The sequence below is a fragment of the Chaetodon trifascialis genome, chromosome 5, assembly GCF_039877785.1.
Source record: "Chaetodon trifascialis isolate fChaTrf1 chromosome 5, fChaTrf1.hap1, whole genome shotgun sequence".
Classification (NCBI taxonomy): domain Eukaryota; kingdom Metazoa; phylum Chordata; class Actinopteri; order Chaetodontiformes; family Chaetodontidae; genus Chaetodon; species Chaetodon trifascialis.
In genome coordinates, this window is record NC_092060.1 from 13,941,807 (window position 1) to 14,056,237 (window position 114,431).

At 43.5% G+C, this 114,431-nt stretch overlaps 12 protein-coding genes across 25 annotated transcripts; 6 read left to right on the forward strand and 6 right to left on the reverse strand.

Annotated features, from left to right (window-relative positions):
• Positions 1 to 475: 475 nt before the first annotated feature.
• On the forward strand, positions 476 to 3,624 carry pcdh20l (protocadherin 20-like). Its single transcript, XM_070962172.1, has 2 exons — positions 476 to 545; positions 1,096 to 3,624. Exons 1-2 carry the CDS (start codon positions 498 to 500, stop codon positions 3,622 to 3,624), a joined length of 2,577 nt encoding a protein of 858 aa, XP_070818273.1. The 5' UTR covers positions 476 to 497.
• Positions 3,625 to 6,417: 2,793 nt separating this feature from the next.
• plp1a (proteolipid protein 1a) lies at positions 6,418 to 12,578 on the forward strand. The gene is made up of 7 exons (XM_070963289.1): positions 6,418 to 6,503; positions 8,665 to 8,851; positions 8,999 to 9,155; positions 9,513 to 9,681; positions 10,566 to 10,639; positions 10,741 to 10,806; positions 11,211 to 12,578. The coding sequence occupies exons 1-7, from the start codon at positions 6,500 to 6,502 to the stop codon at positions 11,289 to 11,291; spliced, it is 738 nt and encodes a 245-aa protein (XP_070819390.1). The 5' UTR covers positions 6,418 to 6,499; the 3' UTR covers positions 11,292 to 12,578.
• A 1,078-nt stretch (positions 12,579 to 13,656) lies between these two features.
• On the reverse strand, positions 13,657 to 18,041 carry rab9b (RAB9B, member RAS oncogene family). 2 transcript variants are annotated; one of them, XM_070962279.1, is made up of 2 exons: positions 17,974 to 18,041; positions 13,657 to 17,033 (listed from the first exon to the last, which is right to left on the reverse strand). In XM_070962279.1, the coding sequence occupies exon 2, from the start codon at positions 16,951 to 16,953 to the stop codon at positions 16,345 to 16,347; it is 609 nt and encodes a 202-aa protein (XP_070818380.1). In that variant the 5' UTR covers positions 16,954 to 17,033; positions 17,974 to 18,041; the 3' UTR covers positions 13,657 to 16,344. The 2 variants fall into 2 exon arrangements, with proteins under 2 accessions (XP_070818380.1, XP_070818381.1); XM_070962280.1 differs by having other exon boundaries at positions 13,657 to 17,028; positions 17,974 to 18,023.
• Positions 17,599 to 25,567, forward strand: fut11 (fucosyltransferase 11 (alpha (1,3) fucosyltransferase)). Of its 3 annotated transcripts, none has more exons than XM_070962278.1 (5): positions 17,599 to 17,698; positions 22,172 to 22,510; positions 22,624 to 23,004; positions 23,675 to 24,297; positions 24,464 to 25,567. In XM_070962278.1, the coding sequence occupies exons 2-5, from the start codon at positions 22,172 to 22,174 to the stop codon at positions 24,612 to 24,614; spliced, it is 1,494 nt and encodes a 497-aa protein (XP_070818379.1). In that variant the 5' UTR covers positions 17,599 to 17,698; the 3' UTR covers positions 24,615 to 25,567. The 3 variants fall into 3 exon arrangements, with proteins under 3 accessions (XP_070818379.1, XP_070818378.1, XP_070818377.1); XM_070962277.1 differs by lacking the exon at positions 17,599 to 17,698 and adding an exon at positions 21,772 to 21,913; XM_070962276.1 differs by lacking the exon at positions 17,599 to 17,698 and having other exon boundaries at positions 22,166 to 22,510.
• A 115-nt stretch (positions 25,568 to 25,682) lies between these two features.
• Positions 25,683 to 38,573, reverse strand: znf185 (zinc finger protein 185 with LIM domain). The gene is made up of 33 exons (XM_070962281.1): positions 38,442 to 38,573; positions 37,513 to 37,575; positions 37,149 to 37,266; positions 36,951 to 37,058; positions 36,831 to 36,857; positions 36,654 to 36,710; positions 36,512 to 36,559; positions 36,347 to 36,418; positions 36,172 to 36,252; positions 35,950 to 36,012; positions 35,711 to 35,833; positions 35,161 to 35,625; positions 34,395 to 34,460; positions 34,185 to 34,256; positions 33,853 to 33,927; positions 33,562 to 33,636; positions 33,289 to 33,369; positions 32,892 to 32,951; positions 32,706 to 32,759; positions 32,436 to 32,492; positions 31,929 to 31,979; positions 31,777 to 31,821; positions 30,492 to 30,557; positions 30,265 to 30,336; positions 30,075 to 30,137; positions 29,693 to 29,809; positions 29,387 to 29,428; positions 29,020 to 29,055; positions 28,276 to 28,326; positions 28,107 to 28,181; positions 27,941 to 28,006; positions 26,948 to 27,053; positions 25,683 to 26,031 (listed from the first exon to the last, which is right to left on the reverse strand). Exons 2-33 carry the CDS (start codon positions 37,520 to 37,522, stop codon positions 25,930 to 25,932), a joined length of 2,604 nt encoding a protein of 867 aa, XP_070818382.1. The 5' UTR covers positions 37,523 to 37,575; positions 38,442 to 38,573; the 3' UTR covers positions 25,683 to 25,929.
• Positions 38,574 to 41,029: 2,456 nt separating this feature from the next.
• nsdhl (NAD(P) dependent 3-beta-hydroxysteroid dehydrogenase NSDHL) lies at positions 41,030 to 44,189 on the reverse strand. The gene is made up of 7 exons (XM_070962911.1): positions 44,000 to 44,189; positions 43,736 to 43,897; positions 43,277 to 43,423; positions 43,051 to 43,179; positions 42,576 to 42,718; positions 41,964 to 42,066; positions 41,030 to 41,780 (listed from the first exon to the last, which is right to left on the reverse strand). The coding sequence occupies exons 1-7, from the start codon at positions 44,018 to 44,020 to the stop codon at positions 41,448 to 41,450; spliced, it is 1,038 nt and encodes a 345-aa protein (XP_070819012.1). The 5' UTR covers positions 44,021 to 44,189; the 3' UTR covers positions 41,030 to 41,447.
• Positions 44,190 to 44,993: 804 nt separating this feature from the next.
• Positions 44,994 to 47,391, forward strand: cetn2 (centrin, EF-hand protein, 2). The gene is made up of 5 exons (XM_070963298.1): positions 44,994 to 45,302; positions 45,519 to 45,683; positions 45,787 to 45,915; positions 46,180 to 46,317; positions 46,476 to 47,391. Exons 1-5 carry the CDS (start codon positions 45,300 to 45,302, stop codon positions 46,563 to 46,565), a joined length of 525 nt encoding a protein of 174 aa, XP_070819399.1. The 5' UTR covers positions 44,994 to 45,299; the 3' UTR covers positions 46,566 to 47,391.
• A 358-nt stretch (positions 47,392 to 47,749) lies between these two features.
• On the reverse strand, positions 47,750 to 49,345 carry LOC139331042 (olfactory receptor 1E1-like). Its single transcript, XM_070962300.1, has 3 exons — positions 49,130 to 49,345; positions 48,888 to 48,989; positions 47,750 to 48,349 (listed from the first exon to the last, which is right to left on the reverse strand). The coding sequence occupies exons 1-3, from the start codon at positions 49,343 to 49,345 to the stop codon at positions 47,750 to 47,752; spliced, it is 918 nt and encodes a 305-aa protein (XP_070818401.1).
• A 647-nt stretch (positions 49,346 to 49,992) lies between these two features.
• Positions 49,993 to 54,473, reverse strand: gcna (germ cell nuclear acidic peptidase). The gene is made up of 13 exons (XM_070962927.1): positions 54,407 to 54,473; positions 53,947 to 54,049; positions 53,271 to 53,463; positions 53,118 to 53,190; positions 52,942 to 52,991; positions 52,734 to 52,800; positions 52,571 to 52,641; positions 52,063 to 52,464; positions 51,784 to 51,949; positions 51,386 to 51,530; positions 51,117 to 51,252; positions 50,754 to 50,958; positions 49,993 to 50,642 (listed from the first exon to the last, which is right to left on the reverse strand). The coding sequence occupies exons 2-13, from the start codon at positions 54,034 to 54,036 to the stop codon at positions 50,411 to 50,413; spliced, it is 1,830 nt and encodes a 609-aa protein (XP_070819028.1). The 5' UTR covers positions 54,037 to 54,049; positions 54,407 to 54,473; the 3' UTR covers positions 49,993 to 50,410.
• Positions 54,474 to 55,573: 1,100 nt separating this feature from the next.
• LOC139331495 (UDP-N-acetylglucosamine--peptide N-acetylglucosaminyltransferase 110 kDa subunit) lies at positions 55,574 to 70,753 on the reverse strand. Of its 11 annotated transcripts, none has more exons than XM_070962980.1 (22): positions 70,357 to 70,753; positions 68,184 to 68,334; positions 67,049 to 67,292; positions 66,627 to 66,695; positions 63,086 to 63,202; positions 62,901 to 62,980; positions 62,240 to 62,435; positions 62,000 to 62,140; positions 61,775 to 61,875; positions 61,461 to 61,614; positions 60,888 to 60,989; positions 60,593 to 60,772; positions 60,094 to 60,252; positions 59,817 to 59,906; positions 59,533 to 59,658; positions 59,193 to 59,363; positions 58,539 to 58,655; positions 58,003 to 58,173; positions 57,439 to 57,591; positions 57,064 to 57,316; positions 56,843 to 56,966; positions 55,574 to 56,764 (listed from the first exon to the last, which is right to left on the reverse strand). In XM_070962980.1, exons 1-22 carry the CDS (start codon positions 70,391 to 70,393, stop codon positions 56,590 to 56,592), a joined length of 3,111 nt encoding a protein of 1,036 aa, XP_070819081.1. In that variant the 5' UTR covers positions 70,394 to 70,753; the 3' UTR covers positions 55,574 to 56,589. The 11 variants fall into 11 exon arrangements, with proteins under 11 accessions (XP_070819081.1, XP_070819080.1, XP_070819077.1 ...); XM_070962979.1 differs by having other exon boundaries at positions 62,000 to 62,152; positions 70,357 to 70,743; XM_070962976.1 differs by having other exon boundaries at positions 68,184 to 68,364; positions 70,357 to 70,725.
• Positions 70,754 to 88,809: 18,056 nt separating this feature from the next.
• On the forward strand, positions 88,810 to 98,464 carry fhdc2 (FH2 domain containing 2). The gene is made up of 12 exons (XM_070962669.1): positions 88,810 to 88,924; positions 90,076 to 90,666; positions 90,768 to 90,829; positions 92,691 to 92,793; positions 93,064 to 93,149; positions 93,406 to 93,506; positions 93,835 to 93,905; positions 94,123 to 94,230; positions 94,715 to 94,785; positions 95,275 to 95,392; positions 95,531 to 95,695; positions 95,806 to 98,464. The coding sequence occupies exons 2-12, from the start codon at positions 90,184 to 90,186 to the stop codon at positions 97,756 to 97,758; spliced, it is 3,321 nt and encodes a 1,106-aa protein (XP_070818770.1). The 5' UTR covers positions 88,810 to 88,924; positions 90,076 to 90,183; the 3' UTR covers positions 97,759 to 98,464.
• A 1,836-nt stretch (positions 98,465 to 100,300) lies between these two features.
• rhogd (ras homolog gene family, member Gd) lies at positions 100,301 to 104,026 on the forward strand. Its single transcript, XM_070962600.1, has 2 exons — positions 100,301 to 100,355; positions 100,982 to 104,026. Exon 2 carries the CDS (start codon positions 101,011 to 101,013, stop codon positions 101,584 to 101,586), a length of 576 nt encoding a protein of 191 aa, XP_070818701.1. The 5' UTR covers positions 100,301 to 100,355; positions 100,982 to 101,010; the 3' UTR covers positions 101,587 to 104,026.
• The last annotated feature ends 10,405 nt before the right edge of the window (positions 104,027 to 114,431 follow it).

The following is a 114,431-nucleotide window of genomic DNA, read 5'->3' on the forward strand; positions in this document are numbered from 1 at the left end:
TTGTTTTTATTTCCAGCAAATTATTGCTTTACGTGAAACCGGTCCGTGGCACAAAAAAAAGGCTGGGGAGCGCTGGTTTAGAGCAAAGATATGAATATAATATTTCAATTTCAATTTCAATTTTCAATTTTATTTGTATAGCGCCAAATCACAACAGAAGTTGTCTCAGGACACTTTCCATATAGAGCTGGTACAGACCAAGCTCTTTTATCTACAAAGAAACCAACAATTCCCCCATGAGCAAGCACTTGGCGACAGTGGCGGCCACATGCTTACTCATTGTTTTATTCTTTGGAAACGCAACAAATGCATGTGTTCAGCTCACGCAGGTAAACCTGTTTTTCCTCTGCATTCTCCTGCGACAGCCTGACTCACAAGGTAAGTGTTTATAGGAGGGGCGTAATGAATCATGCCTTCAGCTGTGCAGGTTTAGGTTGCTGCCACTGTCTCCAGCGCTCACTTGCTGCCGGGGAACTTGGGTGACATGTGTGAGGGCGATGGGCCATGGGACTCCTGATAATATGAACTGGGCTGGACTACTGCAGGTCAGTGTGTCATGCAAGGATTATCCATTCTGATGGTATCTGATTACTGTCTCAGCGTTTCTGATTGAGCCAAAGGGGATAACTGGAATGTTATTCTTCAGTGTGTAATTTTGAAAGGTTTAAATGCACTGAGGGTGTGATAGAGCACCTGGAGAGGCACTAATGATTTAAATGAAAACTGATATCCATTCTGAGCCTCTTAAACATTAAAAGAAAAACTGATCAAATATATGTATATGCAAAAATACACAAATATATTCAAATCTGATTTTTTCATCATACCAAACACATGCTGTGTTATTCGCTTTTTGGTGTGTGTTATTTGTGTGAGAGAGTAATTGGATGAAGATATGTGAGGGGCATCACATTACCACCATTGTGCAGTTGCCTGCGTTTAAAAGAGCTCACTCAGGCATGAAATTTAAACCTTAAAACCACCAGGAAAACCTATGCACTGTTTCAAGTGCAACAAAAAGACTGTCAAGTTTTAACCAAAATCAAAAATACTTTTCTTTTAAAAGTTTTCACAGTTTGTTTCTTCTCCTGTCAGACTCTGCTGGTTGTGGTCCATCTCCAGCAGATCATGTGTGGTTCTGTCTGGTTTTCTGTCCCAGAGGAACGGGAGCCCGGTATTCTGGCCGGGTCACTTAGTAAACACTTTCCACCTCCGTACCAGCTCCTGACCCAAGAGTATTTTTGGATGGACAAAAACACTGGAAATTTCTACACCACTGAGCAAAAGATGGATCGTGAGGCCCTCTGCCCAGAGGATACAAAAGCTGAGGAATGCATTATTCTCCACAATGCTGTCGTGGGGCCCTCAGGAGACCTTATACAGTTCCCTGTGATCATAGAAGACATCAATGACAATGCACCTCATTTCGAAAACAGTGAAATACACCTGAAGGTGTCTGAGGATGTGACTGTGGGGACCAGTTTCTTGCTGGATGACCAGGCTCAGGACAGGGATGCCGGACATAACAGGGAGCTGCATTACCACCTAGAAGACTCTGATGGAGTTTTCAGTTTAAAAGTCGTTGCAGACGGGCCTGTCGTCATGCTGGTTGTGCAAACAGCTCTTGATAGGGAGACTCGGGACCTGTATCAGATGGCGCTGGTGGCCACCGACTGCGGCTCAGACCCTTTAAGTGCTACGGCAACTTTAATAGTCACAGTGACAGATGTTAATGACAACTGTCCAAGCTTTAGCTCTGACAGTCCCCGCAGTGTCTCCATCCCCGGAGACTCCCCAAAGAACATGCTGGTCACTCAGGTCAGAGCCACAGACCCAGATTCAGGCCCGAATGCTGCCATCGTTTACTCCCTCAGTCCCAAAGTCTCTGAGCGGGCCAAGAAGCTCTTTAGCCTCGACAGCCTCACTGGGTACATCAGACTAACACAGGACCTCAAGAGCGACAACTCAGAGGAGCTGCTGCTGAAAGTGTTAGCTAGTGGCCATCACTGCCCCCCAGCAGACACTCAGGTAACCGTATCCGTGCTCCCCAAGGCGAACCAAGAGCTGACGATCAAGATCGGGTTCATAGCGGAGCATCAAAACCAGACGATGGTGTTACCAGAGAACCAGCCCCCCACCGTCTTAGCTGTTTTAGAGCTTGAGGGTGACAGCAGCTTTAAAGGCTCATCTCTTGCCATTGAGAGTGAAGTGCCTTTCACTTTGAGCCCACAGAATGGCAAATATCTGCTTTCCACATCAAAGCCCCTAGACTATGAGATGAAAAGTGAACATCATATTTCTGTGGTAGTGCATGGGAGATCAGCTGAAGGGACTGTGATCACTCCCTCCAGGCATGTGATCAGGGTGATGGTGGCAGATGTCAATGATAATGCTCCACATTTTCTCCAGTCCCACTATCAGTTGGAGGTGGAGGAAAACAATCAGGCAGGGACATCACTGTGGCAGGTCTTGGCCACAGATGCAGACAGTGGACACAATGGCAGGGTGACCTACAGGCTTGACAAACACACTACCATCTTTAACATTGACTCTGTGACAGGTCAGCTGTCTGCATCAGCCTCTCTGGACAGGGAACAGCAGGGTGTACATAAGCTCACTGTGTTTGCACGAGATAGCGGCTCTCCTCCCTTGGAGTCAGTGGCCACAGTAACCATTCGTGTTTTGGACCAGAATGACAATGCACCTGTTTTTCTAACCCCCCACTTCATCTTTTTCATCCCTGAGAACATACCACCGTTTGCCCAGGTGGCGGGGTTAGGGGTGACAGACCCAGACGAAGGGGAGAATGGGAACACAGAGTTGGTAGTTGTAAACAGCAGTGGACCTTTTGTTGTGGATAGCACTCAGGGGATACTGCGCACCACCAGCAACTTGGACCGTGAAACAGAGGACCGCTATGAACTTTACCTGCTGGCCAGGGATCATGGACATCCTGTTGCTTTGACTTCCACAGCCAGGATAACTATCTTTGTGGAGGACATCAATGACAACGAGCCAAAAGTGATTCTTCCCAGCAGTAACTCCTCTTGCCTGACTGTCTCTCCAGAAACCATTGCAGGCACCACGGTAACAAAGATCTATGCCATTGACGAGGACACTGGCCTGAATTCAGAGATAACATATTCTGTTGTGATGCCAGAGCCAATGCAAAACAGCAGCCCTTTCCTGGTGGATTCAAGGTCAGGGAACATCACCGTAGCTCAGCAACTTCTACAGAAGGACCTGGGAATGCATCACTTGTTCATTGTGGTCAGAGATGCAGGGAAGCCAGCGCCACTTTATACCACTGTCTGGGTTAATCTGTTGGTTAATGAGAGCATGGAGCCCTGCCACTTGGACAGGGCGCCCACCTGGACAGGGTCACCTGATTTGGTTCAAACCCCCTCAAAGGCCCCCATCTGTGAGGTGGAGGACACCAGATCTGCTCAGCTGATACTGCTAGTAGGCCTGGGTATGATGCTGGCCTCCGCATTCTTGCTTGTGGTGGCAGCTGTGTTATACCTGAAACAGAGGAGAAGACGTCTTCAGCAGAGCATGAGGGGCCACACTGAGGAGAATGAGATTCCACTCAGGCTCAAAGACAAATACTACTCTGATGACTAACAGAATAAAGCAATACTTGTGTCAAGGATGAAATCAGTTTATGAATTATGGACATTCTGAATACTTGTCAAAGGCTTCTTGCATTTTGATGATGAAATTTGTTGAATTATTCTCATACACAGTGTACTCAAACATTTGTCAACAGCAAAGCTACAAAAATTCTGTCTAAATTTATCTATTATCTGATAACGATCCCAAGAAGTTACCAGGAAAGCACACAGGTGCTCTGATAAGTGAAGTATCTGTTACCAGCTGAGACTTGTTCCGTGTGCATTAAAAGTGTACTCCTGTAATGGCACAGGTGATGTGTAGAGCATTAACCACAATAAGAGCATGAGAGCATATCACAGCAAGGCATTGCTAAAATACCAGCATTACAGTCATCTTTAGGGATTATTCTCCATGACCCCTACAGCGATAAGAAGACTGAGGTAATGGTCCGCTAAGTTGATTGGGCCATTCTCAGATTTCCCTGAGTGATGGGGAGTCTAAAGTATTTAGACACACAAAAGGGTTTAATGTTCCTTTGACGGGGAGGTGATGAAAGTCTCTCAAGAAGCAGCTCTGGGACTACCACAGGAGGCAGAGGGCAGCTGTGGACAGGTGAGAGGCGGCAGAGGGAAGGTACACCGTCATCTCAAGTCACCGTCTCACACTTGTTATCTGATAGCACTGCTTCTCACCCACAGAGCTGGAACACACCCAAAAGGCAGAAGACCTACTGTACTGCACCCAGTAACCCAACAGGCTTGTTGTTCTGATGACAGATGTTTGGAGTGAAATCACACTGTGTTCAAAGAAATCTTCACAAAAGGCAGCTGCTCTCATGTGTTACTGATACATTTGTATGCTGGGGAACAATTGAGATATCAAACCAGGTTAAGTGATGCATAAAGTATGAATGAGTCAGGGTAAAATGTGTTTACTAATCTGTGAACACACAATTACACAAAGAGGGCAGGCTAATTGTTTTAGCTTTCACTTTCCCATTTTATACCTTTACGGTATCATAAACTATTGAGCGATCCTCTCAGGATGCACCTGTGTTAGAAGAAAGGGGGAAAGGCAGGAGTAAGAGCCTGCGAAACACAATGTACAACAACCTGGTTAGTGGAGAACAAGGCTTGTATAACATGAGTGGTCTTTCTCTGAGGATTTCTGAGCTAGCAGCTCAAAACTAAATAATCTAATAGGGTTGTACTGTGAGTCTAACTACATTAGCTGAGAGGAAATAAAGAGTCCCATAACAAAATTACAAATTAAAGAAGCATCTTATATCAGCATAATTCCTTATGTAAAAGAATTATAAGGATAATTCCTAATATGAAGATGCTTCTTGACTTTGTAATTGCCAGACCCCAGCAGATTAAAACATGTACAAATGAATATTGAAGCAGGCCTGTTGTGTTTTGACCTGGTTAACAAAATGTCAAATATTCTTACTGACTGAATGTTTGGAGCATCGTGTGCTTCTTGACAAAATGGACTTTTCTCAAGAATGAGCAGTATTATGGTCTAAAACTCCTTTTGTGCCTGCTGCTGTGCCATTGCTGTGGCAGGAGAAAGCCTGCCATCTACTGGGCGCAGATGAAGCCAAATCTGGCTCTTTATTTCTGGTATTTGGCCAGAGGGTGGAGATGAATCAGAGGACAGTCTCTCACTCCACCACAGTCAGGTCGCCTGAGATCAGAGATGTTTCCCTGCTGCATGCAGCTCTGCTCCTCTCACAGCACATCTCATTTTAATCTTTTTTTTTTTTTTTTTTTTTTTCTCAAACTGAATATTTAATGGTGGTTTATGGGGTTGCGTGAGCTGACATGGACAAAGAAACCAGCTGGCACCGACCCAAATACCCAGTGGATTATTTCTGAGATACACATCGGGAGCTTTATGATCACAAATGACATAACAATTCAGTTCAATTAAAATACTGTGATGTTTTTTCTTATCAAAGAAACTCGCTTTAGTGATGCTGAGAAATACCCCTCAACTATTCGGCTTAAAAGCCGCAATTCGACTTTATCAGAAGTTGCGTTATCCACACATTCATGGTCAGTGAATGCCACTTAAAGCTTGCGTTAAAAGGCACATACCAGGACTGAATGGATACATTTAAGGGATAAACGATAAAGCTCATATCAGTTTTGCTAGCTGGGATATCAAACCTGTAATGTTCAGAACTGTATCTCAAACACTGCAGTCAAACAGATAGTATCTGACAGTTTGATAAGTCTGGTGAGCATCACTTGTCTGTCCACACAGGCTCATGTTGACCGTCAGCGCAGACAGACCACCTTCACTGACCATGAACACGCAGCTTCTCATCATCGACCATCTGCATGATTCATGAGCTGTTCCTCATTTGGTTTTATTACTATCAGGCTGAAAATGTTGCCACGGGCTTTTAAAACCAACCACGGGCTGCGTGCGCAATAGTTGGGATTGCCAGTAACACAGAGAAGTGAAAGGTTTTTGTTTTGTTTTGTTTTGTTTTGTTTTGTTTTGTTTTGTTTTGTTTTTTATGTGGGGGGCTTTTCTTCTTCTATATTTGCACAAGAAGTTGCAAGTCGTTCTCCCTATATGCAAATATGCGTCAATAAAATGCAAATATGCGTCACCAATGAAGTTGGGAAATTTCTGCAAGCGTAAGAACCTTGACCTCCTCATTATCCTCCGCCTTGAAGTTCATTGAAAAGCGACATTGTTTCTTTAAGACTTCACTTGCAGCCATCAGCCGGTCTGTCCATTGTTGGGGGAACAGAAAGCGAGTTGAGATTGATATACGGGGGCCGAGGACAAGTTGCGCATATCATCAGCGGACCAGCTGCAGTGCAGGCAGGAGTAACCAACAAGTACCGAACGCATCCTTCCAGAAATGGGTAAGAAGCTACAGCCACTGGAATCTACCTTTATTAACTTTGAGCAGATAGAATACTTCATACTACCCAATCTGCATTTTATTTGATGTGATTGCACGCTGATATGAATGGGACTGTGAGAGGGCATCAGAAGTTATTAAGTTTTTTTTTTTTTTGTCAGTTTAGAGGTCGGCTACTCACCGGCTGATGCTCCACTGATATTATGAGATTTATTTCATGCTTGAGATGGCAGGACTACTTTCAGAGGAGCCTTGTCGCATTTGCTTTCGGTCGCAATCTTTCTCAATTTTTAAAGAACCGAACTAGGCATGAGCTTTAAAAAAAAAAAAAAAAAAAAAAAAAAAAAAGACGCAGAACGAGGCCTGGATTTTCATTGGAGTCTCAAGCGAGCGACTGTGGGCAGCTTTGGTTCAGCCTGGTGATGTCATTGATTAGTTAATTGGTACAAGGTGTGTCTGATGGTGTTTGAAGTTCTGGTTTATGTGCATGCTTCTTGTTCTTGTGCATTTGATTATTTGCACATATAGAAAAACTGAAAATATGTTTCCGTCACATTTGCGAGTTTTCTCACAGTTTCAAATTTAAAAATTCCCCCTTTCAGCATCGTAAAGTTATGTGAATGACAGTGATCACAGTTTGCCTCTCTCACACGCAGCCAGTCCAGCCATGTAGAAGTGTTCAATTAAAGAGCTATCCATTTGCCCCTCCTGCCATCTGTGTTTACTGTAATGGTACCAGCCACAGTCTGTCTGCTTCCATTGTGTGTGTCTGTGTGGATGCACGCATGCAAGCGTGTAATGGCACACATGCACACAGTTGCATTGTTTGTTTATAGATTTGCTCCTCCATCCTCTTCCAGCACAGACAGCTCCTCACTGTCGCTTTCTTGTTCCTGTGTTTCCCCAGAAGGAAGTCTACGAGTGTGTGTGTGTGTCTGTCAAGCATAGAGGTGCCTCTGGTCTTTGTTTGCTTGACATTGGTGGCCCTTGTACCCCCATGATGCCGTGGGACAAAGACTGTTGTCTCTGCAGTCACAAAAGCAGCCTCTCTCTCTCTTTCACTTTGTCTCTCCTCTCTGTCCTCCCCCTTTTCTCACACTCCCTATGCTGGGTGGTGAATGGAGTCAGGGTGCGAGCTGGGGTCAGAGTAGACACATCTCCATGCCCTTGGTCCTTGGCATCCATTCAAATAGCACATGACTATTAAGGAGATTGCATAGCTTTACCAAGAGAACGAAAGTGTTCACAGCTGCAGCTGAAATTCGTAGCGATAAAGAAGCATGAGCTAATTATCTGTAAAGAGTAAGTTCAAAATCTTAGTGTTATCTACATGTGCAGATAGGTGTGGTATTATGGGCCCGGGGTTTGAGATATGCATGTCTAGGATTTCTGCCTGCACCCCAGTTTCAATCGGATTTCATGTGGTGTTCACACCATTAGCAAAAAAAAAAAAACTTCTCCTGTTAATCTGGATAATCCACTGACCTCACCTGTACACTTTTTTTTCATGGGAAATGCTTTCTACCAAGGGGACACTCACAACATCCGGAGTCTGAAGTTGAATGTTTGGAGTAATGCTGAATCACTGATAAACTCATTTGTGGATACACAGAAAATCAATTCACAGTATTAGTTAATTAACAGGACAATTTGCTGCTTTTATCCGTTTCATATCATTGTGAATTGAATCTCTGTGGCTACTGGACCAGACAAGACATTTGAAGATGTCAACTTGGGCTCTGAGAAGCTGTGGTGGACATTTAATCACCATTTCTGGACATTTTTAGACCAAAAGAATAATAGATTAACGAAAGTAGAGCAAACAAAATCCCCTTCATCTTCGCTGCACTGTGGTGGAGGCAAAGATCCCAGAGACGGATATCTCACAACCAGAGCAAGTACAACCAAAAGTGTCTGCATTGTCATCACCAGCATTAACTGATCATTTTTTTATATATAATTTGGGTGAAGGGACCCTTTTACAGGTTGCAGCACATGTGCATATTAACCGAGTGGAAGGAGTGAGACAAGAAAACACTTATCGTACATTCTGCTGTGCATAATTTGTAGACTGGGACAGAGCCTCTCTTCTGTGCTGTCTGCCATATTGCATCAGTCAATTATGTGCCCTGACTTTCATGGTGTTGCATCTTGACGCACAGGTTGCTATGACTGCTGTATGCGCTGTTTGGGTGGGGTGCCGTACTGCTCCCTGGTCGCCACACTGCTGTGTTTCTCTGGCATTGCCCTCTTCTGCGGCTGTGGGCACCAGGCACTCACAGAGACAGAGAGACTCATCGAGACTTACTTTGCCCGTAACCTTCAGGACTACATTACCCTCGCCTACATGTGAGTGGTAAATTTAAGCACTTCCATCATGAGATTGACTTCCTTTTAACCTGGCCATGGGGTTTCTCGGGCTGCTACTCAGAAGGTTTTAGGTTCTTTGTAACCCTGAATTTGTACTGTTTTCCTTTTCTTTCTCTCTCTTCTCAGCATTCAGTATTTCCAGTATGTCATCTATGGTTTGGCCTCCTTTTTCTTCCTCTACTGCATCGTGCTGTTGGCTGAGGGCTTCTACACCACAAGTGCTGCCAAGCAAACCTTTGGAGAATTCAGGAGCACCATGTGTGGCCGCTGCCTCAGCTCCTCGGTGAGAGGGCCCAGAGTGGGACAAGTAAAGGGGATTGGAGAGATTGGATGGGATTAATACACATATCACTCCCTGGTGGGTGCTGAGCCGAAAATCTTAAAGCTGCTAAAAACCTTTGGGGACATGCAAAGATAAGCATACAGTGTGTGTTTGAGCGGTTGGGGGAAAAAAAGCTGAGTGGTTGGAAGATGAGGAGGAGAACAGAGAGTGAGATAACAAGTAAAGCTAATCAGAAAAAAAGCAAATGTGGCTACTAAGTGAGTCACTGCTCATAAAAACACTCTCTTAGATTACTTATGTGCACCAGTTTATTATGATGATGCACCCTAACGTTTATTCTGCCCCTTCCTGATGCAGTTTATAGTGATGACATATGTACTAGCTGTGCTGTGGCTGTTGGTGTTCGCCTTCGCGGCCCTGCCTGTCTACTTCTTCTACAACATGGACGCCACCTGCCACACCATTGATGTTCTGACTGAGACTCCAGCAAGTATCAACCAGCTCTGTGTTGATGCAAGGCAATACGGTAACGAGACCTCTATTCCTGGAAACCTACGAAACTGGCACACAGATTGTATTCAATTAAGGCAAAAGTCTGCTGATATTCTATATTTTTCTTACCAACAAATCCCATGAAAAGACCAAAACTAGTGAGGAATTGTTCCTACTAACAACCTGTATAGTAGCTCTATTCATAGGCACAGATGCTAAATGCTAAAGTCAGCATGCCGACATGCTCACAATGACAATGCTAACATGCTGATGTTTAGCAAGTATAATGTTTACCATGTTCAGCCCCTTGCTTTAGTGTGTTAGCATGCTAATATTTGCTAATTAGCACTAAACATGAAGTACAGCTGAGGCTGATGGGAATGCCATTAGTTTTGCAAGTATTTGGTCAAAACTTGGACCAAAATTTGACCTGATAATGGCACCAGATATCAATCCATCCAATAGTTGAGACCTTTCACCAAGACCCAAAAATGTCACCCTCATGGTGGCAGTCAGGGGATTACCAAAGTGGTGGGCTGACCCACAGACCAACATTACCATCCCTAGATCCCAAGAGTGCGGCTAACAAAGCATATTTTTCACACAATGAGCCACACTGTTGCACTGGTTGACATGTTCCTTCATTATCATGAACATGGGCACTGTGATTTTTGAGTCAGTCCCACACACACTGTCCTGGTGATGTCCATTCTAAGTAGCTCATCAAATGTGTATCAACTCACCACTGAAAATAGTCCCCAACAAACTATTTACCTGTGACCTGTTTTTTTTTTTTTTTTTAATATCGGTCTTTTCATGAGATTTGTGAACAATAGTAAAAACACAGGATAAGGCCATTTTTATCCTTTGAAAATATTTGTGAACTGAATAGAGAAATCTGCTTCTGTTGCTTAACAGGGCTTCTGCCATGGAACGCAGTGCCGGGGAAAGCTTGTGGTATAACTCTGTCCACTGTTTGCAAGACCAGAGAGGTAAGAACCAGGAAATAACTGAAGCTCTGCCGTCATGTTACACAATCTGCCGGACATGAAATGAAGACATTATCACCATTAATGCAAATCTCCTCTATCAGTACCGAATGACCTATGACCTCTACGTTGCTGCCTTCGCCGGAGCGGGCATCACTCTCTTGGCTCTGGTGAGTGGCTTCAGTCAGGGCCAATTTGGCTGCGCTTCCACAGTGGGGTACAACAATAGTGTTATGGCTCATGTGACTTAGTGACGCTCAAAGTGTAGGCGGTGAGGCATCTCAGGCCTCCATGACTGATGACTTCTGTACTGTTGCTCTCTGTTCCTCTTTCTCAGCTGACACAAACATCATAATAATGCCGTAATGTCGGGTGGTTTTGCAGCCAGGCAAATGGTGCACCCATTACACTCGCATGCTCCATTAAAGAAGCTGTTGTGCGGATGGTATCTGCTATGAAATCAACGTCATTAGCAGTTGATCATATTTTTTCTTATTTGCAGTGTTGCAGTGTGAATTTTTCTGTTTTTTCACTTCTGTTCTGACACTTCCTGTCTGTGCTTGTACTTCCATAGCTTACCTATACTGTGTCAACCACCTATAACTTTGCGGTTCTGCGGTATCTGGGGAGAAAGGGCATAGGTGCACGGTGTTAGTCTCACCAGCTTCCTGTCTGCTCTATCACTCCTTCACCACCAACATGGGGATCTAAAGGGACGGCAACAACTCCCTCCATCCACATCACCTGCACAGAACCACCTGTGGGGGCGGACTCTTAAAAATGTTGTCTTTATATTTTTACTTTTCTTGTTGAGAAGATTGTTATTGTTTTTTCCTTTTATTGTTTTTTATGTTGGGGGGGGGGTTGTCTGCTCCTTTTACATGCAGTATGTCCTTTTTCAGTATTTTCAATGCCATGTCACCAAAATATTTGTAAACTATTGCTCTTGTTGCTTGCTGAGATTAGAGTTCTAAAATTCATTTCTGCTTCCCATTGCACTCAAATACAAAAAAGACACCACTAATAAATTAACATGTGTAAGAAATAACCACCAGTTTGCGACACGTGCAGAATGCAGCTGTTGCAGAGAATAGGGATTAGAGGTTACCATGGTTACCATCCTTCACATCTGGTTGCCATAGTGGCAGACAAGCATGCATCTGCAGTCTCACGCTGACCTCAGGACTTTTCTCACGGGCTGGAGAAAAGCCTCAACAATGGAGTCATGCCTGGTTCAAAAGCTAGCCAATAAGGAGCCAGTGGTTGGGGCCACCTGCGCTACGAGTCTCTGCCAAGGGTTATATCACATGTCAAGGGAGGGGGTCATCCAGACAAAGAGAGGGTGGGACCTCTCGAAGGCCTTGGTGTAGCTCTTCTGGGACAGCAACCACACACAGGACACCATCCGCACGCTGCTGCATGACCCCCACCTCCCTGCGAGTGATGCAGACAATGGATTGAGAGTGAGGGGACTGAAGGAATTTTAGATTATTTTGAATAGTTTCTTTCGACAAAGGGACATACCTGTTTAGCTCTGATCTAGAAAGGTCTGAAATTGTTTCATCATTTTGGGATGGCAAAAAGTGACCTCATCTTATTCGACCTGAAACACATTGTTGAGGTGTGAGTCTCCTCTGCTGTTAATGCATGACTGAGGTACTTTTATAGAGATAGGGCAGCTTTGTTTTGTCTCTAATTCTTTAGGAATTTTGTTGTAGTTATTGTATAACACATCTTTTTACTTACTGTAGCTGAATTTACTACTACTTTTACACTTTGGGTATTACTAACAAAACCTTTTGCAACATAATAAGTAGATTATTCTATTTGGTGGAAGCTTTACCCAGCTGTGAGAGGTGGATTTGTCCAGTGGCCGCTGGCTGTTTGATGATTATTTTTTTTGTGTTGGTAAAATTTGATAATAAAAACAATATTCTTTGAAGTATTTGTGCAGAGTGCCTCTGGAAACATTTGTTTGTAGCCTGTGAGAGTGCGGTGTCTGGTGCAGTGTCACAGTGTTTAACTGGCGCTCCATCTTTGGCTTCCTGCCACATCCAGGGGGCCGAGGTATTTTGTAAGGTGTTTTGTATTATCTCCTCTTGTGTCCACAGGTGCACTGTTCCCTGCACTTGGCTGTGAACCAGGTGTATCTGAGGAAGCTGAGGCACAGAGCGAAAGAGGAGAGGAGAGGGTACGACCTGTATGGGAGGCTGCAGAGAGACAGAGGAGGGACACTGTGCTCTCCGTACCTTGCAAACTCATCTGATGTCTCCTGACTTCGCCTCTAGCTCTCCATGACGACCATCACAATGGAGTTGGTCATCAAATTTCTACTGTTTTGTGAAGCATTTGTTAAACAGATTCCCTTCATTATTTTGATGTTTTCATTAAAATACAGGCAATTGCATGTTACATGCGAAGTTGTAAAATGGTACTAATGCAGTTCAATACTTGGGTTTCTTTCCTATGATGTTCTGCATTTGACCAATGTTTATAGAATCTATACTTTCTGTATATTTCCTTAAGTAAGATTTCAAAACATGTAGTTTGATAGGCAGACATGGTGAAAAAAGGTGATTTTTCCTTGCCCAGGTTTAATTTCACAGTATGCGGTGCATGCTCGATATCCTTTTTAATGAAGGGGAAATAAACAGTGTTCACTGTCTCTCGGGTTCCCACACATACTTGATCATTCAAGGACATTCAAGGTCTTGTGAGATGAAATTCAAACAAGGTGCATATCGGGGTAAAAATTCAAGACCTGCGTTTGACTCGTGATCTTGCTGAGGAATGGAGGAATGCTTCGTTTTAACACTGCAAATATCGGGCCTCTTTCCCCCCTGGTGGTGAAAATGGCTGCAGAAAGGTGGACAGCTGAAGTATACTGATTAATTTTAGAGACCTATTTTGGTTTTAAAAACAGCTGAACAGCTTTTGTTTCCAAACTTTAAAGTAATTTTTAAAGCCACACTTTCATGAATTTTCAAGGGATGAGCACAAAAACGACAGACACGACAGAGTTTCTATTTGGTATGATGCATGTTTTATTTGTAGCCAAGCACTGGAGAGCACACACCACTTTGCCAGCATGTTGGCACACCCAGTCTTATCCTCTGTAGTGCAAAAAGAGGAATAAGGGAAGTCGTCCATTAGAATGACACACAATCACGATGATCGGTCTGACTTTCACACAGCTCAAATCACACTGATGGGGCTGAGCAGTGAGGTGAAACAGACGTTCAGTGTCATTTTGTACATTGTTAGAAAATGAATGCCCTTTGCAATTTACATAAGCCATTAATATGGAGAGCCCAAAGAAATTTGTTTTTACATTCATAAATATTACAGCAACATAAAAAAATACTGACATTAGACTGAGCTGCAGTGATAAATGACCACATGATGAGAGCAACATACTGTAGGGCTATGCTACCAGCTTGTAAGTACCCACTGATTCTCAGGGAAGTTAGATTCCAGGTAAACACTGTGGTAGGCTACATTATCTGAACAGGAGAACAACTGAAATGGTACCATAAGAAGACAAAATATTGTGTTTAATACAGACAATATGAATACTGACATAGTTAACAGCCCTCATTTTTCGCTTTGAATTAAAGTAGGAGACCAGCTTTTGTTAAAATGCCCCTTTCAGTTCACAGTTAATGAAGTTTCTCTCCTAAACTGTGAGTACCAGCACCCAACACACCTTATATAAACTTTAACGGCAATCATATGAACACGCTATTTTTCATAAGCCTACATTAAAACCATAGATCCATGTAACAAGTAAATATAACTGCACCTGACTGGATTCAGTTCGCTTTGACAGGCCACCATTAGTCTGCATGCACACTGAAATATGATGCAATTTCTGGCTTGAAAGGCAAACACTGTGATCTCAGGCTGAGAATACATAAGACCCTCAACATAACAGAAAAAGGTATGAGAACATGGACTATAACAGAGACTTTGTGCATTCAGGAGATGAAAACGTTTGATCTTATTTAAGCAACAGGTACGGTTGTTGAGTAATCGCAATATAAAACAATATTCTAGCAGCAGTCACAATACTGATGAGAATGAATTCTGACCATGTTAAACTCAGTTTGAAGCATTGAATGTCAGGCATATTATTTACTGGAACCATGCAGGCAAACATCAATGTCCTCTGGCCCGCAGCAAAAACCAAAGGGACATATTCAGATGTGAGGAAGTCTGAATATAAAAACACTGAAATAAAAGTACCATTCGGTGAAAACAAGTAAACATCATTAAGTTGTCAGAATACTCAGTTGTACGTTTCACTCAATACTGTATGAATGGGGTGATGCACAATGCACACATTACTGGTCTTAATGGCCTCATCCTTCTGCTCAGGCTATTTCATATTCAGCTGAGACCTAGAATGACCAGACTGACAGCACAAGGCTTACATAATAGATCAGTGAAGCAAAGGAGACCTGAACAGGCAAAGCTAAAGGACTGGAATGTTATGGCCTGCCACCCAACAAGACAGACACGGGACAACAAACACGCCACAATTATGAAAAGTATTGTTAATTCTAAGAACTGTAACCACCGCGAATACATCAGGAACACAGACTTTAATCAGCCCTTGATCAAACACGGCAACCTAACTTAAATACCGCACACTGTTGGTGAAAAAATCAACATGTCAGCGGGTGAAAATGTGCTTCACATAAAAATAAATAGCAGATGATCATTTGAACAGTAGCAAAAGCAGCATTATTTTTGGACTCTGAAAGAACACTGAACCGTACTTAAACAAGCCCACGTACATAAATCACAGGGGGAAAGCTGATCTGAAAATGCCAAACTTATACACCTCACACCTCCGGCTACACAGTAGTGCTGTGTTATACTGTAGATACAATAGTGAAATGAATAAAAGCACCACAATGGCTCGTACCCTATGCTTACAGTCAGAGCTGCAAAATTAAAGCTCAGAATTCCCTTTCCAGACGAACAAGGCCATCTTCCTTTAGAGAGCAGCAATCATTTCGCTTCCTCGTACCTCAGATTTTAATGGTCATTATACTGATGATGGATGTTCCCAAGCACAATATCTACGTGGATTGTGAACACTGCCACCCCCACTGTCTGTGTCCAGAAGATACATTAGCTCTCCACTTATACTGAAAGATCTGATAACAAGAGAAATGTGATGTTGTATTCTCAGTCTCTCTAAAACCCGGAAAATCAGTTCAAGGACAGACGGTCGAGTGCTTACAACACCAACTGTATGATGCTGTGCCAAAGGTAGAGTGTGCTCTTTGAGAGAGGAGTCTCTCATCCATTGTACTGACTAAAATTTTAATTATTTCAATTAAAATAAGTGCTCTGAAAGCACTAGTTGATACTCCTGCATAGGCAGAAAAGCTGAAGCAGGGTAGCAATGTTTTTGTGCAACACTACTGAAAGCAGACAGAGTACAAAGGATGAGTGTGCCTGTTACAGTGTGCCTGTACGTTGAGCAATAGTTCAACCATTTATATACCAGCTGAATCCTTGACACAGCCCTCCTCAGAGCAGCTGTATCTTATCCACACTATCTTTAGGGGATACTGTACTCAGTACCTTGTACCTACAGCATGTGTACCATAAACAATAAATCAGTGGCTCACAAAACTGCCACAGGCAAGTTTCAGCCTGCAAGATTAAGACAAGGTGGATTCACACCTGACCAATCAGCAGCAAGACCCGCGAGAGGTTTTGCGGTTGCCATGGAGATCGATAGTACTACTTAGTAGTGCATGGTCAATCTGGTCCTCAGAAGCCAGAACCTCCCTGACAGCTGCCTCGAATGCAGCTGTGACATTTGTATCATCCTTAGCACTGGTCTCAAAGTAAGGACAGCAGCCGTTCTCTTCACACCAGGCCCGCGCTTCGTCCTCCCCCACCTCCCTCTGCTCCATGTCTACCTTATTGCCTAACACCACAAAAGGGAATCGCTCTGGGTCTTTGATGTCCGAGTAGTACATGAACTCCTTCTTCCAGCAGCCGAGGTTCTGGAAGCTCTGCAGGTCGTTCACAGCAAATGTGAGCAGGCAGCAGTCGGCGCCTCGGTAGAAGGGCGTGCGCAGGGACTTGAAGCGCTCCTGGCCTGCTGTGTCCCATATCTGAAGAGTAACCAGGCGCCCGTCCACCTCCAGGTCCCGGTTGAGGAACTCCACGCCAATGGTGTGAAAGGATTGGGAGTCGAAACGGTCCGTGACATATCGGTTCATTAGGGAGGACTTGCCCACTCCACCGTCCCCCAGCAGGATCACCTTCAGCAACAGGCTCTTCCCACTCATTGTGTTTCCTCCAACCCAGCAAGGCCTCCTCACCGGGTCACAGGCCTCCACACCAGGCGGCAGGCCAGGGTCAATCTAACCTAGAAAGAGGAAGAAACACACAAATAAATACTATACAATGGGAAACGCCAATGACCATTAGGCAATAGGAAATGACATATACTAACTTCTCAGAAAGCATTCACCCAAACCAGTCTGTGGCCTTGACTCTGCTGGTAATTCAGTGTAGATAACAAGGGGAAAAAACAACTGTTCTGTCAACATTTGTAAATTCACCTTTCTGACAACAGATGAAAGCCATATGGGAGATGTGTAATGGTTGACTAGCTTCAGGGACACAATGATAGGGGTGAAGGACCGAGATGTCTGCCAAAGGTCTCTGGCTGAAACTCTGGGCTGAATTATTACAGCCTTGTAATAACATGACACAGTAATACAGGCTCATAATAACGTACACGTGCAGTGTGTTGCCAGTCATAGCGTAGGAAATGAACGTTATCCTAAAAATTTAAGACAACATCAGTTTTACTGCGTATGTGGTGAAGTGCAAGTTAGGAGTCCTTCGCCACAACAACAGGGGCGAGTCATTATCGTGAGCTGACTCTGGAAACAACCACTGCACTTGCGCAGACCACAAACATGCACCAGCTTGTTGTCAACTGTGGCCGTCCCCTAAAGCTGCTGCATCCCTGTGAAACTGTTGATGAAGTGCTTCGGAGCAGAAGTAAACTAGGAACCGAAACAGGTAACAGACTTGAACTTGAACGCAACAGACAATTTGACTGCTACACTGTGTAGCCTCTGTGTAGCCTGGCAGGCAATTAGCAAGCTGGCCGGCTAGACTGGGGGCTTGTTGACATTCCAGCCTGGTCAGGCTAGCCGTTAGCCTCAGTGCATATGCGGCTCAAAACTATCTCTAAAAGCACTGAAAGCAACAAAACAACGCATGCAGCAGTGAGGTGGTGTATCTATAATTGAATGCATTTAATATATAGAAAACAAACACGTCTTGCCACTCACCCTGGTCCTATTAGCTTGTGTTGGATGGTCTGCCTGCTCCCCTACATCTGACTGAGATTGAGTGTCGTGACGTGCGCGTCCCCATCGAGGGGTTGCACGTGCACACCGCCCAGACGGGTAGAGGTCCTAAAGCCCGTCTATTTCAGACTGTCCACTAATGACGACTCACCGTGATGTGCGCTTACTGTGTAAATGCCCTTACGTACATTTTGAGGTGCTACTGTGCTACTTTACACTCCATTACATTTATGCGACAGCTGCAGTTATTGGTCACTTTGCACATTAAGATTATGCATGCATTATACATGTGGAATTAATCAAATACGATGCATTATTAGAGCTGTATATACCCAACAGTATATAAAGCAGATAAATGCTACCTAAACTTTAATGCAACCATATTAACAATCCCATAATATAATACATAATAATGGGTTATTATAACACTCACAGGGACTCATAACAAGTGCTTTTATTGTTGGTACTTTAAGAACATTTTGCTCTTAAAACTTTTGTGCTGATTCACTTACTGAACAAGTAAGATATCCAGTGCTTAAAGCAGGGAGCAATATCTGTCAAGTTTGTCCTTTAGAGCAAGATAAATGTGACAGCAATAATAAAAGTACAAGACCACAATTCCCAGTCACAGACATTCAGTTAAGATAGTCAAGAATAACAAAAAAAATAAATAAAATAAAGCTAAAAGCTTATCTACGGTGGGGAAACACCTCTTTTTAGTCATTAATCAACCTGTAATAAGACAATAACAAATCATCATTGCAAAAAATTTTCTGACATAACGTAGTAGAGCAATTTTCCTTCATTTCCTTCAAAGAACATTATCTGCATTATTTAGTTAAAATCAATTAGGTTAAGCAAATTGAGGAATGACATGGATAGTTTTTATTATTACTTTGTTAGAGGCTTCTTACATTTTTATCTGATTAAGATAAGGCTGATTTTGTTTTTTGCTTTAAGGTTTTTGTATGATGTAGATAGATAGATAGATAGATAGATAGATAGATAGATAGATAGATAGATAGATAGATAGATAGATAGATAGATAGATAGATAGATAGATAGATAGATAGACACCAACCGCTTTCGCTTTTGTCTAGCCGGCATAATGCATTGGCAAAAAAAAATAAAAAATAGTCAGAGTAAGAGTTTGTTCATAACCACCGACCGGCCCTCGACACACTGGTCTGCGGCCTATAGGTTATTTTCACTGACATTTGACGGGACTCATCTCGCCCAATCATATCATGAAACACTTCCCCTCTTTTACGTCGGTAACGCAATCTGTTAGGATCTTCGAAAATGGAGAGAAAACGAAAAGGAGGTGCAGAGAAACTGCGAGACAAGAAGAAGCCAACGCTGCCAGATGCGCAAAAGTTCTGTTATGTTTGCCACGTCAGGGCCTTCATCAGCTCCCGTGGCCGATGACAGTGGTGGATTGAACAGGGACATGCGACATGCAGTAAAACCTGCGTTAAGTTCTTTCTCAGGTTGTTGTTGTTGTTGTTGTTGTTGTTGTTGTTGTTGTTATTATTATTATTATTATTAATAATAATAATATTAGTGTGTGTGTGTGTGTGTGTGTGTGTGTGTGTGTGTGTGTGTGTGTGTGTGTGTGTGTCCCGGGTCGGATCCCGGCCCGGATTGTCGTTATTACTATTATCAGTGTGTGCGTCTGGGTCGGATCCGGGTCTGGTCCCGGGTCGGACCCTGGTAAGTCCCGGGAATTTAACCCGGAACTTATCCGGGACCGACCCGGAACTTACCCGGGACCGTCCCGGAAATTTCCCGGGACATTGCCGGGACTGACCTGGAAATTTCCCGGGACTTTACCGGGACCGACCCGGAACTTACCCGGGACCGACCCGGAAATTTCCCGGGACATTGCCGGGACCGACCCGGAACTTACCCGAGACCGACCCGGGAAAGTTCCGGGTCGGACCCGGGTAGGTACCAGGTCAGATCCCGGGTCGGATGCTGAAAAATTCATGATTCATGCCTTTAATTCAAACTGACTCAGCTGTTATCATCATTATTATTATCATCAGGTTATTGTTGTTGTTATTATTATTATTATAGTTTTAAAAACATTTGTCAGGGGTGATGATATGTATTGATAAGGTGAATAAGGTGTCCTTAAACACAGTGTCTCACCCCTGTCTCACCCCCTCGGCTGGCCCAATCACGTCGTTAAACACCCTTTCGCTTTGGCCCTGCGGCGCAATGCATTCGGCGAAAAAAAAAAGTCAGCGCAAGAGTTTGTTTGTAAACACCGACAGCCCCTTGACACACGCAGTTCTGCGGCCGATAGGTTATTTTCTTCTCTGACACGAGAAGGGGCTCATCTCGCCAATCATATCATGACACTCTTCCCTTCTTTCACGTCGGTAACGTAATCTGTTAGGATCTGCGAGAATGGAGAGAAAACGAAAAGAAGGTGCAGAGAAACTGCGAGAGAAAAAGAAGCTGGCTCTTCAAGCCAGCGCTGCCGAATGCGCAAAACATTCTGCTACGTTTCCCACGGCAGGGCCTTCATCAGCTCCCGTGGACGATGACAGTGGTGCTGTTGGCGACATGAACAGGGACATACAGTAAAACCTGCAGTAAGCTGGACTGCTTTCAGAACACTTGTCATGAGGAAAGCAACCCTTATCAGATTGGTAAATCTGATAATGATAAAACGTCAATAACATATTTCTGGCTAATGTTCTATGGCCAGGTTAGTTTGTATTCTAGTTAGTTTATAATACCTGTATGCAAGGTTTTTTTTTTTTGTTTGACATTTTGACATTGTGTATGTAGCCCTCTCCCTCATTCATGTTTCATCGTCCCTCTTAAGTTTTCAGTTTCTAAGCTACTATTTTTATCTTGAAGATTGACCAATAATTAAATCTCTCTCTCTCTCTCTCTCTCTCTCTCTCTCTCTCTCTCTCTCTCTCTCTCTCTCTCTCTCTCTCTCTCTCTCTTTCTCTCTCTCTCAAACATACATGCACAGAGTTCAAAGTTCGTTCAGGAGTTCAGCTACATTCATCCTTTTGGACTGGGTCACTTCACAATTTATTGAGTACTACTCTTGGAACAGTTAGCATCTGATCCATCATTTCTCATCTCTATTCTTTCTTTTTTCTTCGTCCCTGAAACACATAGGTACACCCAATAGGATGAATTCTGCTTAAAGATCCATTACTGTGATGGAGTGGTGGAGTGTACTTTTTTGTAGTGTTAATAAATTAGACTTTTTGGAAATATTTAATGTGTCCACTCTCATTGATTCCCATTAACTCAAGGTACGTGGTTTTAAAGAGTTGCACAGTTGGTATACACATTCAAGAGACTGAAAAGACCGAGATGGTGCGCGTTATCAAATGTGGTGGGCCGGTCTGGTCCAATATGCCAGGGCCGATTTCTTGTCCCAGTCCGTCCCTGGATAGATAGATAGATAGATAGATAGATAGATAGATAGATAGATAGATAGATAGATAGATAGATAGATAGATAGATAGATAGATAGATAGATAGATAGATAGATAGATAGATAGATAGACATGTGCATGAAGTCCACTGCATTTAATAAAAAATAAGAATGAAAAATAAAGTTAAAATTAAGTAGAATAAAAATAGAAAAAAAGAAGTTTTAAACTCAAACTCAAACTGAACAAACAATGATCGCCGACATTTAATAGCAGTTTACACTCCGGAACTGTAGGTGGCGGTGAGTAGCGTGGCTTAGTTTGTGACCCGAAGAAGAAGTGGAAGAACAAAAGCTGAAACGTAGAAGAAGAGTTCGGCTGTTTTTATTCCCTCTGTACCGTTGGCTGTTATCAGACCGCATCAAAAGCAGCTTGTATGGAGAGCAGCTGTGTAGTTTTGGCTTGAAGTGTCCAGAAAAGCGCCTCTTCATGTGTTCGCTGCAGTGACAAAGGTAAAAAACGGTGTCAGTGTTTGAATATTGCCGCATACCTTGAAACGTCACGTATGATTGAAATGTTAGAGTCTATTGCTAATGTGTATTCAACGAAGTTGGTTGCAAGGAGAAATAAATGCATCCATAACATTTCTACTTGAGTTATGAGCTCCAAAACAAGGCGCGAATTGATTTGCGAGTCCAAAGAATCACGCCTGACTTACATTAAGTAAGAAAGTTTCTGAAATGTGTTGCCTGTTCTTTTCAACCATGCAGATGGCAGGTAGGGCCAGGCTGGTGCCCTGTGCGTGTCTGGGGCTGCTTGGTGTCCTGTGCTGGGTCTGGGTCTCCTTTGCCTCCTTTCCGGACGACCAGCTTCCCCTGGAGGCCTTGGATGCAGTGGACCGAGGAGCCTTTCAACCCCAGAGTGCTCTGTCAGAGATGGAGTTTGCCTCTATCAGCTCGTACAGAGGACCTGGCAACAACGACCACCGCAGAAATAAAGAGCTGCCCATTCTCCTCTGGTGGAGTGGAGGACTGTTCCCACATTTTCCCGGTGACACTGAACGCATCGACTGTGCCACATCCTCCTGCCTGGTCACAAGCAACCGCAAGGTGCCAGAGATATTTAACCTTGGCGTATGCAGAGGGAAGGTGCATGCTCACATTAATAATAATTATCATCTGAAGTTGCTCTGCCAGTAATCTTGAGTTTCATCTTGATCCAGGTCCAGCTGTACAAACGGACAGCATCCATCATCTTTTATGGAACAGACTTCAGGGCATATGAGGCGCCGCTCCCTCGTCTCCGCCACCAGACCTGGGCACTGTTCCATGAAGAGTCACCCATGAATAACTACGTCCTCTCGCATGGACCAGGAATCCGGCTGTTCAACTACACTGCCACATTTCGCAGGGAATCAGACTATCCTCTGACCCTGCAGTGGCTGCCCTCTCTGGACTACTTGCTGATGCCTGTGGCCGTGTCCCTGGAGGAAAAGAACCGGCTGAGGAGGGAGGGCCTGGCTCCTGTGCTCTACATGCAGTCCCACTGCGATGTACCGTCAGACAGAAACAGATATGTCCAGGAGCTCATGAAGTACATTCAGGTACACTACAGAGATGCATGCTGCATGGGCTCAGGAACACTGCATGAAACTGTTGTCCGTTTGTTTGCAAATGGTTGAATTCTGTGTTTATGTTTTGTACAGTAGTTGCTCGGGCCACATGCTGTAGCATTGCTCTAAATAACATAGACAGGAGCAAGTTTTTTAGATGTTGGTAGGCTCATCATAAACAGGCCTAATGCCATTTTTAAAAGGGGAATGGTACTTAAGTGTGCTTTGTTAATGCATATTTTATTTCGATATCCTCTATTTGTTGTCAAATAGAGGACTTTTTTAACTTGTCTTGTTTTGTCTCTCGCTCCTCCTCTGCACAAATGTCAGAACATGCTTGAATACTCTTTTAAGTAGTCTCCTCCATTTTGAACCCGACCATAGTCTTTCTTTACAGTAAATATCAGTTGGCTCATTTCCAGACAGGTTAGGTCTGTTTCTCACATGTCCACGTGTAGTTACACCTGTGAAAATGTGATATGTGTGAATTCCCATCAGGGAATGAAATGTTAGAGTTTAATTAGAAATGTCTAATGAGGGTTTTATGAAAAATGTAGACTATTAGAAGAGTACCAGCATCAGATTAATAATCTCCTCCCAAATGTTTCCTCAGTGTGCCCCCATCTTTCTCCTTTGTCACGCATCATTTTTCCCTCTGTAGGTGGACTCTTACGGGAAATGCTTGAATAACAAACCTCTTCCTGAACATCTGGAGGATACGGCCACGGCGACTGGCGAAGATCACAACTTTATGAATTTTGTTGCACGCTACAAGTTTCACCTGGCACTGGAGAACGGCCTGTGTCCCGATTACATGACGGAGAAGCTGTGGCGGCCTCTCCATCAGGGCTGCGTGCCTGTCTATCGAGGCTCCTCTGTGGTGGCGGACTGGATGCCCAACGACCACTCTGTGATCGTCATAGATAACTTCCCTTCGCCAAAAGCTCTCAGTGAATTCCTCAAACGTCTCGATGAGAACGACAGTGAATATGCGAAATATTTAGAGTTCAAGAACCCCAAACGCATTACTAACAGTCACTTACTGGAAGCTCTGGAGACCCGCGAGTGGGGGGTTAATGACATGAGTAAGCCCAACTACCTGAATGGATTTGAATGTTACGTGTGTGACCAGGAGAATGCGCGGCTGGCAGCAGAACGAGCATACAGGAGAGCCCCGAAGAAGAACCAGCCTCCGCAGCCAAAAATGGCCAACAACTCTCACATGGGGTGCCCCCTGCCCAGCCCAGGGTACGGAGACATCAAAGACCTGCCTGCAGATGATGGGTGAGTTAGTCTTAAATTATTCACTGTGCCAGGTGTGAAATCCTTCCGCTTTCTGTACTTTAATGTGAATAACAATGTCCCTGGGGGAGAGAAATCAGTCTATTTTAACATCCTAATTAAAACATCCTCTGTGATGAGCCTAATCTGTTTGTGTATCTGTCCGCAGATGGTTGCAAATATGGCCTCAGGATTACTGGCAGAGCCTGGACCAAGCAGAGGGGCTGGAGTCTCTGATAAGACATAACGAGTCAGACCCTTCACTGCTGTGGAAGCACATCCAAAACATTGCTGTGAGCAGAGCCAGGGGAAAACACTGACACAGGCCTTGAAACAAACACAGGATGGAGCATGTCCAGGATTACAGGGGCGTCCCATATTATGCATCCCCTCTGTTTAAATGAGGGAAAGAAGCAGAAATTACTCATATTTTTGCACCTGAGCCAAAACCTCTTACCCTGATGAGCAGTTTAGTTATACTATAGCAGATTTTGATATTGCATTCAGCTGACATGACACTTTTGTCCTTTATCCCAAGTTCAGTTATGGGAAAATAATGTTTTAGAGTGCTATATGCTAATATTTTCAAGTCTTTTATTACTATAACTGAGGTGCCATCATTGCCCTTACTCCGCCTTGCATTGTTAACATTAATGCATGCAGCGCAATTGTTCCACAGAGGCACATTCTCATGGGAGGCAGATTTCCATTGGACTGGGGCAGAGCCAAAGACTTGTCCTCTGTACCGAGGGAGCTCTGCCTAACTGTGTGTGAAGACCATCAAGGCAGTAGCCAATGAACTACATTAGCTTCTTCACAGTTACTCAGCGGGTAGCTGATGGCTATTATGTACAAAGGTGTTTTAAGTGACTATGCAAGGAAAATATTATGTGAGCAAGGAGTGAAGGAGAACGGTAAACGTAAAGTGAAGCACAGCTCCCATGTGGGAAGTCACCGCTGCATTTGCAACGTAGCGCTCAGGAAGATCTTAACTGATGAATCTGTGTGGCAGACACTTGATATTACCCTTTCCTATTACATGATGCTACGTTCATGTTCATGTGCAATATTTTTTTTAACCCTGCTTTCTTTAAACATGTAACTCCATGACAGTTTTGTGTGTTTACTAACACACTGCCTTTGTATGACACATTAATACCCAGATTATATAAATCATTTTATTTTCCTAACAAAGCATCATACATGCAAACACACTATTTTGTATCAAGAAAAGCAAAAGAACATTTTCTAATAAAGTCATTTTCTCGCATAACTGAAGTTGCTAAATTCTAATATTGTAGCCCACTATTGTACCCCAGCATTACTCTGTTCAGCTGCAGTATAGACATCCTTCATAGTTTTCACTGAGGCAGATACAGCTTTCATCACCAGGAAAAGAAAAAACAACATAAGCTTGTATAAGATGTTTGAAAAAGTAGAAATTTAACCTAATGTAAGAATCAAGTAATCATATTGTTCACTATAACATGCCTCTTTGATCACCCTAAAGCGCATCATTCCTAAGTTCAAACCGAACACAGTCCAAACTTTATGAAAGGCCAGTTCTCACTTTATATGCAAATGAGTACGAAGGGAAGGGGACGGGGATAAGAGGCTGCTGAGGAGCTTCAATAATCACTCGAAGGCTTTGGAGTAGCAGCTCTCGCAGTTGACTTTCCCACCGTGGAGGAACATGCTGTCGAGAAGGTCTCCCATTGGCTTGCCGCACACACCGCACTGAAAAATCCGGAGAATGTTATTAGAAAATGTAATTAAGAAAATATAGTGAAGAGCAGTGTTTTTGTCCTCGAAACTGTCTCAGACTAATTCATGGCATTATAATACACAGTATAAAAAAGTGCTGTGGCTTTGAAAACGCAATTTAGTGGCTAAAAATATACAACAGCTAAATACAATTTATATTTTAAGAATTGCAGAAAATGATGATTAAGGAACAAAGGTAATTATTATAAACATTAAAAGAATACTTTGACTTTTTGGGTCACTCGTTGGCTTTTTTGACAAGAGTTAAGTAATAAGATTGGCACCACTCTCATGTCTGTCTGTCAAGTACAACGCTACAGCCAGCAGCTGTTGTCTTAGCTTAGCATAAACACAGGAAGCACTGAAACAGTGGAAACCAGCTCTGTCAAAGTAAAAGAATCTGTCTACTAGCATCAAAGCTCACTCATTAACAAGCTGCATCTCATCTGTTTCACCTGTACAAAAATACGAAATGTGAAAATGACGTGGTTTTCCATGTGCCAGGCTATTTCTTAGCCACTTCTTGGAGACTCACCATGTTATACTAAAGCTTTTTTTTAATCTTTAAAGCTGCTGGTAGGTGGATTCTTGAAATATGGACAGAACCAGGCTTCAGCCAGGCTCCTTCCCTGTTTCCAGTCTTTATGCTGAGCTATAACCGGCTGATGGCTGTAATGCCACAGACACGAGAGTGGTGTCAACCTTCTCATATAACTCTTGGCAAAAAAAGCAAATAAACATGTTTACCAAAATGTCAAACAAGTTTTTTAAAGGGGAACAAAAGCTAATTTCCTCTAAGTCTTTCCCCTCAAGGACATGTGAATATATCCAACAATTTATAGTCCAATAAATTCCAAATGGAAGCGCGTCTGAGCAGATAGTGAGTTACCTTGAAGCAGGCAGGGTGGCAGTTGATACTGAGGTGCTCGATGGAGATCTTGGCATCGTTGCCCACCAACTCTCCACAGTATGTGCAGGTGGATGACAGTGTGTTACTGGGGAGACACAGCGATTGTGACAAGTTAGTTTGGCCACTGGCTCAAGCAGCTCTCATGCAGCTGCAGCTCTGTCTGGTAAAATAACCTGTGACCCTTCCTGTCCTGTGTGAGAGAGCTTAATAAGTGTAAATAATCCTTTGATGTCCTCGCTTAGCCTCCTAATGAGCAGGCTTGGTGGAATTTCTGCCCTGCTGCTTGCACGTATCTAGTTTCATCAGAACTGGAGATAACAAGGCAGGAGGGAGAGAGGGCTCCGGCTTAAAGCTCGTTTTAAACAGGTTTCTGGGAGAAAGTGGATGGACTGCTGCAAGAGCACTCGACACATGTAATCTGACCCACTATAGAAACTGAAGGAAATGTATGTGCTCCAAATTTGCATCATAAACATTTCAAATGCTGAAAGAAGTTTAAGTGGCAGCCACAAGACAAACACTGAAAACACTTGAAATGTGAGTTAAAACAGAAACGCGGAGAGAGATTAAAGTTTTCTCTGAAGCGTCGACTGCTGAGTGCTGAGTGTAGTTTCAGGATCAGTTGGAGTGGAAGTGCCGAAAGGAGTTGAAATGTCACTCGAGGACGTGACGCACCGATGAACCAGTTTACCTGTGGAATGTTCCACGCAGGTGTTTTTGGAGCATTCCAAAAAAAGAATTACAAAAATCAATGAAGTTGATGAGATCAAACATTAAATATATCATCTCTGTACTGTTTGAAGTGTTACTCCCCGTGTGCACACTGAAAGACGGTGAAATGCAGCTGAAGTAAAGTCAGCCGATGTGTAATTGGTAGGTGAATTGCCATTTAAAAAGCAAAAGATGAAAGCAGCTGAAGTGTCGGGGGGGGGGGGCTCATAGCTTGTTTATTGCAGGGACTTGTGTTATTACCTGAAGTAAGTGGACGGGCTGCTGTAGGAGTAGCTGGTGGAGCTTGATGTAAGATTATTTGGCGCACTATGGAAAAAAGAGCAGGGAGTTAATCATCATGAAGCAATGTTGAAGTTTAATCAACAATAACTGTTGTTCGATTGTGTAAATAATATATTGTTCCTACCCATCATTTGTGTCTTTGGCATTATGCAAGGACGTCTCTGTTGCATTGACATACTCCTTCAAGTACACAAACCCCCTTGAGCAGACGCAGATGAAGGACAGGGTGAGTTAATATGCATGGTTAAAACATCAGCTGTCACTTTCATTTTAATGTTTGGAAAATCACTCACTTTTTGGCCTCAGATTCTGGTGTTTGGGCACGCTGGTCTTCCAGCACAGTCCTGGAATATGTTCCACAAGTGCGGCAGCGTTAGTCTCTAATCTTTCACTCACTGGCGACAGTAGTGTGATGGGTTATACAGAAGGAGTCTACATCTGTCAAATGTAACTCAGGAGATAATCATTTTCTGCCATCGCTTGTTAATGGCATGCTGCTTAACGGGCTGTGATTTGACAAAAGGACATCTCTAATACACATCATTAATCTGACATCTGGAGACTGATAATTAGAGGGAAGGAAATGAGGGCAAATTGAAAGACAATGGAGGAGCAGATCTTGTCATTTAACTTCAGTAATAGAGTTGAGTCAGGAGTCGTTCTGCATCATACAAGAGTTGCAGGTATCTTTAGATCCAGACTGCAGTATTAAGCCGCATTCCCGCAGGTTTTGGCCTAAATCTCCCGCCCCCTAAGACGGCTGTGTTACAAACACAGAGACAAAAGCAGACCTGGTGGGTGAACGTGTAAAACAAGCCCAGACGACCTAAATATAAGTGGTGTGCATCTGATTTTAAATGGACCTCATTAAATGAATTTCATTTCCATGCAGCACCACATTGTGTTTATGTCCACAGATGACAAAAAGAGTGTCTTCACAAATTCAGCAAATCAACACACCGAACAGTAGAAAATAACTCTCTGGAGAAAGAATTCTTGCATTATGCTGTTTGACGTTAACAAGATCATAAACTTACCGATCCATAACAGGCTCTGGCTCACTGTGTATCTCCCTGGAAAGTAAAGAAAGCTGTATTAGACTTTTACTGGAGGCTGAAGCAGTCAATAACCTGGATGGTATTCAGTGAACCAGAATTCTGCGGTTTTTATAAGTGTATGAAGCTGATCTTTCTGACTCTCGGCTCCAGAGGGGTCGAGGTTTATTGACCAGGTGTGGCCTGTTTTCTATTGTGCTGCAGCATCGCCTCATTCTGAGCCCTCCTCCCATGCATTGGTGCAGTGTAAACATCCCCTACATGCCTCTCATGCTCTCAACTCCTTCCAATCTCCCCAGTTTGTGATCATGAGACGTGAGTTTTAACAATTTTAAATGCTTTTCCCGACCTGATAGTGGTGATGCTTGTGACCGTCTGTGTATCCTCGGGGCTACAAAACAGACACCATCCCAGCATTAGAATAAGTGTGGCAGTACAGGTGAAGAAGTGACAGCATTAAAGTAAAAACAAGTTGGGAAGAGTTTGATTATTCTCTGACTGAGCCACGAGGAAGTTCCAGCTTGTATTTAGCTTGCTTTCAATTAAATGGCTGACAGGCACTGAATTTTAAGGTGCTATAATCACATCCTGCTAAAATTGCGAAAAATAAAGTGGTTTAATATGCATTTAATGGGCTCAGCCACAGTGGAGATACCTTTCCTCCTCCTCCTCCTCCTCCTCCTCCTCCTGCTCGTCTTCCTCCTCTTCCTCTCCCGTGGTATATACAACGGGCAATGTCCACCTGTCCCATGGGGAGCCATTCTCGGTAGACCTTGAGCAAAAAGACATGACACTGCAGCATGAGAAGATGACGAATTCACAGAAAAAGGTTGGAAGGGGATCTGCAGTCGTGAGGAAGGGTTGTAACAAATACATATCTGACCTATTTTTATCAGCACCAGTGCACAATGTTTTCTGGCTCAATGAGTAGATGCTGCAAAAGCCTCGTTACTTCACCGTAGTGAAAGGGAAGGAGGTTATTGCCATAAAAGAAGCAGATGTGCACACGAGGCTTTAAATAAAGGAAAATGGCTTACTTTCTCTCAAACATGACCACCGTCTTTTGATCTGCGGCTTGGCCTTCCGGTTCAGCTTCCTGGCTGAGGGGGGGACATACATTGAAAGGCTTTTAGCACGTAATGGACATGGATGGGTGCATGTCGATGAATGAAGCACAGTGGGCCACGTTGTATGGAAGCGTAAGAGTAAATCAAAGTGTGTCATCACCTCTCTTCTGTGTCAGGCTGCTGAGGTGTGCTGATTTCCCATGAGTGTGCCCATGACCGCCTCGTGCTGAGACTGGAAAGACCAACGTGGAGAGAGAGAGAGTGAGACAATGTGGAGGCTATGACACATCAAGCATATCGGTCAAAGCTAATGTGCGCACTTCCTTTGCCCCGCACGTCTCGCTCATACATTCGTAACACAATTATGCGCTAGGCTCAGTTTAATACCTTTTGGTGTCAGTGTTGATAGGGATGACATCGTCTGCAAGGGATTCCAACGCATTACCGCCCGTACTGTCAAACAAACGCACACAGAAAAAGGGGATGAAAACATAAAAAAACCATTAAAATTCAGGAACGGGGTGCCCGGGTGGCTTAAAGCACTGACTATGTACTGCAATGTCCCATCTCTTTACTGCCAGCGCTCTAATAAAGCCATAAAATGCTTTCACAAAAACCACAGGTGCACACAGGGAACAAGTCCCTGTCACACTGAACATAAAGATTTTTTTCTTTCTCACCAGTTAGATTGGTTGACTAACTGATTAGTTGATCAAAAGAAAATTACTCATCAGCAGTTTTGCCTGTCAATGAATCATTTCAGTCATTCATCAAGCAAAAATACCAAATATATTTTGGGTCTAGATTCTCTGTTTTTTATCATCAGAATGTGAAAACATCTCTAAAATTATTTTTGTTTATCTATTTATTGAAAAAATGACAACTCCAATTCTAAAAACGTTGCTGTAAAACATAAATCAAACAGAATGTGCTAACTTGTTCATCCTTTTTGACTTAAACTCAATTGAAAACAGCACAAAGACTATAGAGGCAAAGAATATATTTAATGTTTTATCTCATCAGCGTCACTGATTTTAGTACATATATGTTTATTCTGATTTTAATGCAGCAACATGTTTCAAACAAGTTGGGACAGGAGCAACAAAGACTGAGAAAGATGTGGAATGCTCCAAAAACACCTGTTTGGAACATTCCACAGGTAAACAGGTTGTTTGGTAACAGGTGATAGTGTCATGATCGGGTATGAAAGGGACATCCTGGAAAGGCTCAGTCAATCACAAGCAGGGATGGAGCGAGGTTCACCACTGTGTGAACACATGACTGTATAAAGGATGTTACCACATGGGCTCAGGCACACGTTGTAAAACTGTTTACACAATTATTTTGTAAATGATCGCATTCGGTTTTTCTTTCTGTTTTTCTTTACGTTCTACACAGTGTCCTGACTTTTTTGCGATCGGGGTTATACTTAATTTCTGGACCTGAATTTTTGTTCCCTGTGGAAGTAGGTGCACACTGAAGACAAAAAAAAATAAAATAAAATCAATATTGATACTGATACTGATTACGGTTAATAGTTATTGTTATAACTGACAAATTGTAGAAAGAGTTGTAGGAACTCTGATCGTATGTAGCAACATGAGAGTATCTTTGCTACGCACTGATGGTTACATTATAGAAAAAAGGGCAATTTGCATTATCATTCTCATACCTGTTGATGGAAATATCTGAGAGGGGCTGGAGCAGGTCAGAGGAGCTGGAAAAGAGAAAAGTGGCTCATAATCAGAAACTGCTGCATTATGCATGCCGAGATGCTATCTGGCTGGCTGGAAAACAGTCACAGCTCCAAACCAATATGATTACCTGTTAGGGGATGTGGTCTCTATCGGATATGGATCAAACGGATCAGCCGAGCTGAAAAACAATTTCACACTGATTTCACTCTCAATTGTCAGCATGGCCCATCTTGTGTCTGAGGAATTCTGATCACATTGACTCATAATGGAAAGATTTAATGCAGTTTGAATGGTAAACAGAAACACAGAGGAACCCGGGGCCAAACTCAATCAGAATCAGGATCTGGATGTGTTTGACAAATGGAAAGACTATTCTGCTGCTGAATGGGAAAATCAGTGTGTTTCAGCTTTACTTCACCCAAAATGAACCCTGATCCTAGTCCACTTTGATCACTACAACTAAAGGATCATTAAGATTGTCAGATATGGTTCTTAAGAAATAAACAAATATGTTTTATCAACCATTGAACTTGATTTGCCAAATTAACTGGAATGAGAATCTTTCTTACATTTTTTAACCACTGCGTACACTTAAACACAGACATCTTAAAGCACTGAGATGTAGATAAAGTACCTTGATTCAGTGACTGTGGTTGTCCCATGTGAGCTCCAGGGATCTGCACTGTCCTCGCTGCGCGGCGGCGAGAACGAAAAGGAAGGAGGATGGTACGGATGAATGGCATGATGGGAAGAGAAAAGAGGCCAAGTAAAGGTTAGCGGGGTTCTTCTCATACACTATTTACAATTTTAGAAAAGCTTGAAAACCCACTGAACAATTTAACGAGCATGAAAACCATCTGAACAGTACAGAAGAGACTTTTTCTGAGTGTGTGCGCTCTCATACCTTTTGTCAGTAATGATCACAGTTTTGGTGGTTGTAGTGACTGTCTCTGTGGGGCTGGTGGGCAGAGAGACAGGGAGGGTGAGTATAAATCATTACAAGGCATATCTGAATAAAATGCATTTCTGAGCAGGAACGGCTCTGCATAGATAGATAATTGTTTAAGAGCAGCCTGTCATCTCCCCGTACCTTTGTGTTTCTTTGGCTGTCTCATCTGTCTGCTTCTCCTCCTCTTGCTGCATGCTGACACTGGCGGAGACAAAACAAAGCCGCAATACTAATCAGCACAGAACATTCTCTTCTATTTCCAGTCAGGCTGCAGATAAGACGTGGCTTTCTGTTTCAAAGTATTACTCAGTTGCTTCAGGAATCTGAGACTTTGTTTCTATCTAACATGGAGCAGGGGGTTAAAATAGAATGCTGGAAGTAAAGGAGCCCTGATTTATGGATCAAACTTGAGGCGGATGGGATTTATTAAAAATCTTACACCTGGGGAGCTGGCATGCTTGGCCCCTTCATCTGTGGTGATAAGACTTAATGGTACACAAGGGGGGGGAGGGGCATCACATGTCCGTCTCTGTCTCACCTGCGTGCCTCTGTGTTGATTACAATGACATCATTGGCGAGGAGGTCCAGAGCGCCACTGGTCTTTGCTGGGTTTGACTCACTGTAGACATCAAACACAAAAGTCAAACACAGAGCAGAGTGTGAAACTGCACATCCAACTCTGGAAAGGTAAGATAAGGTAATGCCTCCACTTGCTACTGACAAGGGAGCTATTGATTTTCTTCTGATGAAAGGATAATTCTTCGCATAACTCTGCATTTGGGGCTTGGGTGGGAAAGAGCTCTTCCTATACCTGTCTAGTCCACTAAGCAGATCCTGGCTCCAGCGTCCTGGGCTGGGGGGAACAGGCTCTGCTGATGCCTCTGGACTGCAGAGGCGGAAGGAGGAGAGGGAGAGGAAGTGGAGAAGGTGATGAACAAAGAGGGATTTAGGATTCAGAAGAGATTTCAGAGCAAGAACAGGCCATTTGAGGTAGAGGAGTAAGGAGGTTATCAGAAGTCCAACAGTGCCACCCTGTGGCAGATATTCAGAAAACTAAGGATCGCTTATTTGCACAAATGGTGAGAATGGATTTTTAACAAACCCGTCACTGAGAGCCAGGAGATCGTCTGTCATTGGTACACAGTTGCTGAGCTCTGGAGTTGGCTCCTGTTCAACACTGCAGACAGTAAGAGGAAAAGAAATATCAGTGCACCTGCTTTGGCAGGTACGCACTCATCTGTTACATTTTTGAGTACCATATTTAATCAAGTCTAATTTGGGACACCCTCTTGTGTGAGGAAGTGTTAGGCACATGAAAATTGAGATGTGGGTTATTTTGTGATTACTTTGAAGTAAACAAAGTGGCAGTTAGCCATTATCTGTTCTGCTGCCAGCCGTGCTATGACATGATGGAGAAAGTTGTTGGTTTCGTACCTGTTCCCTGAGGGGCGACTGTCCGCTGAGCTTTCCTCTTCCTCTGCCAGCACTGGCTCATCGTCCTTGACGCTGTGGAGGAAACAAACTCTCATTATTAGTTGACAAGTTGCTGAGGCTGGAGACAGTAACATGATTTTTTATTTATTTATTTATTTATTTATTTATTTTTTCATATTGGTTTCTGCTGCTTTGCCTTTGTTCCAGTACCTGGTTGAACCCGTGTCAAAAGAAATGAGAGTGTCGGACAAGGAGGTGAGCGTGTCAACACTGGAGCTGTGAAAGTAGATGGAGATCAAACACGGGGCATGGCAGGGAAGCTTTCAATCACACATGTGACAAGAATGAGAGCAAACACACTGTAGAAATACACAAAGAAAACCATCTGAAAGCACATTTGAAGCTTTGATATTCGTTTAAATGTTATACTGACATTAACACTATGCAGTGGTGGTATTACCTTTGATACCTGAGTATAGTATTACTCCATGACAGGTGAAAGTCCTGCATTTAAAATTGTACTCAAGATAAACACAGCAATATCAGTAAAATGTACTTTAAGTATCAAATGTGGTTAAAGGAAAAAAAGTGCTCAATGCAGACAAATGGCCCATGTGAATGTTATATTTCTACATATTAAACTACTGAATCATCATCACTGATGCATCAACGTACAGTGTGGAGCTTACTTATAAAATGTGTGATTGTTTGATGAAACCATGCACAATCTTTCATATTCAAGTTGACATTAAGTTGATCATTGTATGTAATATCTTAATATACAAAATGACTCTTAACTTATGGCTGTGAAACTTAGAGATAAAGAGAGAAAAGAATATTACTTTCCTCTGAAATGTTGTGGAGTGTAAGCATGTAGCATGCAATAGTAATACTCACTTGCATTTAAAGTCAATGTACTTAGTTACTTTGCACCACTGATACTGTGCTACTATATGGGGCAGCATGGAAATCTTACCTTGGCTTTGGAGACGGTTCTGGTTCAGGTTCAGTGTTCACTGTGATCTCTGTTACAGCAGACACTGGGGCAGGTGAGAGGGGAACAGGTGACACTGGGGTGAGAAACACTGGAGCAGGTGATTCTGGGACAGTTGAAGCCTGGGCAGGGGATGTTGGGGCAGGTGATACAGGGGCTGGTAACATTGGGGCAAGTTCAACCAGAGGTGTGTCAGCCTGCCCAGAAACACCTGAATCCTCGGGTTCTGCCTCTGCAGGGACTGCTTGAACCCACTCGGGGATGAATTCAGGGAGAGGAGTGGCCACCTTGGTGCACCCTGGCTTCATGTGTTCAAATGGGTCTTTCTCTGTAACAGACACTGAAGGGGGGATGTCTTTCACAGGCTCCGGGGCGGCATCCTCCTGCTTCGGCGCCAGCGGCTGCTTAACAGCGACGTCAGCAGCTGTCTTCACGCTGGCGTCGACTCTGTCAACCACAAAGATAATGAATGAAACGGAGGAAACAGGAGTCACTTGTTGCGCTGCAAATAGTTCCGCGGCAGAGGACTCACATTTTCCGTGGCTTGGGCTGAGGCGCAGAGGCAACAGATGTGACAGGGACGACAGGAGAGGGGGGCGGAGTGCTGGCAGGTGCTGGAGTCGCAGCACTCTCATCATCATCAGTAATCTCCACCCTGCATATTTGTAGCCAAGCACACGTGCACACATGAATGCAACTGACAGACAGATTGACGTCTGACTACACACTTACAGGTTTGTCTTCTCTTTCAAGGATATTGGAGGGATTTACCTTTTAGCCACAAATGATGGACTGCTGTTGTCCAATGAGGTGTGAGGTGCTTCTTCTTTAGACCTGAGGTTTTTCAAAACACAGCTTCCATAAATACATCCATAAATACTCCTCATTCATAATGAAGCGTGAGGGATTTGCTCACTTCTTTTACTATTTAAGACTTCCAGAAACAGGCTGAATGTTCAGATTAGGAGAAGGAGAGACTTAAGAGATACATACTCATATTTCTTAGCAGCAGAAAGCACATAAGACCGTTGCCTGACTGCAGATTTCTTCAGAACATTGCTGGCTGCCTCCGTCCTGTGAAATGAATCATCACCATGTTAATGTAATCTCTCTTCTGGGCATGTGAGTTCAAATTGGATGGTGTTTCTTTGCACAGGGAGAGCCTTACCGTTTCTCCTGCTCCTCTTTGCTAAGCGGGCTCCCCTGGTCCTCTGAAGTGGACCTCACAGAATGGGGGGCTCTGAGGAACAGAAGCACAAACATACGGCGCATGAAAATACATTCGCGCTGGGCTGCCAGCAGACAACTGGGAATCTGATTTGCCTGCGCTCACAGTTTCTTGTAGGTCTCGGAGGGTCTTTTGGTGAACTGTGTTGTTCCACTGTAAAAATGAAAAAACAGGTGACATTAATGTGGGAACCAGACTCAGTCTCTAATGAGAGTATTAACTCTGCTTATTCAAAAGAAGCTCTTACCTAAAGCCGTTATATGTTGGGGATGAAGCAGGCTTGTCTAGTTTAGTGAAAATGCCTCTGAAAGAGAAATGAAGAGCGTGAGTAAATACTGTGTCACCTTCAATGTAGTCATACAGTCCCATTTTTCAGTGCCCAGATGTGTCTGCTTCTGTCTGAACGTGCAAGTGCTGGTCTTACCTGATCATGAATCCTGATTTTGGTGCTCTAAATTCAAAACAGAGACTCATTATCAGCACAATCATGCTTTGTGGGAAGTTGCCAAGTGTTTGGGAGATAACATTAGAAACCTGTTTTTACCTCTCAGGGTCTGGCTTGGCGGTTGGCAGAGTGGGTTTTGTGGGCGACGGCTCTGGACTGGTCTCGATAGGAACTCCATTCACACGGCCGGCCCTCACTTCAGCTAACCTGCATGAACGTACAGGAACTTGTTTTTTTCTATTCAGTGAGTGAGCACTGCATAATATGGACAGGACCCTATTCAAAAGTGTGGTTTACCATGGCTTCTCCTCTGTGGTTTCAGGCTGAGGTTGACTGCGGCGCTGCAACCAGCTGCCATCATCCTTCAGCTTGGTCCGCACTTTGGTGGTACGGAACACAGTTGCTTTGTCTCCCTCTGAGACACAAACATGTGCAAGTCACACACCCAGACACCATCTGAAATATTATAGGCACTGTAGGCTGCATGATGGCATGCATGATATTTAGTCCCCTTTGGGCCTACACCCAACAAATAATGAACCACTTTTTATTTTGCATTTGATCAGGACCAGTCACCAGCCTGCAGCAGAGACGCGCCCTCTGCTTTTATTGGAGGAAACACGTCATCTCACATTCAGATCAGGTCAGTCAGCCAGCTCACCTTGTGACATGCTTGTTCTAGAGGCTTCTCCCTCGCCTTTGTTCACTTTTCTTCACAGGCCGCCTGAAAAATATTTTGGAACCGCATCCAGACAGGGATCGTGTCAAAAAAAATTGTGCAATTCATTACGACACAGTTTCAAAATGGTCATTCCCACGCCATGCTCCCTCCCAATAAGGAATATGCACTCTGTAAAGAATTCCTCAGTCTCATCCTTGAGATATGTAGATGATCCTGTCCTACCACTTTCTCAAAAAAAATACTGCTGTTGCTGAAGTATGAATGGACACATACATACATATCACAATTTGTGTTTGGAAACAAAATATACTCGCAAGAGTATTTATGTGATCGGGTAAACATGCTTAAACATGCTTCCATTCACAAATATCCAAATCCAATGCAGAAAGACTTGCGTGCTTAACTGAAGGACAAAAGGAAAATAATACTGAAACACTGATGAGTGCTTATCTGAAAGTTGGCCCAGGCTACAGTTCATGCAAAATTGTGGAGTACTGCCAAATTCAGAATGCAAATATAAATGTGGAGCTTCTGGGGCTGTGAATCCACTCCTCAGTAGTACAATGCTACAGTATCACTTGAAAATGTTTGCCACAATATTGGTGACAGAACAAATACACAAAGGGCTCACAAAGCATATTTATCCTCGGTTTAACACATTGGTCCACATAAGATAAATGATTGATGAGGAGCAATAGCATTTAGGGTGAGCAAGGAGCAGGACGGACGACTCCACAGACAAGCAATGATGACAGGGAAACACTGAGATAAATGAGAGAGCAAACACTGAGAGTCACCTGTTAACAGCCTGATAAGTTCTACTTTCTCTGTTCTTACAGCTTTAAATACACAACCCACCCAGATAATTTGCTGTTGTTAATAACACACCTGCCAGCCACAGCACCTACCTGCTTTCACTTTATTTCCAGCAGAGCAACGTCCTCCCAGCTCAGTCTGTGGTAGTTTGTCCTTGTGACTATGGCTGGTGTGAGCAGAGGGAAGTCTTTCTCTGTCTGACAGGTGTCTCTGTCCCTGAGCTAGAGAACAGGTACAGGCGTGAGAGCTGACAAGCCCAGCCAGTCATGGGAGGTATGGTTGTGGGGTGGAGCAATACGTGTTTGTCTATCTGTGTGTGTGTGTGTGTGTGTGTGTGTGTGTGTGTGTGTGTGTGTGTGTGTGTGTGTGCGTAGTGGAGGTTGCTAAGAACTCATTTTGTTTACTACATCTGTGCTTTGTTCGTGGGAGTCAAGCAAGCACATACCTGTCGCACAGGTGGCTGACGATCGATTTCTGAGAGCAAGGGAGGGAAAGGGAAAGAAGAGGGCGACAGCAAGGTGCACGGCGCAGCATACATAAATGAAGGTGACTCGCAGCAACATCTCCTGTGGGAACGCTGCTCTCATGCTCACTGGGTAGGAAAATCCAGGAAGCGCAGACATCATTAAAATGAGATCAAGACGCACAAGAGATCTGAGATAACAAACAGAAACAGTGGTCCGCACATCAAGAGAGATAATATCAAATCCAATCTTGACATGAGAAAATGAACATATTGAATTTCACTTTTATGTTTGAACAAAAAAAAAGTTTCAGTACTTTCATGTGTATTTATACAAATAAAACTTTGAAGATCAAATTTGTCACATCATTAGAATCTGATAAAAGTCAGTTATGACTTAGTGTAACCTTTTGTTGGACATATTCTGGGCAGAAAGGCAGATGAAAGCCTATTATAAGCAGTGTTTGCTCAATGCTCCAGCAACTGTCCCAACAGTTTCTCAAACAAAGTGCAAGGAAAAGCAGTCTGAGCGCGTGGCCACAATGTGCACTCTTAGAAAACACAACATGGAGATCAGCCGACCGCTGTTTCTATTGCAAAAAAAACAGCCTCACACATGCTGTGCATACATTTACAGAGCCATTTCAAATCAGAAAAGGGTGTGAATAGATTTCGCAACATGTCAGCGAGAGCGGGTGGAAGAGGAAATTAGCAAGTCTGAGAGCCAAAGTTTCACTCTGGTGAGCACATTGGCAAGTGTAAATGCTCACCCCTATTATCTACCTGGATCCCTCTCCCTCTTTCCCCTGAACAAGAAACCAGTCGGACAGCCTTGCCTGGTGGTGCTGACTCTTGCCGTGAATCATTAGGGTGCTGCTGGCGCAGAATTATAACGAGAATGCAAAGTATCTGAGTTTAACGACCTCCTTCTTGTCACCAAGCCAAGACACGGAATGACAAAAATTCTTCTTCAACCAGAAAAGGAAAACCCCTGTAGCAGCTAATTAATATATTTAACATGAATGCTGTGAAAATGAGGCCCTGTCATATCTCAAAGCTCAGCAGTTTTCTAACTTTGTCATCATGAAAATGACACATAGAAACAGAAGCGTTGTAGCTTATGACGCATTTTCAGTGCCCATTCAATTGTTGTATTCCATGACTGTCCTTCAGTGGCATTCAGCAGATCGCCTAACATAAAAACACACGCCGCCCTATTGATATAAAGAATCTAATAGCAGAGACAGCCCGGCGTCACAGAGGAGGTATAAAATCTGTTTGCAACATGTGACAAATGTGTGTGAATTGTATATATGGAAATACATTATATGGCCAAAAATATGTAGACACCCAACATTAGTCCCATACGTGATTGTTGGCCATCCCAAAGAATGGGAAGACTCTGTGATGCCTGTCTTAAAACAATGCTCACATGCCCCTTTATAGACTGAAGCAGTTCAGCGTAAGATAATATGAGACTTCAGCAGCATCTTAGAAAGTTTCAGTGTTTTTAGTGCTAAATTTACTTTCTGTTTTCCCCAAACAGTGTTTCCTTGTTAAGCTACGATGAAGGTGTAGCCACACAAAGAGAGAGCATTGTACTAAAACACAATGAGTTTGGAAGATAGCTAATGATTTGTCAATCACAGACTCCTGAAGTCACATAAAAGCTTTGGCTGGGCTTTGAAATGTATTTTCACACAAAACAAAGTCTGCACATTTGTCCCCTTTTTCGCTTTGGAGGAGCATTAGGACCTTTCATGGCCACTATAGACAGGAGGAACAATTATAGCAACCAAAAACAGATTCAGTGTACAAATGGGTATGTCTGCTTTGAAGACAAACTTGGCCTCTGATCTTTAGCGAAAAGGCCTGCTTCACAGTCGCCATTCTTCCTCACTGTCAAGATGTTGGATAAGGATAAGGTCGGGGCTTTGTGCAGGCCAGTCAAGTTCTTCAAACCAAAGCCCAGAAAACCATTTCTTTTTGTACTGTTCTGTTCAAACAAAAAAGGGCCCATCCTGAACTGTTGCCACAAGTTAGAGGCTCAATGTTGTCTTAAGTATCTCTGCATGCTGCAGCATTAAGATTTCTCTTAATTCGACCCAAGGAGCTTCTTCGAAACTAAAGAAAACCACCCCATACACACATCACCTTGTCTACACAAGTTTGGCCACAAACTGTAAAGGCAGTAATGACTTCAAGAATCACTGTTATGCAAGTGGCATCCGGACAATCGTCTTTTAGAGGAATGTATTGAGGCATTTTGACATAAACAGCAGCATCCAGATGTGTGTACAACAGCACACAAGTGAAACACATGGAAATAAAACAAGAATATTTCTACATGTTTACAGTTTACAGTGGAAAGTCAGTATATTTGAGTACTCATAATCTGTGCTTTTAGCAGTTACTAAGAGCCTTAAAACTTTTAGAGGACTGCAGTATGCTGACCAAAGCCAGGGCCCTCTGCTGCCATCTGCTGGTGAACATGGTAGATAAACATTGAAAAGGCACACAAAAGCTTCACATTGATTAACTGTCTGTTCCCTCATCTTGAATTGTCCATTCAGTGCGACCTGATGACCTTACGCCCACAGGCTTACACTACTCAGTCTCCATGTCCATTCCACCATCAAGCCCCCTTTCTGAGGTGAGGGTAGCTCTGCACTGTGCGCGCGATCCCCTCCTTCAGACCGACTACTGGCTTGTAGCCCAGCTCCTGCTTGGCGCGGTCACAGCTGTAATAGTGATGGGTTCCAGCCAGGGCCACTCTCATTGGTGTAAAGGTGGGTTTAAAGGACACTAGAGGGCGCAGGATCAGGGCCAGCAGCCAGAGGAGCAGGGCCAGTCCATACACAAGGGCGTAGGGGAGGTGGTAGCGGGGAGCAGCGTATCCCAGAGCCACCAACACCTCAGACATGAAGTCCCAGAATCTAACTGGCTCATCATTGGTGATGTGGTATGGCTGAAAGTGACGCAGACAATACAAGATATAAGATGTGTTAACTTGAAATTCAGTTTGCAAAGCATCCCCCAACAAAAATTCTGACCCTGAAGAAGAAGGTGTGTAACTACGATTTCATGGGCAGAATCCTTAAAACAGCAACAACACAGGGTTGGCTCTAAGTCCGCTTTTATTCTCACTCACTTTTCCACATGTGGGGGAGTCTGGCCTCAGGCGCTCAGCAGCCAGGATGTGGCCATGAACTACATTCTCTACAAAAGTGAAATCCACCAGATTGCTGCCATCACTGAAGAAAACAAAGACAGAGAGTCAAATAAAGACGTATGCCAAAAGCACGAAAGATGTACAATAACAAGAATCAGAGCATTTAAATCATTCAGCACACTGGCACAGCAGTCTGTGGGCTGAGCCACTGCCTCACTACAGTGTAACGTGAATACATGCTAAAATTATATTAGAAGTTTATTGTGGTCAAACAAGTTAGCAACAGTAAGGCTAGAAAGGTTAGCAGATGTAGCTCTCAAAACCAGTGCTTCTGTTGCCTTCACAGGCAGTTGATAAATTAGCAGCATGCACCACTTCATGTCAGTTTTGTAGATTTAAACACTGCACAGGTTTTATCAAGGTGTGCATTGATGTCAAAAGTTAGCTAGTTGTACATATTTGTATATTTAGATATTTTACAGTATTTTTTTTGCTGAAACAAGAACCATTTATTCTATTTCTATTAGTAAATTAAACTAGTTGGATTGGCATCAATGCAATAAATCATATCATAAAACCCCTCCCACGTACCCAATAATGAACTTCATCTTTCCCCTGCGAGCAGTGTCCACTAGGATAGGAACCAGCTGTGGGTCCCGAGGGCCAAAGATGCCATGAGGCCGGATGGCAACTGTGAGGAAACCCTTCTCCTTGTCACAAGCCTCAAGGACCAACTGAAATAGAAAGGCAGCAGAAAATATTCAAGTCTGCACACTGCAAAACAGAGGGCGGTGCAAAAGCATGCTCTGATCATTTGATCCTTCTCTCTCGTACTGTAGGTGTGTCTGATTGTAAAAGGCCTGCAGTGGATGACATGCAAATAACGGAGGAAGTGCATGAAAGATACAGCCACTACTGCTGAAGACGCTGTTTTGTCATTATGAAATTGTAGCCTCCATTTCGAACTTGACTTTAGGCTGAGGAAAGAAACGTTCCAAAGTGCAGAAAAAAACTGGGCTACACTGGTGAAAGCACTAAATTCCATTGAAAAACACCACCGTCCTACCTTTTCCTGCTCAATCTTGGTTTCTGTGTAATAGTCGATGGGCTTCTTGGCGTATGGTAGATCCTCTCTCCCATTCTTGATGTCTGTCCCTTCAAACACCACACTGGCACTGCTTGTCAGGACCAGTTTCTGGCAAAATCAAGGAGTTAAACCACTTCAATGTCATCTTTCATCCTTAGGAAAAAGCCCAGTCTGTCATAGCCTGGCTGCCCCACCCCCAACTAACCTGTACTCCAGCCTCGATGCAGGCCTGAATGACAGTGCGTGTGCCCTGAATGTTGACTCTCTCAAACAGCCCACGGTCATCGCTGGCAGGGGACGGGGAGGCACAGTGGAAGACCAGGGACACGTCTTTCAGAGCTGGCAGCAGAGCCTGAGGCACAGTGTGACAGACACTTCACAGCTATTGACAATTTCATGAGAAGTCATGGTCCACGCCACAGATCTTTTTCTCCCTTTTTTAAAAAAAAAAGTCTTTTGAGGTAAGTCTCAAACGTTCATTGGCAAACTAAAGTCAACTACAAGTATTTCAGGCCTCTAAAGGATTAAAAATAACACTGCACTTGAACATTTTCCTAATAAGTAATGATAAATAAACATCATCATGGCCAACATGTCACTGTCACTTATTTACTTAAACATTGTTCCAGAAGTTTACCAGGTCAAGAATGAGTGCGAGTCTCACCTGCTTGTCGCAGAGGTCCCCCAGGTGGAAGGTGACACCGGGCAGCTCGTAGCTCTGGCGGATGTCAAACACAGAGACAGAGTAGCCTCGGTCCAGCAACTTCTCCACCAGGTGTCTGCCCAGGAAGCCAGCCCCGCCGACCACTGTGCACCGTTTACTGCTCTGTGTGACGCGAGGCAAGGCATTATCGATACTTTCCAATAATTAAAAACACTAGCATAACGAAAAGTTAAAGCACATTTGCACCATTGAAAATGAACTCACCGGTCGAACGCGCGTGGCCATGAGTGAAAAGCGAGCAACAGGTGAGAGAGACTATCAGGACGTGAAACAGGAACTCTGGTGAAAATGTAGCGAAAAGTGTTCTTAATTCTAAATATGTCACAACTTATACTATTTATCCGTAGTCAGCGCGTGCAAACCAGCCGTACACGAACCATGAACTGTTTGAATCAGCTGAGTGATAAATGCTCTGTGATTGGTCGAGCCAAAGCTCAGCACAAAGGTGACGTTTGAGAATAGCCAATGGTGTACGTAATACGTCAAAGAACGCCACAATTTAAACCAACCAGAAATCACAAAGAGATTATATCCGCCTCCTAGCTCAAAGACCACGCCCTCTGTCATACAACAGACCAATACAGAGGGGCAGAGAGAAAACTGTTATCAATATTAATATATTTTTCTCTCTTCCTCTGGTGTTTATTTATTCTAGTATTTGTTTGCTTATATACTGAGGGGGAAAACATGGAAAACAATAAAGAACCAGTGTCCACATAACTGCCAAATAGTTGATTTCTGACCACTGCAAGAGTGCAAATTGAACGACTGCATGAAGGAGGAACGTGTAACAGAAGAAAAAAATACTACTAATACTACCGTGAGAAACGGATAATAACAAAAGTAAAAGAAAAAAAATAGTATCAAAATAGAGTTAAAGCATTTGAGAACATAATATCATAGGAATATAAGAACTTTTATTACATAATCATTATCTTATTATTTTATTCTAATTACCTTTTTATTATAATGAGGTATTCTCTATAACTCCGTCTCTATATGATTTCTTTCTTTTCTATAAAAAGAAAATCCAGGTGAATTTTTTGATCGTGTCGTGCCCCGTGATCCTCAGCAACCAATCAGCCGTTTGCCCGACTGGAGCGTTTGGTATCTATTACCGTGTGTGCCTGTTCAGTTCCTCCTGTAGTTCTTCGATGTCCATAAACAATCGTCTCGTCTGCTGACACAAAGGGTGAACAAATCAAACGAATGAGCTCCATGACAGCGGCAGCTGAGCAGCAAAACCTGTGTCTGTTAGCTAGTTATCGTTTATTTTCTGCACCCTTTGGCGGCTGTTCCCGCGAAATAAATACACGGTTTTGAGGAATAAGAAACTATTTCACACTCAGTGTCAGTAAACGGTTAATGCGAGCACCTGATGTGAAGTGTAAACCGTTTCATCATCTTCTCCTCCTCCTCCCTAAATGGCTTCGTAGCCCTTAGGAAAACATTGATTGCCTAATAGATCTGCAGTTCTTTTTGTCAATCAGGTATACAAGAACTGATGGTGAGTACATATGTTTCATGATAACCTAAATCTATGTTATGCTGCATTTGAGCCACATGTGACGGATATTTCCATCACTCTTTATTCCATTAAACAGCTGTTTGGTTTTATAGAAACCTCTCTGACTCTGATGTCATCATAGACGTGATTGCTCATGTGTTTGCAACCATTTCTAATTTTTCTTTGCCTCTGCCTCCCCTCCTGTGTCCCCACCAGGCGACCAGTGCCAAGAGACCATCCCTGCAGGGTCCTGTGCCACCTCCTCGCAAGAAGACCACCCCCAAACCAGAGCTGACCGAGGAGCAGAAGCAGGAGATCAGGGAGGCCTTTGAGCTGTTTGACACCGATGGATCCGGGTACATCGATGTCAAGGAGCTCAAGGTAAAAGTGCTCAAAAACTGATTGCAATCAACACGTGTCGGCGGGGTGGGGGTGGCAGTTTTCTATGCGTGCCTCACTCTCCACCTTTCTCACACTGTGCCAGGTTGCCATGAGAGCTCTGGGGTTTGAGCCGAAGAAAGAGGAGATCAAGAAGATGATTGGTGAAGTGGATAAGGATGGTACAGGGAAAATCTCCTTTGCTGACTTCCTTGCTGTCATGACACAGAAAATGGTAGTAATCTACTGTACGACAAGAAACATAGTGTGTGTGCGTTGGCATTGTCTTCCATTTGTCTTTCACTTCGAGCAAGTTGGTTTCGTCCTACAGACTGCAGAATGTCCACAACCTAATCAGCCCCATTTAGATTTCCCATTGACTTGGTATTGCTCATTGGCACTCAAACTCTGGCCACATTTCTTTGAGTTAAGAAGTGGTTGTTCCATCATCTGTCCTTCGCAGTGTGGCAAAACAACTCTCCATCTTCTCCGATTTTAGGCTGAGAAGGACTCCAAGGAGGAGATCCTGAAAGCTTTCCGCCTGTTCGATGACGACGAGACGGGCAAGATCTCATTCAAAAATCTGAAGAGAGTAGCCAAAGAGCTTGGGGAGAACCTCACAGATGAAGAGCTGCAGGTATAGCACATAACTATGTGATAAAACAACATCCAGATGCATGAATGCGTCAGTGTCGACACACCGTCTGCTCGTGAATAACATCAAACTGGCTTGACTTGCCTCCTCTGTACCTCCGCTCTTCTTTTCACCTCCTCTCATGTTGTGTGTTTGTGAAGGAGATGATAGATGAAGCAGACAGGGATGGAGACGGAGAAGTGAACCAGCAGGAGTTCCTGCGCATTATGAAGAAAACCTGCCTGTACTGAAGGAAGTGCATGTCATCAGGCTTGGTGATGTCGAGGGAACCAGCGGTGGTTGTACATGTGATGCTGCTCGTGAATCTACTTCTGTCTCAAAAATCCTCAGAACCCTTGTTATTGTGTTGTGCCATACGTTTCCACTAACTGTCACATACTACACTGAAAGGAAATCATTTAAGACTTGAGCACAAAGTCTGCTCAAATGCCAAATTATCCTCCTTTGATTTACATGATAATCTACATTACAGTTGCCAAAAACAGGAAGAGAAGCTCTTTCTTGTTTGGAATGCTGCATACTTTTATGAAGAATACACCCAGAATATTATTTGGAATATCTATATTATTTGTTGTCAAGAAATTCTCAGTGCCTACGTCAATGCAGTGACAAACACAGTACATTCCAATGCTTTGTTTAATAATACAGTGTGTGCATTAAGCTTCATCCATCTGTAGATCGTTTGGTTTATGCGGATACCTCCAGAGTTTCATGTCCTGGCTCTTTTATGCTGGTCCTCCAGAGAAATGTACAATGTGAGCAGATGGTTATGCGCTGATGATGGGGCAGTGCTGTCTCACTTCAGTGCTACCTGTGGATTTGTGCCTGTGCCTCTTGAAAGGGGCGGTCATCACAATCAGGGAAGCTGCCCGACCTCTCTGACCTGCACGCCTTCCCACTGTCTTAAAAATATGATGATGGTGTGTGTGTTTTTCTTGTAGCATTGAGTATTTATCCCCCTGCATTCTTGAATGTTTTGTATAATGCATAGTGACTTTGATGAGTAGATATATATCATATAAGTGTTGAAGGTACAAATGAAACATATTGAAGCAAGTCGTCCTGTCTTTTATTTGCCATTATTATACGCATCAGTGTGTCTTGTAGTCATCAGTGTTTGAACAGCATGACTCTGCTTTTTATCTCTTATGCACATCATTAATGCTTCATTTGATTCTACTGATGTTAATAAAACACGTATTGTTTGTAGCTGAAATGCAAACAGCTTACAGCAAGGTGCTGCTGCCTTCCCACAGCATGCTGACGCAACCAACCTCACTAATTCAAACAAGTAAATTTAAGGTGTGATGCAATAAACGTGGAAAGCCCACTGTGCCGAATGGGAAGATACTGCTCCTCTCATTCAGGCAGCACAGGGGACAATTGTCAAACACATGTTTATCAGACTGAATGACTAACTTTGGTCATTGACTTTCTTCCTGTGTGCAGCCTGTCGTATTCTTTGCTGCAGCTCCCGTGAGCGATAGCCATAGACCAGAGGGATGAGCGACACCCCCAGGTTGTAGGTGATTGTGGCTGCTATATCAAAAGCATCGCCGTGCAGGTAGCCAGGGATCAGGTAGCTGTCCATGACCACAGGAACAGAAAAGAGAACGGTCTGAGCTACCTGGAGAGTCAGGGTCACACAAGCTCTATTGGTGCAGAGCAGTCCTGCATGCATGTCCCAGCAGAGCAGGCAGAAGCACCCGAGGATGGTCAGAAAGCACAGAGGCACCAACACAGCGGTTCCAATGGTGCAATACAGCACCAGAGCCGATGTCCCTGACAGGCAGGGGCTCAGGATGAGAGGTCGACAGCGGGGAGAGGCAAAATTGACCTGGATGGTGCTGAGGCCGATACACAGAGCCACACCGGTGACCACAGCCGATAAGGTCCACATGGCTGCAACAGTTGCTCTCTTCCTTTGAGGACACATCAAGAACTCATAGCGCAGGGGCCACTTGACAGCTACAAAGCGATCCACGGCCAGAGCGGTGCTCAGGAAGAGGTCCACCTGCACAGAGGAAGGGAAGACATGAAGTAGATGCAACCCTCAGTTTTGGCTCTTGCCCATCATGTCAAGGTTTTAGGAGGAGGAGGTCACAGCGTTTGTAAAAAGGCTGTCCTTTGGTCTAATAGGTGAATAGGTGTTTCAGTTTCAATGTAAGAGATGGGATTAAGAAATCCACAGTCCTAATGCAAAAGTGGTTGAAAAAGCTGTATTTTTGGTACAATATTCTGTCTTTTGTTAGCATCCCTCCACCAGAGCTCAGCAAGGAAATACAGAAAGATTCAAAACGATTCAAAGAGAAATTCAAAAGAGGGAATTTTTGCACTGAAAAGACAAATATAACCTCATATTAGTGTTGGTTTACTATTTTTACACAGAACCAGCTGTTGATTTTGTCCCCCATCACTGCGCATTAAGAATGGATCTCATCTCATTACCCATCCATGTCCAAAAGAGTTGTAATCTCTACTGTAACTGTAAATCAAAGCTCAGTGTGACCAAAAAAAATGCATTGAATGATTATAATACGTGTTTTACAAACCAGTGAGCAGGTCTGGATGGCAGCACAGAAGATCAGACACTGGGCCACAGGTATACCCTCCCTGGATCTCAAGAGAACGGCTTTGGCTGTCCAGAGGAGCTGCTGAAATGGCAATAATGAGAATAGTTTAGCTCAAAAGTCAAAGGGCGTATCATCATCATCGTCTCAGTTATTAAGAAAAGGCATGCTTGAACGGTCTCATAAAAATCCGTCCAAAGTCAAAAAGTGTGTGTTTACGGTACCTGGAGGTTGTCACACAAGAGGAGGTGTGTGAGGAGTAGGAAGCGAGTGTGTCTGAGGAGGGACGGGGAGCGCGTGATGAGCAGGAGTAAAGGAACACTGAGTAAGGTGTTCAAGGTGCAGCTCACACACATGCTGACCATCTTCACCAGGTGGAAGGTGGTGGAGTTGATCTGCGCCTGGCTCTCCAGCGTTGTCATATTGCAGTGGATATGCATGACACACAGTCCTGTTTCCTAATAAGAGAAATACAAGTCATTAGTACCAAGGCAGCTGAAAAGCCAACCAAAGATCTTTGCTACCTCATCTGAAAGGGGAAAAACATATAACACTCTCACTCTCGTGTGGTTTCAAAGCTGCTCTTCTCTCTTCAGCATTTCCAGCACGATGTGGCAGCAGACACACGGTCTGAAGTCAGTTTCATTCTGATGGCTGATTCCGACTGAATCTCCCAGTTACGTGCCAACATTACAGGCTGTCCATTTACTCAGCGTCACCATGTCAACGTGTCAGACCTCAGGCCTCAAAACCTCACCCCTGTGGTCATTGATGTGTCAACAACTAGTGTTTGTCATCAGGATTGCATTCACTTATTTATACAAAAGGTACAGTATTAATACACCTGTACAGAATTGTATTCTACATGTCAATATTTGCCTGACAGCAGAGGCTCAGTGATGGAAAACGTAGCGCCTTCCACTCTCACCCATACACATTACCATATCTCTGTAAAAAACTTAGAAAGATGCTTCAAAACTGGACTAAAGCAGGCCCTTGGTATGGAAAAATACAAGAAATTAGGGTGTGTAACTTTGATGTGTTTGCATACAGATATGCACACATAAAGAACTCAAATGTCCACTTAAACAATCAGACATTTAAACTTTATTTAAAAAATGCCCAACAGGAAGATCAAACCAGTCAAATACATATACATGTAAAAACAATGGATTAACTCATGTTTACCTTGGTCCTTAAGAAACTGACCTTCGGTCTGTATTAGATACCACCGATAACATCTACACACATACACACACACACCAATCAGTGAACGCAAACACACACACACACAGGAACATGAACTTGGTGTTGAGGCTCAGTTCTTCCAGTCACAACTGATTCAGTCTATAAACAGACTGAAAAATACAGAAATGATAAGAAAATCAAAAGATTCAATATTAATAATCACAGCTGCTCACTAACGTCAGTTAGTTGACTGACGTATTTCAGAGGTATTTCCTGTGGTTGTGCAGCTAAGTCCAAGTACAGCGAGCCTCAGCATCTCAGCTTTGACCGAGTTTAGTCTTTGAGGCAAAGTCGGCACTAAGTTTACGCATCACTTCTGCGTGGCTTTGTCCCACCAGCTCCTGTCGTACAGTGCCATAATTCTCTTTGACAAAGTTGGCAAAAGGTGTGGGTGCACGTGGCTTGGAAGGCGTCAGTAAGACCAGCTGTCCTGTGCAGAGGGCGCACACAAACCTCTGCGTGTCCAGTGACTTGGAATGACGCCCGATCCTGTGAAGAATCGTGGCAAAGATTAACACAGTAGTCTGTAAATGCAAGGTGAATAATAAAGAACGAGACAAGATTGATGGTTTTGACTCATCTGAAATCAGTCGGACGTACGTATTCTGGCAGCGGGTGCACTGGTACTGGAATTTATACTTGATCTCGTAACTGTGGCAGCGGGTGACCATGGGCAGCTCGGGGTGTGCCACTGTGGCCTTGCGAGCATAGAGCCTCCAGAAGTTCCCGTGACCGTCCTGTACACCATTAATCAGCCAGGTTGCAGCGTGACACATCTCATGAATCAGTGTGTCCCTGAGACGGTCTAGGAGGACGCAACAATGAGAAAGTGACGAAGACATGCAATTAGATGTGAATATACATTGACAGTTTTACTATGCATGACATCACATATTTACACTCTGGGACTTCAAAGCAGACACAGTTCATTACTTTATTCTGTGTGGTTTGCTCAAGCGTTACCTGCAGAGTCACAGACTTTCTCTGACAGCTGAATGCGAGCATAACGGCTCCCTCCACCTCGCTCCCGCCCTGTGATGCAGTACCCGGCCGTTTTCCGCATCTTCTTATTCCAAGTCACTGACATATCGACGGGGAGCTAGAAGTCATATCAGACAGGGAATAAACAAAACATATGTTAACAAAGCAAGTAAACAATTAAATATTTATGCACTGAAAATCAGAGGATTCTAAAAACTAAATGCATTAGTAGAAAAACTGTCGTTCATCACCTTATTGTCAAACACACTAGTGTTGTACAGCTGATAGAGTCTGCTGGTGAGCTCTTCCTTGTTCTGCTTAAACTTCTGGCCATAGCTGGTGCCAGGGTTTGATAGGGACTGTAAGAAGCACCCGGGGGTCTTACATAATGCGACCCTGGAAGGGAAAAAACAAGGTGAACTAACAACTAAAAGTGTATGAAAGACAAACTGTGTTAGTGAGATATAAATGCTGCTTAAAGACATATATACTACACAATAAGTCCTAATATGTCAATCTACATTTAATTTATTGTATTTCATTGTCATAATTTTTATCTTTGGTTTGCCTTTTTAGTCTGTTTTATCTGTTTTTTATTTCACTCTGTTAGACTCTTACAGTCTGTAATGATCTGTTACAGCTGACGAACCTGCTGGTGGGGCCGTGTCTGGGCTCTGTCTGACTGACTACAGGCTTCAAGATGCTGGATTTTCCTGGCGTCTTCATGTGCAGAGGTGTTTCCCTGACAGATTTAGAGGCTGGTGTTGTGAATCCTTTTACTGGAGGAACTGACACAGGAGGCTCCTTGCTGCTTTCTAAATTGAAGAACAAAAAAAAACAAAAACAAAAACGGCAGATATCAGCCTCACAACTAGAAGAAAACAACAGGTAGGGACTGTTGGAATACGACAATCCAAATAAAAGTTACCGTGGGTGTTCCTGGGTGAGGATGAAGTTCCAATGAGCTTGTTTTTCTTTTTCAGTCTCTCCAGCAGGGATGTGAACTCCTCGTCAGAGCTTTCTGACTCATCCAGATTAGACGGTGCTGAAAGGGTGCGTCTGGGAGATGCCAGTGATGTTTGAGTTTTGCGGAGAGGAAGAGAAAAGGGAGAAGAGAAAGGCAGCGATGGTGAACTCTCCTCTTTCTCACGCAGACAAGCATTATCAATGTCAGCCTTTGGTGCAGGCTTTGAGTGACGGGTCCTCCAAGTGCTCTTGACCACAATATCATCCTCATCATCGCTGTCACTGACAAAGACTGGGGAGTCACAGTGAGACAGTGGCCTCCTCAGTGGACGATGGGCTGCTGGAGTACAGCTCTTCGTAGGCACTGCAAAACCGTGGGCACAAATCATCACTGTTACACACTCACAGTTGTGTTGCTTTTCTTTGAAATATAGTAAAACATCAGTACTGGTAAGGTCATTCAAAGTTACCTTTAAAGGTTGTCTTTGTCTCAATAAAGTCATCATCTGGTGAGCAGTCATCTACTATGAAGTTTTTGAGGCTTTGGAGTAAACAAAGGTAAAACAAACAGTTTTCAAAACCTTTCCAGACAATGACGATGCATTTGGAGGAAATAACATATCAAAAACTCACCTATCTTCACTCCCACTCTCTGATATTTTCTTTGGCTTGGTATTAGCGGTTTTCACTCGGTGCAGAACTTCAATGCGCAAAATGTGGATATGTGAGAGGAAAACGTTACAGTGTGAAAATGTTCATAATCCAACAGATGTTAGAATTTGATTCATGGTCAGTTGTTACAGATACAGACAACTGTGCCCAGCAGAAAAAGGCTACTTACATGTCTCGAAATTGCTGTCATCGTCCGAGCTCACCACAAGGCAATTTGAACTTAAAAAAAAGAAGGGAAACCATGAGCAAAACTTTGATGAGACAAGCGGGAGGTAAAATTTAAAGCGGAAACAAGATTAATGCATTTCTTCATTAAAACATGTTCAGTCCACTCAATTTTCATACCCGCCTTTCTCTGCAGCACTACAGGGTTTCTGTGAGGCAGGTTTAGCTTTCAGCGGAGTCCTTCCTACAAGAACTAGAGTACAAAGGAACAATTTATTTGCAAACTTAGTCACACAATCTGACAAAATACAATATTCACACAATTGAACTCACACTGGTCAAAGTCATCGTCACTAGACTCGATCAAAGGCTTGTTTCTGTAAGCGCTGCCCTTGGAGTCCTGGTTCTCCTTCTCTGGATCATCTTCACTGTCAGAGAGGTCAAGTTGGAGGGGTGAGGCTGCTTGAACCACAGATCGATGGCCACTGGTGGCAGCATGAGGAGTCTTGTCAATTGTACTTAGCAGCTAGGAACCATAAAGACAGACAGACTGCCATTATAATTTATATAAACATCCCCAACATTTAAGATTGTTGATTTGACCAAAATCCAAATGTATTCAGTTTGCTATGATATATAACATAAAAATCATCCAATCCTTACATTTAAGAAGGTGGAACCAGCAAATGACTAAAATAATAGATCCACTCTCAGTTGCAGATTCAATTCAATATTCCTTTATTAGTCCCATGAGGGGAAATTCCTAAATTAATTAATTAAGTTATTAACTGATTAATTAATTAGGTGTCAATCGATTAAAAACAATATTGCAACTGATTGTTACTGCTTTATATTTAAACATTTGTTTGTGAGCTGGTCTAAACCAAAGACATACATCTTTATTGGCAAGGTTAGTTCAGTAGTTATCAAAAAAAACAAAACAAAAAAAACTAATTGTCTATGGTAGTAACGTGGTACTGATTGCAGGTTAATGAAGGGTGCAACAAACCTTTTTCTCTGCTGTATCCAGTCCTCCCTTATCAGCCCATCCCATCCTTTGAGCAACTCTTGCAAACAGTTTGCTGGTGTTATCATTCATTGTTCACTCTCTGCTGTGGCAAAAGGCAACATGGCCGTCATTTAATATTTAAAGTCCGGGCAAACGTAAAAACTATCATTTATAAAACAACAAACTGCCAATAAAACCACAGAGTAAAGACAGATGATTTTCAATTAGCCAGTCGTTTCTTTTCTGTTGATGCAAAACTCAACAAGAGGAACTAAAGCCACATAGCTTAATGAAGCGAGAAACGTTGACGTTAACGTTACCGTTAGCGAGAACTTGCTAGCTAAATATGTTTGGACTCGAATTAACTTTCTGAAACCTAGTCAGTCTTTTGTTAGTACGCATTGTATGAACTTCGCGTAGAAAAGTCTTTCAAACATATTTCACTTGAAACATTACCGACCACGCTTTTGTTGTAAACAAGAGACACAGGTGCTGATGGAACTATGCGAAAGCAATTTCAAATCTTGTGCTCCATTACACCGGAAGTTGTCACAAAACAGTCGACCAATCGGGGTGGGCTTCAAAGGACGCAGGCGGCGCCTTGAGACGACAGAGATGACGCGATGACGTCCCGTCCACGCACACTGACGAGCGCCTTAAAGCAGCAGTCAACAACCTTTTTGCGACACGGACAGGTTTCATGTAAAGCAATAATTTACCGGACCGGCATAGAAACAAATACAACAAATTATTCAAAATACAGCTCACCATTACCCTGAAGGTGGTTGTTGTAATTAGTGGGAGCCCTGCGCTTGTTTCTCTTCAACTGGAAGGCTTCACTGCCTCATTTGCGAGCCACACATCACACAGAGCGGGCTTGGTGCGTGAGAATCACCTGAAGCAATAAACCCGTATTTTAAGTAGGACTGGTGATATTGTCTCTTAAATGAAGCTTTCTTTTCTTGGGAGTTGTAGGCTCTTCTTCTTCTGTCTCATCATTTGGCTTTTTCCCCTTTCCGAAGAAGCTCTCCAGAGACGTTTGTTTTTTACTCATACCGTTTAACGTCACCGCGACGAGCAGTTTGACATGTGTCCAGTGGTTGGGGACCGCTACCTTAAGGATTCAAGACGAACACACCGCATCGACATACGCTTATTCCAGTATTGTCCCATTCAAGTTTGAGGTACTTGTACTGAGTATTTGTATTAAATGCTACGCTATTCCTCTTTTGCAGGGAAATCATAAAAACTATTTGTGAAACATATTGTTTACAGATTTACCTAGTGGTCTTTTGGTTAAAATTAGCTCAAGCAACATCACAATGAACTTTTACTGTAGCAACTATTTTTGGCATTGTGATATTACTACATTTACTTAAGTAGATGATATGAATACATGCTCCGTGAATGGTCTTTTCCATTCCGACATGTTCAAGAATCATGAATAACATTAGTATCAATGGAGAGCATGTGTGTCTGAAAATGTAATGAAACGTTTTAACTCAATTTCTCCATTCAAATAAGTCAAAATCTACTGCAGTATCATTCTGTATTTTTGAAGTGCTGCAACATCTGACCACCAATCCTACAATCCTATGCTAGCTTTCAAAGCAAGGAGACAAAGGTTGGCTTCAACTTTTTATTGTTTCTAACAGGAGCTGAATCAAGTGAGCGGGAAAGACAGTACAGAGTTTTGCCATCTTTATTTTTTTTTTTTTAATTATGTTGAGAGCCTTGTGGCATCATTGACAGCATACAGTTAACGGACAATACAAAAAGACAAACAGCTTAGAAAATACTTACCTAGGCCGTTCCTGGTTTGAGTGATTAAAAAACAATGTTAACAGCTCTGACAGCTAAACTTAAATTTCGGCCCTTTCAATCTAACTGAACCTCCTTTCTCCAGCTTTGTCCAATCATCTTTACAAGCATGGCGTGACATCAAACAGGACAACAGCTACTGAACATACTCCTTGACTCCTTGATATTAACAAAATTAATAAAAGTTGGCATTTGGTGCGGGGGAAGAAGTCTCCATCTAGACCATATTCCTCAAAACTTGCACATCTACGCATTGTAGTAATTTAATAACAGCTTAAGACGAACTAAAGAGCAGCTGCAACCTATATTTCGCAATTCCAAGTTAAAGCTGATGAAACTGAAGTCAGAGTTACAATTTTCTTGGTGCAACATTGTCCTTTAAAAACACACAACACTCTTAATCCATTTATAAATAGATCAACAAATAATGATGGCTGGGCATTCCCTCCACAAGCTGCAATTAGTCCTGTATGCACACAGACAGGAGAAAAGGAAATCCACTGATCCAAGTACTAAAGGGGTAAGCACGGCATCCACAATCCTCTCATGCTCACCTAATATACTGTGTTTTAGGACAAGAGTCTCAGAGGAGGTGCCTGAAAGTCTCAGGCTCGATCTGGCTCAGGAAATGCAGATGTGTGATGCAATGACAAATGTGATGGAGGATAAATGTGTACATCTGTCGGCTCTTTTACAAATAAAGAGTTCCATTATAATAAATGATAGAGATGGAGACAATCATTCAGGGTGAGGGCTGGAGTGGAAATTGATGGCTGGACATGGTTGGGGTATTACAGCAAAAGAAATCTGCGTGCTTCTAGTTCAGGCATTGTCACTGGTCTCTACTGTCTGGACCAGGTGTTCTGGCTTGTTGCCATTGCTATGGTGCTCCCACATCTGCAGGTAGAGCCTCTCCAGGTCCATTGTGTACTGCTTGGTGTTGAAAAGAGGGCTGCAGATTCGCTGCTTCCAAACACGTGCTCTGACCATCTTCAGGCTACAGGAGAAAAATAAAATGGTCAGACTTTTTCTTTGCAAGAATGTTTTTTCAAAAGTCAGATCAAATTCTACTTACTATTCCATGTCAGATCCCAGTTTGACTGCTATGTCCTCATAGTCCTGGCGACTCTGGGCTATTAGCTCAGGGCAGCCCAGACAGTTGAGTTGTGAGGCGGCCACGCGGGAGGCAAGGGTCTCACCTTTAGAGAGGTTTACAATTAAATAGCAGCATTCACTTTTCACCAATTTATAAAAATCATAATAAATAAGACCATTTGTGATGTCTCGTGTTCTAACCTGGCATGGTCACCATGGGTGTTCCAGCCCAGAGGACATCCATGCCCGTGGTATGGCCATTGCATAGCGGAGTGTCTAGGCAAACGTCAGCAAGCTGGCCCCTTCTCACATGCTCCTCCTTGGGAGCCACAGGAGAGAAAATAATGCGAGAGCCAGGCAGGCCCATGTTCTGAGCGTACTGTTGGATGTTTGGCTCGCCAACAGCAGGGAAACGAAGAAGCCATAGCACACTGTTGGGCACACGCTTCAGGATCTGCAGGAAGAGGAGAGTTTTCACACAGATTTTTATCAGATCCTAAGAAATCCAGCAATACTATTTTTATATTTTAAATGCAGAGTTGAAGGAGTTGTTATAACCAAGTGTGTCTAACTTACGTTGGCCCACATCTGAAGGGTAGGGGGGTCGATCTTGTAGAGCTGGTTGAAGTTGCAGTAGACGATGGAGTCCTCTGGCAGGCCATACTGGGAGCGGGTTGTCACAACAATTGTGCGTGGCACCTCCTCCCCAGTGGCAGCTTTGTTATTGATCTAAAATAAATGAGAGAACAGTGTTTCTTAGGGGGGGGAGCAGCCTCAATGCTTTTGCTCTAAAGCTTTATTAAGTGTGACAGCTTCTTTGCTGTTTGAACCCCCAAACCAACTGGTGACAACATGCTGTCTGGGAAGTCATGACAGTATCATAAATTGTACAGCAAATCCCTGGTGCCACCATTTCCCTCACCAACAGTTCTGTGCTTCCACCTTACTTAAATAAAGACATCATACCTGTGAGGACACAATCTCAGGGACTAAAACCTCATCTGCTGAAAAGATCTGGAAAAGCAGCAAGCTAAATTGAATTGTTGGTCTTGCCTTGTTTCTGCGATAGATGTTTTGTACGCATGTGACAACCCTGAAGATTTGAATTTACATAGACAAGCGCATCCACGTTAGACATACCTGTGTGGTGGCCAGGCCATTGCTGACAGTGAAGCCATTTATTGTAACCTGGATTTGGCCTTGGTTGATCATGTTGATGATTGCTTCGGCCGCTGTATTCATGGGGATTACAGGCATGGACAGAGCTCCGTTTGTGTCACCGGCAGAGTCCTGGTTGTTGTCACACTTCATCTAGTCACAGTGAATAATTTCAACTTTTAAATTATGGTTCAACTCCAAGTCCCTCTCCAATGCTAATTTTTGACTGCACTGCATATTAACATATTTTAATGATTTTATCATAGAAACTCTTATCTGACTCAGATATCAATGTGGAATTTCTCATTAACATACCCCAAGGACAAAAATGACAAACTAAGTCATTGTTGTGTTCTGCTGTCACTGAGACTCAACATCGATATAAAATTAACAAATGGTCAAACACTACCACCTACAGGTCCAAAACCTAACTATAGTGCCTCACACAAAACTCACTGGTTGGTCAACAGTACACCCAAAACAACAACTTGCTTTTCAAGGTTAAGGAATTCTCATACCTTTATCACTTTCACATCTGGCAGACTGTCCAAGAAGGCCTTCAGATCAATACCGTTTAGAACAATGCGGTTGTCAAAGATGTGTCCATTAGACTTGAAATCAATCACTGCCTTTTTCTGTGGATCAAAGAAAACAAATGTTAATCATCAAAAAACTTTAAAACCCTACAGCCCACCAGCAGCTTTGAAAGGCATGTTTCTTAAAATAAATTCAAAATTATTCCATTTATCATAGCCAGAAACTAAAAACAATAATTATCACAGGGTTGTCAAATTTCCAGCTGTCCATGAACGGATCATGTATCACATACACAAATTTAAGTTTAAAATAGTGCTATTTCATCTAAACCGCTTTATTCTGTGTCTCCCTTAAATCAGATCTAATCAAAAATGTTAAATTCTGTGATGTTCAGCACAACTGGGAAGCTTTGACTGACTAGACGGACAACAACAGTCATGTGTACAGAATTCAGTGAAAGTTCAACTGATGTGCAGGCCTTGTCTACAGAGAGCGGACGACAACAGAAGTTCGAAGCAGAGGTGGTAAAAATGTGAGTAGTTCAATATCTAAAGCATGTGGAAACGCCTGGTAACCGCTTTGGGTTCTGAGGATTAAACAAGATGCTCAGCTGAGCAATGTGAGGATGGACAAACCTTGAGGTGAGGGAACATGTTGGCATGGTCTCCAATAAAGAAAGTATTGGGCATGTAGGCCAGTTTCTCAGAATACTGCTCGGCTACTTCAACAGGCGACGTCTCCTTGTCAGAGATGATGTAGTCCATGAAGGGCGCCCCGCTGGTTCCAGGGTAACCCAGCCACATTGCCTGTTGAATGGGTAGAAATAAACAATCATTAGTCCATTGCTAACATTTTGTTTTACTCTTATCAACAGATCAGACTAATATGACTGTGAAGGGCAGTTATGTACTTGCACAGGTGACATTTATCCCCATGATACAACTGTGTCAATCAGAAATCATATGCAGCGCTCACCTGAACAGGCGCAGGGCGGAGGGCAAACAGCTCGTTTCGTGCTCCCTTGGTGTATCCATTCATGTTGACCAGAATATGGACTCCATCCTGGTGAATACGATCAGCTGCCTTGCCGTTGCAAGGAATCTGGAGGAGAGAGGTGACAGTTTCAGTAAAAATTGTTTTTGAAATCACATACAACAGCCCCTTTTTTTTTAAAATGACCGGTCGGTTAAAATTTCACAGCCTTAAGGTTAACAGACAACAAATATACTGATACTGATGAAGAAGCAACTCCAGGTTACCTGTGAGAGGTCTGTGAAATGATGAGCCTCTGCTACCACTTTCACACGGAAGTTGGTGCTGTCGTCAGGGCTGAGCGCATAGCAGAACACCTTGGAGAGTAAAAAAATGAATGGGAGACTTAGAGTATAAAATATACAGAGAAATTGTCAACGATTTTAGTCAACCCCATGTATCATTTACTTAAAGAGCACACACTGTAATAAGCACTACATACACTTGTCAGGTCAAGTTTATCATTTTTAGAGTTAATTAAAATTGTAATAGTTATGGACATACCTCAAATTTCTCAGGATTGTGCATTCCAGGAATGGACTGCATCAGGTGGGAAGTCGGGTGGTTGCCAAAGTCAGAGCTGACGTAACCAACACGCAGACGTCCACCGCTGGCCTTCAGATCCTTCGGATGCTCATAAGCAGGTTTGTGCAGTGCATTGATCTGTGGAATAAACAAGAGTGTAAGCTTACAACTATAGCAAAAGAGACAATTTTAGTTTGAGTTACATTCATTGTAACAATGGTGGACGAATACTGAACAGTGAAAAACAACCACTGATTCATCTAAAATCATGTCCAACCTTATACCATACTCTCTTCCCTGCAAGCAACCCATTCACCACCAGCTTTCACTTCTTTTTCTACAAAGAATATATCCAGCGTCTCTGCTATCCCTTACCTTCCCCATATCCCTGCAGACAGCCACTGCCATCACCAGCCACCTTCCACCCAACCCCCCCAAAAACAAATTAAAGTTTACTTGCTTTGATCAGTGCGTGTACCTTGTCCAGGCAAAGGTTTCCATGGCGCTCTGCAATGGCCTTGCGGAAGCCGTGAGAGAGTGGATATAGCATGCTGTGGTGTGGGTGCACTGAAGGCAAGCGGTTCTTATCCAGCTGGTCAGCCACAATGCTCACAAGCTTCTTCATCCGCTCATCATAATCTGTCCAGTCACACACAATCTGACCGAGTGACAGGAATAAGTTAGAAAATGAACTTGTAATTCACCAGCAGCAAAAAGTAAATGACTATTACATGTACTGTAAATATTTGACAAAGACATGAGCATGTAACAACCTGCAGGCAATGTGCCAAGTTGCAGTAAGCATCAGGGAAGTCTGGCTTGAGTTTCAAGGCTGTACGGTAAGATGCAATGGCCTCTGGGATGTTTCCAGAATCCTAATAGTCAAGAGACACATTGCAATACAAAATAAAAATGCATGAAATCGCAGAAACAAAGACAGCAATACATTCTAGGTGGTCAGCAATTAAAAAGAAAAAGTCATTTGAAGACAGTAATATTGCAACGATCCCTTCCCTGAAAGAAGTCCATTATCAGTTGCTTGACACAGGAATAAAGTGCAATCCTACATATGCGATTTTAACTAACACGAAACAATCAGTCAGTTGTCTGTTACTGATTAACTCCTACTTTTTTCTAGACAGGTACAATTGTCATCTGAGTTTTATTGAGAGAAAATAATTGGGATTTCATTGCTGTTTGAGCTGCTGGGTCATTACAGCTGTATACTGAAGCATGCAGCACTCCAAGCAACCTGGAGGTAGGTCCAGAGCTATGGTGATATGACAATTCTGAAACCAATCAGTTGTCATAACTGCAAAAAATAAGGGAGTAAAAGTTAGTCCTACCTTGTGGATAGAGGCCAAATTGCTGTGAGCATCAGCAAAGGCAGGGTTGATCTGGATGGCACGCGTGTAGCATTGCAGCGCTCCCTGTACATCTTGCATTTCCTTCAGTGTATTGCCCATATTTGAGTAGGCGTCAGCAAATGTGGGGCTGATTCTACATTCAAAGAGGAAAACTGTTTAAACACCACATACCTGTATACCCAAATCTAACTTGTGTCAGTTGACTTGCGACCACTTACAAAAGACTGAAAAAAAGAACACGGCCACGTTATTATAAACTAAGTCAGCAGGTACCTTTAGTATAGTTTACAAACCTGATGGCCTCCTTGTAGTGCATGAGTGCCTCCTGGAGTTTACCCTGCTGCTGCAGGACACTGGCCAGGTTAGAGTGAGCCGCTGCAAACTCCGGGAACACCTAACGGAAAACAAAAAGGGTTATTAAGAAGAGCAGCTCACAAGAGATATGCTCACATTTACATTTAGAAATCATGATGGTCTTGTTAAAACAGATCAACAGAAAACATTAAATCCTTACTCACCTCCAGTGCTTTCCTATAGAGCTGAACCGCCTCCTCGATGTTGCCCTGCTCCCGCTTGATATTGGCTAAATTGTTAAGAGAGTCAGCATGGGTTGGACACAAACGCAAGGCAGTATTGTAGCACTCTTCTGCTTCAGACACCTGGGAAAGACACTGAAAGTGAATTTTAAGTAACCTTCAATGTTAATTCAAGATTTTGGTATTTATGACTGAGATGGGATACACATAGTACTGCCTTACATTGCCTTTCTCCTTCAGGGCATTTGCCAAATTGCAGTAGGCATCGGGGAAGTGGGGCTGCAGTTCAATAGCACGACGGTAGGTGTCAATAGCCAGATCAATCAGGCCTTGCTCATAGTAGACACAGGCCAGGTTTCCATGGACAACTGCATGGTTTGGACTGAGACTCAGGGCTCTTAGGTATCCAGCCACAGCTCTGGAAACATTGGATAAGGTGCAGGCACAAGTTATCCTCAAGATCAATATTTTGCCAAACTTTGAAACTGTAATAGTTCTCATCTTTTTAAACAAGCCATTAAGGGCATTATCAGTGTAACAGCAGGATTGTACACAAATTAAGATCCATAACTTCACAAATGTTGGAGGACATTGCATACTGGTACAAATACATTGCTGAACATAAAACCACTGTTTCAGCAGGCGAGTTACAGCCCTGCCCATGATGGCAGGTCTGTAGATGCAGCAAATTTCGCCCTGCCTAAACAAGTCTATGTGAAGACACAACTCCAGTGATCAACTCAGTCAAGGAGGTTACAGAATTGACTAAGTTCCTGACTCATTCAACTTTCCACACAGGGTGTGGATTTTAAAAAACAAAGGATTAGACACAAATGTTCAAAGGGAGTATCATACTGTTTACCATGTCATGATTCACACTCACCTGTCAAAGATGCGAGCTTCCTTCAAAACATTTCCTAAATTTATGTATGCATCAAGGAAATTTGGATCCAGGGTCACTGCCTAAAAATTGAGACAGAGCTTTAATAAACATGAAACAACAGAAGAATATACCGAGACAAAAAGTAATAGGGTGGATAAATTTTTACAAAACATTATGCAGCTGACCTTTTCAAAATGGTGTATGGCCAGCCATATCTCTCCCTGGGCATTGAACACACAGCCCAGGTTGCTCCAAGCCACTGCAAAGTTGGGCTGAGTCTCAATGGCTTTCAGGTAACAAGCCTTCAGTGGGTTTACAATGAAAAACCACAGGAAAGGAGGAGAAGAGGTAGAATGGGGGAGGTATAGTATGTAGAGGGGAGGGCAAGGGATTGTAAAATAAAAACAAATAGATTGAGAATAAAAGTAAGAAAAAACAAAAAGGGCAGAGAAAGCAAAATTAGTGACTACCCTCCATCATGGCAAAAAGTGAGTCTACAGCATGGGCTCGTGTGCGCTCAAGTCTGCCGCGCTAAGCTGCATTGCTTTTTCCTACGCTGCGCAGATCCAACCAACCCCCACACTAAAGCCCTCATCCTTCAGTTATGACCACATTCTTAACAAATGCAGTGGTCCCCACATTAGGCACAATCTGTGCTGTCCTGTAAAGTATCAACACTAACTGGTTCTGTGGTTCAAACCCAAAGTAGTAACTGTAATATTAAGATCTGTATATATATATATATCTATAAAAGTTTTATATATATTTGTATGAATGCTGTGTAGTTTATGTGGGCATAATCTCACAACCTAGGATGTTGGACAGTTCGTGCAAGTGATGGTCCCTGTAATGCATGCGCAACAAACGCAGGCGCGCGTTGTGTGTTTCTTTTGCCACCACAACCACATTGCACCATATAATGCTGCTTGCGTGACCTTGCTCCTGGCAAAGGTCAATGCTTCGCTGCTGCGCCCGCTGAATGGCCAGGTGAGACAGCTACAGACCAACAACCCCTGGCAGAACAACTGCAGCACCAGACTGGCACACACACAGCACCCATTAAGTATCTCAGAACAAAGGGGGGGGGGGGGGGGGCATTGTGGGGGATTGACGAATCAACCAGTGGCTACAAAGGGATATCTAAGACAAGGGGGCTTTGGAAATACATAGCCAATAAATACTAAACAGCCATCTGTCATCGAATTATTATTGAATTTCATGTCAAAATATCAGAAGCCAATCATGTCTGAGATGTGGGTGCATTTGGGAGCGAGGCTGGTTGTGAGCGGGGAGAGGTCCGCAACCAACAGGCCAAAGGGATTGAGGGGTATGGGGTTCGCATGCTTGCGCTTGCCGCCTTTTTGGTTGCTTGGAGGGTATCGCTGCGCAGCCCCTGCGCTACTGCAGACTCACAGCGCACTATCTGCATCATCAGAACGCTGCAACTCCAAATAAAGAAGGAAAAACAAAACAAAATAGGAAAAAATAAACAACATGTAAGAGTTAGAGGGATCTTACTTGATTTTCACGATTATTGCTTCCAAATCCAAGTTTCTTTTTACTTAATACAGAATTGGGAAATTAGTATAGCATATTTTAAGAAATGCTTACTGTCATTTGTTAAGTTACTTTTTTTCTTTTGGTCTTCAAAGGAAGCCACAAGACAGAGGAGCTCAAGCATGAAGTGAGGTGGTTTTTCTTTTGTTGGCAGTTACAAACCCGTTACCATATTTTTGGACTTTGTCAGAGTGGTGGCCGCAGCTGGCTGGAAGAAGAGGAGAGGACTGAGGCTGCCCTAGTGTTCCTTTCCGCCAGGCACCTACGCAGGAATAGTGTCACCCACCTGAAACCTTCTAAATAACAATATCAGTTGTGGAAAAAACCAAAAGAGACAAAATCAGAAAACAAGATCGTTAGTAAAAGTTTTCAAACAATACATTCTTTTTTTAATATGGAAAAAAAACTGGTTTCTTCCAAATCACAACAAACATAAAAACAAACTATTCTTAGTTTTCTCGTTCATGCAATGAATGTTTCATTTCAAAAAAACAAAAGAAATGCCTTGAGGGTAACTGGGAGGGAAGAAAGGCTTTGATGTGTTCAGTTTATCAGCAAAATATAGTCAGGCTTCCGGTTGTCCATCAATTCGGTTTTCATTTCAGACTACAGGAGGGCAGTTACTGGCTTGATCTTGCCCAAATGAACTGATCCCATTTCTTTGGGAATATTACATATTTGAAGGAAAAGGGAACAAGTATCAATCATTGCTTTTCTTTTAATATTTTAGCATTTTCATGAAATATCTTTGAAACTTTGATTTCTTTATCCTGGCCTGCTTTCTTGAATCCTGGCCAATGGGATAGGGAGAAAAATCTGTGGTGTAATTATTTGTATCTAGAATCCTCCACAGCTCTGAAATAAAGAAGTCATCGCTGTTGCTGCGCTTGCTTCTGTCTTTCTAACCCAGCATCTGACGCAGGTGGTGGAGTACAGATTGTGAGCTGTCTGCCTGACGCCACTTGGACCAAGGCACTTGAGAATGACCTCACTTAAACCCAGTTTGACATGCTATTCAATAGGAGTGGATATCAGCACAGACAACCAGCTCGGTAAAATTTTCATCATCAACCATTGTCAAAACTACAGCATGTGTGCAGAAAAGCACTGTTGGGGTGTGCCTGAGCACTCACTGTGCAGAGGTGAAAGGTCAGGAAGACAGCTCTGAGCGCGCACACTCCACCAATCCTCAGCGAGCGCGCGGGAGGGTGGAGCGACAGAGCAGGAGAGCTTGTGACTCCCTGATGCTCCTCCCCACTCCTTCCCCCCCCCTCAAGCACGAAATAAGATGGCCTGTAACCAGTGGCACAACTCCACATCTCCAGATTTGATCCAACCCAGGGACCCCAACCCTCTCATATAGATGCAAGTTTAAAAAGGACAATGTGAAGTGTAACAGTCACACGCTGGCAGTAACTGTACTGACAGCAAACTCATACTAAAAAGCCTGTCATTGGGCATGTCCTAAACCGTACTGGAGAACCGTGGTTAGGTTAGAAACCATCTTATCTTTTGCACTGCAAAGGTAAACTAGCTTCTCATCAGTTCATATATTCTTCAAAGACCGAGCCAGCATTTTCCCTCCAAAAATCAACAATGTGAAAATGCATGGGCCAAGGTCCAAAGAATGACAATACAGATTCATCTTTATGATTTTAAAACTCCAGCCTTTCTTCCTGAAAGGGGAGGGACTGACCTCTGGCAAAAGGTCGGGGTAAAGCAAAAGGCATTGGGACTAGAGTGACACAGGGTGGGGACAAATGTAATAAATGTCCTACACTAAGAAACCAAAAACATGAAGCTGCCTAAAAAGTAATCAACAGAAAATGTGTGTACTGTGTTTAAAGAAAAAAAAAAAAAAAAAAGAAGAAAATCAATCCAGGCCAATATTTCTTTTTACTAAATTGTGGGGGAGAAGCTCACTGCGATTTCAAGAAGTCACAAAAAGCTACCATCTCCTGCCCTTCATTTGGCCAAGGGGGGGTGATGGGTAAGGATTCGAATTGGCTTAAAAATGTTAGAGGAACAAGGAAAATCATCTATGGCCTTAGTGGTGTGACACAAAAAACAAAAATGTATGGACAAGAAAAAGAAAAAAGAAAGAAAGAAAAATCTACAACGAAAATACAAACAACACATCTACACAAAGGCCAACCCACTGTAACATACCTTAGCCTCTTCCAATCGCCCAAGGGCTTTAAGCAAGTTACCCAAGTCACTTCGTACACAATAAAGATCCTGGAAAAAAAACAACAAACAAACATTTTAATTTTACTGCTATTTGAATTGCCTCCAAATAAGTTTAAGTATATTCAAAGGACAACATAACACCCCCTGAAACTCTGGTCTTTGCTGACCTTCACTGGTTGACTTTGCACCTTGCTGTAATTAAGTTCAAATGTTCTCCAGGAACAACAGAGGTGCAACAGAGCACACTTCTGACCACAAAAAACCACACCTATCAGTGATCCTGGGTGTGGTCAGATTGAAATAGGCTTGAGACTTTCAACCAGAAAGGGCTACAAAGCACTGCTTTTCAGCAGGGTATTAAGTTACTCTTTAAGGATTTCAACACAAGGCATGTCACCTACAGGGTTATACTGTAATGCAGACACGTAAGCCTGCACTGCTCCCTCCATGTCCCCTGCGGCCACCAGAGCTGCAGCCAAGTTGATGTATCCGTCGATAAAATCTGGCTTCAGTCTCAGAGCATGGCGATAATGTTCTATGGCCTCCTGCAGTTGGCCACGCTCCTTGTACACATTCCCCAGGTTGGAGTAGGCCTCAGCCAACATGGGATTCTGTTTGATGGCCAAGGTACTGAAGTGAGCAGACCTGTAGGGAACAGAATGGTCACAATCCTGAGGGGAGTGTGTAGTAGTTGTAGTTGTGCAGAGACAGCAGCACGTTGTTCGTGGTGAAATGGAGGAACTTGTTTTAAAGCATATGGGTAAATGTTTAAACAACACAATGAAATGAATATCCTTCAAACATTAATGCAGACTGTACAACACCCATCTTACTGAGGTCCAAACATACAGAATCGATCGTTTAAAGGTCGACTGTGTAAAGTAATTACCATGCTGCAGGATACTCCAAATGAAGCTGTGTGTGTTTGCACAGACAAGTGGTGCATCTACACCCCAGAGTACAAGTCAAGTTTGTTTAATGTCATGAGTAAGCACTATATTTGGCTTTGATCATTACAGAGTGCAATGCTTTTGACTAGCTACTGCTGAACAATTTACTAAACGAACAATGAAAGATCTCTAAGCAAACTGTTGACATGTATAGAACAACACTTTTAGTATTTCTTTGCATATTTTCTGCCTGTTTTTTTAAGTGCTTCTCTTGACAGTGGTACAAAAACACACTATATTCAAATTAGTTTGGAGTATACTGCTGGCATTGGGAGCACTGAAGGAATATGTATGAGTGACGAAGATCAAACATTTAAACCTGCAACTCGCAAGAACCAAAACCTTCACCATGGCACCTGCAAAGCAAGGGAGTGGCCACCACCAAAACCACGTTAGAAACATAAGAGGGCAAAGTGAGATTAAACCAAGCAACAGAATTTCCAGATGAGAGCTCAGCTCTTGCACCTGACTCCCAAGACCAGCTGTGAGCACTGAAATTCACAGAAGACCCATTATTCTATGCCACTTCCACACCACATGCAATGCACAGTGTGCATTGAGTCAGCCCCTATCCCCCACACCTCACCTGTCGAGTCTTCGGCACTGGAAGTGGATGGAGGACAGGAGCAGCAGCACACCTGTGTTATCAGGCTCCTGCCTCCACAGCTGCATGCAGTGGCGCTCAGCTGCCTCAAAGTCTCCTGACTGATACTCCCGATGCGCCAGCTCAGCCAACCCTTGGAAGGAAAGCATACGTTTTGTCGGTTCTGGAGCACCAACACAGCCGAAGGAAAGGGGGGGAACAACATGTTAGAGGTGATGGAAGAAATTAAAGCAGACAAATGAAAACAAAAAATAAAGATGATGAAGGCTATGCTGTCAATAATGGCTAACAATTTGAACTCAACTGAAAAAACCCCTATGGGTAAAATAAAGAGAGTACTGAGACCAAGTGCTATCATCATGAGCAATATTTGGAAATTTTACATTCAGATTTTAATTCCTGGGGTCACGATTAGATTAAAAATCAATAATCTATTCAAAGATACCAATTAATGTTTATTTTAGGCATGATACAATGCAAGGCTGTCTTGGAATGGCATTGCTTAGATAACTGCAAAAGACTGGCAATTGCAGGTTTAAAATTACTGCAGTTCCCTTTAGGACAAGAAACTGCAAACTCCCACACACTTATTTTTAAACATTTCAATTCAAAAATGATTTCAAACAAGACCTTCACTGAGAGACCTTTGTTATGGCTAATAAATAAAGTTTTCAGAGCTGCGGTGTGCTTTCCTGGCACACCGTTAAATTTTTGTCAATCAGTAAGGCATTTAGTGAAATACAATTTCACATAAAAGTAAACCGGGGTTACAGCCCATACTGTAGCAAAAAATAATAAAAAATCTGGAAACAAAATTAATGCATGAGATGAAAAAACAAAAACAAACAGTGGGAGCAGGGGGTGGGGGGATGCACTGGCAGGAATTCAAACGGCTGGTGACACCTTCATTTTGAGGTGAATCAAAAGCTTCACAGTACAGCTGCCAAGTCACATTTCATTAACACACAGCCATAAATAGCAGGTATCTGTAAATTCTTATTTAACATTGAAAGCATTTAATTGTGAGCCATCCTCCAATGTTTCTGCTTTTCATTACTAAACTCTTGACATCTTTCTCTTTGACATCTTTCTAATATTTTCTCAAAGGGGTCTTGCTAATACAGATGTAAAATCACTCTGAGATGAACAAACAGAATCCCTTAAGGTCAATGCATTCAGGGTGTGGCAAGATGATATAGGAGCTTTTTGATGTTGTTAGACCGTGTCCACACCCACCTGCAAACTAATGCCATAATGCCACAGCACACACTAAGATTGCAGTAGATCAGGTTCATTCATACATTACGTCATAAAACGGATGCGCAACAAGGATGGATATCGGTAGTTTCAATTACATAAATCCCATTATCATAATAAAAGACCTGACATCGGTTAAAATGCCATTAAACACGACAATCAGGTATCAGTCCCACTGATCACTGTCAGGATAAACTCGAAAACAGTCTTTAACCTTGGGCATCTACGCCAAGCATCATGGTTATGGGTTTTATGACATGGCGCTACACGGCCCTCGTTGTGTCAGTGGCCATTAACGTATAGTAACTTATAACGGTTACCATATCCAAAGGTGGTGACGTCTTTTACAGTGGAAGCCATTTTCTACGGTCAGTCGGTGAGAACCGAAATACAACGGCATCTTGATGCCGCTCCGGCTACACGTTAGCTAACTTAGCTAGCGTTAGCTAACGATATTGTGATCTCGTTTTGAAACAAAACCCTTAACGAAAACGTCACACTCCCATTAGTGGTCCATAATTTAACGTCAATACAACGTTTTTACGCTTGTGGTCGTCAAACTGACCCTTTTAAGACATTTTAAGAGAAAGAACCGTTACGAATAATCTGCTTCACATTATATTAACCATGCTACATGACAATTGGCCAGAGACCGAAGCAACATGGACAGCAGAGGTATAAACTTGGCCTAAAGTCACTTTGTCAGTGGCGTCTCACTCAGGTTTGTGAGGCGACAACATGCTGCATCGTTGAAAGCCTAATGCAACTGCTTACCTGGTTTTAATGTTAACCACTGGCTCTCGCCTAGCACTACAACACGACATGGGGTCGTCTTCACCGCTTGCTACGTTACTTGCCATCAACTGTAACGTTACTTAACTAAACAGAGGCAACAAACCTGTGCTATCAGCCACGTTTCCCACTGAGGTCGCCATCTCCTCAGTCTTCGTGTCTTGCACGGTGGTCGTCAATGTGTCTTCTGGTGGGTAACAGTTTCAGAGAAAGATGTAAGACGAACGGTCGTCTTTCTTCGGCTGCGGCCAGCAAACACGTTGCCAGGCGAGCTAAGTAGCTAACCTAACCTTTGATTTTCTGTACCTCGTACGGGGCGTACTAAAGAAATTCCAGTGGTCGGTTTAAAGCTGGGTAATGATCAATCATCTAATCTCGCTGAACTACCTCACTTTTCACTATCATTGGCTCGAGTGTTGTTGTAAAATTAAGGCTCGCTCTCTCGGCACAACAAAGCGTTTATGGAACATAAAATGGCGAAATGGGTGGAACTAATTTTTGACAGAAACTAGATCCGCGCATCGACATCACGAGGAAACGTGTGTAAAAGTGTAATAAATGTGCTGTTTGTAAAATAGTCGTTCATAGCACGCGGGCATGGAATGCTGCTTACTGACCATGCGTTATTAATGGCATCATGCAAAATAAACCAATTCCGAATGTTATTGCGCGGAAGAACACGTTGGCGCAGTGAGACGGAGTGCAAATGAATCAGAGTGTTCTAGAAAAAGGCAGCCAGTGCGTCATGCATCCGTGGGATAACGTCCATGCAGATTTTCATGTAGCACAAAATTAAACTACATGTTTGACATGCGAGAGTGTACAGTCCAAGATCACAGATGAAAAGAATAATACAGGAAAATCATGTGATGCAATGATGAGCTCGTTTTGGTTAAGGTAGTCTTTAATGCAGCCTGCAGCATACTGTGCATTCAAGTTAGAAAATGTACCTGTACACAGTGAAGTACACAACTTTAAACATGAAGGTACCAGAATGAATATTTCCCAATAATTTAATTTGCATTTTTGACAAGAATAGGCCCAAACAAATGCAGATAGGTAGTTTTGTGAGTGCAGAGATTAAACCTGCGCTGGGAATAAGAATCAGTGTAAGCAATAGAAAACAGATCCAAATGTAAACATGCTGTAGTGTACTGTTCTGTGTAGGTAAATTCATTAATTACAGCATAACTCCAGAGACATAAACCATATTAATTAAGGTAATTAGTCTACTTTCATTTCATAGTATTTTTTGGTGTAAATAATGGTGCCATTCCAGTGTCCAGGGACATAAAGTATTTTCAATTAAGCAGTTACCAAATCTGATTGAAGAAAAGAACAATTTCCTGACCCTAAACTACGTCTAGTTCAGGCCTTAAGCAGAACACTACCTTAGTGTAACTATTTTGTTGATCTGTGCATGAAATGAGTGCTTAGGGTCTGTAGCTTGGCTAAATGTATAGCCAGGATCCTCACACAGTTCAGTATTGAATGTAAGCCCACTGTGGTCTTCTGTGCAGATGGTATGCAGGGTTCATTTTCACCAACAGAGGGCAACCTCTGTAAACCTATTATACAGAAAGAGTCCTGCACAGTGACTTTGAGCATGATGATGACTTAGATTTTCTTATTTCTGGTGGTCCCACATATTACCTGTCTGTAGTTAGCAATATGATCTCCTGGGTTGCTCTATACTCAGGTGTTTAAAGTCATCTATTAAATAGGTGTATCACAATTCATTCCACTGAAAGAGCCCCTTCCTTCCTTTGCTGATAAAACCTATGTAAGTATTTTGGCCAACATCACAGTTTTATTACAAACACTCAGTATTCACTGACTGATGTGCCTCCTCAATCTATCTATGTTTCACACGTGTCAGTTTTAAAGATGTGGCCCATTAAGTGATAGTCATTAACCATTCACCACCATAACCATTAGCCATTCTGCCCTGAAGATGTTGAAAAGAGAGTTAATGCTTGCTGCACCCCAGTTTTTCCCATAGCCCCTCTATGGGAAAGTAGTTGACATCATTGCCCATGTTGGCTTTTCTCTGTGTGCTCAAAGCATGCATAGGGCGCAGGGTTTGTGTACTCTTCCTCACGTTCCTCTCTTCTGCTCTCACTCTTCACACTGCTCAGCGGTCACTTGTGCACAGAATGATGTCATGGGCACTGTGTGTCTATGGCAATTGCATCTGACATGCTTTATCTTTGTGCAAGCTACAGTCACTCAGAAGGCAGTCAGTGTGAACACATCTTCTGCAGCCTAAAGGGTCAGTGACAGCTCTCCACAACAGACCCTGCTTTCACACAAGCTATTTTTGGAAGCACGTGAGATCAAGAGGTTCATTCACTCACAGGTCAATTTAGACTGGTTGCTATTACAATCTCACCATAGCCTGGAGATATTGGGAGTTTTGTCGTGCTTTTTAATTGCCATGCAGGTCAGACTATTCTGTTACCAAATGAGTGGCCTAAATTATTTCAGCCCATTTATTTTAGGAAAAGATCCAATGCGAGCTGATGACCCACATTATTTGCAGTGTTTAGGAATGCCTTCCTGGATGCTTGAATTGGGTTGCTTTGGGACACTGAGGGAATTATGCGTTCATTTATTAGATATTTTTTTTGCTCCATTCAGTGACTCATAACTAAAAGCTGTTCATGTCCTATGCTTAAATGCATATTTCACTGCCATGGTCGCTCGCACACATCTGGAACAGCCAACATGGGCAAGTATCTCAGTGCCCATCTGTACTTTCAGGCTTACAGATCAATGAGTCCTCTTGATTTCTACGGCTGTGTTACTGGTGTTATGCAGAACTCCTATAATTCAGAAGCAATACAAAACCATCTATTTAAATTGCCAAGAAATGGAATTTCATTATGAAGCTGAATTTCTTTTTATGCTGCTGACATGGCAAGACCAAACTGATGATGATACCGGAACCAAGAGCATAGAAAAATAGAGAAAACAATTACATCTTTATAAATATATATCCTTCAAGATAGAATAGTTACAGCCAGTCCTGCAGCTGCTCGACTTGTTTTTAGGAATATCACTCGCATGGTAAGAAACAGCCAGTAGATGGACTATGTGCTTCCTGAATTTGTTAGCTGCTTCACACAGAACACAGTGAGGGAGGAAAGATGTCTCATAAATGAAAAACAAGAAGCAGGTGAAGATGAAATCAGTTGCAGAAAAGCAGACAACCATCATGTCTGCATGAGTCTTTATTGCTTTGGCCTGCAGCAACACACATATTTGTCACTATAAGTTTCCCTTCTGTAGGACAGACAGAAAAGAGGCACAGAACAAAGACATTTCCTCAAGAGCATCTCTGTAGCCCAGGCCAGCATACCTACTGTGACAAAGCTGGGTCACTTTTAAATATGTCAAGCTTCAAACTCATTGTGATTTAGGGTAGAGGGGTTTTGAACATGCTCTGCGGAAAACACATAAGCAGAGAGGCAGGCAGATATTGGACTTCTAGCTGCCTGCCAGGTTAATCATCAGGTACCAGCACTTTGATTCATGCTCCTGGCCTTCATTTAAGACATTTGTCAGGTGCCGACTGATGTTTTATAGCCCACATTTTGTGGTTGGATGTTGTGTCTGTACAACACAACTATGCAGAAAAATGCACTGCTGTAAACTGTTTCTGTTTGAAGTTACGCTTAATACTCATCTCTCTGGGGTTATTGTTAAATGTTACTCAGCACAGGTGGAAAAATACAGATGTATAGCAAGCTTACTTAATACTTCAGCCCTGTCTGTGTCGAAGTGTCAGAGAGTAGGAAGAGGACAGGTTAGGGCTGGTGTTTGCAGTGAAGGTGTCAGGGCCTGCCTGGTACCTCCTTTAAATCTCTGCGTTCATCACCTGTCGTCCCTCTGACCCTCTGACCCCTCTCATTTCACCCTGCCCACTCCTTTTTTTTCCTGTGTCCATCCTTGCTCCTTTCTCTGCAAGGAGAGTGGCAGCGTGGAGGACCTGGTGACACCTCTCATGACAGCTGCTGTCAGTCTCTCCTATCAGTTACATTGGCTGACTGACACCCTCTCCAACCCTGATCCTAGCTTTTATTCACCCTGTGGGAACCTTTACCACTTAAAACAGCCCCCACCTCTGGCCCAATGACCCAGTTTCTTTCCAAGGCTCCCGCCCGGTGCATTGTCAGTCAAACACATAACTTTTTCTCTTGTAATGTTTTGAGGGTATCACTGGATATGTTGCTGAATACAGGACATCTCCCAGGGTTTAGACTCAACCTCCCATGTAAAAAGTCTCCTCAGATGGAAAACTCCACTGATCCCGGCTTTGCCAGATCTCATTTAGATCCACCCGAGGGGGCATCAAGTGGCGTGCAATCTCCAGAGACGGGATGTCTGGGGTGGGGAAGGATTAGATGAGACTCCCCCTGGCTGGCTGGGGTCCTGAGCTATCTGAGAGGCCGTCCTGTTTGCCTATGTGGGTGTGTTGTGCAGTTGGGTTTCTGGTGTTGTTGTTGTATTCTGCCCCTCTGTGTGCAGCTTTAGATGAGACAGTTTGAGATTAGAACTACCAGCATGTTTAAATCGCTTGTCTTTATTATTTCACACGCTTTGTATCTTTTTCATCATGCAGCTCTGCTCTTCAGACTTGTTTTAATTTATTTTACGAGCGTGAAGTTTGCTTTCACTTGCTTGTTAAAACACTGAGTCTGCAATAAAAGGTTATCTCCGTGTTTTATCTTCAGTTTGTTTTATAGCTTCATTAACTCATTCTTTTAGATATTCATCATTCATTTGATACCCTTTTCATTTTTTATTAAGTCTTCCAGTTCAAAATGAAAGCTGACTTGGCATCAACCAGGCGTCTCCACTGCACAACACTGAAAACCTGCTCACTGCTCCTCTGTGACTTTTCCCCTCTTCTCCGCTGTAAAAAGAGCACTTGTTGTGGCCTATCCCTTTATTTGTTCAAGATCAAGTGGAGGTGGAACTTACATCTTTTAAATGAAGAACATAAACAAGCTGTCAGATACTAATCTTATAATTACCTATATACATTCTGAACACTGTGATTTCAGTGGATGTACAAGTGGGGAGATTGCTGTTGCTTTGTGGGCCTCAAGTACTCACACACCCTGATTCCACCAAATAGAACAACCACCTGCTCCACATGATGGTCTGCTCTTTTTAGATTAATGAGGTTTGTCATTCACCTGGCAGTTTCTGCCTCTTTTAGTTTCCCCTTCAGTTCCTCTAAATCATACCAATTGCTTTCCTCACCAGCAACAGTTACAGCATAATTGACTTGTGGCCAGCCCTCAGCAAATAGGGCTCGTGTTGTGTCCCATTCTCACGCAGAAGTCATCCACTTTGTAAAACCTTTTATCCAGAAAAATGGATCATCCATCACTAACCCCACTCCCCTCTTCTAGCCCCTCTCCTCCCACTTGGTTGCGTAATAGGCTGTACCTTGTGAGTCAGTCATGGTGGGGGGAACACTTTGTCCAGAAAGAAGGTCACCGCCAGAGAGTAGAAATCAGCCTCTCACCAAGCTCAGGGCACAATACACCACTGTTCACCCTAAAACCAAAGGTCTCCACTTGCCGACTTCTTATAAGCAGCTCAAGAGGAAGCCTGTGCGTTTGAACTGTACTTATTGCACCTGTTCACATGACAGGTTAATGGTTCATGATCAAATCACTATGGTCCTCTCTCTGTGTGTGAGAACTTTTCCCTCTCTGTCTTACTGATGCCATTCCAAGTTATGTAACTGCACACTATGCCACAATAAAGGATTAGACCAACTTTGAGGAGATAAGCTTCATAATAATAATAATAAGCAGCAGGAGCACGGAGCTGGTTTTCTGAACTCTGAGCGGTTTACATTTAATATGTAATCTCATACACCATCCGCAGTTGCAGCGCCTGGTCATAATTCGTAGGTAGAGCAGTTCAGTCTGCAGTCTTCTTCTCATTTGGATCCGTTTATTTGCCCTTCCTCCCACGTGGTGATTCACTATTTCCTCTCATACAGTAATTGTACAATTATTTGTGCATACAGTTGTTTGAACAGTTTACCTCCAATCTCAGCCTGCCTGTGTCTTTTCCCACCCTGCTCTTTTCCTCTCTGGTTATCCTGTTTATATGACACACACTGTAGAAATACAGCGGAAAGTGGGACTCATTTCAAGATACAATACACACTTGATATGAAGGAAAGGTTTTTGGCAGCATTTTGTAAATATTGTCACTCTAAGCTAACTTTGCTCGATGTTCGGTCCTTCCAAATGTCAGCCTGGATCTTAAAGGGAATCTCAGAGTGTTGCTGTGTTGTTTTTAGTGAATATATAGCACAGTGTCTGTTACTTTATGCATGTGCAAGACCGTACACGTGCAATCATGTCTGGCCAATTTGTGTGTTTATTCTGTGTGTGTCTGTGTGTACACAGCATAGGTCGGAAACGGGTTGGACCACAGCGGCTGTGGTAGGAACAGGGAAGGAGTCCGGAGGAAAAGGCGTTAACTGCTGCCTGTCAACTACCACATCCACATGCCCTTACCACAGGGCGCAATAAAACATACTTGAGGCAACTTCACACTCATTATAATGACAAAGTACAGATCTGACCTCCTCTGTTTTGACCTCCTCTTGTAAAATGTCATGTCACAGCAAAAATGACAAAGAGAATTTTGGGCTGAATCCATGGAGATTTGCTGTAGGAGTAAAAACTAGGAAAGTGAGGGGATAATTGGAGTAAAACTACTAATCTGTGTGTGGCTTTGAACTGTGGTTCAAACACAACACTCTCATTTTGTTCACCTCAGATTTGCACCGATAACACCCTGTTCTGACTTTAGATTGAGCTGTTCCTCAAGAGGTACAAGCAGGCACTGATTATATCATTATCCGTTCAAAGTCACCACCCTTTAGCATAACTTGTTAACTAAATCCAATTATGCATTATGTTACAAACAAGTTCAAATGAAACCAGTGAAATAAATTGGGTATGCTTTCTTCTTGACCTTATGGGGTTAAACTTTTTAGGAAAAGGGTCTGTACTATTCTTGTGAAAGAGTCATTTTGCTCGGCGAGGAGACAGCGTGGGATGGCATTCAGACACAGCTGTAGTGGTGAGGCTGCTATAGGGTCAAAGGTCACAAAGAGAGCAGAGGGTAGTGAAATCTGCTGTACATGTCTAATAATACTGTACATGCAAGCTTTTGTCTTTGTACAATCTAGAGACAGAGAGAGAGAAAATCACAATATCAGTGAATAATTTCTCTGTTTATCTGCAAGCTGTTCAGATTCAGAGGATTGCATCCTCTCTTTTTCCTGTGTTATCTCCTGCAAAACAATTACAGGAATTGTGGGTACTTTTGTCTTGCTGAGTGCATGAATGAAAAGCAAAAAGAATGAGGATATAAAACTGGGTTCGAGGTCAGGTTCTCTCTGTACTTTGCACAGGCTACATATATATATCCATATATCCACCCTGTGGTGAACATACACTCTGCCTCTGTGACATTCAAAACTATTCTTCTACATAATGTTGCAGGTATTGTACTGAAATCGTACCTCTCCTATTAGCAGCACTGTACTGTTGAATGATCTTTAACCCTCTCTTCACAGTTCTGGATCCTTTCCTCGAGACAGGCCCCGGGAGACGGGACCAACCAGGGGGAAACACAGGGGTGAAAGGTCAAGGGTTGCTGATGCAGAAACAAGGGTCAGCAAGGGAGTGGATGGGGTGGTGACCTTCGACATCACAGCCACAGAGTTGCCGACTCCAAGTCTTTAACCACCAATCACATTGAAATTACTCACTATGTGTTTGCATTTGTAGTTTATAACATATTCATATACAACTAGCTCATAAAGCACTTCATTTACCCGTGAAGGGGCCTGGTAACTGCACTGCTCTGCACCATAGAATAGACAATGAAGGCCATCACCGAATCATACATTTATATTTGATTTGGCAGGTCCAGCACAGATAGCACAGATTAATAACATAACATCAACTGTTTACCTATTTGAATCCAAAATGTGAGATGTTGGAAGCAGTTAGCTGGCTAATTTTCATGGGCCTGCTCTCATATTGTTGTTGGACCAGTGGGCTGTTGGGTGAGGCTTTGAAGGCCCAGAGATGGGAGAGAGCTGAATAGCCCCAAGAGGGGAAGTGCATGTACATTAAGAAACTGATATTGGCTCAGAGTGAAGCACTGACTCAACTGCAAGTGAGCATGTTTGTTCCAGATAAGGGCCATTATTTTTCAGCTGGAAATAGGAGAAAAACACAACCATATGAAGGATTTGAAGGATGTTGGCTGTTCCAGCAAGTCGAAATGAGAACGCAATATATCAACAGCAGCATGGAAAGCACAGATAACAAATGTTGACCCAAGTGTTTAGCCACTTTGAAGTGTGGCAGTTTTCAGGTCAAAACAAAATAGAGAAACACTTAGCAGAAGGACAATGGAGACATGGCAGCCCCACTGTCATGTTGTCCAGATGAACAGGTGGGATGGGCTGCAGGTCTGGGTGGCTGGCCATTAAACAGGAATTATTTACTAATTCATAGAATCAGATAGGCATGTAAGAGAGAATAGATACTAGGATGAAGACTGAAGATGGCTGAGTAGTTGTCAGGATGGCATACGTGTTTTTCAACAGCCATAATAAAGAGCTGAGGCTGCAATGATCAGTTTTAAACATTGTTATAGGCACACATCACACTTTTATCTGTTGTGTCTTCATTGTGTATACATGTTTTGCTTAATTGATTAATATCTGGCTGCTGTCTAATTTTTAATTCTAGTTTTACTGTTTGTAACGCAATATTATTATTAGGCCTGCTGTTGCTGTTGTTGTTATGTCACTGTTATTATTATTGTTAAATAGAGGGACCAAAAAATGATGTAGTGACATAACCAGCAATTCAGACATCCCGGCTTAGATGTAGTGGGTGCAGGCCTGTTTTTTCGCCATGACCTTGGTTGGGAGCAAATCCCCTTTGTGTGATAGACAATGCTGAAACCAACTAGCTCATAATTAGCATTACTTGGCAAAGACCTGCCCAGCGCACCTGGGGAAATGGGAGTGGAAGAGGGACTACTGGATGAATGGTTACATGGAAGTTGCGTTACTGTGTAGGACACTGCCATTTGTTTGATTGTTAGCCTCTCACAATATGTTTGTGGTATTTTACATACTGGTGATAAAAATATTGAATGTCTTGTCCCGGCACAAATGCTCACGTTTGTTGATTATAATCTATTCTGACAGAGCAAGAACAGAGCATAACAATGCTCTGCACGGTAGACTTTATCATTGCTGTCAGCTGTAATAAGTACCCTTAGCTTATCTGCTATTTTTATGGAAGCACTGTGTTATTATGGCCTGTGAAGCTCTGTGGCTGCGCAATTTGTGGCCCCTGTTTTTACACCCATATTAAGCACCTGGTGGGAAATAGGCTAAGAATTAACCTTGAGACTCAAACATGTCATTACAATTCCTTGTACATGCCTGTCCTCTGTGTCTTACTTTGATCAATAAAAATCAAACATGGCATATTATACAGGGGGAAATCCCCCCTGTGTTGCTCCATATGTCAAATCTGTGAGCATGTGATCACTGAGTGGGAATACAAAGCATCCATCTCAACATGTTAAACCAGAGTTTAGGCCTCACCAAACAGCACTTCAAAGGAATTTCCATGTCAGTCAGGGTTCAAAGGGCCTTCGTATGAAAGACCTGCTCTGTGCCAGATCTGTGCCCCTGAACCCTACAGCTCTCATGTGCCACATAGTGGCACCCTCCTCTACTTTGATTCCTTCATTGTCACCAAGTCCTATGGAAGTAATCAGGCGTGCTCTGTTTATGCTTGATCACAGCACCAGCGAGAGCTGGACATTACGACTGCCGTGTCTCATGTGCGACTCTTCTGCGGGTCACTGGAGATGACTGAGATCAGCCTGAGATACAGAGGATTCACTGTGGGGTCTCCTGTGCAACAAGAACCAAAACAATGATGATGTCAAGGCGAAATTGAGAGAGATGTCTTACATGGACAGAGCTGCTGCGAGGGTATGTAATGTAGTGACTGCAGATGTGATAAGTGCTATCTACTAACAAGCATCAGTGTGAGTTCAGTCAAATTCATTCAATATATGAACAAACTGGCTTTTTTTTTTACCCTTTGAATCAACATGAAAATCAACACAATAAACAAATGTGTGAATAAAATAAAACTGTGTCTTGGACTGAGGCCAGACAGGACACAGAGATTTGAGCCAAAGCTTTTAGTATTTTAAGACATTGCCTCCCTCTTCTCCTCTCAGCACCTCCCACTCTCCTCCTCCTCCTCCTCCTCCTCCTTCTCCAGCTCCTCCACACCTCTTGCTCAAGTCACAGTTGGAAGACCATTAAGAATGCACTGTAGTACATCCCCCAGCATGCTGAATGAGGGAGGCGTTAAACAAGAGCCCTGCCATTATCATTCACACAAGTGTGTGTGTGAGTGTGTGTGCATGTATGAAGGGATGATTGTTGTGTCTGTTGTAGCTGCATAGCAGGTACTCATGTTTGTAGGCCTGTCAAAAGTGACTCATTTTCATGTTGTATTTGGGTTATGCTATAATTAACTGGTTCCTCTCTGTTGAATTTCATTGGTCCGAATACACAAACACCTCCTGTTAACTCTCAACAGTCTGTGGGAACAACAGGCAGGTGTGACCAGTAACAACAGGATGACGGGGTTCAACACCTCTGCTCCCCACTGACTTCCTCTCACACCCCGACTCCACATTCAACCACACCCAGAGCAACATGCGATACGGTCCCCAGTGTGTCTGCCAGTGTACAGTATATGTGCACAAAAACATGTGAGCGTGCATGCATCTGTGTTTTAATGTCTGTGGGGTTGCACTCTGGGTTTCACCCCTGAATGCCTTCACTCAGTTAATCCATTGAGCTATTGAAGTGCTCATTTACTCAGACAATGGTAGTTAACCCCAAACAGTCACTGATAACCCCTGAGCCTAACCTGTGACCTCTGACCTTAACCTCAGGCCTCTTTAAACAAGACATTGGCCTCTAGGGATTCATCACCTATATCTTAATGGGTTTCTTTTTTCTTTCTCTGTTTTGCTTTCTCCTTTTTGGGTCTCTCTCTCTCTACTCTTCCGACTTGTTCTGCCGCCTCTCGCTGATTTTTGTTTAGGGCCAGCCCGAGATAATCCTTTGAGTCTGTTTCCTTTAGAGTCCATCCTGAGTTTTCACAACACAGAGCCAGAGGCTGCTGTGGTGTACACGTGTGGAGCAAACACCAATGCACAGGCTCTGTTTATCTAACCTTCTCTGGGCTGGGCGATACTTCTCTTGTGTGCACAGTGGTGTTTAACAGCTAATGCCTACTAACTCTGATTGATTTCTTTTTACGTTACACCACTTATAGGTGAAACAGATTCCAACTGTATGCTTATTTTTTCTTCATTGATCACAATAAAACCAAATTGATTGGCACATTTAAATGATAAGGCTGGTGATAGTCTAGATTTTCTTCTGGTCAAAACCAACAAGGCATTAGGGCTGGATTATGCTAGAAAATGAACAGTTGTACAATGTGTTGATCCCTCACATCAGAGGGCAAAAGAAGTAGATGGTCCAAAGTGAAAAGCGAGTCATCATGGCAGGTCATTGAGTCATCTTCCACATTTTCAGACAATCTCTGAAAATGTTCATAGGTTGTCCGTATGAAAAGTGACACATTTTTTGCGTAACACATGAAAAGACTGAGCGAGAAAGACAAGTTCAAACTCTGGCTCTTTTTCCACCTCCGCACAGCTAGTCAATAATGGTTCAGAGAAGCTACAGAGGTGGTTGGACGCCCCCTCCTGCAAATTCAAGACGAGACAGGTGTCTCCAAAGCCTTCCAACCATTCAACAAGCAGTTCACTTTCCAATTTCACCAGCCTGTCTGAGGCACAAATCCCCATGATATATCAGGCTTTGGGTACACAGACAACACTTGTTAGTAGCATCAATTGTTGTTGGTTTTAGTCTTTTCAGGGGATTTGTCGACAATAAGAAAAATGAAAAATATCAACAAGTTATCCCTTTAGATATCTATTGACAGTTCCTTCTGTAAAGTGCCAGACTTTTGGTTATTTGTCATACTGAAACATATGCATCCATACTCCATGAAGGGACAAAAAAGGAAAAGTCTCCAAAAAGTATTCAGAGTCTCTGTAACAATATAAAAGTCTTTGTAATTGTCATTTCATCGATCTTCAGGCCTTGCAGAATCTCACTATTTTTATGGACCTAGGGATGAAAGGGATAAGAAGGGGTGTGGTTTGTCCTAAGTATGACTTGTGTGTGTTTTGGTGTGTATTTCTTTGGCTGTAAAGGACAGAGAGGCCATGCTATTGACACCCTGCTAGGACCTTTGATTTAACATTATGAAAATCTGAACCACTTTCACATTTTCTAAAGCAAAGAAAGCACAGAGTGCACAGAGCAGTCAGTGGAAACTCAGTCGTGTCATTAGTGTGAGTGCAAAATGGGGAGTCGGTTGAACAGGGTGTGGATATTTGAGTGAGCTATACAAATACTTTAAACGGCAAATATTCACTTAGGACGACATAGATTTCCAGATACGTATTGATGGGATAGTAAATTTCCATGGGCATCGTTTTTTTCCCACCCATCACTCACTGCTATTTAGGGTCTCTGTCAGCTACTTGGTAAGTCGTTTAGATCCCCTTCAACAGGTTGAGTGTTTAATGAAGGCTCAAAGGGAGTGATCGGAGGTAATAGTAGGTAATCATACTAATTGGTGGTGATCGCAGTGTTTCTAAAGTGGTATATCTGTGTGAGTAAACAGAGGCCTGGTTCTTTTCAATGAGCTCAGCCAGAGTGCTCTCTCTGTCTCACAGCACAGCCTAGCAACAGCCCGTCCTTCCATTTTACTGGGTTTTGACCAAATAACTCAGCTGGCCATCGCAACTCTGCATTGGTCACTCATCCTTTTGTTCCCCCTCTTTTCTCCCTCTGCCAAACATGCCAGATCTCCTTGTGTCAGGGCAAGAGGAAGGAAGGGAGAGAGGGTTTGCACGTGATTTCCAGAGAGTAGAATGAACCCCATGCCGTCTTCCTATTTATCTGACCCACATTAAGTCATTTCTCCCCTATTATGCCCCTCTCCATTAATGCGTTGAGATCATCTGGCCAGTGTAAATGTGGCAATAACTGCTGTTGCTTCTGACATTGGTGTTACTGTCACATTTAAGAGGACTGTGGACCTTTGTGTTAAAGACACAGCATAAACTCAGCAACACCTAAAGGAATACTTTGACTTTATTCAGTTAGATGAGAAGATCAATATCACTCTCATGTCTTTACGCTACTTACGTTATTACTGCTTATATGACAAATACTAATATTTAGCTACAGTCAGCAGCCAGTTGTCTTAGCTTAGTATAAAGCTTGGACCAGGGGGAACAGCTAACCTAGCGCTGTCCAAATGTAATGTACAAAAAACAATCATGTCTTGAAGCGAAGATAACAGATGGCTGTGATTTGATATTACATGGGTATCAATTTCCTCAACTAGCTCTTGGCAAGAATGAAAATAAGCCTGTTCACTAAAATTTTGAACAATTTCTTCACACTATCACACAAGATATGCCACTGATTAATTCCTGCCTCCATGATGACGTGTGCCCCAAATATCCAGTCGCTCGCACAACTGCCCCAGCCTCCAAAGGTTTCCCCACAACACAAGAAACTGGGCTTGAGGCTCTTGGGTTCTGGGGGCCCAAGGGTGCCTTGTTTTACCAACAGCTCCAGTGCTGCGCAAAAGGCAGACCGCATTGTTATGCAACAGTTTAGTGAGGATGAATAGGTTTCAGCGCAGGCCAAGTGAATGCCAGTGGAAATGCTGGGAAGAGACTAGCAGCTAGGTTAATCCCAGAGGGAGTCCCCTTGGGCCCTGGCCCTCATAACTCCTCCGTGTTTTCCTTTCAGCCTTAAATGTGTTGGTTGAATGTCTATCTGAGCCAGGGGGTGGCAGAAAGGAGGAGGACGGGTTCTGTGGGTCCAGCAGCAGAGTAGGCTGGTTAATCCCTGTATCCCCAACACAAGGGCCAGCCAAAACTCTGGGGGTCCCTCCCCCTCATTTTCTTACTTTCCTAACCTCTCAAGTGCTAATCTTCTCTTAACTTCCTCTCTCCTCTCCTCTCCTCTCCTCTCCTCTCCTCTCCTCTCCTCTCCTCTCCTCTCCTCTCCTCCCTGCTAGCATGGCTGCCCTCAGGCACTGAGCCAACAGTCCCACTGTCTCTCTGTGGGTGACATCACTGGTTGGCACAGAGATGCTGGGGGAGAATAATTAGGTTTAGATGGTTGAAGTAACTGTGTGTCTGTGTCTCTGTGTGTGCGTGTGTGTGTGTGTGTACGTGTGTGTGTGCTGATGTAGAATGGAATTTGCACGGCTTTACTCAACACGAAGCACGTAGATGTTACGATCAATACTCAAACGGAAGTGAAACAAAATAATGCATGTGAATGCTTTAATTGCGAGGTTTTATACAACACAGGTGAAATAAATCATGCTATTATTATTATTTACTGAGTTCACGCAACAAAATGCAACATACTAAACCCTCTTGAACACTAAAACCTTTGATAAAATTGTAATATATATTAATGCCACAGAGACATGAAATGAACTGTGTGGTTAGGATTGGAGTGAACTGCGATGTGGGGAAGAAGAGCAGGAGGCCCTCCTTTAATAACTCACTATAGACTCCATACATGACCACCCCAGCAAAGCCCATCCGTTCACTGCCCTTCGAGCTATATACACAGCCTACTTAGGGAGAAGCCTTTGTTTGTACGACGCGCTTTGTCAACCTCTATTTAGTGGCTTCTTTACAACAGACCCGGCCCTTTGAATATTAACTGTGTGATCACTCTTGCCACACAAGCAGACGCTCAGGACCCCCTATCTTTGCAGCCCAGCTCCCCTGCGCTCTGCTCCAGGGCTTTGTGCCCAACCACAGCTTGGTATACAGACTCCTGTGGTCTCTCATCAGCCTATTATGGAGAAATGTAGTTTCCATTGCCTTGCTGACATCATTTATGAAGCGTTTGATTCATTTCACATGTGAGGAGACTAAACCGTGGATCAAGAAATCAGAGGAGTCTTACATTTCCCCCAAAAAGAGACAAAGAGATGGAAGAAGAGAAGGCAAAGAAAAGGGTTGGTTTGTCTGTGTCGCTATATGTCACCGTGCCATTGTGAGCCTCTAGTGGAGTGCGACTGTAGTTCTGACTAGTGTAATGACCATAGCAGCTGGGGCAGGAAGGCGACCGAGGGTGGGAGAGTCTGGGCTAGAGGTTTTGCAGGCCAATAATCCCCTTTATTGAGTCTCAGGAAATCCTAATTGGAGTCGGAAGTGGCTCTAGTCGCCAGATGTGCAAAGACAAACAGAGTCGACCCAACCCCCAAGGACAACTGACCACAAACACCTCAGCCTCCCTTCCACCCTGCTGAGTTTAATTCACAGCACACACACACACACACACACACACACACACACACACACACACACACACACACACACACACACACACAATACGCAAAGACAACTGACCACAAGCATCTCCACAAGCATCCCCTCCATTCAACCTGGGGAATTTAACTTTATCACAACACAGCAGACACACAGATGCGCGCACTCACGCATGCAGCGCTGCAATCGTTGTGACAGGAGACAGCTTGGTAAACAAGCAAAGCGTCAGCTGTGCACTTAGGACAGTCTACAAAAACAAAGAGGTACAGGGTTCAGTTATGCCTCTTGTCTGCTCTGTCAGTCGACGATAAAGCAGGAACTGTAGCCAATATAGCTACAAAGGTGCATAGTGGAAACTCTTTGTGTACAGGGAGCCTGAAAAAGAGCCGAAATAAAAAGGAAACAACTTCTTAATAGCTATCTGACAAGTTGATGAATACCCCAAAAAGTGAAAGCTTCCACAGATAGCTCACAGCGTGTTTTCCTTCCTCCTCAAAGTTTGACTCACAGCCCTCTCATCTTTCTGTCTCCATAATGTTTGTATCATGACCTGTCTGTGAACCCCTAAAGCCCCACTGTGCAGCAGCAGCATGTGGAAGCCTCTCTTTGCATCTCTTACTATCATTTGTAACATATGTATGTGTGGGAGGCGATATACACAAAGTTCTCGTGTATGGAGGAGTCGAGTGCATCTGTGTGTTTGTGTGTGAGAGACTTTGAGAAAAAGAATGAGGCCAAGAGTTTTTCTGTGTTGTCTGTCTCTTGCTGTCTCTCCTTATCAGGCTGGCAGTCTGGCCAAAGCCAGAGATCCTTGTCAGACTGTTCTGGATAACTGCACGTGATCTGAGTGCAGCTGGGGAACCGCGAGAGATCTGAGGAAGCTGGGTTTGATTAGGAATACCTCCCCAGACCTGCTGTCCCCGTCTGGGATCAGACCCAGGTGTGTGCAAGCATACACATACACTATGTCTATGCATGCGTTTATACCCCCACAGAGCCGCAGTCACACTGACCCATTTCCTCCACCGTGGCTGAGACCCAGAGGCAGACCAGACTCACTAGAGGCAGAATAACACTAAGCCCCCATACGATTCTATCAATAGTTTCACATGGAATAGTTTTACAGTCACTTTTACCAGCTATATAAATGGAGCATCTGGGCAAAAAATCTATCGTATTGATTTCCTTACATCCGGATTCAATTCTGCCGTGTGAAAAGCCAATTTCAGCAGAGGTCACTGTATAGAATCTGATCACCGTAGCAAAAGTAAAACAAATGCCATTTTTGTGTGTTTGTGTGTGTGTACCTATGAATATGTGTGTGTAAGATAGAGGAGGAAGGAGCTAATAGCCTTCACCTTTACGTAACCCCCTCTGGGATTTCAAAGTGAGATTAAGGAGAGATGGTGAAGGGCTAACGTTTGCTGCATGGCTGCAAACACCCCACCAAGCTAAGGGTGGAGCTTCTAAAGCCTTGCTGCTGCTGGGGTCTCATGTGTTAATTCTTATTTGAGAGGAAGAGGTAGCAGGTTTCCTCCAGGCATCAAAGAAATGTCACGCTTATGATCCACCAATTTTGAGAGGTTTCCTTGAATGCTGGATCAAGGAAAACTGCTACCTCTCACCTATGCAGCACAATTTAACTTAAATACACGGATTCTCCCTCACTCGCTACAGGCCCACACACACAAATCTTACACATGAACACCCTCATGCACATTCATTCATTGAAGAATGGGCCATGTGAAGCACAGGCTCTGAAGCCCACTGTTATGCAAAGGGAGAACTGGCTGGGAGTGGGCCTGTAAACACATCACAGACTGTTTTGTCTCCTTGCAATTTAACTTTCTTGGTGAAACAAGTGAGGGATGCCAAGTTAACTCCTTCCTATTCATTAATCACTGTTGCAATGTCCGTGTAGCATGAATGCTGGCATAATATGTGGAATTGTGCAGGGTCGTTCGGGGCCTTTATGGACTATAAAGCTGCCGTCTCTCAACAGTGGCATTTCCTTGTATTCTGAGGAGTGCACTGTACTCTGAGAAGTGAGTGACTGAATAGAAAGTGAAGTTTCCTGAGAGAGGTTTATTCTGGCACAGATACACTATAACATGCCCTGCTGCACAGGCACAACAATAGCCAGATCTTTGGGGTCGTAACCCCTTAATTACAACAGAGCCCAGAAGTGATGACGACTGCCTGTCAGCGTGGCCTGTGAAAGGGGTTACCTGAGCCGGACTCGGAAGCACCAGGTGACACGGGCCAGGAGCGCACCAGTACCTTGGATGAAAGGTCGGTGTTATGGGTCCACATCCTAGCACCTGGGCCATGTCAGCACCCTAGAGGGACTTCTGGTCTCTTGGCTTTCACCTATGCCCCGCTCTCGGTTCAGGGAGGAGACGTGGACATCTTTTCCCATGTCTGATAGCCATCTGCTCCCTCTCTCAGGTTCTCAATAGCATGCTCTTCTTAGCCTGATCAAGGCCTTCTGCACCAATTAGAGATCACAGTCCTGCCCACTGTGATGATAGCTTGAAACGGAGACTTATCAAGTTGTCAGTACAACTCCTGACAGCAAGCTTTCATGTACAATCGTATCTGGACTTGGCAAACATTATTATACGAGCATAATATGAGGTATCAAGGTTTTCAAATCAATTCCTAGAGGAACATAAATCTGAGGGTTAGTGATTGTGTTGAGGATCATAAACACTTTCATTGAGTCTTTTTTAAGACACACACCAGCTATCCAGTCCCATCACATCTTCAAAGTCTGAGAGTGGGCAACAGTGAAGATCGAGTGTGCTCTGCCACCTGAAAACCCTAAATCCGCCCATGGGAAAACTGGGAGGACACAGCTAGGCATATCAGCGTGCGAGTGCGCGCCTGCGCGCTCCCGCTGAACTGTGTGGAAGTTTCCGAGTTGAGGAAGACAAGAGGTCTGGAGCGAGTGGATCGGCGCAAGTCACCGGGATAAAGGAGATACAGCAAACAAAAAGCTGGGATGGAGGCGAAGGTTTATTATAGTTTCCTACGAAATTAAGCCGCTAGCTCGTGTTGGTGTCTGTGCGGTGACCTCACCGCAGAAGTGGAGCCGTCAACGGCAGGTAAGTGAAAGAACTTCACTGGGTTGTCCCCAATTAGAGACATGAGAATGTTTTATTAACCTTTAATAGAGAAATATATTTAAACTTCAGTTATAGCAGAAATTCACAGGGATAAACCAGCGGGTTATGAGAACCGGTTTTAATATCTTAAACAAAATGTCAACATGAAAAAAGTTTCCCATATCTCCTGAAAAAGTTGTCATAGCTGACGTTAATTTAGCGTTTTTTATTTGATTGACTGAACTCACTCCCCCCGTTACGTCTCATCCTTCCGCCGAGTTCCTCAGCACTAGCATTTTCTGGAAAAAGATTTTTTTGGCTTGTCAGGATCCAGCCCTCATGAAATGATGGAGGGTGAGATCACCGGCGGCGGTTTTTGCAGCGCGCTCGTGCGGCGCTCGCAGGAACAGCCTCGCGATGAGACGCATCCCTGCAGCTTTTCCCAAGACGCGTGATTCATGTTAGCAGCGCGAGGGAGGACGAGAGGATGTGTTCCTGGCCAAACGCAAAGCCATTTCTCGATTAAAGACTTTCCCTTAAACCAGACACCTGAAACCTCTGACTCATTCCTAATTGCGTTACTAATCCTGTCTAAAACTTGCTGGTGCAAGTGTGTGCAACCAGCTTTCAGGTGTTAACCTCCCATAAGGACGGGAAGGATATTTAAAGTCAGGATTTCTGAAGCTGCAGACCCCTCTATTTCTCTGCTTTGTGGTTAACTGTGCATCTCACCCTGCCTGTGGTGTCTCCATATATTCTAATTAGAAGGGAGATGGTGGTGGAGGTGCGTGTGCATGCAGCGAGGTGAAACTGAACAGGATGGGACAAGCTGTTCAAACAGCCTGCAGAGGGGGAGAGCTCATCTTGCTCAGCTAGTACTTTCCCCACAACGCCTTGAACTTCCACAGAAAGTTGAACCAGAGGTTACATTTTTAGCTCCAGCTACTTGTTACACCAGTCAGAGCACAGAACTCGAGTTAATGAAAGGAGAACTAAGGCCAGGTGTCAGTAAGCTCAGGTGAGGTCATTGGCCTCTGCTAAAGCTGCCTGACAGGCTTGCTGTTGCAACACTCTGGGACAGCGTTGATCTCCTGTCTCCTTTTGTGCTCAATAATGTCTGAGATAAGCTTTTTTGTTGTCTTCTTTCCAAGGCTGGAGTTATTGATGGACCTTTGAACTCGATCTTACTGGAAAGTGGAGAGACGTCACCGACAGCGCGAGCAGAGACTCTTCAGCCTCTATCACCCCTCACAGCCTCTATGCTCATCAACCTGACTGTGGCCATCAAGGAGTCTCGTGCCTTTCATGGAACACAGCTTGCCCTTCCCTCCGCTGCCCCAGACGCTGTGGAATTGACAGCCATGGATTCGCGTCCGATGCTGGTCGCCCCTCTGCCGCCGCCTCCCCTAGCGCCTCCGCCACCTCCGCCTCCACCCCCTCCTCCGCCGCCCCCACCTCCGCCGGCGCCCTCCTCTTCCTCCTCGCCGTTCAGCCGGGCAGACAGTGCCCGTCGGAGCCGGCTGAGGAAGCTGAACTGGGAGCGTATTCCCAAAGAGAAGGTGGAGGGGAGGAAGAGTGTGTGGAGCGGGGCGGCCCCGGGCGAGGACGAGTTCCCCATAGACCTCCATTCTCTGGATGAGCTGTTTGGTCAGAAGGACAGCAAGCCTCAGGACAGAACCAGCACCCTGCGACGCAGGTCTGCTCTGCTGCGCTGCAGATCCCCCCAGGACAGCTCAGAAGAGGTCAGCTCACAGGGGTAGCAGTGGTATTTTTAAGCCATGTATACAGATGGTGAGATTTCTTGAACTTTTCTTCCACTTAATTGTCCTTCGCCTCTTTACAGATCACCCTGTTGGACTCCAAGCGCAGTATGAACATTGGAATATTTCTACGCCAGTTCAAGATGTAAGCCTCTTTATTCTTAACTTGAGATGATTAATCAATTAGTTGATCAAACTTGAGGATGTGCAGCTTGAGGATGTCTGTTTGGTATCATAATAAATTGAATATCTTTGGGTTTTTCAGAAGTCACATTAAGCTTTGAAAAATTTCATTGGACAGCCTTTTCCCTATTTTTTTCATAGACAAAACACTTGATTGGCAGACTAACTGATAATGTAAATAATCTTAAATTACAATTAAAAAAACACTCTGGCACACTTGAACAGTGTCAGCTTTTAGCTTTTCTGTCTGCACTTGCTGGAGTGTCAGTCAAAAGTGAAGACAGTTTTAAGAGCAGGAAACAGAAGTGTGTTCAACTGTGCCCAGGGGAACAGCACTTCACTTGAGTTGAACTGTGCAGAGTGTGGCCATACATCAGAGGTGGGTGGGTGTCGGTGTGTGTGCAGAATACAACAGAAGTGTGAAGAGCAGAGAGGATGGCTGGTGTTGGGGAGGGGATACAAGTATATTGCAGGGGACAGGTGCAGGGGAGGGAGCACCCTGAGCAGCAGGACTGGGGGTCTTGTAGGAGGGTGGTGGGTTAGTGGCCGGGTATAGCCCTAAGAGTCAGAGTTGACACCTGCTGATACCCTTAAAGAGTGTCTAATGTTAAAGCAACCCCCCATGGAGACAGACCCCACTGGTGGCTTGTCATATTCATCCATCCCCTGAATCCTGTTTAGCATGTTTTCCTGCCTCAAACACAGCTGCACTTCTTATAATGAGTCTGGCTGTTCCATAATCGTTAAAACCCACGTACATGCAGTTTAATGCCCGATTCACGCTTCGATGGTGAAAACCGTGAAGCGTGCAGCATTTGCAGGTAGACATAACGAGGAAGACGTTGAAAAGAAGTGCTGAGTCTGCTGTATCGTCGTGCCTCCACGTGTGCATGAAAGGTTCACGGTGGTTCAATTGTGCGGCTCTCAACTGAAGAGCTGTTCTTTCCTAAAACCAGATCTGTCAAGACTTGTAGGGAAAGCCATTATGTAAAAACAGCCTCTTGAGTACACAAACATTTGTCTCGTTGGGAGCTTATTTGCCCTCTGTTCCAAACACAGATGGAACTACTGTTGAAATGTGGGTGTAGTACGGATCTGTATTGTCAGACATCAACATCTGAGTCGTCCACTCCAGTGTTTCTTTATTATGGGATAAGTCTATTTATAGGCTATTTAGGTCAGAATTTGTTTTCAATAGAACTAGTTGGGGCAAATAACACAACACACAATAAGAGGGTTAAACCACGTCTCCGTTTTGATGTTCTCATGAAAAATACTTTATTCTCAGCCAGCCTTAGATGTCTTCATAGACAGACCCTGAACTGTGTGTCACTGAATAAAATATGGATGTGAATGTTGAGCTATGAATAAGGAGAGTATGTTAGGGGATAGAAGCCACACACAGTAGCATGGACATAATGTATGATGGGGGGAGGGGAGAGGAGAATAGAAAACCGCTGGAATAGAAGACAGATGTGTCACTCAGAGGAAGTCAGTCATAGGTCAGACCGTCAGCTCAATTCCTGCTCCTTCACCTTGACATCCCCAAGGCCTTTCCCCGCCATGTCTGCTTCTTATTTGCCCAGTGGATATGCCACTTTGTGTCGCCAGTGTGGCGTCAATCAACAGTCTCTCCCCAACACTCCGACTGATAAGAGCGGGATAAGCCTCAATACTGTGTGATCAAAGCAAAACAAAGAGCTGATACTGCTCAGAACATGACTTTTCTCAGGGTGGGTGTCATGCTTTTTTTCAGGCCTGAAAACCCCATCGCATGTTAACAGTGGCGTCGTATCAAAAGTGTGTTTTTTTTTTTTCTTCAGGCCTGCTAAGGAGATAGTTGAGGATATCAGGCGGGGTGCCGGGGACCGTTACGGAGCTGAGAAGCTCACAGAGCTCTGCAAATTGCTGCCTGACAGTGAAGAGGTAAAGTGCCTTTTTTTTGACATACAAATACAACAGTGACAATCCCCTCCCTTCCCCTCCCTCTACTCTCATTCATCATCTGGCTCTGGTTAGAATGATCAAAAGTTTGCCATTACACCATGTCGTATGATGTGGTCTGTTTCCAGAGAGGGGCCACACTGAAAGATATTGGAATTGACTGTTAACGCCATGTTGGTTTCAGTACTCCAGATTTTTCTTCTTCAATCAAAGCTGCTTTCCAGATTTTACTCAGCATCTGTTCTCTCTCAGGAGTCTCGCCTGAGGAGGTTCGGTGGGGAGCGGAGCTGGCTTGGAGAGCCTGATCTTTTCATCCTGCTCTTGGTGGAAGTCCCCAGGTACACCCTCAGCCCTAGACTGGATACACTTACCAAAAACATCCCCCGTGCTTTCCAACTGATTGTTTTTCTCTCCTTGAAACTGCTCTTTTTCCTATTGATCTGCATGTGACACTTGTCCTGCTCACATGCTTCGCTTTGTGATGACGTGTGTTTGTTTGACTGATGATTGATCGCGAGTGCCTTTTTGTTTCCGTCATCACTCACTCCTGTCTATCCATTCATCTGTCCATCCCTCTCCTTCCCCTTCCATTAGTTTTCGGCTCCGTCTGGATGCTATGATCCTGCAACAAGAGTTTGACCCTGCCGTGACCACTCTGTGTGTGGCAGCCAGATGTCTGAGGGAGGCGGCCAGAGGTAACGTTGTCAGCAGGGAGTCATGTACTCCACCGCTATAAAGATCGAGGTCTGTGCTGGTGCTTTGAAATGCTCCTGTTTACAATTAGCCTAGAGTGCTAAAATTTGGACCCAGAATGCAAATGTGATGCTTAGCATTCAGATTGAGGAGAAACCTGCTATCAGTTCTGTGTGAAAGTGAAGTTCACCAGTCAGCTTGAGTGTCAGATCTTCAGCATGAAGTTGCTGACTCATTTTAAGGCCTTGAAGTCTGCTGCATACACATTAATACTCATTATTCTCCAGCCTTGAGGGTCAGTATTGAATCTCTTGTCTTTGACTCTCCTAGAACTGCTGAGCTGTCCTGAATTACACTCCATCCTTCGTTTGGTGCTGAAAGCGGGGAACTATATGAATGCTGTGAGTGCTTCTTTATTTTGTTTGTTTTCCTCTCTTTTCTTCAGCCTGACAAAGCAGAATCAGTCCTTTTATCTGTGTATAATACACCAACCGCTATTGGCTCTGGGCGTGTGTTCAGGGACGTCACTCTGACTGTGCACCTGGTATCATTGTTTGTTTAAAGTTGTCACATGTTGTGTGCGTATATGATGTTCTGACCTTGCATGTTGCTTCTCAGGGTGGATATGCAGGGAATGCCGCTGGTTTCCGTATTTCATCGCTGCTCAAACTGGCTGACACCAAAGCCAACAAGCCTGGCATGAATCTGCTGCATTTTGTAGCAATGGTAAGATCTGAAATTTAGGTATTGCAAGAAAACATCCATTAATATCCAGTCATTGTTCAACAGAGGGGAGGTGAAGTATAAGCTCTGTAATTAGACAATAAGGTAAAACAGCTGTTTATATGGCAGCCATGTCTGTTAAAATCTTAACGCTGCTTGTACTAGTTTTTGCACAAAACATCTTCATTGTTCATTTGCAAGAACAGAACAGATCTTCTGAAAAAGAGTAAACCAACAGTTCGATTTTCTCCCCCCAGGAGCGCATTAAAAAAATACATGATTTAGGAAAATAAGTAAAAACAGAGATATGTTTTTGAAAGTGAACCCTTCTACCATTTCTGACTACCGAGCATTTATAGAACAGTAGCCGCTCATAACCCTCAAGCCAGGCTGCTTCACAGAGCATATGATTTTGTCAACATTCGCAAATGACGTGTTGCTTCTTTTGAAACAATAGCTGGATAATCATTTGTGTTTGTCTCCACAGGAAGCTGTGAAAAAGGACCAGAGTTTACTGTCATTTCCCAGCCAACTAGGCCATGTTGGCTCCGCCTCCAGGTCAGTGTCTTCCAAAAACTCAGAGACCCATCAGATCGTACAGTGTGTCTGAGCGAATATACAAGCCCTGATTAATGACAGCAATACACCCGAGCAGGCTGCTAAAACAAATGTAATGTAAATCTATCGCACTCTTGTATCAGAACAAGGCGCCCAGCTGTTACCAATAGCAAGCTGCCTGAGCGAAAGTGGGTCATGACAGCACTGATACTCCAAGCCAATATTTAAGCTCTGTTGGAGAGTTTTACTGGATAGTTTCTCTACAAGGTGCCAAGGAATGACCAGCCTCATACTGCCTTTAAAAGTAAAGGATATCACACATGCACGTTTTTTGGTGCATATAAATTGACACAACTCAGTCCACTAAAAAATAATTAATGGATATTTTGGATGATTTACATTATGAGAGCTTTCTCATGACATGTTACATGGGTATCTCTGTAAAGTTCTTTCTATAATTGTGTATTTTATGTGCTTGCTTTTCTGCAGGTTGTGTGAAGAGTCTGTGTTGGAGGACTTATCCAAGTTAAAAAGCAGAGTGGTGGCCCTCAAAACAAACATCCAGACTGAGGCAGAGATTCAGCAGCACACCCAACCTTTCCTAGAGGTATTAAACATCTGTATGTCTGTAGCATACATGAAAACATTATCTAATGGTTTATAGTCAGCTAATCGCAGAATTGTTGTAAGTGGGGTTGTGGATATGCAATTCAAATCCAAATGACTAAACTGTTCCTGTGTGCAGATGGCTGAGGAGCGTCTGAAGGAGGCAGAGGATGAGGTGGAGGGCATGAGGATGTCTAGTCAGGCTTTGGTGGAGTTTTTCTGTGAAGATGACAGCACCTTCAAACTAGAGGAGGCTTGCAGGGTCTTCCATTTGTTTTGCCACCGCTTCCAAAAAGCTGTTCAGGTTAGATCTAGAAATTAATGAAAATATCTCTTCATAAAAACATATGTATTGTCAAAATGCTCTGCACTAAGAGTCACTGACAAATAAATGATTCCTTCCCTTTTCTGCAGGAGAATGCAGAGCGGGAGCTGAAGGAGCAGAAACGCCTGGAGCGTCAACGTGAGATTGGGGAAAAGCGTCGCTCTCTGGCTGTCTGCACGGGGCTGGACCTGAGCCTCAGCCTTGCCAGAGAGCCTCAAAGTCAAGAGAACCAAGATGAGCTGGAGAAACTCCTCGAGAAGAACTTGAGCTACACGTGGAGTCGACGCAGCCTGAGAAGCTCTGACTCCCGCAGGCTTTCCCAACACCTCCACAGCGACACCCATCTCCACAACTCATCGATGCTCAAAGGCTTCCCTGAGCTGGGCAGCAGCCCGACGTCGACCAGTTATCACTCTAACAGTTCCTCGGACCACGAGACCACCGCTGCGCTTTGTAGCTCCCCAGAGACTGATGGCACATGCTCCCCTGTTGACCAAGAACCAGTTCTGAGTAGAGGGAGCAGGTCTCAGCACTGTCAAACAACCAACCGCAGTTTGGGCGCAGTTCAGGACTCGCGTGTTACTACGTTTAGTCATTCTCAGCATGGACGGGGCTTCACAATCAAGCAACACGGGCCTGAGAGCATTTCTTATATACTGCAAGACCAACAGAAGGCAACAGGTCTTGAAAAAGAAGCTGAGACTTCACATGAGGCCATGGTTTCTATGACCACTGAATCTTCACCCACTTCCTGTTTAAACTCTGCTGCTATATCCACTGATACACCTGGCCTTTGTGTTAAAAGGCAGACCTCCACTCATAGACATAGGTTTGGCCTTCCAGTGACAGACAGTTCTTGTGCTGTTCAGGGTAAATCTGATGGCTCTTGTTTTGATGATTCTGCACCTCAGTCTCTTCATACAAGTGGAATACTTTCCCACAGTGACACCGAGGCTGCATTGTTAAGGTACCAGGGATCTGAGAGCCAATCACAATCGTCTGTAAATGCTCCAGAGAGGGTCCAGTCACAACCACAGGCAAGAGAGACGCCCACCATAACAAGTGCTGGGATGCCTGATGCAAGTTTAACAAAGCACACTGACACTGAAGGCGCGTCCACACCTGTGAAGGAGAACTGGATTCCCTCCAGTCTCCCGGAGTTCAGCAAATCACAGCCAGAGGAGTACTCTGACTTACCAAGTCCTGAGAGGGAGACGGCAAGGTCGTACTCCCGTGTGGGTGAAACACTGGAGTGCCACACTCTGGTGAAAGGCCTCCGGTCCTATGATGCCTTGTCACCCCCAACCTCCCCACTCCCACGACCTGCACCGAGCCTCTGCTCCAAATGGAGGAAAGAGAGGGAGGTTGACCTTCGAGAGGGGACAACTGCAGGGTCTGCTACATCAAAAGAGGAGGCGCGAACCATGAAGATCCCTGTGCGTAGTGGAATAGGGACCAAAAGGGGACTTGTGTCACGTGTGGGACCTGCCAGTAGCACGGGCATTCCCAGGGTGCGCTCCAAAACTGAGCCTATAAATGGAGCTACAACCCCTGCTAATCCAGCCACTCCCAGCCGGCTGTCTACTCCTCGCAGCATATCCATGCGCTCGTCTCCTATCACACGGCCCGCCGCTGTTCAGACAGAGGTGAAGCGCAGCAGTAGCACAAGGGAGAGGACTGTAAGTGAGCAACAGACTCCAGGAAAGCCCTCCTTAACCCGCAGGGCCTCTGACAGATCCTTACCCGAGAAAGTCTCAGGCAGCACCCAGCCAGCCTTCGTCAGAGGAACTCCTCTCCGTGTGTCAAAACGACTCGCCCCTAACTCTGAGACCCTGGTCCCCCCCCAGCCTCGCACTGCCCACAGCCCGTCCTCCGCCACAGCCAAGACCATCCGCACGGCTGTCATATCTGCCGCCCGAAACAAAACTGCCAAGACAACAAGCACAAGCACCCCTCCTGCTAGCTCTAAAATCCCCACAGCTTCACGGATACCTGGTCCCAAAATGCCTCGAGCTACTGCAGCTCAGCCGCTGTGGAGGTGATGGACGTGGATATGCTTGCACTGGAGAGTTTTTCCACACTTTTCATTCCTTTACGGATTTCAGTCTAACATGTACAGTGTGGATATTCATGAAGACTGTGAGCCATCAGTCACATCTCTGAGTCTCTAGGTTGTCTAGATTCAACTTTGTTGAAATTTATTTGGCGTTCTGAGTGCTTTAGGTTCTACGTACATGAGAGGGAGCTGCACTGGGGGCATCAGGGACACTTCATCTCATATGCTGTACCCAATAGCAGAGTAGTAGATCCTCCAAATCCTACCTCTTTTTACACTTGTTTGTGTTCTTTGCAGGCAATAGGACACCACAAGAACACCCATCTCACAGTAACTTTTCATATGTAGAACAGGTTAATTTAAATCAGTACAACAGATGCAAGTGACATTACTCTGTACAAGTGTGCTTTGAAAGAATTGTAATTTGGGACACTGTTTCATTCTGTCTAGCATGAAAAAGTAGTGTTTCTTTCTTCTGCTTTAGGAAAATTCCCAAATGTTTTGAATACTGTGACCCCTCTGCTGAGTGATCATTGTGTTCTCACACCAGGATGTCTTACAGTTCCAACTGAACGCGGTACAATTATTGAACTGTCCATCCTCTTGTTGGGAGGCCTCATCGTTCTGATGCACTTTACAAACTGAAGAAGAGGCCGCAAGAAGATGATTACTGTAATGTTTGTCATTTTTATTTTATGTCAAAAGATTCTATAACTTTATTGAATAGCATTGGTTGTTATTCACTGTATTATGTGGATTTCTAAATAAGAGAAGAATAATAAAGATCTGAATATTGGCAGCGTCCGTCTCTGAGAAAGGCGCTCAACAGTTGTATTAAAAGGTACCTGTATGTGCTGTTGAAATCTCTCTCTCTCTCTCTCTCTCTCTCTCTCTCTCTCTCTCTAGATAGATAGATAGATAGATAGATAGATAGATAGATAGATAGATAGATAGATAGATAGATAGATAGATAGATAGATAGATAGATAGATAGATAGATAGCTGTCACTTTTCAGGGTTGACACTCGTCCCTCGTCCTCATCAGTGACCGATCTTGCTTCCTGCTGTCCTCTGTCTTTCTTGTCGCCCTCAGTTTTCACCCTCTCGTCTTAACTCCCTCTTGCTGCATCTCTTGACACAGTCACCCTCATCTCTGTCAGTGGCTGTTGTCATGGAAATCCTACAGACGTCCTGGGGAATCTCCTGGCAGAATAGTGGGGTGCAAGGGTTGGGGTGGAGGGTGACTGTGGGTGTAGGGTCCCAGTGGGAATTCTCTTTTTATATGCTGCAGTGACGCCAGAACCTCTTGGGAAAGGCAATAAACCGGTGCCTCTTTGTGTTCTTAAGTGTCCGGTTGTCGGTCAGCGCTGGCCTCTTAACCTGCCGCAGTGTATAGAGGTGACATCATCAACGGGTCTCCAGGGGTGCAGGACAGAATAGTCTAAAGTGATCCCGCTTTTAGCTGCCTTCGTGTATGCTGCATTGATCTGAAAGCCACTGGCTTAGTGAGAATAATGACTTGTCTGAAGGTGAATAAGTGATATATGGCCTTTAAGACCAGTGCTGACCAAAGAGATGATCAGGTCAAAAAGACAGGAGGCAGGATTGTTTTATGGTCTGTGTATATGTGGGGTATGTGTTTATATACAGTGGCACACTGTGGCATTCAATGGTGAGAATGTAGCAAGTTCAAGAGAAAGGGTCACATCAGAGCATGAAGTCTGAGCGTGTCCATGCATTCAGACTCTGAATGTGAACAGTCTGGTAAAATCAGCCTCCCTCACATACAGTCAGGTTGACTGGAGTGTTAGATTGATAGTAAGATTAAGAGACACCATTTCAGCAGCTGGTTCTTTTGAGAGACAGGTTACACATTCTATGGGTTTTACAAGGTGTAATATATTTTTAAGTACTAATAACTGTGGCCAATGGGTCACGTTAATTGAAAATTGAGTTGCCTGATATCTTTGCTGCAGGAAACAATCTTTGTTGCAGGAATAAGCATCATGCCGAACTCCATTCATAAACCTAGAGAATATGACCTTGATGATAGGCAAAGATATGTGGGTCACTGAGGGCTTTTTCTGCAGGAGCAGTGGTGGAAAGTACATTTAAAGTTCTCCACTTTAATACATTTTTGAGATACTTCAGTGGAGTATTTCCATTTCCAGCTACTTTATCCTTATAATAAGTATAAATTTAAGTATCGTATATTGTACTTTAACTGCATATTGATTAGACACCTGCAGACTTACAGATTTAAGATTTTATATCCAAAATACATTTAAAGCATTACTACAGCTATCTAGTGTATGAAACAGTTATCACCATTTTCCCTGTTACCATGCCAGCAGATACAGCCAAATATAAAAACTGAAATTCGTATAACGACCGTGCTGCTGACTCAAATGAAAGCAGAACAGCTTAACACCGCCATCTAGTGTCACGCAAACGTCTGTCACAAAAAACTACAATTACCAGTTTGCATTGTTTCCGTATGTCGATTTCTACGTAATGGACAGCTCCCCGGATGCGGCTGTGATTGACTATACCAGGCAAAAAGAGATCGAAAGCCAAGTGGCGGTAAGTCACAAAATCCTTCAAAGTTCGCTGTTACAGCAAATTACTACTTACGAGACACATATTAGAATTAGAGAGACTTTGTAGGGTAACCTGTAGGGAGTTATCGGGCCAGGAACAGAACTTTTTGAGAAGTGGTTTGCTAATAAACTTTCAACTTGTTTGCTAACTAGCTAGCTTGTTGGCTACCAAATGCGCTAGTTCCTTAGCTTGATGCTAGCCACTGGGGGAACGCCTAGTATCAACAGTGCGAAATAACAAACGCCAGAGACTTGGCGTCTCACTTTCGATTCACTAGTTGTCCTTTGTTCAAGGACAAGTTGGATAAACTTTCTATAAGCTCTTGGTGTTAAACAGTGGACGGCTGAAATTGTAGCTAACCTAGTTATCATTAATTACGTCGATGTGCTAACGTCGGCGGCGGTTAGCTTGTCTGCTAACTGGGTGAAAATCTGTCTTACTATAAAAAAAACATGCTGTCTCAAAGTCCCCGGTAGGCAGTAGACCGTTGTCATCTAAAGTGTAATAATCACCCCCTTATCACCAGTGGTGAAAAGCTTAGATTAGCCTCCCAGAGCATGGAGCGTTGTAATTAGAAGTTACCCAGGTGCTCTTTTTTCCGTTGTCAGGTGCTGCAGCCCCAGTGGTCGTAGGCAGGATGCAGACCATAAAGTGTGTGGTGGTGGGTGACGGGGCAGTGGGTAAAACTTGCCTACTCATCTCTTATACCACCAATGCCTTTCCTGAAGAGTACATTCCCACCGTGTTTGACAACTACAGCGCTCAAATGAGCGTGGACGGGCGCACTGTCAGCCTTAACCTGTGGGACACGGCAGGCCAGGAGGAATATGACCGCCTGCGCACTCTTTCCTATCCTCAAACCAACGTTTTCATCATCTGCTTTTCCATTGGCAGTCCCTCTAGCCATGCCAATGTCAGGCACAAGTGGCACCCTGAGGTGTCTCACCACTGCCCCAACGTGCCCATCCTGCTGGTGGGCACCAAGAGGGACCTGAGGGGTGATGCAGAAACAGTGAAGAAGCTGAAGGAGCAGGGCCTGGCCCCTACCACCCAGCAGCAGGGCAACGCCCTGGCCAAGCAGATTGGGGCTGTTAAGTACATGGAGTGTTCTGCTCTGCTGCAGGATGGTGTCAGGGAGGTGTTTGCTGAAGCTGTGAGGGCAGTGTTGTATCCAGTAACGAAAAAGAACACCAAGAAGTGTGTGCTGTTGTAATAAATGGTTCCCAGATTTGGACTGTGGAGAGGGATGATGGAGATCCACAGATGCAAAGGAAGGCTGAGGAACGAAGGTCGTCATCTGGCTGCTTTGATACCACCTCCAGCAGTTAAGACTTTGTTTTCAGCTCCTCTTTTACTCCTCTCTTCCTTATTCATCTCCTGGAGGATTTCACTCCGTTGCCATCATCACCAAAGTGACTATGCCAAAATTGAGGCAACTGACCGTATCTCCTCTATTTTTCTTACATTTTAACTTTTGATATTTACACTTTTTTCCAGTTTTACATCTGTTCTAGATTTATAGCTTCTCTGCTTTGCCTTATAAAATGCTGATCATGGTTGTCACAAGCCATAATAACATCCAAACAAACCAACCAAGCTACCCTGTTTGACTGGAGAGAAGAGATCTGCCTTTGTTCAGGTGGAGAAATAATGACTACCTCATACTCTCACCTAGGTTGCATCTCACGAGTCTCATGCAGCGTCACCATCAAGATGCTTTGACTTGCCTATTAAGATGTAATAAAAAGCCAAGTAGAGGGTGAACAAGTTTTAATTTCAAGCAGCTTGAGTCCAGACAAGGTGTGAAGACTACCGGACAAATGCCAGTACCCCATAACCAGTATGCACAGATTAGAGGTTAAACTCCGGAGCTGCAGCTCCCATTGTGCTCAGTCTGGCATGTTAGAGCTGTCTGGCAGGTTGCCCTTCCAGCCTCTTGCGCTGCTCTTTCACTGCCACGCATGGAAAAGCCAGTAGGCCTTTGAAGATAAGCCGGACCCATTAAAAGCAGCCGACCATTCCTCTTCAGTAATAGAGGAGCAGGTGTCACAAGGCCTCTGCCAAATTAACCCACATTGGTACAGGACTCCTCGAGCTGACATATCAGGACGTCATGTTGTAGTACAGCTCTCCTCTGTCTACGTCTTAACTCTTGCGGCTCGCACCGAGTGCCATTAAAACATGCCTAAGAATTATTTTTTGACAGAGTGGGGTCATAGAGACTGTATTTTGTCTAATAATGTTGAATTTACTCTGTAAATGATTTTTTTTCCTCAAATGTTTTTAACCTACGAGTGCGGTTATGGCCAAAGTTGAATATATTTTTTGTAATAGCTTATGTTTATTTGATCAGTAAGATGTTTGTGTGTAATAGTTAATACTCAGATTTGATAAACCAGAACACCATAGTGCACCCCTTGTCAATTGCATTGTTGCCTTACATTTAAGGTCAACAGACTATGACCACTGCATAATTGATTCAGTGTAGCATATAATACCAGAATATGTTTAAACTGGCTTGTGCTAAGCTATATACACTTATTTTCCTTTATTTCCTTGGTTAATGGAATATCAGTTCATCTTTGAAGAAGCACCGTGTCATAGCTACCTAGTTAATATTTTAAGTAAGGACTGTTATCTACAATGTGGAAGGAGCTGTTTATTTGGTCAGGTGCCTTATCTAAACCAAAGACCATAGCAGTGCTCCTTTGTCAAGCCCAAAGGTTCCCATAGTGACACATGAGACCTTTGAATGCGGGTCCAGCCGACTAGGTTTCAGTTTTGTAGTTTTTCAGATGCTTTCTGCCTTAGTTCCTGCCAGTAAACACTCTTCTTTTTGCAGCCCTCTTTGTAAGACAGGTGCTAAACTGACATCTTGTGCAGCAAGCCTGTGTGCATTTGTGAAATGGAGCACATGAAACGCAGTGCTCGTGGCCCACAGCTCTTAACAGATTGTGGTTTACATCCCTGCAATTGCATGTTGCAGTGAAGGCAAGGCACAAGCACAACTTGCACATCGTACAGTTAGCGAGAGCTGCGTTGGTGGAACGTGCCTTGTCACATCTGAAGATTTTTATATATTTTATAAAGTATTTTTTTTAGTAATGACTGGTTGCCAATTTGTGCTTACAGCTGCCAGTAATACCAGCAACCCTTTTACTATAGTTATTTTCATTTACTCACTCGAGCAGGGTGTATTATAAGTCAACCTAGATTGTGGCCTGTGTAAAGTTTAGAATAACCGAAGCGCAACACGAGCAGGAGATTTTGTGTAACAACAGTGATGCGGTTTGAGATCTGCCAAAGGATTTGTGAAAAATTCCCAGATAGGTGTGTGGAGGGTTGAATGTAAGTGTCAAACTGTCAACTGTGGTGAGTTTTTTTTTTTTTTTTTTTTTTTTTTTTTTTTTTAATGCCATGTCCTGATTTCACTCAGATAATGCTGTTGAAGTGGAACATACACCTGTGGGCTCTCTGTCTGTGTCCCGGAGCTGTATGCTACCGTGTGCGTGGTACTACGCTTTTACACTGGGAACTTGATTTGTAGAAATCTGTTTGTAATTGTTTTATATATAACAAAAGCATATTTGTATAAATGAACTAACAGTGAAATGATTTTAAATTATGCCAAATAAAATGGTGGTTTAAACCAGATGCCATTTGATGATGGGTGTTTTTTCCATGCTGTGTGGTGACTTGACAACACATCTCAAATCTTCCACATAATCAGCGCATTACTGCACAGCTGCAAGCGAACAATGGAAGAATAAAGTCAAACTGATACGCACAACAGAACTGAGTCACACGTCTGCACTCAGCTACTTGTATTTTCAGCTCAGGAAACCACACTATGTTCCTGTGGCACACATAATTTAACTTTTTCTGTCATATTAATGCCTTTTCAATTACCACGTCTGAACACTAGATGGACACAGCCCTCTAGCTCAGCTCTGTATTATGTAGGATGGGTGCCATTCCTCAAAGCCTGTTTTTTTTTTTTTTTTCTTGCTGTACATTTGGAGTTAATGGTCTATACCCATCCAGTTTTCAGAGCCATCATTCAACTTCGCAGACACCCACAAGTTAAATCAGTTGTGCGGCTTAAAAACTCGATGTGCTGCTTACTCTGAAAAATTCCCCTGACCTTTAGGGGTGGCGGCTCTGACAAAGATGTGTTGAACTCCACCAAAGGCTCATTACAACATCACTGCAGCAACACTGAGCCCATTTCCTCTGTGGTCTGAATGTTTTACAACCACAACAATGCCGAATGCGTTGTTTACAGCCTGTATGTCTTTTTACTGCCTGGTTTTAGGGCTTGTCATATTGTTTCAGTGAACTCTGCCAAGTATAAACTGTAAAGGCATTCAGGAAAACAGTGCTGAGAGTGGTGTGATGTTTAAATAAGATGAGCAAGTGTTGCTTTCTGCTTAATGAAGGCAGGCAGATTAATGCGACTTCTCGGTTGAGGTGATCCATTTTTGGGTGAGTGATGTGTCCTGGACATATTTCAGTTGTCTCAGAAATATCCTTCTCCTGTCCTCATTCCCTTTTGTTTATAGTGCTTAAATGAGACCTGGGTCCTGTTCTTTGTCCACGGACATTTGATTGTTCATGACTAAAGCCTGGATTTTCCAGCCCTTCAGAACTCAAAATTATCTGCAGTCATAACAAAAAGGCCTTAAGTCCAAACCTGCTTATTCACAGTTATGTGAATATGATCATGACTGAGACTTTTTAGGTTGAACCCCAAAGATGAGACGAGAACATGTAGGTAATTCAGAAAAGCATTAGAATCTGTATTTATTTATTTATTTATTTCAGAATAGACTTAAACACCCGCACATGGTTAAGTACTCAGCAACATAAAATTATTTTGTGATACTCTGACCAAAAAGACATGAAGTCATAGAAACTGTAGAAAAAATATAATCTGGAAAAATGTACTAAGTGCAGTACTAAAAAAAAGTACTCAATGCAGAACTATTTCCTCTGAGACTGTAATATGTGAATTTATATGTGAATACTGTGAAAGTGGCACAGAGAGAAAAGTAAAGTAGTAAAGTACAAGTACCTCATATTCCTACCTAAGTATACTACTTGTGTAAATGTACTTTGTTACGTTCCAACAGCTAACAAGGTTTATTATCTGAACTCGGTCTTCTAATAAATAATGCTGCATCTTAATTATCACACTGGAGAGAAACTCACCAGCCGAGCACAAACATCACTAATGACATTTGCTCATAATAAATAATTGCATGACAGTAATGGAAATGTTGAAACTGTGGAAAGATTATGGGGCACAATGCAAAGCACAATAACCACATTAACGCTGCAGGAACACACACAATTTGACTTCTGTCCGTGAGTCTGTTACCCTAGTGCATTCTGGGAAGTTTCTCTGCAGCCAACCTCATTTAAGTGCTGATCACGGTTTTAACTTTCTACTCGTGTTGACTTTATTTCAAAGTTAGTCCACGCTGTCCAAGATAATGTCTTCGGTGATGAACAAATCGAGCAGGGCCCGGTACTCCACACCTGTGTTCTCTGGCAGACACCAAACTGAACGTGCGTTTGGTTTACTGTATGTAATGTGAATGCAGATGTTTTCCGTGCTGCATAGTTACACAGTGAACCCTGTGTTTGAGCATAGCAGGAGGTGAGATTTTCACCAGCAGATATCCTTTCAGTGAGTCATCAGCGTGGAGAGAGTGGGAGTGCTGGCCTCCGCCGGGACCTTGATCTCATCTCTGTCTATCGCTCCTCAATCTCCCTTGTTCCTTTCCTCCCTCTCACTGTCCGTTTGATGATGTGCTGGGTAAAGCCAAAAGGCCGGGCAGCTCCCGGCACTGTTCAGTCAAGGAACTGGGGAGATTCCTCTTCTTCTCCTTGTCTAAAGATGAAAAAGCAAAAGACCTTGATCTAATAGGCGGCCCGCAGCTAGACCAAGACTGAGAAAACTGCGGTTCTGCATTCAAATCAAACTGTTCCAGCAGTAGGAGAGGGAAAATGAGATTGCAAAGGAACACAGGGGGGAGTGAAGGCCGTTGGCTGTGTTCGCAACAAAATAGGACTCCTCAGAGTGGAGGAGAAAGTGTGGTGCTGAGACAGTAATGGAAAGACAGGAAATGGGCATACTGTATATAATGATTGAGTCGAGGGGACAAGTTGTTTCAAATGTAAATTAGACGAAAGACTGATGGACAAAGAAGGAAGGAGCAAGGTGACCCAATCTTGTTCTACTTCCTGAGCACACCTGTGGGCTGAGCAGCTGGTTTAAAGCAGGGCAGCCCAAAGTGGGACCTGGGAGCCATAGATGGACCGCCATAATTATTCTTAAATAATTCTAACATAAATGTATGCTGTTTTATTTTTTTAAGGTAAAAATGCTGTTTGAATATGTTGGATACAGAATGATTAATTGTTTGTCATAATGTGAGTGTGGCGGGCAGAGTGACACTTTGCACAGGAAGTTGGTCAATGAAGCGGATTTGGGATCCTGGTACTATTTTGCATCTTAACAATACAGTAGTGTTTCTTATTGGCTCATGGTCCACTATTGAGTTACAGCTTGGGCACTCCAGGACAAAGGGTCTTGGCGCCCCCGGTTCTGAGGAATAGCTCGGCATTTTGGAAAATATGCTTGTTTGCTAAGATGACTGGCTACAGCCTGCATCTTAGCTTGACTGGAAACAGGAGAACAGCTAGCCTGGCTCTGTCCAGAGGTAACAGAATCTGTCAGCACATCTGAGGCAGACAAATTAAAATTAATAATCTTCAGAGCTATTTGTCAGAGAGATAAAATTATCTCTAAAACTAGCCCTTGTAAAACTACATCTTGTCATTTTTACTCCTCAGTTTTTGTGCATGTTGAAAACTTTAGCTTTAAGGTGCTTAAAGGTGGATTTTGCTACCTTTGGACAGAGCCAGGTTAGCTGTTCCCTCTTTTCCGAGCACATAGATATGAGTGGTATCAATCCTCTCACCTAGCTCTCAGTAAGAAAGCAAATAAGCGTATTACCTAAAGTAGTTAATTATTTCTTTAAATGAGCAATTTATTGTATTGTTTACATCATTGTTGCCCACAGCTCTGGGGATGGATCCCAAATGAAGACCTGTAGGCTTTGAAATATTATGAGAGTGCAAAGGGAGAAGCGAACAGAGGAGCCGAACAGAGAGAAGAACAGACACCCAGGTCTACTCAAGTATTAATTATGTTGGTTTGCAGCTTGGAGGTGGGAAACCACTGCCTTGGAATCACTGAAGTAGCAGTGCTGGGAACAGAGAGTCCTCAAGTGCCCTCCTCACATTGTTGTTGCTCAAACCCCTCTTCTGAGTGCGTCTGAGGAAGCAAACGCAGAATCAAATCCACAAGAGGCTGTTCACACGCTGTCATCCGCTGATGTCTGTATCGACACAGTGGGGAGAGGCCAGATGGCACGGGGTGCCGGAGCAGCTCAACTCTGACACTTTTCAGAAGCACGCTCACACCACTGCAGGGCTGGAGTGATGATGTGAGAAAAGGGAAGAAAAAAAAGGAGAGATCTTTGTAGGACAGGCTGTGGTTGAATGTAAGTGAAAGCAATCGATGAGTTGACTTTGAGCTCATTAAGATTTGATGGAACATGTGACAGACCACACACGCAGAGCCTTTTGCCCTTCCCAATTACCAGCTATATCTTTAGATTTATGGTCTGTCTAAGCTGTCATAACCCTAAAATGACAAGACAGCATGAAGCCAAACACAATTAAGTCCAAACAAGCCACATTTCCGCATTCCACTCCATTCGCCCCTTTTCCTTTGGTCCTCTCTCTGGTTGCATTTTGCTTTTTGGTGCGCATCAGTGTCAGCCATCGCCCGGGATCTGTCAGCAAAAGAGCGGAACCTTTTCACAAACTTGTCAATTCAGGGAGTGAGCAAAAGGTCACTCAACAATTTGGGCCGCCTGGCACTGGACAGACCCAAACACTGCCTACTCTGAAAACACCTGCAAACCTCAGCCCAACGAGCGTGAAACCAGAGGGACGGATTGAGCAGTCAGACCCCGTCCCTCTCCGGAGTCTTGGTGCTTCATTGCAACAACGTGTATTTGTGTCATAAAGAGAGGCTTGGTGTTTCTGGGCCTGTGTCCTCTGTGTGTGTTGAGACAGAACATCCTGTTCAGCCTGGGTTACTGCTCTCCTGCAGCGCTGTGCCTGCTTTGATCTCGCCTGTCTGGTCTTTGAGGAGCAGGTTTTACTGTTCTGCTCACATCCAAACAGATTGTGTGGTTTAACCAGGTGGAAAATGCTTTCTAGAGGAGCAGAGAGCCATTTTTCTTCCTATCTGGACTTGGGGTTTTTCTGTGGTCAGAGGCAATCTCTTTTCACTATGGCTCTGTGCTCGTGCACATCTCTCATTGGTTCAGTTTCATTTGTTAAGGTTTTGTTGTCATGAAGGATGACACTGTTACAGCACTTTCAGGTGCTGTAAGCCGTGAAGGAAAGAGTCCCAACAGTCCAAGCGTTAATCCAATTGTCTTTAGTCCCATGTGAGGAAAAGGGGATTGGCTTCTCTCTGTGCATGTGTGTGTGTGTTTGTGTCTGAGATGTTTATGGATTACTGAGAGGTCAGCCTCTGCTGTTGAGCCTCTTCTGGACAGGGAACACGTCACTGGCATGGAGACTGTTGTTCTTGGCTCTCAATACATAAACCTCATAGCCTGCTGTTGGTGCAGTGTGGAATCTGCAGTTCAACAAAAAGACAAAATGAAATATGATCTGCTGTTTCCCCTCAAGGAATAATATCTGACATTGGTCTCATTGTGTTGAGAAACAGCTGCGAGTGCTTCAACTCTGACTATCATTAGTGTCTTTTTAATCTGCAATTAGGTGGCCACTGAGAACTAATTCAGATAAAAGAAAAGTACAATTATCCCACGGGTAGCAGCTTCTCTCACAGTAAGCAATGATGAGTTTTTTTCCTCCCTTCCTTTATTCTATCTCCCCCCGTTCTCTTCTTGTTGCGTCTGTCTCCAATGCATGCATTTACTGCTGGCTCTAATCATTCTGTTTGTCTCTTGTCCTTATTTTAACTTGGAAGCCCAGAGGATCCAGACATGGGTGGATGGATATTTTTATTCTACTTCGTACAATCGGGATTCATATTTTGAGAAGTTTGGGGGATTTGAGCTCTAGACAGGCCAAAAAAAATGAGTCAGAGCACAGCTGACAGAAATATAAGATGATGACAAACATCTGCTGAAGATTTGATTGAAAGCTTCTGAATGGCTAATGGACATTTTGGCGAGACTGTTATCTCAACTTTTGTTTCAAGTTCAGGACTTTAAAACCGATACTTTTATGTCTTTAAGACGTCTTTAAAATGCCCAGAAAAAAAAGAACTGAACATCTTCAATTACATGACAATGAAGTAAAATGCATTTGATGATGCAGATCATGTGATATGATCATAAACACAAAACAACATCTATCAAATGGACCTTTAAGAGGAGACTGATTCCTCAATCTGCACAGAGCTGGACCTATCCTTGAACATTATGAATATTTCATTAAAAAAATAAAGTAAGAGGAAAAAGGCTATATCACACCTTTCAATGTTATATGTTCAAGCGCAGTGACATTTTAATGGTCAACATTCAGAGAACTGACAAAATTATTTGCTGGGAAAGGCCTCAACTTGACTTGGACTTGCCCAAAACTACTTCAAAACAGCTCTGACTCCACAGTACACTATGTGTCTCATGTCAAAAGTATGATGGCACCCAAACTTTACACCCATGTGCAACTGTTGAACATTTCAGCAGTCAAAGTGGCTGCAGGGATTTCCTTCCCTTCAGCCATAAGAGCATTACTGCGGTTGCCCACTAATATTGGGTGTGTACTGACTGGCAGTTGCCATTCAAGGTCACCCTGAAGGTGCTGCGTGGCGTTGAGGTCAGAGCTCTGTGCTCTCAAAAGCACTTCACTATGGGCTTGCGAACAGGGGAATTTGCCACAAGGTGTAAGAATTAATGGATTCACTATATCTATCTGTCTGTGTCTAATGCACATTAGCACATAGTACAAAAACATTGGGAAAGGCTGTATCTAAATGAAATATTCTGCTAATATCCCTACCAAAGCATCACAGTAGTTTCATTACTAAAATCCTGATGAACGCTTTTAAAAAAATCTCATATCTTCGGCATATTTCTTTTGATGTTTTATCTGTACACAAACACAGAAATTTCACGCTTAATATCATGCTTCCTTTGCATGTTTTTGAACATTATGTACTACAAGAATATTACAAGCACAAATCAGGAGCTGGAGTCTGAAAAAGCGTCAAAGAGGCCTATGCACATCTGTTGAAATATTAACTGCAAACACGTCAACAGGAAACATCATGGGACCCAACTTTTCCAGTGTTGTTCTCTTTGCACAAAATTGGCTGAGATGAGCTCAGCGTGTGTGCGTTTTCTGTGGTGATGATTGCATGCGAAGCTGAGTCTAGATGTTTGAGTGCTCTAATAGATGGTTTGCTTTCATAACATCTGACATACTGAGACTGACAGCTTTCTCTGTGACCATGGAAATGGGAAATTAGCCCGTTCATCACTACGGTGAAGCACTCAGAAGAGGGGTTTGAGCAACAAGGCTACGGTAATCTGCAGGCTGACACTTAGACACTCACATCCTGAAGAGCGTAACTGAGGGGACGAGCGGTGGCAGATAGATGAGGAGAAGCACAAAGACGAGAGGTAACACTTCACATGTTGACATTTCTTTGTGCACATCCAACTTTTCCCTGGGAGCAAGTTGTTTGGTTACCCTCAATGAAACCCTCGGTGCAAATCAAAGCTCCATCCCTGAATGAGCGCTTCCTCCTCTCCACTGAAGTCTGTCTCAAATCTGATTGGTTCGATGAGAGAGACGTCTCCTCCAGATGTGGCGTCTGCAGCTTAGTAGTATGCGGCTTGGCTCCCTCGATGGCTTGGGAGGCAAGCTGTCTGCAGTAATTGAAGCTGCTCCCCCAGGGCTCTGCACTAATCGCTAATAAAGTCTACCTCCCCCCCACCACTGCCACCAGCGCCCGGCGGAGTGTGCTTGACCCCTGCCTGCCGTCTCTGCGTAGTCCGATAATGAAGGTCAGGTTGACTGTGTACACTCAATCATACACACACGCACATTTACACTGTACAGAAAACGGGAGGTTTTGCTTTAAAACACATGAAAATACACAGTACCACAGTGCAAACTGTACACTGTAATTACACTACAGAATCATGCATTAAACATTCGCTCAGACACTGACATGCTGTTGGTGCATGCACCGCTGCACACATGTACATGCACACATAAGGTCAGCCATATAATTCCCCTCACAGCGCTTCTGCGACGGCCTCCTGGGTTATTTTTTTTCCCACAGTTTTAATTTCACAGCTGAGGAGAGGAGACAACTCTGTCTACTCGGCACAAAGCACATTGGTAAATGAACAAGATTTGTACTGAATAAAACATCTAGTGAGAATCCCTAATGCCCACAGTGTTGAGCTGAATGTAAGCCTTAGAAGTAAAAAGAGGATCAAGACAGGAATCTATTAAGACTGTTTAAATCGGTTTCATAGCCTTTAAGACATGGCAGTGTGACCTCTGCTCTCATGTGCTTTAAACGCTATTATCAATGTATGTATGAATGTAGAATGTTTTCACCTCTGGAAATGATATGTCACACATATTCTATTGATTTTTACTGTATTTGTGGCCAATTTCATGACAGCAATGAGATGACTGGAAGCGAATATAAACGTTACCAGAGAGCTCAGTTCTGTTATATTGATTCTAATGGACTTAATCAATGTAACACCACACAAACAACAAATTAAAAATCCATGTTATTGGAACAACTATCCTTACACAGCCATAGTAATCTGTCAATACATCGTCACAGTGCATAGCCGTACTAGCGGCCCTGTGAGGCACTTAGGCAAAGTAGGTGTTGGCTTGCTAATTTTACTTAAATGCTAAAGTCAGCATGCTAACATGCCCACAGTGACAATGCTGCTAAATGGATATTCATCAGGAGTACTTACTTTACTTTCATCATATTAGTTAAGTGTAAGCATACTAACATTCACTAACTGGTAACACAATAAGATATTTCGGTCTGGACCACAGAGCTGTACTTGACGTAGTACACTTGAGTCAGACGCACGTTGCCCAAATGAGGACTTGTGAGTCTCATTGTAATCTCTGCAATACTTGCCTGACTTAAATTCAGATGAAAGAAATTGTCCGTTTATTATGAAAATCATAGTCTACTGACAGACATCCCCATAATGCTGCTAGTGTAGCTAATAGAAATGTCTGAATTGAATATGTCCTGTGTTCAGGGTAAGCAGTCATCAACACTCAGATTTAGAGCCAAACCATATTACATGGTGCCTGGTGCTGAGTTCCTTCACTGCCAGGACCACTGACACCTAGAAATAAGGTTTTCAAGGTGAACAATCTAGAAAATGTGATAAAACCTTCAAAAAAAGGTGTATTGATGATCTTTCTTCACCAAAGAGAAACACTGAGGTGTGCATCTTTCATTCAATTGTGCAAAATGCACTTCAAACAATGAGGAGGACCCTATCATAAGCCTCATAGTGTGATGAGGGGAGATGTAGTTCCAGATGACTGTAATTATATGCTCAGCGTTGCTTTTCTCAAATACCAAAATAGATTTATGATTCACCAGCCCACGCCGTGTCCACACATACACGCACTCACCAACATGCGCACACTCAACGTGCAGCCACACAAACAAACATGCTCACACCTCCCGAGTAATCAACTCTGATGGAACACAATTAATATCCAATTCCACCAGCCTTTGTTTTCAGCTGTGGATTTAAAAAGAAATGAGGAGCTCCCGGGGGAATTGACTCATGAAAACCAATATTTAGTGTGGTGACATTGTCTGCTTGAGGTCGAGGATAAAGGACTAAAGAGCTCAGGTCTGAATAGCCTTTGTGAGGAAACAACACCGACTGGATGCAGCAGAAAATGTAGAATGTAAGAAAGCCAGCTCCTTATTAGGATGTGAGAGGTCTTTAGTATGCCGGAGGCCTCAGGTGTTGGGAAACACAGAAGATTCCAATCTTAAGCTTCCCGTCTGGCTCTTGATGACAAACCAATGGATAGCCACCCGATTCATTCCTCCTGCTAGTCTTCAATCAATAACAGAGGCAGCAGGGGTGGAAGAGGTATTGGTTTCTCCCTGGTTCCCCTTTAAATCAGACTTACTATGCAGGGAAGGAAGACAACCCCTTCATCCTTTATCTTGCTGGAAAGACAAGCCCAAGGAAGGCCTCAAGGCAAACTGTGTGCTCTGCACTCTCTTGCCTGGCTGCCTCAGCGATAAACTGTGTCTTTGTAGCCTACGGTGGAGTTATGTGTGTGTCAGTATATTTGGCCACTGTGGTTAGACAGCAAGACAGGCTGGTTTGAGGCACGATAGGAGTGGTTTAAAAAGCCCTTATGGCTGTTGTAGACTTCCTGATAAACCGTGGAGGTTTGACCTCAAGGGTGCTGTCGCAGGTTGACAGTTGTTGAGGTGGAACTTTTTCTGTAACGATAGCATCGTCACTCATCCCTTTTTAGTCATGCTAGCAGTGTGGCCCTTGAGGTGACAATGCTGTTCTTTTAGTCAGTCGACTGAAACTACTCAACAGCTATTGGATGTATTGGCATGAAATTTTGTGCAGGCGTTCATGCTCCCCACAGGATCAATTATACTGTCTTGGTTGATCCCCTGACTTTTCCTGTAGCACCTCCATGAGGTTCACATTTGTGGTTCTGAGTGAAAAGTTTTCCCAGCTGTTGGATGGATTGTCATGACATTTTGTACAGACATTCATGGTCCCCACAGGATCAATGGCAATAACTTTTACAAGCCTCTGACTTTTCATCTAGCAACACCATCATCCAATACTTTGGTACTAACATCAACCTTAGCTGGACTTTGTGTTTAATGCTAAGTTGAAATGTTAGCATGCCAACAAGCGGAATTACAATGATGAACAT

Coding starts and splice junctions, on each gene's coding strand:
- pcdh20l (XM_070962172.1), top strand. CDS start 498: ATGGGCCATGGGACTCCTGATAATATGAACTGGGCTGGACTACTGCAG. Junction 546..1,095: donor ACTGGGCTGGACTACTGCAG/GTCAGTGTGTCA, acceptor TTCTCCTGTCAG/ACTCTGCTGGTTGTGGTCCA.
- plp1a (XM_070963289.1), top strand. Junction 8,852..8,998: donor TACATTACCCTCGCCTACAT/GTGAGTGGTAAA, acceptor CTCTCTTCTCAG/CATTCAGTATTTCCAGTATG. Junction 10,807..11,210: donor GCATCACTCTCTTGGCTCTG/GTGAGTGGCTTC, acceptor GTACTTCCATAG/CTTACCTATACTGTGTCAAC.
- rab9b (XM_070962279.1), bottom strand. CDS start 16,953: ATGAGTGGGAAGAGCCTGTTGCTGAAGGTGATCCTGCTGGGGGACGGT.
- fut11 (XM_070962276.1), top strand. CDS start 22,166: ATGCAGATGGCAGGTAGGGCCAGGCTGGTGCCCTGTGCGTGTCTGGGG. Junction 22,511..22,623: donor TGGTCACAAGCAACCGCAAG/GTGCCAGAGATA, acceptor ATCTTGATCCAG/GTCCAGCTGTACAAACGGAC. Junction 23,005..23,674: donor AGCTCATGAAGTACATTCAG/GTACACTACAGA, acceptor TTCCCTCTGTAG/GTGGACTCTTACGGGAAATG.
- znf185 (XM_070962281.1), bottom strand. Junction 37,059..37,148: donor ACCACAGAGGAGAAGCCATG/GTAAACCACACT, acceptor ACGTTCATGCAG/GTTAGCTGAAGTGAGGGCCG. Junction 31,980..32,435: donor ACCACAGTCACTGAATCAAG/GTACTTTATCTA, acceptor ATTGTTTTTCAG/CTCGGCTGATCCGTTTGATC.
- nsdhl (XM_070962911.1), bottom strand. CDS start 44,020: ATGGCCACGCGCGTTCGACCG. Junction 43,898..43,999: donor TGGCCACGCGCGTTCGACCG/GTGAGTTCATTT, acceptor CGCGTCACACAG/AGCAGTAAACGGTGCACAGT. Junction 41,781..41,963: donor ACTCCCCCACATGTGGAAAA/GTGAGTGAGAAT, acceptor CGTCACTTTCAG/CCATACCACATCACCAATGA.
- cetn2 (XM_070963298.1), top strand. Junction 45,684..45,786: donor TCGATGTCAAGGAGCTCAAG/GTAAAAGTGCTC, acceptor ACACTGTGCCAG/GTTGCCATGAGAGCTCTGGG. Junction 45,916..46,179: donor CTGTCATGACACAGAAAATG/GTAGTAATCTAC, acceptor CTCCGATTTTAG/GCTGAGAAGGACTCCAAGGA.
- LOC139331042 (XM_070962300.1), bottom strand. CDS start 49,345: ATGCATATCCACTGCAATATGACAACGCTGGAGAGCCAGGCGCAGATC. Junction 48,990..49,129: donor TCTTGTGTGACAACCTCCAG/GTACCGTAAACA, acceptor TTGCCATTTCAG/CAGCTCCTCTGGACAGCCAA. Junction 48,350..48,887: donor CCATCCAGACCTGCTCACTG/GTTTGTAAAACA, acceptor TCCTCTGTGCAG/GTGGACCTCTTCCTGAGCAC.
- gcna (XM_070962927.1), bottom strand. CDS start 54,036: ATGAATGATAACACCAGCAAACTGTTTGCAAGAGTTGCTCAAAGGATG. Junction 52,801..52,941: donor TGACAGCAATTTCGAGACAT/GTAAGTAGCCTT, acceptor TGCGCATTGAAG/TTCTGCACCGAGTGAAAACC. Junction 50,959..51,116: donor GAAAGTCTGTGACTCTGCAG/GTAACGCTTGAG, acceptor GCGTCCTCCTAG/ACCGTCTCAGGGACACACTG.
- LOC139331495 (XM_070962973.1), bottom strand. CDS start 70,393: ATGGCGACCTCAGTGGGAAACGTGGCTGATAGCACAG. Junction 60,990..61,460: donor ATTTGGCCTCTATCCACAAG/GTAGGACTAACT, acceptor CTTGACTATTAG/GATTCTGGAAACATCCCAGA. Junction 59,907..60,093: donor ACAATCCTGAGAAATTTGAG/GTATGTCCATAA, acceptor TTACTCTCCAAG/GTGTTCTGCTATGCGCTCAG.
- fhdc2 (XM_070962669.1), top strand. CDS start 90,184: ATGCTCATCAACCTGACTGTGGCCATCAAGGAGTCTCGTGCCTTTCAT. Junction 90,667..90,767: donor CCCAGGACAGCTCAGAAGAG/GTCAGCTCACAG, acceptor GCCTCTTTACAG/ATCACCCTGTTGGACTCCAA. Junction 92,794..93,063: donor TGCTGCCTGACAGTGAAGAG/GTAAAGTGCCTT, acceptor GTTCTCTCTCAG/GAGTCTCGCCTGAGGAGGTT.
- rhogd (XM_070962600.1), top strand. CDS start 101,011: ATGCAGACCATAAAGTGTGTGGTGGTGGGTGACGGGGCAGTGGGTAAA.